The sequence below is a fragment of the Dromiciops gliroides genome, chromosome 3 (genome assembly GCF_019393635.1).
Source record: "Dromiciops gliroides isolate mDroGli1 chromosome 3, mDroGli1.pri, whole genome shotgun sequence".
In the NCBI taxonomy this organism is placed as follows: domain Eukaryota; kingdom Metazoa; phylum Chordata; class Mammalia; order Microbiotheria; family Microbiotheriidae; genus Dromiciops; species Dromiciops gliroides.
In genome coordinates, this window is record NC_057863.1 from 594,997,669 (window position 1) to 595,119,585 (window position 121,917).

General features: G+C 45.5%; 2 protein-coding genes across 3 annotated transcripts; one reads left to right on the forward strand and one right to left on the reverse strand.

Moving 5' to 3' along the window:
• Window positions 1–2,290: 2,290 nt before the first annotated feature.
• SMAP2 (small ArfGAP2) lies at window positions 2,291–62,598 on the forward strand. The gene is made up of 10 exons (XM_043995142.1): window positions 2,291–2,770; window positions 42,101–42,234; window positions 43,630–43,715; window positions 44,840–44,918; window positions 48,579–48,665; window positions 49,408–49,489; window positions 51,017–51,129; window positions 51,689–51,854; window positions 53,886–54,202; window positions 61,406–62,598. Exons 1-10 carry the CDS (start codon window positions 2,668–2,670, stop codon window positions 61,529–61,531), a joined length of 1,293 nt encoding a protein of 430 aa, XP_043851077.1. The 5' UTR covers window positions 2,291–2,667; the 3' UTR covers window positions 61,532–62,598.
• An 8,502-nt stretch (window positions 62,599–71,100) lies between these two features.
• RIMS3 (regulating synaptic membrane exocytosis 3) lies at window positions 71,101–101,443 on the reverse strand. 2 transcript variants are annotated; one of them, XM_043995009.1, is made up of 8 exons: window positions 101,307–101,443; window positions 100,276–100,448; window positions 96,773–97,026; window positions 84,559–84,700; window positions 82,741–82,853; window positions 79,797–79,898; window positions 77,324–77,463; window positions 71,101–73,043 (listed from the first exon to the last, which is right to left on the reverse strand). In XM_043995009.1, exons 3-8 carry the CDS (start codon window positions 96,993–96,995, stop codon window positions 72,831–72,833), a joined length of 933 nt encoding a protein of 310 aa, XP_043850944.1. In that variant the 5' UTR covers window positions 96,996–97,026; window positions 100,276–100,448; window positions 101,307–101,443; the 3' UTR covers window positions 71,101–72,830. The 2 variants fall into 2 exon arrangements, with proteins under 2 accessions (XP_043850944.1, XP_043850943.1); XM_043995008.1 differs by lacking the exon at window positions 101,307–101,443 and adding an exon at window positions 100,765–100,892.
• Between the last annotated feature and the right edge of the window lie 20,474 nt (window positions 101,444–121,917).

Sequence of the window (121,917 nt, forward strand, 5' to 3'; positions counted from 1 at the left end):
GCTAGTTCTTACACAGGCAGATTTACTGGCTGCAGTCTGAGAGTCCAGCTCCATTTCCTAGTTTTGCTCTGCAACCCTTGACCTACACAGCTATTTAGCCCAGAGGAGAGATTACCAAGGAAACATTCTGTCTTTGAATTTCAAAAGAGCTTTGTCTGCATTCATCTTTCCCAAGAATCCTGTGTAGAACTTGCATTGTGTATTGGCTCCAGTGTTATCTCCCTTGGTAGATTGCCTTGAGGGTAAGGATGTGTTTTTGCTTCTCTTTGTATCCCTAGCATTTGGCTCAAATAGTTGGAGCTTAATAAGGGGGAGCTAGGTGGTGTTGTGCATAGACCACTGGCCCTGGAGTCAGGAGGACCCGAGTTCAAATCTAGCCTCACACACCTGATACTAGCTATGTGACCCTGGGCAAGTCACTTAATTCCAATTGCCTTAAACATCCGGGGCCATCTTCAGTCATCCTGATTGTATATCTTGCCACTGGACCCAGATGATTCTGGAGGGGAGAGTGAGGCTGGTGACTTTGCACAGCCCTTCCTTAAATCCAGTTCTGCAAGTCATGACATCATCCTAATGTCCTGGTCCTTTTCAAGAAAGAAAGACAAACAACAAGGAACTTAATAATTATTGATTGGTTGTTCAGAACTTGTTTGTCCTTGTTCTCTAAGAGGACCAGGAGGTGATCAGTGAATTAGTGAATTGCAGTGAGGGAGAGCTGTGAAAGGTCACCAGCCCTCACCCTCTCTTCTGGAGCCATGTGGGTCCAGTGGACTGGAGATGGGCCTGGATGTTTAAGGCAACTGGGGTTAAGTGACTTACTAGTAAGTGTCAAGTATCTGAGGCCAGATTTGAACTCAGGTCCTCCTGAATCCAGGGCTGGTGCTTTATCCACTGCACCACCTAGCTGCCCCCTGAACTAACCTTTTGAAAGGTGAGCTTCTCAACGCCAGAAGTATTACAACAGTGTCATGTTTGTACTTTCAGAGCTGGAAGGACCTTTGGCAGTCATCTGGGACAATCTCCTTATTTTCCAGGTGTGGAAACTGAGGCCAGAAATGTTTCAGTGGCTTGCTGGATGGGGCTCACACAGGTGTGAAGTGGCAGAACTTGAGATTTTAAGGAGATCCCCCGGTTCCAAACCATCCATCTTCTTTGTGGTGCTGTGCTGCCCCACCAGCTTCGTGATCAGCTATCAGGAATGGCACTGGTTTGCTGCCATAGGAGTTTGCATAAGAAGAGGCTTTAGAGAATGTGTGGTCCGTTGGCTCTTGTTTTACAGATGGAGACCCTGAAGCTGCATCTGAGGGGACAAGGCTCCCTCCAGCTCTAAAATGTTGGTCCTACGCTCTCTTTTCCCCTGTTTCCCTGACTTATGTGTCTCCCTCTAAAAAGAGATGTGACAGAAACCTTGCTCTTGAGGTGTTTACAGGCCAGATCATGTTTCCCTCAGACCAGGGCTCTGTGATGATAAGTGTTTATGTCATCTTCCTTTCATCTGGAGTAAACCTGCTTCCATTCAACCTTCAAAGTGAGGGCTTCCTGAAGGGCTGAAGTATGTCTCCTTTTCAGTGAGACAGTAGAGTGCTGTAGAAAGATCAAGAGATTTGAAGTCAGTCAGTCAGCATGCATTTATTAGGCACCTACCAGATACTGTGCTAAGTGCTGGGAATACAAAGAAAGGCAAGAGACAGACCTTACCCTCAAGGAGCTCACAGTCTAAAATGTATAAACAAGATATATACAGGATAAAGTGTAGATAACCAATATCAGGAGGCACTAGCATGGGCCAAAAATCGTGAGTTATTAGCCCAGTCCTGTGAGACCTTGGACAAGTCACTCCCCTGCTTCCCCATTCTCCCGATCCCCTCCTTTTCCCGCCGAGCTCCATTCATTCTTTTCCAAAGATCTCTCGGGTGGGGCGTGGTTTCGGCGTGGTTTTATGAAACCACGCCCCGATCTCACATTTTCCCTCCGGGGATTGGTTCCTGGGAGACCTCTCCACGCCCATCTTGTGTGACGCACAGCGCCGTTCAGCGGTGAGGCCAAGAGTAGGAGGGACTATTCGATCTGTGGGGCGGTGCGGGGGAACTTGGCCAGGAGGCTGGGCGGCAGGCGCGCAGGCGCGATGGGGAGCGGAGGGCGGGGCCCGAGGTGAGGCGAAAGGGAGGGGGTGGGAAGGAAGGAGGGAGGAAGAAGAGCCGGAAGTGGGCGGCGGGGGCTGTAGCTGCCAGGGAAACCGGGGAGTAGAGCGGCGGCGGCGGCGGCGGCTGGGTCGGGCTGGTGGGTGGGCGCTGTGGCGGCCAGGCAGGCAGGGGCGGGAAGCAGCGGGAGCCGGCCCGGGAACTCCAACATTCCCCTCCCCGCCCTCCCAGTCCCCTCAGCCGCCGGGGGCTACCGGCCTAACCGCTCACCGGGCCGTGAGGAGCCGCGCGCGCGGCCTTCCTTGCCGGCGCCGCCAGGGGGCGCCCGCCACAGGGGCTCGGGGGGAACCTTTACCCCCAGCTCTTGGGGGCCGGGGCCGGGGCTGGGCCGGGCTTAGCCCGGCGGGGGCGGTGTCTGGGGCACCTGCGACCCCCCCCCCTTCCCCGGCCTCGGGGCTCGCAGGTGAGCGCGGGGAGCGGGTCTCCTTCCCCCCCCGGGCAGGGGTCGCGGGGGCGCGTGGCCATGACGGGCAAGTCGGTGAGGGACGTGGATCGCTACCAGGCTGTCCTGGCTAGCCTGCTACTGGAGGAGGAGAACAAGTTCTGTGCGGACTGCCAGGCCAAAGGTAACCCCTGAGCAGGACCACCTGTCCCGTGCTCGGCCCCCCCGGGGACCCCTCCGAGGCCCTGGCGAGGGCTGGCCACTAGCCTCGCCGGCCCCTAAGAGAGGGCGAGCTTCCTGAGGGCAGGGACCCCGGCTTAGCCTAACCTCGCCTCTCCTGCCCAGAGGCCGGGATGGGGCTCTGTACACAGTGATCGCTTAATAAATGCTGGTCGAATGAATGAATGAATGAAGCAACCCTCCTGTCTCTTCCGACCTCTCAACAGAAAGAGAGTAGTAAGCAGGCTCTCTCTCTGCAGCCCAGCAGCATTGTACAGATGGATGGAGAGTGTGGGGGAGCTGTGTGCGCGTGTGTTTGTGTTCAAAGATTAGATCATAGGACCATAGATAGAGAGCTGGAAAGGACTCGGAGCAATTATCGTAGTTGCCGAGTAGGATTAAGAATAGTCACGGAGCTGGACCCTGATCGTGGTTACCAAGGGTGGATGACTTTTGGTCCACCCGGTTGCCCTGTGCAGTTGGGTCAATATCTTTATGCAGTGACAAACTGCAGATTTCTTGGTCCTGGTACTTCACCTTCATGTGGGTGGTGGCGGTAACGAACAGGTTCAGGCTGTAGTGCAGGATCCATTTGGCGGATGGAGGGGGGGGAGACAGAAATAACATTGGGTTTGCTTCCTGGTGTTCGCAGGGCCAAGCTCGGTGAAATGGTATGGTTGTCAAACGGGCATCTAGCGTCCATTTGACAACGACCCTCCAAGGCTCAGTTTGAGCAGTTGATTGGATTAGATAAGGGTGTTTGGCCTAAAAAATACGCAGCAACTTGCTTGGCAGTTGACACATTTATGGCCACATGGTCTTGGGGCAGAATAGTTTTCGTTTCCTCTTTTTGCTTGAATACTTGATAAACACAGGAGTTATGGAAATGCCTGGTTGGGGGAAGGGTGGTTCTGCTGTTTTAATACATTTCCCTGATATGGGGCCCCGTGGCCCCATCAGTTTCTCAGGATGTGCTCTGTGTGTGTGTGTGTGTGTGTGTATGTATGTATGTATAGCTGCTCTTTGTCAGTGGATGTAATTGTTGCATAGGCTTATCTTTCAACATGAGGATAAACCAAGGACCTAAATGTATTTGTTCTTTTGACTGGGGGGAGGGACAGGGACAGGGACAGGGACAGGGACTGAAGTAGACCAGTATTTTTTGTTTATCTGTTTGCTTGTTTGTTTTCATGTAAGTGGGGTGGGCAGGGAGATGCTATGTCTTTTTCTTGCCCCTCATATAAAGAGAAAATTAGTATGTCCTGATGAACTCTGTGGCTCAGTGGGAAGGTGGGTAGCAGCCATAAACCAGACTTTATTTGAAAAACTGCTTGGGGTTAATTGGTTAAAGTAGGTTCTTGTTAATGGAGTGTTCTCTCTGTTAGAGTTTCCCTGCAGCTAGGGGGAGGTGCCTTGGCTTTGCTCAGTTCCCCATTCTGAATCATAGCGGGGCCAGCCACAGGAAGGATTGTTGCTGGGATGGAGGAGTCAGGTGCCATTTCCATGATGAGACCCATTTCTCATCATAGGATCATACAGCCAGAGCTGGAAGGGACATGAGAAGCCATGTATATGATCCCTTCATAGCAGAAGGAGGCCAAAGGAGGCCAGAGGAGGAGCCCAAGGTCACACACTAGTAGTCAGCATCAGAGGTGAATTTTGAAACCCAGGTCCCCTGACTCTAAAGCTCTTGTTCTTCCCACTCTACCACACTTTCTCCTGGATTCATATCCTAGCTCTATCAAAGCTAGTGATTACCTTGGGCTCACCATCTGGGTCCGTTCCTCCTCTAAAATGGAGGGGCTGACTAGATGCTCTCTCAGGTTCTAAATCTTTTGATTCTCTCTTTAAGCTGAAGCCTGGTTGTGAAGAGTTTTACCAAGCTTTCCAGTCTGATTACACATTACTTTCCTTAATGAGCTCTGGTTCCAGCCAAACTGTTGTCCCTTGCTATTCCCTGTACAGGCTGGTCCATCTCTTGCTGTCGTACCTACCTTTCTACAGGCTGTTCCCCCTGGTCTGAAATGTCTCCCTCCTTCTTTCTACCTCTTGTAGCCCCTACCTCTCTTTAATGCTTAGCTCTAATGCTGCCTCCTACAAGGGCCTTTTTCTGATTCTCTTGTTAGTGGCCCTATCCCCACCATTGTGCATTTATTTTGCTTACATTCTGTATTTATTTATCTGTGAACATATTATATTCCTCTCCATAGTAATGCAAAGGCTCATTGATGGCAGGAACTGTCTCATTTTTGTATTTGTGTCTCTATTGCCTAACACAGTAATAGGAACATCGTGGTTCATTTAATAATTGTTTTGTTACCTCTAACAAATGGTCATGGCAGCTTGAATAATAATAATAATAATAACAGTATCATTTATCTAGCTCTTACTATGTGTCAGCACTATGCTAAGCCCTTTACAAATAATTTGATCCTCAAAAGACCTGGGAGGTAGGTGCTATTAGGATCATTTTACAGTTGAGAAAACTGAGGCAGAGATTAAGTAACTTGCCCAGGATCACACAGCTAGTAAGTGTCCTGAGGCTGGATTTGATCTCAGGTCTTCCTGACTCCAGGCCCAGTGGCGCTATCAAGCCTTTTCAATGACGGGGGCTCACTGCCTTTACAGACTTTTGGCAGTCCTTTAATTTCTAGGTTGAGCCGTTCTCTACCGCCCCTGTGACCCCTTCCCACGCTCCTGCTGCAGGTGCCTTTGGTAGAGAAGAGAACATAGCTGTCTTCTTCTTCTGGTCAGTTCTTCAAATACCTGGAAAACAGCACTCACCCCCCCACCCTGCGTCTCTTATGGTGCAAGAGCAAGGGCTCTTCAGCTTTTTTGTGCCATGGACCCATTGACAGTTTGAAGCTTAGGCATCACTTTTCAGACGGATGTTTTTAAATAATGGAAGGGAGTGCTAAGTTTCACTTAGAAGTTACGGAAAATGAAGATAAATATTTTTTCCCATTTAAATTAATGGATGTCCTGCTATCTATCTGTGGACCTCAGGTTAAGATTCTTATGCAAAATTTTATTTACTGCTTTTATTCATCACCCCTCCAAAAAAAATACAAACCTCTCTGACAGGCTCTTGTTATAGTATAGCTAAAGATCACTGAAACTTTAGTGACTTAATTCTAAATAAAAACTAGCAACTTTGTGGGCTAAGAAAATTCACTTAGTAATTGTTGTCCTTGTAACCTGTGGTTCCTAGAAAGGGCAGTTTTCATAATTTGGCAGTGCAGGATGCAACTGCTATGTGCTTTTGAGGAGAGGGATTTGCTGTTATAAATTACTGCCCTCTTTGATCAGTTAGTAAGAATTTATCAGGCCCTCCAATTATCTAGCTTGTGCATTATGTATTTAGGCCTCCTCTCCATATTTTCCCCCTTGGCCATTTTTGTGTTTCACTACTACATAATAGAGCAGGGACTTTAGGAAAGGACATCTTTATTAGTTTTAGTTACTTGTTAGTTAGACCTGGTAAAACGTTTAGGAGAAGTGGAGTTTTACTACCCTTGGACTGGAATAAAGGTATTTTAAGCTCATTTCCTTTGTGACCATAGATAATTAAGAATTTCACAGCATCTCACCAAATACCTGGAAATGAGGCAATAGGACTGGAGGAGGAATAAAGTAGCCCAGAAACACAAATGGGCAGGGTTTTTTTGTGTTTCTCTGAAATTTTTCTTTCACACCATAAATATAGGTTCCTCTTTCATGTTTGTACTTTGGTTCTGGGATGTTCTCTCTATTATATGATAAGAAATTTGACTGGAAATACACAAATAACAGAATCATTGGAATGGAATGGACCGATCTGCCCTTCCAGTTAGTTGTTTACTTGGGCTTGGGGTGTTTTACCACAGGATCCGTTAGATTTCCTGTGACTCTAAGCTACTGTAATTATTCTTCGGTGGAAATGGAACTAGTCATTTAAGCCCTCGCTAAGCCCTAGAGATATTTTCCTCTAGATCCCTTAGACCCTTTCCTCTAGGCGCCTCATGGGAGTTTAGTAGAGCAGAGGTCATTAGGGACTGAGGACATATGTCGGTGTGTGATAGTAGTATGACATGGTGGAAAGCATATTGGACTTGAGTCAGAGGACTGGAGTTCTAGCTCTTCTATTTACTACCCATGTGACCTATGGGGCTCCAGCTTCCTAATTTGTAAAAGAGGGGACTGAACTAGATGACCTTTGAGGTCCCTCCCAGCTCTAAATTTATGCTGCTGTTAATCTGAAAGAGATGAAAATTTGGTCCTTGCCATTGCATCTTTCTTTACTCTTTCCTATGCCTCTGATAGTTGATAAAGAACTGGACAGCTGTAATGTCAGAACATGAAAACATGAAAGGAGACAGATTGGTTAGCCAGGTCCTGTTGCTAAGAGAGAAAGAGTGATGCTTTATAGTTAGTTTAGTAACATTGTTTTTCTTAGCATGTACTGGTGAAAACAAAACAAAACAAAACAAAACCCAAAAGAAATACACGTAATGTTGACCAAACCTTGTTACTTGGCTATGGATTGAAACCCCAAGTTGTTTCACTTAGCTAAGTTTTGAAATGCCTTCTCCCTCTCCCCCTTTCAAAATTAAAGTATTGTGTGTGGTTACAGGGAGCCTGGGCTACCATGACTCACCCCATAAATCTTTAGGCTTTGCAGCTAAAACCATTTCCTGTGTATGGTGATTCTAACATTTCTGCAAATGTGCTCAATCTGAGCCCATGTGGCTGGTTTCTGGATGTTTCTCATCCTCCCAAGCTAATTGAAAAATGCTAATGAAACAATATTTTGTCACCTTAATGGTGGATTGCTCTATAGGATTATTGCTCATTCAAACAGAATACTTGAATAAAAAGTGAAATTCCCTTTAAAGATCTGTTTTTAGAGAAAGATCAACTGGTACAAAGTATGTTCAGCCCTGGGTCTATGAAGTTCAGGTTGTAATGGTTGAATCCTCTAGGCCCCAGCAGGTCTCCAATTTTGACCATGTGCAAGATGGCTAGATAAGGATCTAAAAAGTTTGGTGGACTCTGCTCTTAGGATCATGTATTTAGAGTTGAGAAGGAATCCTTGGAGGTCTCTTAGTTCAGCCTCTCATTTTATAGTTGAGAAATTGAGTACCAGAGAAGAAGGACTTATCCAGAGTTTCACAGAACTGGGGTTTGAGCTCAGGTTCCCCCCACCTCCCACATACTCCAAGTCCAACACTATTTCCACTATACTGTGCTGCCTCATTAGGTAGAGAATAGTCATGAATTGTAATTACACTAAACTTACCTCTTAGATACCATACCACTGGACATGTTTTACATTCAACAAAAAATGCTTGTGAAAATAGTAACTATGAAGGGTTCTCTTTGTTATGTGAAACATCATGTAAACTGTTATATTGTTTTTCTGTTAGAGGTCAGCTGATGTCTTCCTGTTATATATTAACTTAAAGCAAGAAGCTTCTACCCACAACTTTGAATATTGTAGCTGCATTTGGAGCTGAAAATAATTCTCTGAATTTAGATACCACAAAGAACTTTACTTCCTTGCTTTCAGCCTGTCAACAGCATTTATTAAACACCTACTATGTGCCAGGGGACTGTGTTCTAGGCAATTTTCATAGTTGCTCAACCTTTTGCTGCTCCTAAAGTAACTTTCTGAGGTTTTGCAACTGATGCTTCTTTACTGTGACAATTGTGGTTGAAGATGACACAGTTTTACTGAAAGTCATTTTTATCAGGATTCCTATTAGATCACTGTCACAGAGCTAAACTTATTCCCTGGGTTCCCTGGGATATAGCCTTACTTTTTTTTCCCCCCTCTGTCCTTTCAAACCTTGTGTGGCAGAGTAGATGATATAAATTGGAAGTGTGACATCTCTTAGAGCCAGAGTTCTTCTCTCCCCCCCCCCCCCCCCCCCCCCCATGGCAATGAGAGTTAAGTGACTTGCCCAGGGTCACACAGCTAGTAAATGTCAAGTGTCTGAGGCCAGATTTGAACTCAGGTCCTCCTGAATCCAGGGCCGGTGCTTTATCCACTCACTGTGCCACCTAGCTGCCCCTTAGAGCAAGAGTTCTTATCCTTTTTTTGTGTGTGTGATGAATCCTTTTGGGTCAGAGAAGCCTATGGACCTCATCTCAGATTAAGTTTTTAAATATATAGAGTAGAATATAGAGGATTGCAAAGAAAATCAGTTTTTTAAAATACAGTTATCAAGTTTTAAAAAAAAGTTAATGGATCCCAGGTCTAAGACCCTTTGTCTCATAGCATATGAATGAAATTCCCAGTGGACAATGACCTGAATTTGTGATATTGAGGTGGTTACTCGTGTGGTCTATTCTTCAGGCTCCTTGCTTATAAGAGAGTATGGCACATTTCAGACATCTGAAACTGGATGTCCCATAAATATTTTAAATGCAAAATATTCAAAACATTATCATTATCTTTCCCCCCCAAACTCTCCCACCTCCTAGCTTCCCTGTTACTGTACAAAGCAACACCATTCTCTCAGTCCCTTACAACCTAGGAGTCATCTGGATTCCTCTCTATCTTTTATCCTACCCCTGTCCTCATACAAACTGTTGCCAAGACCTGTTATTTTTATCTTTGCAACATCTCTGGAATATGCCCCCTTCTCTCTGACACTGCTACCTCTCTAGTGCAGGTCCTCATCACCTCAAGCCTGGATTACAGCAGTAGTCTGCCGATGGGTCTGCCTGCCTCAAGCCTCTCCCCACTCCAGTCCATCCTCCATTCAGCCACCAAAGTGATTTTCCTAAAATGCAGGTCCCCCACACTCCCCACCCCACCCCTACCCCCCACTTAATAAACCCCAGTGGCTCTTATGGTCTTCAGGAGTAAATATAAAATGCTTTGTTTGGCATTCAAAGTCCTTCACGACATAGCCCCCTCCTACCTTTCTAGTGTTCTTACACCTTACTCCCAGATTCATACCCTTTGATCTTTTGGCACTGGCCTCCTGGCTTCTCCACATCTTTCTCTTGGGGCATTCTCTGTGGCTAGAATGCTCTCCAGGCCTAGGATGCTTTTCCTCCTCTACTTCAATTATTGACTGCCCTGGCTTCATTTAATTTCCAACTAAAATCCCATTTTCTACTAGGAAGTCTTCCCCAACCCGTCTTAATTCCAGTCCCTTCCCTCTGTTAATGATATCTATTTATCCTGTATATAGTTCGCTTTGTATATATTTGTTTGCATGCTGTCTCTCTCGTTAGATTGTAAACTCCTTGAGGACAGGGACTGCCTTTGACCTCTTTTTGTGTCCTCTGTACTTGGCACAGTGCCTGGCACATAGTAGGCTCTTAATAAATGTTTATAGATTGATGGACATTGGAGGCTTCCCTGCTTCTCAGTGGGAATTGGGATTAATTGACCCTTATGGTGCTTTGCAAACCTGAACTAGAGCACCAATAAGATTTCCACATAGGTATGAAGGAATAACAATTGTAGATGCATGAAAGACAACTTATTAAGACTTAAATTATTTTTATCATCTTTTTTTATTTTGCGGGGCAATTGGGGTTAACTGACTTGCCCAGAGTCACACAGCTAGTAAGTGTTAAGTGTCTGAGGTCGGATTTGAACTCAGGTATTCCTGAATCCAGGGCCGGTGCTCTATCCACTGCGCCACCTAGCTGCCCCCATCTTTTTTTTTTTTTAAAGCAAAAGACCAACTGTTCACTACTTTGGCTATATGCAGTGTTGGGGTTAAGACTTAGAAAACATATAATGCTCTGTTTGCTAATTCTGGATTGTAATTAATATAAAACTAATCTTTTAGGTACCATAGTAGTTCTCCCAAATTAAAGTTTACTCTCCCAGCCTTGTCAAGAAGAGGGTTAGAGGTGAGTCATTTCTGGCTAGTCTTTCAGCAAGTCTTAATATTCCATGATCATGCAGGTCACGATATCCCTGCATTTCTCAGCTATTGACATTCCAATGTGTAGGTGGCAGCACTCTTGGGCCTGGTTGCCCATGTTTGTTTTGCCACATGAGTCATTATCATCTGTTTCCATTCTTCTACTTGCAGAGTCCAATCTAAAATTAATGGTTTCATATAATTACAGATTATACTACCTTACTAACTGACTTAATGTATTTCACTTTATGTATTCTATTAGATTGTGAGCTCCTTTGGGGCAGAGACTCTGCACAATATGTGGCTCATAGTAGGTGCTTAAATGTTTATTGATTGATAGATTACATTGGTAAGGTGGCATTTTATTGTAACAGAGAAGTAGACAAGGGATATAATGACATGGAATTGAGTCAGACTCCATTCCTTATCATCAGAGCATCTTCTGTAGGACTCTGAAACCAGTGTGTGTGTGTGTGTGTGTGTGTGTGTGTGTGTGTGTGTGAGAGAGAGAGAGAGAGACAGACAGACAGACAGACTTTATACGAAGCACATATAAGCTGATATTCTATGACTTTTCTTCCTCTAAATCTTCTCTCACCTCTTATGGGGAGACAGCTTCTTAGGGTACTTGAACAACCGCTTGGCTTTTAGGAAAGTGAGAAGTTTATACTTAACTAAGTCAATTTCAGAGTAGATTTTAAGGCTTCTCTAAAACTTAAAGAAGTATACTTCATTGTTTTTCTCCCCCCTCCTTTCCTTCTTCTCTGTCTCCCCCTCCCTCCTTCCCCCCTCTTCTCTCTCCCCCTCTCTCCCTCCAATCCCAAGAGTAAAGGGTTGTGTGTTGTTTTTTTTAAGGGTTGTGTTTTTTTGAACAAGAGATAAGCTCTCACAGACTCATCCCAATGGGTACCGCTTTTCATGTTCATAAAAGACCTTATCTATTGCTGAGACAATCATTTGCCCTGGGAAGCATCATAATAGTTGCTCTCTAGCCTGTAGATCATGATGTCTGACCACATAGATCCACATCTGCATCATGTCACAATAACTGGGGGTTATTTCTCAGAATAACTGGGAGCCATTTATCGTATAGTTACTTAGAATGCTAGTCCCTACCCTGTCAATTCTGAGAATCCCATGAATATGACATAAACAGACCCCATCCTACTTAAATCTCCTAGAAGGCATGAAACAGCTACACATTTTGGTCCCCAAGACGAGGACCATCAAGGCAGCTGGAAAAAGCAGTTGAGTGCATGGTATGAGTGGGGGGGGGGTGTCAGAATCTGTTCAGTGAGATCATTGGTGGACACAAATTTATCTTTGTATCTTGACAACGTGGACATGCAGCCTTTTCATTGTCTTTGAATCTTAAAGCTGGAAGGGGCTTTCAGAATCTAGTCCAACCCCTTTATTTTAGAAATGGGCAAGGTGAAGACTAGAGTCATCTGTGCCATGACTTGCTCACAGTCACATGATGAATTATTAGCAGAGCTAGGATTTATACTCAAGTTTTCTGCTTCTCTGTTGGTGCTCTTCCACTTCATCCCACCAACCAATGCAACTCTTGTCATCTCTCCTAGGACTCCAGGTAGATTGATGTAAGAAAATACAGATGAAAGTTGTCTTGTCTAATTAAAAAAACAAAACATGAAACTGCACAGCCACACTAGACCTTTTTTGGCCTCTGATTCTGTGGGGTGGGACTAACACTAGCTTCCAGTCACTTTGTTTCTTCCTTCAGAAAATGATGCTGTGTACATTTAGCACTTAAGTCTACCTCCTTTTCAGTATTTTCTCTGGCATTCGGGTCCTTGCCAATTTTGGTAAATTGGGGGAGCCTGGTCAGCAAGAGTTAAGCAAGTTGCTGGCTCCAGACTGATTCTTCCTTATTAGCCATAAGAAATTGGACCCTTATTTGTCTGAGTAAAGGCACATTCTATGAACATGAGGGAGGATTTTATTTTTAGTAGATCGTTCTCCAAAATCAGCTTTTCCTTGGTAGGTGGTAGTTAGACTTTAGACGCTTCCCGAGAAGTCATTTTGATTTTGTTTTATTTTAGAATGGCAGAGAAATCTTACATCAGAGGTTTTTCCTTATCATACAGCTGGTCGTTAGGTACTCCATTTCTTCTTAACAGAAGAATTCTGCATTTGTAAAGCACGATGTTTTACAGTTGTAATGTACAGCTACCATGTTTGACTCTCTTCCCTTTCCCAAACTTTTTCCCTCCCTCCCCCACTCTTCCGGACCCCGTATTTCCCCACAGGCATTGTGGATGTCCGTCCATTGATAGCTGTACTGCTGATTCCTCCACAGTGGAACACCCAGCGATGAGCCAAGTCCATCCTCGGCTGGGGCCACTCATCAGCGTAAGGTTGTCCTGGTGGTTGTTTCCTTATTGTCCAAACACCCTCTTGTGTTTAGCTGAAACTTGCCCTAAGTTCCTGGTAGATTCCCGGCCCCTTTTGATGTGTTGCTGCTTAGTTATTTTATTGTCTTGCTTTGAAAATGAACTTTTCAGCAATCCTGAGTCAAAGCAAAGCTTTTTGACTAAAGCCATATTTTCTCAACACCTACCAACTTTCCTCCCAGCTTTCCTCCCTTGTGTTCTAGTGTGGTTTTAGTTACACAAGGTGCCAGTGGCTTAGAGATTGCTCAGTTTCCAAGCTCACTTTGAAAGCACTTTTCCATGAATTGCCATTTGTATTTGACATCAAAAGTTTTAAAAGGAAATTTCTTCCTTTCAAAGAAGGTGCTTCCCCAAAAGCCTAGTGTCAGAATAGGGAACAGGTTCTCTCTGGCTTCTCCTTACATCAAGATAACCAAGAAGCCAAATGTGTATTTCTCATCTAATGCTGTATATGTTCAAAGCTCTGGCTTCAGTGCCAAGACAGAATGGAGAGAGCCCTGCCTCATTAGGTTAGAGCAAGGCTTCTTCAACTTTTTCCACTGGCCCCTTTTTGCCCAAGAAATTTTTATGTAACCCTCGGTTTATAGGTCTATAAAATAGGTTATACATAACCATTTACTGTTGCCAAAGTTTTCGTGACCCCTTATGGGGTCATGACCCACAGTTTAAGAAGCTAGAGACTAGACCTCACAATTGTGACCAGCAAGCCCTTCTCAACAAGAAGGCCTGAGAAAATGGAGTGATTCCACCCCCATGGTTGTGTTGGTGTTGGTGGAGAGAATGTGAAGTCCCACGGCCCAAAGCTTGCATCTCCTAGAGAGAGTTTACGTGTTAAAACCCACCACATTCTCCAGCTTTGATGCTTATATGTTTTGACAGCAGCCTCGCTTAACCCAGAACTGAAGTGCAGGGACAGTCATTTTCTTTGCTTGCAATTCTGAGTGTTAAAACTTCTATCTTTTCCTTCCCTCCCCGCCCCCTTCTCCCTTGTGCTGTACTTGGAAACCAAATTCTAGAGAGTCTTTTTTAAAATTGAAAGGCAAAAGGAAATTAACCCAAGGGCAGATGTGTGCATTTATTGCTAATTCTTTAAAAGCACAATTCTAATAAACAAGATGGTGCCATATGTGACATGATTAATCTCATTCTACACTGTGAAGCGTAGGTGATTTCTCCTTGTTCGTACCTTTTACTCTTCCCAAAGCCATCAGAAACCTTCAGAATAAGAGCTGATGGGGTCATGCCTGATTTGAGAAAAAAGCAAGCATTATAAGGTAAAAGACTAAGCAGCCCCTTGATGTTGAAAAGCACCTCTAGGCACCTGTCTGGGGCAATGGCTTAGTTCTCAGAAGATGGGAATAAGACACTAAGAACTCACAGGTGACTGTGTCTGGTGCTTAGGAGAGGTCTGCTGGGAACTGTAAGTGAAAAGGTCAGTCATGGTGTTGGATAAAGACCTCTGGCTCCTAGTAAGGATTCAGTTCAAACTTATATAATGACTCTAGATTCTGGATAGAAGGATACAAAGAGGAAAAATAACCCAGTCCTTGCTTGTTTTCTAATTAGGGAGATAGGGCATGTGCCTGTACAGATGAGTGATGACATAAGGGAGATTATGATAGAGCCAGAGAGATCCAGGCAGATTTCATAAAAATGACTGCCCCTGCACTGTAGTTCTGGGTTAAGTGAGGCTTCTGCCAAAACATAAGCATCACGGGCTGGAGTGATTGCTTTCATGTTGGGGCTGGGGGTGGAAATCAGGGGAAGGCTTCATGGAAAAGTTGACATCTGAGCAGAACCTTGAAGGAAGAGGGTTTCAGCAGGTCAGGTGAAAGAGTGCAGTCCATGCTTGGAGGACTGCTTATGTGAATTCCAAGAGTCTGGAAATAGGGGGAGGAGACTGGCCATAGCTAGCAGAATCAGTTAGTCAGGAATGTAACCTTCGTAAAGAGGAGAAGTCTGGGAAAGTAGGAAAAGATAGGAGGGAGACATTGTGGAGGGGCTTAAATTCTTTTCTGTTGGCAATAGTGAGGCGCAGAAGACTTTTTTGACCATTAATGAGGGGGCAGCTTAGGTGGCACAGTGGAAAGAGCATTGGCCTGGATTCAGGAGGACCTGAGTTCAAATCTGGCCTCAGACACTTAATACTTACTAGCTGTGTGACCCTGGGCAAGTCATTTAACCCCCATTGCCTGCCAAAAAAAAAAGACCATTAATGAGACTATGCATTAAGAAGAGGATTTCAGTAAGTGTATGAAAACCAGACTGGGCTGGGGGAGAGGAAGGGGTCTGGAAGTTTTGTTAGGCTTTGCAATAGTGCAGGTGAGGTCATGAGGGCCTGGAATAGGGATGGAGGAGGGGGGAGTGGAGAGAGAACTAGATGACCTAGAGATGGGGGAGGTGCAGGTTACTTGAGTAGCTGTAGAAACAGGAGGAGCCTGATTAGGTCTCATGTTCAGATTTCTAAAGTAAGCCTCTGAACAGAACAGCAGAACACAAGTGTCTTAAACCAACATAATTAGAATTATAATTTAAACATTTAGTGTACTCGCTGAGGCACCTGAAGAAAAAGTAATAGGTGTCATCATTTACACTGCTCCCAGCTTCCAAGTCAGTTAAATTACCTAAATAACTATAAATGTTGTTACTTTTTAACCTTTTGGTTGTTTCTGTGGTTGCACAGGCCTCATCAAATGTTCAAATCTAGTATCTGATCATGTACTCATTGGAAACATTCTTACCAGATTCAAAGGGGACTTCTCTCCAGGGGACATCAACCCAAAGAGATAGGGGACAACATTAACTTTGCCCAAGCCTTGAGCCTTTGTTACGGTGCTTCTGTATCCATGGTAGGGCATTGCCTTGGGGACAGATTTAACTTCAAACCAATGAAGTTTAACATAACGACAGGAATCTCTTAGTGTGGTGCAGGTCAGGGAGCAGCATTTGACCATAGAGGGTCAAGCAGTGGCAGTAAAGATCAGTCATCTTGATGTTCCTATACTTTTACTTGGTCATAGAATTTAGAATGGAAAGGGCCTTAGAGATCATCCAGGCTAGCCTCATCTAAAAAAAGTTTCCTTTGATTCCTTTTGTTTGTATATGCCATTTCAAAAGGCACCCCTTTCCCACCCCCTTCCCAGTGAACCAAGCAAAACCTAGGGACATGGCCACTGCAACTGACGTCGTGTGCATTGTTCCAAAGCCATGGTCTCCTGCTTGGCAGTAGAAAAGAGGAAGTTGAATTTCCTCTATGCTTTGTTGTTCGAATTGTTCATTTTTGTTTTATTGTTATTTAATTAGCCTTTTTGTTTTCCTGATCCTGCTTACATCGCTCCATTAATAACTGCTAACAACTCCGTTCACGTCTTTTGAGGCTTCTCCAAATTCCTCATTCACCATTTCTTAAGGTGCAATAATATTCCATTATATTCATGTACCATACTTTGTTTAGGCATTCTCCAGTTGAAGGTACTCATTTGTTTCTTGCTATCACAAAAAAAATGTTGCCATGAATATTTTGTATATATGAGACCTTCCTTTTTGTTCTTGACCTTCTTTGGGTACCCTGCTAGCAGTAGAATCTCTGGGTCAAAGCATATTGACATCCTAGTTATTTTAAAAGCATAGCTCTAAATTGTTTTCCAGAATGCTTTGATCATTTATAGCTCCAAAGTAGCATATTAGTGTGCCTGTTTTCCATAGCCTCTCTAACATTGACTATTTCCATCTTTTGTTATTCTGGCCAATTTGTGGGCGTGAAGGCAAAAATCTCAGTTGTTTTGATTTGTTCCCCTCCCGCTCCCCCCCCCATTTGATTTTCCCTTTGTAACGAAAAAACACCCCCCAAACCAAAAAACAACATTTAGGCAACACTAACAAGACAGAGGGCCATCTCTAATAGTATATACCAGCTGTCCCTTCTGTAGTACCTGACCTTTTATAAAGAGGAGAGCAGTATATTTAGTTCACTGGGACTGAAATTTAGCTCCCTCATTTTATAGACAAGGAGATGGAGAAGCAGCCATGGGCAGAGGCCTTGCCCGTGGTCAGATAAGTAGTAAGGAGCAAAAACCAGGGTTCCAACCTATTTTTTTTTAATTCCAAATCCTTTACTCTTTCAATTTAGCTTTTTGTGTCTATGATTAACCAGTAATGTGGTTTTTTTATAGGCCTCCCTCACTTAGACTTCTCTAGGAGTCTATTGGAATAGGTCTCCAATCAACACATTGTTAACAATATCTCCAGCCTTGACCGTTGGTGCCCACTGATAGGTCATTTCATATTTCTTGGTCTATGGTTTTTTTTTAAAGGAGGAGGAAAAATGACTGTACGTGCCTATAAGTAGTGTTCCAGAAAATGTTGAGGAGACACATGTGATACAAATTTCATTCCTGTATAGAAAGAAGTCATCCTCGATGGTGGGTGAGGCCATGAAGTGATTGTTAATGAGTTGTCCCAGTAGTTTAACACCTCTTCAGATGTCATCAGACCTCATAGGATAGGATTTGTCCTATGAGGTAGGATTTTCCCCAAATTCTTCATTTATTTCTTCTGTCTGTGACTCAGGGTATTCCCAGACCATGTACAAGAAGTAGTTATGCACAGAAATGCCAAGAAAAAAAATGTCACTTGACTGATCCATTCTGTAGAGCTATTCTTGGCTTTCCTAACTGTTCTCATGCTTATCTGCACCAAAAAAAGGAATACATACATGATGAAATTTTAGTGTTTTCCAGTGACCAATGAGATTTCCACTGGCTATTGAATCTGAAGCATTCTTTAGTGCTTAAATTGGATGTGTCCTCATTTGGAATTATGCCAAGACCCTTTGACTCAGAAATCCCACTCTACACAGATAATCTAAGGAGTTCAAAGATAGAAAGGTCCCATATTCATCAAAGTATTTATGACATTAATTTTGTAGCAGTAAAAATATAAAAATAAATTTAGGTGCCCACTGATGGGGAATGGCCAAACAGATTGTGGTACATAAATGTAATGGAATATTACCATGGAGTAAGAAGTCATGAATACGAAGATTACAGAGAAACATGAGAAGACATATAAACTGTGCAAAGTGAAGTTAGCAGAACTGGGAAAATAATATATATAATGACTAAAACAATGCCCCCCCCCCAAAAAAAGAACAAGACAAAAACCGAATACTGTAATTACGATGTTCAAAACTTGGCCTGAAAGAAGAGATAATAGATTGTACTGCCCTCTCTCTTTTAGGAGAACTATATAGGTAGGGAGTGCTACATAAATTGTTGTACTTGGTCAGTGTATTATTTAATTTTGCTAAATTGCCTTTTTTTCCTCTTTCTTTTTTCTTAGTTATAAGTGATGGCTGGGGCAGGGGAGGGAAATGGAGGGATTTACTGAGAAATAAAGGTGATATTAAAAAAAAGATAGATTGGGGGGGCAATGAGGGTTAAGTGACTTGCTGTAACGATTGGAATGATGCCACCTGCTAAAGACTTACTGTAGGAAAGCTCCGCCATGAGAAGGCATCTGAGGGCAAGCCATGTGGCTTTTCTTTGGCATCAGGAAGTGACATTTGCTCATGGGTACTGTCTGTCAAAGCTACCAGCCAATCAACTTGAGGAGCTTCCCATTTCTGGGAGGAGGACACGAAATAGGAAGCAGACGCTAGTGGAGGGGTTCTTGCTCTTTGGGTTCCTGACCTCACCATGATGGGTTGGATGATGGGGTCTCTTAGAAATAGTTAGATTTTTATCTTTCTCTCAGATCCTAATGCTCTTTAATAAAGACTTAAACACTTAAATACTCTTGCTAAAGCTTATAATTTATTGGCAACCATTCATTAGATTTTAGATAGTATAGCTAGAATTTTAGCCCCTTACATTGCCCAGGATCACACAGCTAGTAGGTGTCAAATGTCTGAGGCTGGATTTGAACTCGGGTCCTCCTGAATCTAGGGCCAGTGCTTTATCCACTGCACCACCTAGCTGCCCCCCTCCCCAGATGGATTCTTTTGACCTAATGCCCGGTGTGATCTCTTTCAGGGGACTTCTAGCCTTTTCCCTATTCTCCCCTTTCCATCTGGAATTGCCTTCCTTCTATCCTAATACTAACATATCTTTAAGACCCAACTTCAATACTTTGATAAAGCCCACATTTGGCACTCCTACCTCTTAGCTCTTACTTGGGTTAATAATGCACAGTTTAGCCCTTAATTGTTTTCACATTGTTTCTCTGGTGTTAGTTTTCTCAGTTAGATTGTCAGCCTTTGGGACAGGAACCACATGGTATTTTAGTTAGTAAATATTTATTAAGTTCCTATTATGTGCCAGGCACTGTCCTATACACTGGGGATAAAAATATAAAACAGAAAGACAATCTCTGCCCCTAAGCAGCTTACAATCTAATAGAGGAAGACACATTCAAAAGGAAGGTTGGAGGAGGAGAAGGGTTATGGTGAAAGTCAGAGAAGTACCAAAATAGTGCATCCAGGAGAGGAAAAGAGGAAGTTCTCAACTTGAGCTGAGCTCTCTCCTTAAATAGAGGTTCTGGGTACATGGTCCTACCCTCCAATCAGAGAGATAGAGGTAAGTGTTGGGGCAGAGTACCAAAATTAAGGAGATCTTACAGGATGAAGAGGATATTCTAATAATGAGCTTCCTGGGGCCTGGTGGAGAAGACAGAGAAGTCCCCCCAGAATTAGCTTTTATCCTCCACAGCACAGTAAGTAATTGTTGATTGATTGCTAGTCTTCCATTAGCTTACTGGGGGAAAAGCAAATTGAGTTTCTTGTGGTAGCTGGAAGACTGGATGGATGGCTGTGTCAGTCATTTGAGGGCTTTGCTTCCCCTGCAGCCATTTTTATTGTCTCTTCTGGGTTCTCTGGCCCTTTTTGCTTATGCTCTTTAGAGGAGCCACTGCCACCACGTTCAGTGGCATCTCAGACCTTGGACATCTTCACCATTCCCCAGAAGCCTTTGTAGTCTGTTACATGCCTCCATTCCTGTGACCCCCTCCTGAAAGGGGGATTTCCCTTGGAACCTCCATTTTGATGAAATACCCAAGCCAGCTGTACTTACTCCTCTCTCCTCTCCCAACTCTGGTCCTGACTCTGGCCTTCACCATTTTCCCAGCAGACTTCTCACCCTGGAACATGCCTCAGTCCCTCTGGCCTTTTCACCCTAGAAGATACCTCTACCCTTCAGGTCCCTCTTTCAATTGGTGAGTTCCTCTTAGAACTTCCTTTTTTGAGGAGGTGCTTAAGCCATTGATGTTCATTTCTTCTCCAGGCTTTGCCATGCTCTTAAGTGGGCTACTCTTCCCCAGTCCCCAGCCTCTTTTCAGCTCACTTTTATGTTGTCTTCCTGCATCGGAATGTAAGCTCATGAGGACAGACTGTATTTTTGTTAATATTTGTATCCCAGCTATAAGTAAGAGATTACTAGATGCTTGCTTATTTGACTTGATTTTTTCTTGAACCTCCTCTCATCCTTGAAACTGTGAGGGCCAAATTTAATATAGGAAGAGTTAATTGAGTGGCTCACCCTATTATTGGGGTCCCGGAAATAATGAGGAATCTCTAGGTCCAAAGCTCCCTCCCCTCCAAACTGCTTGTTTAGAAATTTCTCCCAGGCCAATAAGAAGGAGCCTAACAGCCTCTTTTCCACAAACGAATCAGGTTTTATTAATGGGAATAAAATAAACAGCAAAGGTGAAATTAATAAAGTCAGAGACAAGGAAATAGGGAAAAGAATATGGATAATCATCCTAACTCTAGCTTAAGTCTATACAATCCCCAAACTCGATTCCAGTTCGGCTAATTCAAAAGAGCAGGGCTCGTATGTTAACTCACCACCTGGGGTCCGTAGTTCAATGGAAAACAGCTTTTCAGCCAGGGCCCGAAGGACTGGTCTGCTCTTGCAGCTTGCACCACGGGGAAAAAAAGTCACTCTGGAAGAGAGTGAGCTCCTCTCAGTAAGCATTTCCTATCCCTCCCCCAAAAGGGGAGGTCCTTCAAAACTGCCTGTGGAGAGTGCTTTCTCCTGCTGATATCAGCAGCACATATCACTCAGGGCAGGCCAGGTGTGGCTCATCCCAATCAGTCCTGCCAAATTCCAATAATCTTACCACAAAACCCTCATTACAGCTAATCATCGATGTAGTGTATGTATTTAGATGTGGGACAGATTGTAGAAATCATTTCATCCAACCACTTTATTTTACTGATGAAGAACAGCTTCCAAGAGGTGAAGTGATTTGCCTAAAGTGACGTGGATCATAAATGACTGAGCTGGAATTCAGATTCAGTTCCTGACATTGTAATAGAGGAAGGCACATAAAAAAGGCGCCAAAGTTGAGCAGAACAGTGCTGAGGCAGGAGAATTAGCCACCCCATGGTGGTAACAGTCAGAGAATGAAGGATGATTCCTCTGGGCCCTTGTCAGGTCCAGGAAGGGCTCAGTGAGGGAGGGAACAAGGCAGCTGAAGCGTGGTAGCAAAGAATGGGGAGTCAAGCTGGGCTTGTCCTTCAAATGAAGGTTCATCACCAGTCATTAGTGCTATGAGCTCTAGGAGAGGAAGCAAGGTGGCTCAGTGGGAAGAGCACCAGGCCTGGGATCAGGGAAGAACAGAGTTCATTCCCATCCAGCCTCAGACAGTGACCGACTGTGTCACTCTGGGCAAGCACATCCCCTTTCTCAGTCTCCATTTCCTTGTTTGTAGGATAGTCATGGCTCACTGCCATTTAGAGAAGTGTGGCAGTCTTGCCCTTCAAGGATCCTGCCCCTCTGATATCTGTCCAGGCCATCTCAGGGTCAGCTAAGCTTCATTTCTCCCCTCCACAAATAAGGCTAATCTCAAAGGTCAAAGGATTTTGGCAAAGTAGATTGAAAATGTTGTTCCTGTTTTTGCCCATTGCCTTTATTCCTGTGCAGTTCTAAGGAAGTTTAAATTACTTTGAATGTCAAAAGACATTATATTCTAATAATGAATAATAGTAATAATGAATAATAGCTAAAATTTATATAGTGCTTACTAGGTGCCAGGGAACTGTGCAAATGCTTTACAATTATGTCATCTAATTCTCACAGCAACCTTGGAGTCCAAGCTTTTATCATCCCCATTTTACAGAGAAGCAAACAGAGGTTAAGTGTCTAGGGTCACATAGCTAGTAAATAGCTAAGGCCAGATTTGAACTCACATCTTCCTGACTCAAGGCCCCTGGCCTGCTGCCTCAGAATAGGGATAATAATAGGATTTACTTCTCAGGGTTGTTGTGAGGATCCAGTGAGATATTATATATATAAAGCACTGTGTAAATACTAGGTATTATCATTAACTCCCTCTTCTTCACTTGCTCTGAAATTTGTCGTCCTTAGAGATTTTCTGGGGCACTCAGAGGTCAAGTGACTTGCCCCAGCCAGTGTATGTCAAGGTGAGACTCCAACCTAGGCTTCTTGCCTTTGAGGCCAGCTCTTTAGTAGCGTGTATACATTTATGTTTACTGAATGGTAGGTGTTTGGATAAGTATTGGTTGAAAGTGACATTTATTTAATTCTTATTCTTTTCTTTCATCAGAGCTGACTATGAGGTCAGGACAGTTTATATTTTAGAATTGACTTTTTTAACCCTAATGGCCTGTAGGGCAAATTAAGATCCTATTAGTTCTGCTTGGTAATATAACAACTCCCAGAATCTGTCTTGGAAGTGGTCCAACTCAGACCTGAATTAGAATCCCCTTCATGTAGGCACTTTTTTGCCTTAGGAATCCAAAACAGTTTTTGAAGGCATTTCAGGGTGTCTGTTTCACTTCCTTGCATCTTATTGTGCCAGTTGTCTGTAAATTCCCTTTTTCCTTGTGTAGAACCATAAAATGTCACAATGCCAGGCAGGGCAGTGAAGGAATTGTTCTCTAGTGGCTGCTGGGGACAGTACCTTTCTCATAGTCTTCGAAATCTGTGCTACTGAACACTATTACCTTGCTGCAGTCACTTATTAACAAACATTGATCTTTGGTACACAGAGAGTTGTACTATGCTTATGAGGCAAGCTGGGAGACTTGATAGACTATCCAATTTTCTCAACTAAAAAATGAGGATCATAATAGCACCTACCTCCAAGGGTTGTTGTGATGATCAAAGGAGATCATAATTGTCAGACGCTTAGCCCAGTGCCTGACACATGGTAGATTACTATAGAAATGCTGGGTATTACTGTTCATCTAGATGGGTGGTAACAGAGGCTTTAGGGCGGTCATCTGAAGCTGGAATGAGTCTCAGAGGCCGTCTAGTTTCCCCTCCTTTGACAGATGAGTATGCTGAAGCCCAGACTTACCCAAGGGCCTTGCTCAAGGTCACACAGGTCAGACTCATCAGAGGTTAGATTTGAAGCTAGCCCGTGCTTTTTCATTGTGCCACATCCCCTGTGCCAGGGTGGGGACACTGTGGTATAAAGGCAATTGATAGAATGCAAAGAGCCCTGGATTTGGAGTTAGAGGACTTGGGTTCAGATTCTTGTTTTGCTACTTATTATCCATCTGATCAGTAGCAAACCACCTTTTCTGAGCTCCAGTTTTGTCACGGCAAAAATAAATAAATAAAAGAATTGCCAGAGTTAGGATGAGGCGGGTGAGTAGTCATGATGTCTGTGAATTAACTTCCAGCCCAAAATTGGGAGGAGAGGAAAAGTGCAATAAACTAGGTCTCCAAAGTTTCCAACATGGGAGACCTGGTAAATGATGCCTCTTACAAGAATCTTGAAGTTAGAAGAAAAAGAAGCAATTATTGGGAGAAGAGAAAAGTTGGCATTTGAAGTGCCCAAGTGCCCATCCAGGTGGCAATGTTTGTGGGCCTTTGGGGCACTAGAGAAATGTTAGGATTAGAGATTCAGGAGTCCCATCTGCATTGAGGAGGTATTAAAAAAGTGGTGAGAGTGAATAAGATCTCCAAGTGGGAGAGGGTAAAGGGGAGAGGACAACTGTGGAAAGAATCTGGGGCAACACCTATTTTATGGAGACAAGGAACTTGCGGAGGAGCCTAAAATGGAGTGATGAGAGAGGCAGGAGAACCAGCCAAGGCATCTGGCTTTGCCGAAGTATTCTCTGCACAGGTTATTCTTGATGACAGGTTTCCTGATGCCAAATCCTGTCTAGGGACAAAATAGCACAGGGTGTGAAGCCATCTGAGGAAACCTGACTTGGGCCATGATTCTTTTCCTGGAGATTTGCAAGGTGGGGTTCCCTGTGCCTTGACTTTCTCCTGGGCATCTGTGTCTCTGATCTTCTCCCTGCCTCCACAACCCAGCCTGCTGCTGCTGGCACCTCAGCACGCCCACTTCTGAACCAGATCTGTCCTGTGCCAGAGTACTGGGCTTTAAATACATACATTAAGGTGGGCGTTTTCCCTCAAAAAGGCACATCTGCACCTTGGGCTTTGCTCTCTTGAGCAGGAGTAAGTGATGACTAAGAGTTGACCCCATTCAGCCTGGTCTCTGGTAAACGATGCTGAATCTTGTTCTAGTGTTCAGGCCTATTGGGCTATATTTGCCTTTAGTCTTGGCTCGGTACCTGTGATACATTTAAACTGCTGTTGATCCTTCATCTGTTTGCTACCATTTGGGGCCATGCCAGATTTATCAGGCAAGATGCTTTATAGCCTCTTTTGTGATGAATTTCAGATTCTGAAGGTTTTGCTGAGGGGCTTGCTCATAGCCCACATTGCCTTGAGATGTTCTCAGGTCAAATCTTGCCAAGATGTGAAAGGGAGGGAGGCATGTGCTTTCCCAGAAACAGAAGAGAAACAAGCTGTTTTTAGCTGGCTACTGGATCTTTAACCCAGTCCTCCTCCTTTGCTCCTTTTCCCCATGGACTTAATCTAGGAGACAGCCTAGGGTGGGAGGCAGCATCTGGGCAGAACATCTTGGGTGTTGGAATTTCCCAAGAGCATCATGTTCAGTAGAAAGAACACTGGACAGGAAATTAAGAGACATGAGTGTGAGTAAGAGAAGGGGCCTTTCACAGATAACTATGGTTAAGTCACTAGCTCCTCTACCTTGGAGTTCAGTTCAGCAGATCTTTATTAAATGCCCCAAGGGGAGACAGATACAAAGGGATTTAAATAAGCCCCAGGTCTGATCCCTGGCCTTCATGTAGTTTACAGACTTGAGAGAGAATAGGGTGAGATAAGACCTGCCCAAATTTGCCTGCATGTTGTTACATCCAAAGCAAGGGAGCAGCCCAGCTTAAATCTCTTCAGTATTTCCTCTGTTAGGAAAGAAAGTAAAACTAGTTCAAGGCGGTTCTATTATAGTCCTTCTTTAATCCCCATTTTTACACTTTTCTCCTTTTTAGTTCACTCTCTTCTCCCCTCCTCCCCACCCCCCCATCAACATTCTTATCAATAAACCTTCATTTCACCTCCTAAATATATGCTCCTGCATGTGAGGGGAAATTTAGATGCATCCAGTCAGGGTTTTTCCCAAGCTCACCTGCCAGACTTTGAAATCATTTTTGTTGCTCCCCTCAGACCACTGGCTCCAAAAAGACTTTCTGTTCTAGTAAGAACAGAGTTACTGACCAACAACTCACGTACTGATGGAGAAGAAAGGAATCAGTGGTAGAGACTGTCTGACAAGCCAGAGGGCCCCATGATATTGCCATCAGTCCACAAGCATTTACGCAGATCTGTTCCATGAATAAGATGCGCCATTTTTCTCTTCCAGACAGCCTCTTCGGCTGTACCCCATGCTTGCAATTATCTTCCTCTTCACTCCTGACCTCTCCCTGGCTTCTCTTAAGTCTCAACCAAACTCCCACCTTCTACTGGAAGCCTTCCCCAACACCTCAACTCTTGTGCCTTCCTTCTATTTATCTATTTATCCAGTATATCATATTGCTTGTTTGCATGTTGTCTCCTCCATTAGAGTGTAAGTTCCTTGAAGGCAGGGACTGGTTTTTGCTTCTTTTTGTATCCCCAGCACTTGGCACAGTGCCTGGCACATAGGCTTAATAAATGTTTATCGATTGATTGATTAAGGACATTGTTTGCCAGGCTTTGCTAAGCTTAGGAATACAAAGAAAAACTAAAGCTCAGTCTGGGCCCTTCAGAAGCTCATCTTGTAAGGGAGGAGGCAGCATGCAGTAGAGTAAATGTTTAGTAGCAGCCTGGTGGGCCTGAGTCCAGTTAGGGATGCTCTGGCCCTGAGGGGGCCCTATGACCATGGAAAAATGCCGTTGATCAGCTCTTTCCCTTGATGACTCTTTCCTTGGAGAAGCCAAGTAGTTGATTAACCAGGTCGTGGTTGGTCAAACATACTAAAACAGCCACCCAGAAAGCTGGGCTCCTTGAATTTACAACGTGAGCTTAGTTGGGAGCCAGTTGTATTTGCCATGTGATTAGGACCAGGTAGTGACAACAATCTCAAGGTAGAAATGTGGAATTTTTGTTATTCATGTGTCCAGATTGCTAACACCGTCGTTTTCAAACTGCTGCCACTTTTCAGTCTTAGGTCTTTCCCCCCACCCCCTTCTCACTTCTATAAAATTGTCATCTCCTTTGTTTAAGGAGTTGAAGTTAGGCTTCTTCTCCCAGCCATGCCTCTGTGTGCCAGATAATAAAACCTTTTACTAAAATTTTGATTGGATTGTGTGGGCAAGTAATTCTTTGAAAGAGGAATGTTTTCAAGAACCCAATCTAATGGTAACAAAATGGAATGCCATCTCAGAGGAAAGGCCCTAACTGGGAGAGGGGAGGGCAGTGGAATAAAAGTCTGTCGTCAAGCACTAAGCACCTTGGGGGTGGCATGCAGGCTGAACTACGGTAGTAGGTGGCAGAGAAAGCTGGTCACAAGACCACTGGTCTGTTTTGCAAGCACACACAGTCAAATCACACATGGAAAAGAACTTCCCCTGGAGGTCAAGGGTTTCATTTCTATGGAGGTAGCTAGGAGGCTGGTCCCGGAGTCAGGAAGACCTGAGCTCTAATTCAGCCTCAGAAATGCACTAGTTGTGTGATCTTGGGCAAATCCCTTAACTTCTGCCTGCCTCAGTTTCCTCAGCTCTAAAATGGGTGTAGTAATAATAGCATCTTCCTCCCAAGGTTGTTGTGAGGATCAAATGAGATAATGTTCGTCAAACACTTAGCATAGAGCCTGGTGTGTGCCAGTAGGTAGTTGCTATATAAATGCAAGCTATTGTTACTATCATTAATTCCAACATACCAGCCTAGCCTCTGTTACCCCCAGTAGGGCATGAGTTGTGGAAAACAGTCTTGTGGAATCTAATTTTAGACTTTGTACAGTTAACTAAAAACATCTTGGAACAGTGTGATAAAGGCACTGGAATTTTGGAGTAAGGACCTGTATTAGAATCATAGCTCTGCCACTTATGGCCACACAACACCCCCCCCTCCCCTTTCCAGGCCTCAGTTTCCTTCTTTGTAATGGATGATCATTAAGGTCTCTTCCGGCTCTAAATCTTAACGATCCTGCCTGCCTGTTAATAGCTTTGGTGTTTGTGATCAGGGCCATGCTCTTCTCCACACTCCTAGAGTCATAGTCCTTGTGGTATCAGGTGCAGGATCGTGGACTGTGGTGTTGGGGGGGGGGTGTGAAATGGGGGTCAGGAGAGACTGTGCTTTGGGAGGAGAAGCTGGCCTGGAGCCTGGCCTCTGTTCCCCATTCCTCCCTAGTAGGGTGCTCTGTGAGGCTGGAGCCTTTCAGACACTTGAGGCAGTGTTAGCACTGATCCCCTTAGTCCTGGCAGGCACATTCACCCTATCCCAGCTGGGCCTTTGCTGGAGTAATTGCCTACAGGGAGCCTTCAAACCCGACAATTGTTTGCAATGAGAGAGCTTCACTATTCAGCCCCTAATGAAATAATCTCCTTCCTGCCCCCATGAAAGCAGCCCTTTTTTGTTTCCTCCCGCCCCTTTTGAGAAAGGCCATGTCCCATCGGCCAATTTTCTGCTTATTCATAAATGCCTTCAGCAGAATCTTTGGAGAGGAAGTTGGCTGGAGCCCAAATACCACAGGCTGACCCAGGGACAAGGAGAGTTAAGGGACATTCCTTCTTCCCCCTTCCATGTGCATGGTATTTAATATGGGAACTCCCAATATATGACTCCCTAGCTGGTAGGTGATACAATCTAAAATCCACAAGGAAAAAACCAACTAAGCTGGCTTTTCGTTTTGTTTAGCAGATGCACAGTGTAGGAGACTTACTATTCAAATTGATTTAACCTTTCAGTGGCTCCCTTTTGCCTCCTGACAAACGGGAACTCCTTAGTCTACCACTACAGTAAGGCCATTGGTCTAGCCTTATTGTATAGCAGGCTTCATTTAGTTTATATTCAAGCCAAACTGGACTCTGAAGCCCTGGTTCTTGTCCTGTCCTTCCTCTCATGCTCATGGACTCTCCTCTACCCTCTTCTACCCATCTCTCTCTCTCTTTCTCTTTTTTTTTTAAGTGAGGCAGTCGGGGTTAAGTGACTTGCCCAGGGTCACACAGCTAGTGAGTGTTAAGTGTCTGAGGCCGGATTTGAACTCAGGTCCTCCTGAATCCAGGGCCGTTGCTCTATCCACTGCGCCATCTAGCTGCCCCTTCTACCCATCTCTTGCTGGTGAAGTCTCTTCCTTCAAGGCCTAACTCCAATTCCACCTCTTCCATCACAGCCTTTCCTAACACTGGTCTTTACACAGATGAAAGTGATCGCTCCCTCTCCGATTTCTCTTGGCACTTTGCAGCCTCTCCTTTGCCCCTATCACATTCTTCCTTATTTCATAACTCTGTATGTGTTCTCCCTTCTATCTCATTCAACTGTAAGTTTCTTGAGGGTAGGGATTATAATTCTTCATCTTTATAATCTCAGTGCCTAGTATAGCACCTTTTGAATAGCAGATGTTTAAAATTCAATTCATAAACAACAACAAACAAACCCTCTGCTAGGCACTGGAAAGAATATAAAGATGAATAAGGAGTTCCCAGTTTAGTAGGAGGGATTGGATGTGTTCACAAATAATTATGATACGAGGGAGAATTTGGTAAGTGCAGTATGATTATATTTGGGTGGAGATAGAAGTCACTTTTGGCTGAGAGGATCCAGGGAAGGCTCCCTGGAAGGGGTGGCATTTGAGATGGACTTTGAAGGATGGATAAGATTTCAATAGACAGCGGTCATAGCTGGCTAGGAGGGGAGTGCATTCCCCGTGGAAGGGAAACATGGAGTATATTTGAGAAATGCAAGTAGTATGATTAAACTGGGATACGTAAAGGAAGGGGCATTAGGTCATGGAGGGTCTTGAATGTGAGACAGAACTTTAATTGGTAGGCATTGAGAGTCATTGAAGGCTTTTTTTTGTTTTTTTGTTTTTGGCAAGGCAATGAGGGGTTAAGTGACTTGCCCAGGGTCACACAGCTAGTATGTCTCAAGTGTCTGAGGCCGGATTTGAACTCAGGTACTCCTGAATTCAGGGCCCATGCTTTATCCACTGCGCCACCGAGCTGCCCCCCATTGAAGGCTTTTGATGAGAGTGACCTGATCCTGCCCTTGGTAGCTTGCATTTAGAGGATGCTGGAAATCCAGATTAAGGATCTGGCTCTGGAAAAATTCAGCCCTGAGCCTAAGGTCTACTGGCCCCATTAGTTCACTGGGGTACTGACTCCTTTTGGAACCAGTCAGAGGACTCCAGGGCTTTCATCTTTCTACACTCTCCCTGTTCACTGAACCCCAGCCTAAGGTGCTAACTTCCCCTGATCTTCAGGATCCCATGAATGAGGTTGGCTTCAGAACTCTACTGCACTCCATTCTAATCACCTGATTTCTTTCCCCACCCCAACCCCCAACCCCCCAGTTTCCTAGTAGGGCAAAGAAAATCATACAGATTCAGAAAAAATACATTATGATATTATCATTAGAAATTTTTTTTCTCAATCTCAGTTTCTCTAACTTAACTGAAGTTGCTGAGGCATATCCTGGCTTACTTGCTAGCCCTCTTATGAAAACAGGTACATTTGAAAGGGAACACTATTGCCTCAAAAAGCTGCCCTGGTCAAACCCAGTCTGGAGTTTTGTATCCAATTCTCTGGGCCACACTTTAGAAACATCATTTGAAAGGTGTCCAGAGGAGGATCATGAGGATGGAGCAGGCCCTGGAGACTGGTGCCAGGTGAGGGCTTCCCTGAAAGACTTGTGATGTTCAAGCATTCCAGAAAGGAGATTTGGGAGGCCACCTCTCAGATATTCAAAGCCAGCTGTAACGTAGAAGAGGGATTCTTAGACTTGTTCTCGTTGGCTTCACAAAGCAGAACTTAGAGCAGTATGTTTTTACATGATACACCTAGATTACTTGGCATGTGCTTGTACATGCACTTATTCTCCCCACTGCTTCCCCTTGAAATGCAAGATTCTTTCCAGTAGTCAATGATGATTTCATTCTTAATGTATTTATCCCTAGTGCCTAGCTTGGTGGCTGGCACATAGTAGGCACTTAATAAATGCTAATTGATTGATTGAATGGAGAGAAATTGCCAGGAAGAGAGATTTCAGCTTGATCAAAGAAAGTCTTTCCAGCTCATTAGAGCTGTCCAGAAGTGGAAGGCACAGGGCCTGACATATAGCAGACACTTATAAAGTGCTAGTGGACTGCAAAGGGCTGCACAGGGCATGGGGTCCCAGTTCTGGAGGTAATCTCACACAGCTGGAGCTGGAAGGGCCAGCTAGGTCATCGTGTCCAGCCCCCTCATTTTACAGATGGGGAGCCCACAGTCCAGCAAAGGGATATAATTTGCTTAAGGGGAAGTGGAAGATTACCTTCTCAGCGATGTTGTCGAGGGCATTCTTGCTTGTATATGGGTTAGACTAGGTAGTCTCCAATGTCCTTTTCCACATTTTAAGAGTGTGTGGTTCTTTATAGATTAGGGAGACTAAGAAGCAAAGTGGTAATCCAGGTTTTGGAGTGTTCATCTTGATTGTGCTAAAATTTTGCTAAGGGACTGTAGGACATGACCTTTTCACTTTCTGGAAGGCTTCTTTTTCCTAAACTGCACCCCTCCCCTCCCAAGACTGCTAAGGAGAGAAACTGAGTAAAATGGTACAAGGCGGATGATAGACACTCAGTAAATACTTATTGGTTGACTTGGTCATAGTACATGTGGCTTTGTTTTCAGAAATGCCACCTAAGGGGATACCAATTAACTTTGTCTTTTGGCAGAGGGGAGGGAGATACCCAAGTTCTACTCTCTCATCTATTAGTAGCTCCCTTTGGACTTGTTATATATAAGGGAAACAACTTTCATATTGAGCTAAGTTTATTGAAAGTAAATTGCCCCTCCCATAACCATTGTAGATTGGCTTAATGAATTTTGTAATTGGGTATTTTTTGTTTCTGTTTCTTAAAAGATAAATTCTAATTAAGTTGGCACTGAGAAGGCAGAAACATGCTGATGACATTAGGCATTTAGATTTGAGTGACTTGGTATCTATTAAATGTTGAGCAGATACACGGGAATCACTGGAAATGAGTTAAGTGTTTGATGGCTCTCAGGAAAGTTACTGTTTCAAGCTGGGGAAGTAGCTATGTACAACTTTCATTTCTACCCCTCTGGCTTTTGATTGCCCTAAGCCTAGATTAGGTTTGTGTCCCTGAGCACATCATGAATATGTATGTCCTGGAACTTTTACTACTTCTTTCCCAGCTTGCCCTCTCTAGAAGTTTTTTTCCAGTCTCCCATTTTTCAATCCTACCTTATTCTTTTTGTTCGTAGTCAATTTTGTTTGCTGGTCCTTACAACTGCTGTGTTTTTGCAGGTGTAGTAAGATTTGAAACTTCTTTATTCTCTCTTCTCTTCATACCTCACACCCTACTTCATTGTACAGCAGGACTTGACTCATACATTTTATTTCTTGAAAAGAATTAAGTGTCACAGCTTCCAAATAAAGTTTCACAGGTACTATGAGAGAAACCTCTCAAAGCTGGGTGCTATCCCAGGATCTCCAAAGTCAAGTGCTGATAAATCAAGAACTGTCTTTTCCTAGAATAGAAAACTGGTGGAAGAATAATGTCTTGCCCATGGCTCTCTATTTCGACCTTATATAATTAATATTTAATATAAGAACTGAAGGAGAATGTTTATTCTCTGAGGGTATTCCCCCAAAGTAGGTCCAGTGGATAGAAGTTATAGGGCAGTGGATTTCAGATCAGCATGAAGAAGCACTTTCTAATAGTTCTGCACAACTGAAATCAGCTGCCTGGTGAGGCAGTCAGTGCAACACTAGTTCAAGAGTTCAAGCAGTTAGAGCAGCTGTAGAGATTACTGTATTCATGGGATTTCACAAGGAATCCGATTAAATCGGCAGAATCTCAGAATTGGAAGGGACTATGGAAGCTGTTTAGTCTAACCCATATCTGAGAAGGAATCCCCACTTGATAAACCAAACCTTCCTGGTCAGCTAGCCTCCATTTGAAGACCTCTGAGACTAAGGAGGTACTTACTCACTGGCTCCCAAGGCAGCCCATTCCCTATTTGGACAGTTCTACTTGTCAGAAAGACAGAAGGAAACGCAGACAAGCAGGACAGCTTTGAAAGTTATCTGTCAAATATATTATATACTTAAGAGGAAAAGCAAGCTGCTTTTAACAGTTTTACAGTTCCTTGTTTTCACATTCCTCTTTTGGTCTGCTTCGTAAATGAAAACACTCATTTTATTTGGTGTTTGTTAAATCCAGAATAAAGAAAGTTCTTCCTTTTATTAGGTTGAAATTTTCTCTTGGCTACTCTTTTCTCCTTCTCCCCAGTTTCTTTTAGGTCTGCCATCTAGGTAGAAGCAGAACAGGTCTTTAAATACTTGAAGACAATTTAGATTCTTTGAGTCTAAACTATATTTGGCACTGAATTAGTTTCCTGTACTTTCCTAAGAATTTTAAAATCTTAGCTGGTGCTTTATTTGACTATTGAACAGATTTGGGTGCAGTCTCATTTTAGTGACAGACGGAAATGAGTCTTGCAAGGTGGACGGAAATGGTTTTCTTACAGAGCTCTCTGTGAGCAGATGGAATATTGAGCAAGCTTGTCTTTTGACCTCATGGTTCCTTAAAATGTTTGCAGAAGTGCAAGGTTCTTGTTTACCATTATTTTGGAATGGGAGAACTGAGTGAACCAGCCTTCCACACACAAGAGAAAATGCCCACAGCCTCACTTACCAGAAGCACACATCTGCCTTTCCCAGAAGGCCATGTTGTAGCTATGCAAGCCAATGCCCCTGGGGATGTTGAAAGATGATGGGGATGAGGATTTTAAAATACACACCATCCATCATGTTCTAGCTGTCCTTCCTTCGGCTTTTATGTTCCACAAAATGGCTAATGTCAGACTGAGCTTAAAATAAAACTGTGAATGTGCTCATGTGTACATGTGTTTGAACTTCTCTTTCCTGCTTTAGGTTCCTGAATGAACTGCTTCCTATAGGGCCAGTCTATTTTCAATCTGATTTCAGTGTTGGTCAGTACATTCCGTCTCAGTATAAATCAATAATTATCCCTTTTCTTCTGTTTGTTGAAGTGTGCATTCCAAATGGTCATCTATCAAATCTACAAAATTGGCTTTCTTTCCCACCATATGCTTCCCCCTCCCCCCCAAAAGTGACAGGGAGGAGAAAAAGGCTGAAGGAAGAATCATTTCAGTTTATCCCAGATTATAGAACATAGGGTCTCAGCATCTGAAGAGCCCTTAGAGATTAGGTACCTTGAGGTTTTCCAACCCAAACTTTGGTCCAGACCAGTAAAAAGGTTCATTTATCTCCTGGAGTCGGGAATAGAAAGCACAAGACTCAGAGGAGAAAGTTAGTTCTTTTTTTTTTTTTTTTTTAGTGAGGCAACTGGGGCCAAGTGACTTGCCTAGGGTCACACAGCTAGTAAGTGTTAAGTGTCTGAGGCCGGATTTGAACTCAGGCCCTCCTGAATCCAGGGCCGGTGCTCTATCTACTGCGCCACCTAGCTGCCCCGAAAGTTAGTTCTTTTAAGTATATGTCTTTTTAACATTTTATTTAGGATTTTATTTTTCCCTAATTGCATGTAAAAACAATTTTTAATGTCCAATTTAAAAAACTTTGTGCTCCAAATTCTTTTCCTCCCTCCCCCCTTAAGAAAGCAAGCTATTCAATATGTTATATGTGTGTAGTCATGCAAAACATTTCCATATGAGTCAGATTGTGAAAGAAAACAGACCAGAAAAACCTCAAGAAAAATACTAAAAAAAAATGATGCTTCAACCTCTATTCAGACACCATCAGTTCTTTCTCTGGAGATGGATTGCATTTTTCATCCTAAGTTCTTCAGAGTTCTTTAAGTCTGTGAGTCCTAAGGAGTGGGATCTAAGTTTGGCCACAAGAGAGAAGAAGGTGCCTCCCCCTTCTTCCTTGAGACTAGATATGGAAGCTGTGCAAAATGTCCGACTTTTTTTGATATGTCAATTTTTCTGAACTGTTTTTTTTTCCACCTCTTTTTTATTCTTTGTTATAAGGGATTAGTTTCTCAGAGGGGAAAGTTGGAAAGATACATTGGAAAATATAGATGATATAAAATCAAAAGGTAGTTAATAAAAATCTATTCAAAAGTGTAAAAAGGATTTAAAAATTTCAAAATATGGGTACTTTTATTATAACAGTATTGTGGACCAGTAAAAATTTGCCACTGATTTATAGCTAAGCAAAACCCTAATCTAGTCCTACCCCTAATTGTGCCCTTGAGGCCCAGAAAGGAGAATGGAACTTGCCTTAGGTCACATGCCCAAGGTCTTCCACTAGGTAGCCAGATGACCTTGAGAAAGTCCCTTTACCCTCTCTGACCCTCAGTTTCCTCATTTGTAAAGTGAGGGAATCAAATATCTCTAAGGCTCCTTCCAGTACTCTTCTGGGATGTCTTAGATTTGCCCATCATAATTCATACCTCATTCAACTGCTCAGAATTTATTAGAATATTTTTCCTTACACTCTGCTTTTAGGAGAAAAGGGCACGTTTAACAAACAAGCAAAGCAGCCTTGATATAAGGGATTAACACTTGGCACAGCACCTGGCACAGAGTGAGTATGCCATATACATGGTGTCAGAAGACTTGGGTTCAAATTCCAGCTCTGCCACTTACTGCCTGTGTGACCAGGGCAAGTTGCCTAACCTCTCTGGGCCTCAGTTTCATCTAGTATAAATTAAGGAGTTGGACTAGATTAAAGCCCTAAGTCTATGATCCTACAATTTTCATTTTAAACCTAATCAAACAACTCCCCTCCTCCCTCCTTCCAGGGCTGTACATTATGCATTTTGCCATGGCATTAACCAAATATACCTGTGACTTTAGGCAGTGAGGGCTAATGAAAACGATTAATGTCATGGACTTAAATCGGGAAAGACTTGGGTGGGGGAGGGGGAGTTCCAAATCTCAGCTTTGCCACTTATTACATGAGTGACATTGGGCAAGTCACTTTCCTTCTCTGCATCTCTGTGTCCTCATCTATAAAATGGGAGAGTGGGACTAAATCCTATGACCCATCAGTCCTGTGATGTTCAAAATGAAGATTCCAGCATCCTGCCAAAACCTTACTCATCAGGAAGGATTTGGTTACCTTTGTTTTATTAAGGCAAGAAACTGGATGAGTATATTTAAGAAAGATTTTCAACAACCTGCGTTGAAACCTAAGGACTTTGGGGCTATTTCTATGTTAACCAAAGCAGCTCCTGAGCATATTAGTTGAGGTTTTACTGTAACATTTTTCTTCCCCAAAACTAACTGTAGTTGATTTCTGTGAATATTTTTCATCTCAACAGTTCTGAGGCAAGTAAGGAGAAATAGAGACTATTGCCAATCACATGCATTGAGGCCCTAATGCCTGTTAATACCTTGGTGGTTTGGAGACTCTTTTCCCATAGAAACAACTTCATAAATGAAGAGTAGGTTCCCAGTCTAGTCCACCAAATAATGGCTCAGATTTATAGAACACTTGTCAGTTTGCAAAGTGTTTTCCTTAGGACAACTTTGGGAGTGTACAAAGTGTGTTTGTAACATTTTTGATCCTCAAAATGAGCATGTAGGGTTGGGAATGTAAATACCCCCATTTTACAGAGGAGGAAACAGAGGCCCCAAAAGAATCAGTTGCCCAGGGTCTCCCGGGTGGTAAATGACAGAGGTCGTTTTCAAACCCAGTTCCTCAGATGCCAAATCCAGTGCTCTTGCCACTCTTGTCACTGCTATAGAGAGTTTCTCTATAGCAAAAATTAGTACTTGATATATCTGTTTCTTTTCTTTTTTCTTTTTTTTTTTGGTGAGGCAGTGAGGGTTAAGTGACTTGCCCAGGGTCACACAGCTAGTAAGTGTTAAGTGTCTGAGGCCAGCTTTGAACTCGGGTCCTTCTGAATCCAGGGCTGGTGCTTTATCCACTGCGCCACCTAGATGCCCTATATATCTGTTTCTTATGCATTTAAGAGAGAGAGAGGTAGGTCTTGGTTATAATGTTTCACCAGGACTTCAAGTAATTTGAATGTTTGTAACATGTTCAATTTGAGAAGCGAAAGGAAAGAATAGATCTGATGTGGAGGAGCTGCAGAAGCATATTTAACTCTATTACCTTTGGAGAGTCCTGCCTGCCCCACTTTGGACCTCAGCATACTAATCCCTAAAAGGAAGAGGTTGCACTCAGTGAGTTTGAAGGTTCCTTTCAAATTCAGACATTCTATGGTTCTGTTTTGCTTTTTGTTTTTTTTTTAGTGGGGCAATGGGGGTTAAGTGACTTGCCCAGGGTCGCACAGCTAGTAAGTGTCAAGTGTCCAAGGCTGGCTTTGAACTCAGGTCCTCCTGAATCTCGGGCTGCCCCCCATTCTGTGGTTCTGTTACCCAGATTGTGACTAAATAATAGTGGCCCCAAGATCCCCTGAACCTCACTGAGACCCCCTTAAATCTGTTTGCCTCCATGGCACCCCTGAGAATGCTAATGGCAGCAGCAAGAGAGGATATTACAGAGGCCCTTTCTGTGGTTTGTTCGGAACTGAGTGTTCAAAAAGAAGTTTTCTGTTCTCTTTTTTGTAAAATGGAGTGACAGAGACACAGGGCCATAAAGTTACTCACGATTTATAGTCAGGCAATGCAAACCCAGGGCCGAATCATAGGGCTCCCTGTTCCCTGACTGGGGCTCTTCCACATAGTCACTCACATTCTTGTGCTAATCCTGCTTAGCCACATTCCTTATTGTATGATGCTGACTGATGTCATCTAATGGGGCATAAGCCCACTCTGTTTCCTGCTGCCATTGTATGAATTTGAAATTCCTGTTGTCTTGTATGAATGGCATTGGGATGGCCCAGTGGTCAGTAGTTAAAGCTGCCTCTGGAGTAAGGAAGACCAGAGTTCACATTCCTCCTCAGACACTTGCTAAGTGTGTGGCCTTGGGCAAGTTGCTTAACTTCTTTCTCAATTGATGCATCTTTAAAATGGGAATAATAAGAGCACCTACCTCCCCAGGTGGTTGTGAGGAGCAAATGAGATAATATTTGTAAAGCACTTAGCACAGTGCCCAGCACATAGCAGGTTCTTAATTCAATGCTTATTTCCCTCCTGTATAATATTTTATATAGCTCATCTCTCCTCTTTTCTTCTGTTGTATAAGCATCCTCTGTTCAGCTCTTCCCACCTCTTCTGGCAGCTGTTTCCTCCTTCGTAGAACTTTATCTCTAGTTGTCAATAGGTTGGGTTCTCCTTCATTGTGTACCTTCCCCTTGTCAGATGCAGCTGCAGAATCCACACACTCTTTCCTCTGGCCTCAGGAAGTCACCTTACAACCTAGACATTCTTGGGTTGTGTAAATGTGGGGGTGTTCAGAGGAGGGAGCTACAGCTGAGTATGTAGTGAGAGACTGTAAAGACTGCTTAACAGAAGAAAGAAAGCTGCTTAAAATCTCATGGTTTTTAGAATAACTTTATTTTTTCCTGTGAACTTTCTAAGGCAAGCTTCCATCCAATGAATGCTTTTCTATTCTTCAGGACCAAGACTAAATCCTTTCTCAAGAAACTCTCTCTCCTACAGTTTTGGACCTCTTTACTTCCATCTCTCGTTGCCTCTTTCCCTTATCTCAGAAAATGGCCATTGCAAGGGAAAGGGGATAGTTTGAGAGCCACCTGTGGCAACAAGCAGGATTTCTGAGGCCAGCTATTAGTTTAGAAAGGAGCTTATAGCAAATGCTCTTTTCTTAAAAAAAAAAAAACAAACTCCTTCATTCTGTTTGAGCTTCTCTAGATAGACTCAGCTGCGAAGCTTAAGGGCAATGCAACCTGCCCACTGACTTAGCTTTACCCAGTCACATCCCACCCCCTCTGCCCACCTATCTCCTTAGGTAAAGAAAGCATAGAATCTTGGAGTCGGAAGTGACATCTGGGGATGTTTAGTCCACACTCATGCCCATTGCACAGATCACCTCAACTGAATCTCTAAGAAATGCTTAGTTATTGAGCCCTTGCTTGAGTGCTTTTAGTCAAGGTGAGCTTACTATCTCCCAAGGCAACTCATTCCATTTTTGGACCATAATACTTTTTGGTAAGTTCAAAATCTAGAGTTCTGTACGAGTATTTCTACTTCCAGATGACACCCCTACAGCTGTTTCAAGAGAGCTATCATATATCTCACCTCAAGTCTTTCCTGCAGTTCTTTCCTTTGTTCCTAATGTGTTTTCAATTCCTCGTTATCTCGAATGAGCATGTTGTAGGGATTTCCCCCATTTTGATGTATTAGGATAAAATACTAGCAGTTGAGTCTCTGGGTTTGCAGCCCCCATTAGCTTTGTGATTCTTAGGCTTGTTGCCATGTTATTCTCCAAGGGTTTTGCATTAATCTGCAGTACCACCAACAATGTATTAGAATAAATTTTCTCACAGTCCTCCAACAACAGTTGGTGCCAGGCCTCAATTTGAAAACCTTTTCTCGTTTTGGTAGGATTCACCAGAGATTGCTTTCTGCTGACAGAGCCTAAGAAGCCAGAGTCACCTCCAAGTCATGACAAAGCACCAGAGGAAGGCTTTCCTGGAAGTCCCTGAACATATTAATGTTTGTTGAATGAACAAGTAGCAAACCTTGTGTGTATGGTACTACCCTAAAGGAAACTGAGTTGCTTGCTATATTCTCTACTGCTCTAAATGGTATAAAGTTGCATGGGTAAACACTAGGTTGGGAGAAGGGTTTTTGTTGGTTTCTCACGGGGTCATTGTTTATTTCTGGGCTGGGGCCTTGTGTTGAGGCCCCTCAGTGCTGTGGCCAGGCCCATTGTGTTCCTTAGAGGGTGCAGAAAGATCATGATTACCCTGGAGTGTCATGTAGAGAACTGCTAAACGTCTAACAGTGGGCTAAATGATGAACAAATAGCCTCCTTGTCAGTGTGGGCTGGGAGCCCTGCAGGGGGCCACTACAGCTGATGTGCAATTCATGTTTTTGCATCTAGTTTTGCTCTTCATGTGGTGGCAGGGATACCTAGCTAGCCATGTCTACTCAGAGTCAGGGTGCTGATTTTCTGTGGGAAATGTGGCCTTTTTTACTGTTCTTGAAACCTAAGTTTTACAGTTTCTAAGTGAGAATAGCAGTGTGAATACAGCACACTCTCTAGGAATCCTCCTTTGCGCAAACCCAGGCGCTGGCTTTTCCGTGACCTGTGTATGCCTGCCGCCCCACACCAACACTTGGCATTTGGAGCATTTGGAGTTCAGAAAGTTGTTATGGACTCACTCCCTAGCAGTTGGGCATTTTGGAAAAGCCACATATATGTGTCCATAGATGAATTGAGTCTGATTGTTATTCGGTGACATGAAGGTATGGGAGGCTTTGCAGTGTAGCAAAGATTGAACTTGGAATGAAATGGGGCTTTGCGTCCCCCTTGTGCCACTTCTTAGTTAGGAGGATCATGGTGGTCATCTGCTCCAACATCCATCTTTAACAGTGAAGCAGACTCCCTGGAGATAAAGGGCCTTATCCAAAGTAACATGTAGGTAAGAAGAAGCTGAGCCTAGATTTGAACTTGCCTCCTGATTTCCCCTCACCTATCTGGGACTCAGTGTCTTAGGGCACAGGACTGTCCAGCATAATCTTTAAATCTCTTTCCAACTCTGACACACTGGTTCAACAGTCTCTTGTGGTTCTGTATTGGGTTGAGACTTCAGATAGAATGAGTCCCATCAGGTGATTGTAAGGAGGACTTGAGGGCTCTGCTTTTTGGGACGGCTGGTTAGATATCAGCCTAGTACCTAAGTACTATTTCTATAAAAGAGGTTCTCATTTATCATCGATTTGAATTTCTGAGATCTAATGCCCACTTTTTCCAGCATTATTTACCTCCTTCAGAATTTCTGTCAAACACTGTTTTTTTAATAATCTAGTATCCAAACCCTGCAAAGTTTCACTACTGTTGTTTTAAGCACGAGACCTACTTTCTTTGGGGAGATAGTGTCAGCCACTGGAAAATAACTCAGCGTCTCTTCTTCCTCTTGCCCAATCCTTCATTCCTCCTCAAAATAACAGCATCATTCTGGTACCTATACTGCATTTGCAGAGTGTGGTGAAGTGGGAAATGAATATGTGCATTTCTTATAGGTTCTGTGACAAATGTCTACAATCTTAAACCACTTCTTTCCCTGTGTGACTTCCAAAGAGGAGATGGCAAGTAATTCAGGGCATTTAAGAGATATCGTTTTAATCCATTGCAGGGGGATGAGGGGAATGACTCTATAACAGGTTTTGGTGTGCAGGACGTGTCTGAGAATCTCATTTCGTTCAAGTAGGATTATGAATTATTTGGCAGCTTCCAATCTAATTTGTTCCTGTGGCTTAGCCAAGCAGGGATACCAACCCAAGCGGAAAGCAGCCTATTAAGTGTAGCACTGTTAGATGTTTTATAGACCTTGTTGGGGGAGGGTGGGAAAGTCTGTAAACAAAAACCTGGGTTTCATCATGGGCTTTGGGCTTCACCTCTACATGTCTCTTGTTGTTCAGTCATTTTAGTTATGTCTGACTCTTTGTGACTCCATTTGGAGTTTTCTTGGCAAAGATAATGGGGTGGGTTTTTGCCATTTCCTTCTCTAGCTCATTTTTTTTTTTCTTTAGTAAGGCAATTGGGGTTAAGTGACTTGCCCAGAGTCACACAGCTAGTAAGTGTCAAGTGTCTGAGGTCAGATCTGAACTCAGGTCCTCCTGACTCCAGGGCTGGTGCTCTATCCACTGTGCTACCCAGCTGCCCCTTTTCTAGCTCATTTTGCAGATGAGGGAACGGAGCCAAATAGGGTTGAGTGACTTGCCCAGGTTCACATAGCCAGTAAGTTTCTGAGGTTGGATTTAAACTCAGAAAGATGAGTCTTGCTGACTCCAGAGGCAGCACTCTATTCACCGTGCCACCTAGCTGCCACAACTTGTCTCTTAGTGGTAGGAAAACTGAGGTCTGGGTCCTTCAGCAATTGTAAAGCCCTTTAATATAGGAGCTTGGTGGGGCAGCTAGGTGGTGCAATGGATAGAGCACTGGCCCTGGAGTCAGGAGTACCTGAGTTCAAATCCAGCCTCAGATACTTAACACTTACTAGCTCTGTGACCCCGGGCAAGTCACTTAACCCCAATTGCCTTACTAAAAAAAAAAAAAAGTATATGTATATGTATATAGGAGCTTGGTAACCAGGTAGCAGCCCCCAGATTCAGAAATATAGAAGGTTAAGTGGAAGGTTACATTGCTTTGCTTTTCCTCCCTTTTGGGCTTTCCCTTCTCATTTAATAAGAGGAATACAATTACCATATAATCTATGGGTTTGGATTCTGATGTTGCCAAATAACAGCAAAAGAAAGCCTCTTATGTTCCCTAATAGTTTGAAGAAACTATTAAAAGGTATACTCCTTTGAGCTTCTCTGGTCTCTATTCTAGTGGGAACATAGAAGTTTTATAATGTTCTTATTTGGAGCCCCCTTCTATGGACGGAGCCTTGCCCAACATAATAAATAACCAGCCCTTTCCCTGACCCTCTTCATAGGACCAAGATGGGCCTCCTGGAACATTGGTGTATTCATCTGTATCCGCTGTGCAGGAATTCACAGGAACCTTGGTGTGCACATTTCCAGGGTGAAGTCAGTCAACCTAGACCAGTGGACACAAGAGCAGATTCAGGTAATGGACACAGCCCAGTTAGTACAGCTGTCACAAACACAAAGGTGGGGTAAGCATTCCTTTCTCTTAAGGGTGTGTCACCAAAGATGTTAGGGGAGTATTCCTTCATTTGAGGACATTCTGTGTTGGAGGTAATACGCAAACTAAATTGTGATTAGTATGTGCTGTCCTCCATAGGATCGTAGATGGTTCTCAGGAATTCCTGTGGCCAAAAAATATGTCGTCTGGTGATGAGACTTTCCAAGCTTAGACAGACTCGTTTTCAGGCAATGGATGTGGTCTCTTGGTGGACCCATCCTTGAAGCCTTTGCAGCTTGGTGGCAGAGCTTGTGCTCTGTCTTCAAGAGCTCAGGGTTTCTTCCGCACCATGATGAGGCATTGAAAAAGACTTTAGTGGAGGAAGTAAAAAAGCTTAGGTATTTTTAAACTGCCTTTAGGTCAAAACAGACTGTATTGTTTTATGAAGGGGTTGTGATCTTGGTCGATGGAGGGAATATTCACATGAATAAAATTACAGATTGTTGATATATTGACACGATGACCATCAAAAGTTGGTTTTCTATCTTCAACAAGCAGCATAACTAAATGGTAGCATGTTGGTTTTGATAAGTAGATTTGGAGTTAGGAGACATAGATCCAGGCTCTCCCACTTGTGATGTTGGGCAGACCTTTCCCCTTTCTGGGTCTCAGTTTTGTCTTCTGTAAAATGAAGAACTTGAACTAGAGTGTCTTTAAGGTCCCTTCTGGCTCTAAAGGCCTTTGATTCCCTCTGAACTGTCTCCCCAGTCTCTGGGATAATTTGAGCAACTGAATCAGTGCCCAAGATAGGGGCTACATACCTTACACTTTGTCTGGCTTGCTCTACAAACATGTGGATAAAGAGTAGTTTTTCTATTACATAGTTATTAAAGATTCATCCATTTACCAAGACCACCGTAGTTATGTATGTGCCTATTTTCCCCCAGCAGACCACCTTCTGAGGCTCCTCTTCCTGGGAAGGGATCCAGAGCCCTAGAGTGACAATATGCCTTGCCTGGGCTCATGCTGCACTCCAGCCCCAGAGCTGGGATTTTAACTACAGACTTCCCTCAAACCCCATATCCCCAGAGGTGTGCTGTTTTCTGTCTCCTTTTGGTCTGACTGAAGTGTCAATACCTTGGCACCAGAGGGATGGTTTTTTCAGGCCAAGTGTTCCTAGAGATTGCTATAGATATAGGCTACCAGGCTCACCTTTTCCTAGGGACACTGAGTAAAGCTATGGAGAGAGCTGCTCTTTTAACCAGCCTCATCAATGAGATAGAAACCCAAAGGGGAGGAGACAAGTCTACAGTGGGACCTATTAAGTATTATCCCTTCTGAGGAACATTAGGTTTCAGTGCTCTCTTTGAATTGCAGTGCATGCAAGAGATGGGGAATGGGAAGGCCAACCGACTGTACGAGGCCTACCTACCTGAAAACTTCCGGCGACCTCAGACAGACCCGTATCCTTTCTGACCTGTGACTCCAGGCACCGTGGAGGCTGGTGATTCAGCAGAGCTGCATAGGACCTGAGAACACATCTTGAGTTTGGGCACCTACAATTGAACTCCCTACAGACCTCCCTCCCTGTCATCAGAAACTTCACACTTTATGTTCCTAAGGGAAGAACCCAGCCCAGAGGTTCACCTCTAAGCCCAATGATTCTAGAGTCAGAATTGTAGGGGGTCCAATAGCATAATCTCTGACCATTGATAAATCTCTGAAACCGTGGAAAGAGAAATTAGTTGGCTGTTTTCTTCTATCCACACAGTCCAAAATACTTTCATATGCAGTCATTTCAACTCATCTCTTCCACCCTATCCGTGAGATAATTAGACTTGTTGACCAGTTTCCTTGTATGAGGGGGGAGGGCAGCGGGGAACACTGAAAATTGTAAAATGGGGCATGTGCTGTGTTTGCCACCTGCTTTTAAAGAATGTTCTTTAGAAGATTGTCGTTTTCTTTGTGTGGAGGAACCCTCTAACAACTCAGATCCTGCCTCTGTTCTGCCTTGGTTTTCTAAGTTGGCTTCACAGAGAAAATGCAGTCCCTGTTGTCCGCCCCTCTGGCCATCGATGGCTCTCTCTGTAGCTGAGGCTACTCTTCAGAATACAAGCCCAGAGTTCATGTGTGACCCTACATGCAAAGCTTTTTTGGTGTGGTTAGGCCCTGCCAGTGGTTATTAACACTCCAGTGGCATTGCCTTCAAGAGGTTTCACATGATGAAGCATCACTAAGACCTTAACAGAGGCAAACTTCAGTGACCAACTATTCACTGTAGCTATTCAAAAGGACCGTGGCAAATGAGATGCCAGTAAATTTGAATGAGCTATAGTTAAAGGAAAGGAGATTTGTTCCTAGAAACTAGGCATGAGATACCACAAGGAAATGGTGGGGAGACCAGGTAGAGGGAAAGTCTCCTTTGGGAATGGGGAGGGAATGAGAACTTGTTGAGAAAAGGAAAAACAAGAAAGTGGCAAGTTGATATCTTTTGTTTTTACATCTCCTACATTTCTCAGATCTAGTAGTCCTTTTTCATTAGTGTTCACCTTCCTTGTTGACTTCATCCTTAATCAGCTGCTTGCAGAGCTGTAGAAGGATTTATCAGAGATAAATATGAGAAGAAGAAGTACATGGACCGAAGCCTGGACATCAATGCATTTAGGGTTAGTTTTATGTCTTTCAGGTTATTTTAATGAGCATATAAATGTGGTTGACCCCCCCCCCCCCAAGAATCTGGAAATCACCTTCAAGTGACTCATAAACCACCAGTAAACAGTCCTTTAAATATGTCAGAAGGAGGAAGGAAGTTAAGTAAAGAAGTGTGGGGCCACTTGGTGATTTGGATGCAAGGAGCATGTTCAAGAACTAGAAAGACACTGAATTCTTTGGCTTGTTTTATACCAAGGGGTTGATAGGGGAATCCCCTATCACTCTCACATTGTCTCCTTGGACCTTGGCAAGTACAAATCAACAAGCACCTACTATGTGCCAAGGAACATGCTAAGTTCTGGGGATTCAAAGAAAGACCAAAAAAAATCTTAATGGGAAAGACAAATGCAAACCATTGTGTACAAACAAGATACATACAGGCTAGTGAAGATAATCAACAGGAGGAAGATAATCAGCATTGAGAGTGATCAGGAAGTTAGGACTTTAGGTGAGATCTGAAGGAATCCAGGAGATAGAGATGTGAAGGGAGAGAGTTCCAGGCATGGAGGACAGCCGGTGAAAATGCCCATTTAGGATAAGAATAACAAGGAGGTTCAAGCAAGTGGATCCTTAGACCAAGTCAGCAAAATAAATCACAAAAGAATTTTGTCCACCTGGTGGTCGTGTGAACCTATTATTAGAAATGGCCATTATGTTATTGGACTGATGAGTACCCAAAATGCCCCCATGGCAGAGGAAGGCTCTAAAGGGGTACCTGGGAACCAGTAGATGATAAGTCTTGTTTCTACATCCAGGAGTCTTGTGAGATCTATAATAAACATTCAGGATCACTGAACACTGAAAGAAAGCCTATTGGTGAGAAGGCAGGTTGGTTTCCTTAAGGGTAAAATCTACCTAAGTAATCACTTAGGGCTTTTTGAGAGGATAAATATGTGCTGCAGGAAAGTACCAGATATCATAAATATTTGAACTTTTCTTTTTTAAGCCTTCAACAAGGTTATATACTTTAAAGACTTTTTTTTTAATTGAGTCCTTGGGGCAGCTAGGTGGCACAGTGGATAAAGCACTGGCCCTGGATTCAGGAGGACCTGAGTTCAAATCCGGCCTTACATACTTGACACTTACTAGCTGTGTGACCATGGGCAAGTCACTTAACCCCCACTGCCCTGCCAAAAAAAAATTGAGTCCTTGTGAACACAGGGTTGCTCTTTACAGAGCAGACTCAGAAACAGGACGCCAGACATAGTGAGAGATGGAAACTTCTGTAGAGAAGTGGAAAGAGTAGGGTTCTTCAGAGATCAAAGCAAGGACCAATCTTGTTTAACAGTTCCATGCAGTTTAACAAACTAAGAACCCACTGTATTCAAGGAATTGTATAAGGTGACAAAGATGAAAAACTATACAGTGCCTGCTCTCAAGGAGCTCACGCTCTAATGGGAGGTATATAACCTACACAGAAATAAGTATAGTACAAAGGAAAATGTGCTAGGAGCAAAAGAGAGCCAGCAAAGGGTTCTGAGAAATCTGAGAAAGGAAAGATTCCTTTCCCTTGAAGGGGAGCAGGGCGGGAATGAATGCTTCACGGAGGAAGTAGCAGCGCATGAGTTTCTTGTTTGAAGAAAAGAACCATAACCAGCTAGAGGGGAAAGGAGGAAGACATGGGACTCCTTAACATTCAGTCCAGTGCAGGTGAAGAAACCAACATGTACAAAGGTGTGGATATAGGAAGGGACAGGACAAGAATGGGGGAAAGGGAAGGGAAAGAGGCCATTTTTCACAAACTCTAAAGCCAAGTCATGAGAGATAGAGGTTCATTGGTTTCATTGGAACCAAATTGGTTTTACAATTGAATACCAAGGTCAGGAATTTCAACTTTTTTGGGGAAAGGAATTGAATCTGATTTCATTGGTCTAGGGAGTTCTTGTATGAGGAAGCCCGATCTGCTGATAAAGATCAACATCTTTGCAACTTGCAGTCTTAGAGAATTGTCTGGGGCATTGCCCTTTATGTTCCTGAGGTGGGCTTTGAACCCAGTTCTTCCTGGCTTCAGGGTCAGCTTTATATCCACTCTGCCATGCTGCTTGTCATAGTAAACTTTCATAGTCTTCCTAAGAGATCTTGAGGAGGGAGTAGACCGTTAATCCAGGTTGTGAATGACAACGATCCCTTTCAGATAGTCAAAAGTTAAGCCAATGGGAATGTGAGATCTTGCTAGCTTAGGTTGAATGGGAAGAATAGTAATAGATGGGTTTCAGTGTAGGTAATGTTTTTGGGAAAAGAACCCGAAGTTTATCCATAAGTTGATGTGTTCAGAGCCATCAGTAATGGCTCTGAGATTGTTCCATGAAGGTATGCACCCATTCTTCATCCATGACAACAAAGCCATCACTAAGAGGGTGTTGGGAGTAAAACAGATAGTTCTACCCATTGTGAATCAAAATGCAATTAGATCAAAAAATAAAAACAAAAACAAAAACAATGCAATTAGATATGAGCTAGATGAACCTGGAAAAGAAGAACATTAAGTAGAACCTTTTAGTTTGCATTTTTACCAAGTCATATGTGTCTATATCTGGAATAATGTCCTTTTTTTCTGGCCACTCTACAACACTTCCATGGAACTAAAATATCACTGGCTTTTGGAATCCAAAAGATCTAGGTTTAAATCCAGGGAGCTCCTTGGCTCACTACCTCTGTGCCCCCGAGCAAGTCATTTCCCTTCTCTGGGGCTCAGTTTCTTCATCTCTAAAATGAAGCTTAGATTAGAACATCTTAAAGGTCACTTCCAGCTCTAAAAATCATATGATCCTAAGTCTTTAAGGGGGGAAAGGGGAGTGTTTTATGAAGATAGGGTAAAAAGCATAACAATCTTGAGTCTGAAAAGATGACATCAGGCTCAGGTGAAACATGGTCACAGGCCATCAGAGTTGAGAGCTCTTAGAGGCTACCTAGTTCAGCTGTAGTTGAGCAAATGTGTAAAATCAGGAATCATCCTTATTCACTTGATCCAGGAGGGTTAGACTGAGGGAAGGGGCACCTTGGAAGAAGTGAATTTAGGACACAGAAGTACTGCTTTAACATACTATGTAGTAACCTTGTTACCCCAAGGGATGGTATCAGTGAGAATAGATTTGGTTTTTAATTCATAGATGAAAGATCCATAATGATGATAACTCACATTTTTGTAACACATTTTGTAGCACATTTTTGAGATTTCCATAACCCTTTCCCTATAATGACTCTCCAAGGTAAGTAGTATAAATCTTTCCATGCCCATTTTACACATGAGGAAAATGATGCTTCTAAGGGCACAAAAGCTGGTTGAATATTGGAGCCAGGATTTTAACTCAAGTCTCTGGACTCCAGGTTGAGCTCTCTTTTGACTACACAATGCCACCTCTCATTTTAGGTTACTAAGGGAAACTCACCTATCTGTGGGTGTGCCTCATTTCTATCATATGAGCTATACGTTGGTGTCTGAGACAAAAATGCATGGCAGGATACACTGCAACTCCGAGCTCCATGTAGAATTGTGCGGCCTCGGAGCAGTTCTCCATTGCTGAGTTTTTAATGCTTGAAATTGTCATCAAATAAAAGGGTTCAAATTACTATGAGTCTTTATGTATTCTTCTGCTTTGTCAAATCCTTCCCAGAAAGAAAAAGATGACAAGTGGAAAAAGAGCAGTGAGCCAGCTCAAGAGAAGAAAGTGGAGCCTGTGATTTTTGAGAAAGTCAAAATGGTGAGTGGGAGTGGGAGAGCTTCCCTTAGGGACCCTCGGCCTCCCTTCTGGGCTCAGTCCTAGGTGACTGCTCTGCACCAGGTCGGAACTGTGACACTCCACTAACAAGAGGTTCATTCCATGCCTGGCCATGTGACTCTGCAGCATAACCTTCAGGCTTTCCAGCCTTCAAGCACTTGGCCAGCCCCTCTTCCCTGCACCCTCCATCAACCTTTTCTGACTTCTTGTTCTCTCATGAACCCAAACTGCCTCTTCCTTTCTTGGCTTTTCTTGGTCATCAGTGTGCCTCCCATGGTACTAGAGAGCCTTTCCACTTTCCTTAGGCGTGGCCAGACCAGCAAAGTTTTGTCACTTTATGTTTACATTTGTGGACACTAGTCTCGTTACTTGCCTTTTTCTGCCTGGCAGTGTTAAATGTTGCTTTCTATCATCTCCTGTCAGTAGCTCTGAATAATAATAGTATCTGTGGTCCAAGATCATTTGTTTTTTTATAAGACATTGAAAAGAATTCTTTGAAAAATCAACTGTTTCATTTCTTTAATAATACTGTGTTTTGGGCAGCTAGGTGGCGCAGTGGATAGAGTACCGGCCCTGGAGTCAGGAGTACCTGAGTTCAAATCCGGCCTCAGACACTTAACACTTACTAGCTGTGTGACCCTGGGCAAGTCACTTAACCCCAATTGCCTCACTAAAAAAAAAAATAATAATAATAATAATAATAATACTGTGTTTTTCAATTTAGCCTCAGAAGAAGGAAGATCTGCAGCTACCTCGAAAAAGCTCCCCCAAAGCAATTGAGCCGGTAATGGACTTGTTGGGCCTTGGTAAGGGTGATTGCCTTCCCTTTCTGTCCTGGTCTAAAAAGGAGTGATTTTGTGGCTTTGGAGAACAGCTGGTTCCTAAATTCTGGGGCTGCTTCTTTCCTGGGGTTGCTGCCATACCTTACCCCTCACCTTGTGCAAATTCAGTGCCTACATGCCCTGTGACGGGGATACAGAACACAGAGTCTTTTCTCAAGAAGCTTACAAAATTAGAGGGAGAATACCATATGCACGAGTATGGTGCCAGGGAAAATGAAAACTGCAGATAAACTTTGGGGAAAGGGCATTTGGGAATATGAAGGGAGAGCTCCCCACTGTTTGTTTAGCTGGGAGAATGCCAGAAGGCTTCGTGGATCATGGAGCTCTTGAAAATGGATGTTATAAATCTTCGAGAAGCTCTGTTCCCCTTCCTCCTTCCCCCTTCCTCCCTCTTACTCCCAGGAGACAGAGTTAGAACTCCTTAATACATACATTGAGGAAATATTCAGGCTTCCCTGTTGGAGAAATATCCATCCGCACATGTCTCTGCCCCATAATTCAGTTCTTTTTTGTTTGTTTGTTTTTGTTTTCCTGATTTTTCTTTAATATACTCTCCATATTACATGACAGACCATCAGGTACTTCTCCTTAGTGGCAGCTACCTACACTTCCATCGCACCAACCAGTATCTTAGGACATTTAATATCATATTCGTGGCATACTGTTAAGTACAGTAGAATAAACTTATAATCATAATTCAGTTCTACCTATAGCCCATCAGGTCTGTAGGCCCTAGGAATGGGCAGGCAAGAGAAAGGTGCAGACATGTGGAGTGGAGACTGGGTTACCAGAGGAGTAGGCAGCAGGAACACCAATTTAGGAAGTTTGAATGTTACCCAGGCCAGTCCCGGTCCCTCCCTAGGATTCAAGACATCACTAACAACAGGTAGTTGTATGACCTGGGCTGTGAATGGCAGGCTTATGCTTCAGCCCCATATCATGTTTCATGGACCAGTATGGTGTTGGCTTTGGGCTTGGTTAGGCTCCTCACAGAATCAGATCATAAGCCTTCTGCCCCTTAGATATCGGTTTCGTGAGTTGTTAGGGGAAAAATTAATCACCTAGTGGCCAACTCTCATGATCCTGTGCACACTTAGTCACTGACCCTCAGGTTACAGATGCACAGCTCTTTGCTGGGCCTTTTCACTTTGGATGATCTGGCAAGAGCTTTTGTTCAACCTCAGAAACCCAGGGTCATCTTCCAACAGTGATAAACCATCACAGGAAGATGTCAGTGGAAGTGCTGCATCAAAAACAAGCGGTTAGAGGGCGGCTAGGTGGTGAAGTGGATAAAGCACTGGCCTTGGATTCTGGAGGACCTGAGTTCAAATCCATCCTCAGATACTTGACACTTACTAGCTGTGTGACCCTGGGCAAGTCACTTAACCCTCATTTCCCCTAAAAACAAAACAAAACAAAACAGAAAAACAAAAAAAGTGGTCAGTGTTAGCATATGCTTATGTTGTTGGGACTTCTGTCCTCTCTTTCTAGATGCTCCTGTGGCCTCCTACAGCATAGCAAATAGCAAGACCAGTAACACCCTAGAAAAGGATCTAGATCTCTTGGCCTCAGTTTCATCATCTTCTCTCTCAGACTCCAGAAAGGTGAGATTTGTACATGTGTTCAGACTTGAGGCAAGTGGGAGGGTGGAGTATTTAAAACTTTAAAACATCAAGTCTTTGGATGAGGTTTGTTGCCTCATTTCTTAATTGACTTCACCTAACCACTTATCTTTTCTGTGCCCATCGTATCTGCCAATGGTTTCTTGGTTTTATTACTTTCTTGCCTGGAAAGGGAGGATCCCCCAAATGGGTTTCTCATTAAGTTTGTGGAAAGCTCTAAAGGCTGACAGGTTTAGCATTCCCTTTACTGTGATTATCTTCTGTGGGGTGGGAGCGGAAAAGAAAAGGCCATTCTGAAGAGCCCATCAAGCAGACAGCTTCAGGTTTATAAATGGTTGTGTGTGTGTGTGTGCGCGCGCGCGTGTGCATGCTCACACATACTTGTGTGCATGCATGCATATGAAATTGAGCTCATCTCAGGAAAGCTAGAAGATGTTATAGCAAGTGTCATTATTGACACCTGGGGTGGGAAGATAGATTTAGTTTGTATTCTTCTACCCCTGTGGCCTCTTCTCACTCTCCCTTCCCCCTTTGCTCCAAGGTTGTAGGATCCATGCCAACTGCAGGGAATGCCAGCTCTGTTCCTGAAAATCTGAACCTGTTTCCTGAACCAGGGAGCAAAGCAGAAGAATCAGGCAAGAAGCAGCTCTCTAAAGACTCCATCCTCTCACTTTACGGATCACAAACTCCTCAGATGCCTGCTCAAGGTAAATTTCATAGGGAAGGGAGTTCATTGGGCATTTGCAATGTTAAAAGATAGATATGTGGGGCTGATAAAGGAATAATTTAGGACTTAGGAGGGTAATTGTAGCTGGTGAAGCCTTAGGTACTTATGAGCATCCTATTTTAAATGTACTTGTTTGACCCTTCCTGAGAAGCCACAAAATGTCAGCAGACAGATGCCAATTTAATAGCCACCATATTTCTAATTCAGTGCAGTAAGAGGTAGGGATTAGTCATGGGCCAGAGCTAGGCAAAGGAGATAGAAGGGGCTGAGGTGCTAGACTTGGCTTAGAAAGGAGGCAGCCATAGAAAGACTTCATTAGTCATAAGCCTAGATGGACTATTTAGAAACAAGAGCCTTTGATTAGAATGTCCCAGTCTTTCATACTGAGTCAGGCTAAGGAATTAGTCTAGTCCACTCAGACCAACCCGGGCATTAAGTATATGTGGGGGCAGCTAGGCAGAGAAGAGAGAGGAAGAGCTTTGCTAATGGGTAGACAGGTGGTAAAAGAATAGAAGGAAGACTTGACTCCAGGTCCTCTGACTGCAATCAGGAAGGAAGAGGGTTCAAGTCCTATCTCTGACACATACTGGGTGTAAGACCTTGGACAAACACAACCTCTCAGGGTCCAGGTGATAAGTTACAGAGAAGTTGCTGACTGACACCGTTGGAGAACATTTCCCTATTGAGAGTTATTCTAGGGGCAGCTAGGTGGCACAGTGGATAAAGCACAGGCCTTGGATTCAGGAGGACCTGAGTTTGAATCTGGCCTCAGACACTTGACACTTACTGTGTGACCCTGGGCAAGTCACTTAACCCTCATTGCCCCACAAAAAAAAAAAAAAAAAAGAAAAAGAAAGAGAGTTATTCTACCCTGATGAAATAAGAGGTCTGGACAGAATAAAAAAGGGCAGAAGTCACTGTGTAAGGTGGATACAGAGATGAAAAATGGCAATATCTGTTCTTAGGGAGCTATGACCCTAAGGGGGAAGGAAAGAGAAGTGCATATGCTCTCTCGGCAGCAATGTTCATGGCTCCAGCTCAGATGGCCTACCCCAGCTTCCCCGGTGTCCCCCCTACTGGTACCATGATGGGGGGTATGATGCCTCCTCCAGTGAGCATGCTGGCCCAACCTACAGCTGCTGGGATGGTGGCCCCCGTGGCCATTCCGCCAGGCTACATAGGCGGTGTGCAGGCTGCGGTGATGGGTGTCCTCTCTGTTTCCTCATCTGTAAAAAGAAAGTATTGGACCAGTTGATCTCTGAGGTCTCTTCCAATTTGGACATTTCCTCGTCCTGACATTTTTAAGAACACCGACCAGAGTGTATAAAAATACCCTTGGAGGGCAGCTCAGGATGTGAGCCCTGCTATAGTGTAGGGGAAGAGCATGTTCCACAAGGATGAGTGGTGTCCTGGTGGAGGTGAGATCTGAGCAGATTTGTGAAGCAGAGAAATCTGAAACAGCAGAGGAAGAGAGGGTCCCAAAGGGAGACAGCCCTGGAGGGCTAAGGAGCAAGCCAGACAGGAGGGGCAGCCAGCAACTTAACTTTTTGAAAACTCTGGCAAAGTCACATCCCCTTCCTAAGCCTCAGTTCATTTACTTGCAAGGTGGGGGTGGTAATTCTTGTATTGCTGATCTCCCAGAGTCACCGTGAGGAAAATATACATTTCAAAGTGCCCTAGAAAGAAGAGCTGCTATTAACTTGCTGTTAACCACCATTTAAAGGAGCTCAAGGTAGGGCAGGAGGAACAGGACTGGCATGGGCATCTGGAAACCTGAGCCTAAGGCTTGGCTCTCTTGTGATCTCATGGGGGCCCAGCTCCTGTCTCAGATCTCACAGGGTTCTTGTGGCTGCAGCAATGGTACAGTAACAGTCATAGAGAAGAAAGGCCATGCCAGGCTGTCTTGAAGATAGTACTGAGAACACTGGAGGGGCTTAGCTGTGAGCCCGGGCATGCTTCTTCTAGGCCCTCCCCCAGCCCCCCAGTAAATGTGCATATGCTCTCTCGGCAGCAATGTTCATGGCTCCAGCTCAGATGGCCTACCCTGCAGCCTACCCCAGCTTCCCCGGTGTCCCCCCTACTGGTACCATGATGGGGGGTATGATGCCTCCACCAGTGGGCATGCTGGCCCAACCTACAGCTGCTGGGATGGTGGCCCCCGTGGCCATTCCGCCAGGCTACGTAGGCGGTGTGCAGGCTGCGGTGATGGGCGTCCCCAATGGCATGATGGCTGCCCAGCAGGCTGGCTACGTTGCAGGCATGGCTGCCGTGCCCCAGACAATGTACAGCATCCCACCAGCACAGCAACTGCAATGGAACTTGGCTCAGGTGAGAGTTAGTCCTTCCATCGCACTCTGATGCCTCCTTCTTTTCCTGTTCTCTTCCCCTGACCAGAGGAATCCTTTATATGGTTTTTTCCTAGAAGGTTTGCAGTATTATAAGGTAAGCTCTCCAGTCCCTTCCTGCTCTAAATCTAGGATCCTGAGGAAGATGACTGGAGGAGGGACAAGATCACTGGGGAAGAGGGACAACACCCGTTCTGTTCAGAGGGCAAAACTAGGACCAGGGAGGGGAGGTTGCAGATGGGCAAATCTCAGCTCATTTTTAAGGAAAGACTTGTGAGAGCTGCTGGGGGCCACTAGGCGGCACAGTGGATAAATCATCGGCCCTGGATTCAGGAGGACCTGAGTTCAAATCCGACCTCAGACACTTGACACTTAATAGCTGTGTGACCCTGGACAAGTCACTTAACCCTTATTGCCCCACAAAAAAACCCCAACAAAAACAAAACAGTGAGAACTGCCTGGGAACCCTTCATTAGTGGAGGCTAAATAACCATTTTTTCAGGGAGGTGTAGACGTAACTACTCTTCAGGTATACATGGGACTAGGTGTCTTTTTTTTTTTTTTTTGCGGGGCACTTGGGGTTAAGTGACTTGCCCAGGGTCACACAACTAGTAAGTGTTAAGTGTCTGAGGTCGGATTTGAACTCAGGTACTCCTGAATCCAGGGCCGGTGCTTTATCCACTGCGCCACCTAGCCGCCCCCGGACTAGGTGTCTTTTGAGCTCAGTTCCTTCTGACTCTTAGAGTTTTTGATCTTAAGAGAACAAAGCCTTCTGGGTATTTAATTTTTTAATAGAAATGTAACAACAGGGGCAGCTAGGTGGCACAGTGGATAAAGCACCAGCCCTGGATTCAGGAGTACCTGAGTTCAAATCCAGCCTCAGATTTCTTGATGTCAAATGTTGTTGAGTATTGAAAAAAATAAATATTGATTTAGTATTTTATATTTGATTCCATTCTGTAATTGATTCTATTCTGGAACTCCCTGAGCTGTTTCTTTGTCTCTGAATTAAGTTCAGAAGTTCATAAGTCCTGAAGTTCAGTTTTCCTCTCTGAGTCAAATTTAAAAGTTGTTTCCCTACAAATCACTTTAAATGAAAGAAAACAATTATCTTTGTGCTACTAGCTGCCCTCGTACAATTAGAAGAAATCTGTTATCCTTGAAGGGTGCAGGTAGATGCCAGGGATTCGCTCTCTTATCACTTATCACAGGCAGACACCCTGAGTGAGCTTGCCCTAGCAACAAGATGGCAGGAGGGATTGTTGCTAGCTCTGCATTCCAGACTTTCATCCAATCATATTGTTTTTCATCATCTCTGACACTTCAGGCTTTGTATCCAGTCATATTGTTTTCCACCTGTGATGCTTCCTGTTCTTTGTTCTGTTGTACTTCCCAAAAATAAATAGTTTAGGTTTGTAACACAGGGTTTAATTTCATACTGTCACAATTGAAATTAAGGTAAACCAAGGCACAAATTTCCAAACATGTTCAATTTATTGGTAAGGCTAGCAATTACCAATAAAATGGGTTGCTCAGCTCGGGGTTTTTTTGGCTTCCTGAGGAGCTGAGCAACCCATTTTATTGGTAATTGCTAGCCTTACCAACCTAAACTATTTATTTTTTTACTAATTATATGATATAAACATGAAACAATTTATTTCATCTGTTCTCCCTTTCAATCACTTCTGTCTCCAGACTTAAAACCAACAAAGATAACAAAACTTTATTTTATATCATTTTATGTGTTTTCTGACTTTGCTGTCCTCACTTTGCATTACTTTATGAGTGGTTTCATATTTTTTGCATTTATCATTTTTTTATAACACATTGATAGTCCATTACATTGTTATATCACAATTTAATCAGCCATTTACCAGACATTGCACATGTAGGTCATTTATAATTTCTTGCTATATAAATACTGCAAAGTATTTTGTACAGATAAGTCTTTTTAATCAGGTCCTTAGGATATGATAATAGAGGCCCCTATCATGCAGCAAGATGCATTAGACTCAGGAAACACTGGTAGGGGGGTGTGTCTTGCTTTTATAATTTCCTGCCAATTTCTGCTGCCAAACACCAATCTTCCTAATTAGTGAAGGGCAAAAATGTTTCTTTTCCACCAAGAATCAGTGCCCTTTCTGCCAGAGGGCTGGGCAGCCAAAGATCTAGTGGAAGGAGCGAGCACAGGACTCAGAATACTTGGATTTTAATTTTAGTCCTGACTCTGCAATTGGCTGGTTTTTTTGACCTTGGACTTTCTCCTCGAAAATTAAGGGTTTGGGCTAGAAGGTTCTATTGTTCATGAGATCCTGTGATTCCATAAACCTTTGTCTAATCACCTGAATTTAGCCTTTTCCTTTAGTCTGACTCTTTGTGTTTTCTTCCTTCATGCTTTCTGTTCCCTGGTGAAAGCCCCTTCAGTCGCCCTTTTTGGACTTTCAAAGCAAGAGTTTCTTTCTTGGGTTCCTCCTCATACCCCCCAAATGGGTCAGATATCAGCTTTCTCACTGTTTTGAGCAGCAGTTCCCCAGCCTGGTCTCCAACATCTCTAGACTCACTCAGAGAACTCTTCTTTCTGTCTTATTGATTTTTTCTTGTATTCGATTTTCTTTTCTTTTCTTTTCTTTTTTTTTGCGGGACAATGAGGGTTGAATGACTTGCCCAGGGTCACACAGCTAATGAGTGTCAAGTTTCTGAGGTCAGGTTTGAACTCAGGTCCTCCTGAATCCAGGGCCGGTGCCTTATCCACTGCACCACTTGTATTCTCTTTTTGGAGGACATTGGGGTCATGCCACACCTCCCCACTTCTTAATCATGGCATCCTCAAGGCTTCCTTTCCCCCTGGTGCTAGTTCCTTGCATGTAGAGACTCCCCTGGAAGACATCTGGCCTGCAGCAGCACAGTTTTGGAAAAGGCAAACTGGACTGGAGATGTTTCTCCTCACAAGGATGTACCTCTTCATTTAAGACCACACTTAGAGACTGGATAAGGGCTTCAGGGAAGGGACTTAGGGAAAGAAGTGCCTTCAGTCACTTACATGCTGATCATAGCCAAGAATCTGATTTCCTGAGCCTCTGGATCTTGGAAGTCAGCTCCCAGAAGAACTTGTCATCTTAGGATGTGATGGGATTAGTGGCTGCCTTATCTGAAAGATACCTAATGCACTGAAGAAAACATGACCCAACTCAGCTCTAGGCTCAAGTGGGGAGATCTGAGCTGTTCCTTTAGCCTTTCTGAGCTGATCTCAGAGGCTGCCAAGTCCAGCCTACAGCAGGACAAGATTCCCCTTTGCAACTTACCTCACAAGTGGTCATCCAGTCTTTGCTTGAAGACCTCCATGAGGAGGGCACCCACCACTTCTTGGGGCAAACTCTTCTGCTGTAGGATACATTGGCCTCTGGAATCTCCACCTTTTGGAATCCTGCAGAACAAAAATGTTCTAGCTTCCACAGGACAGCTCATTAAATACTTGAATATGTCTGTCATGCACTTCTCCCAAATCTTCTTTTCTCCAGGCTGGCATTCCCAGTTTCTTCAGCTACACTTAATGTGGCACAGAAATCTATGTACTTTATTTTCTTGGTTGCCCTCCACCAGATCTTCTCCAGCATGTTACTGTCCTTCCCAAAATGTGCTGGCCAGGGCTGAACACTTGACTCTAGCTATCATCTGACTGGTGCAGAGGACAGTGGGACTGTCACTTTCTTTATCCTAGGTACAGTGCCTCTTTTCAGTGTAGCCTGAGATTGCTTTGTTTTTTGCCTGGCATATCCCATTGTTGACCTGCACTCCACCAAAACCCTCAGATCTTTTTCAGACTTATGCTCAGCCATGTCTCCTCCATCTTGTACTTGGGAAGTTTATTTTTTTCAACCCATGTATAAGATTTGACATTTATTCCTATTAAATTTCTTCTTATTACATCTAGTTCAAAGTCCTAGCCTGTTGAAATATTTTTGCGTCTTGACAGGATGATCTATTAGCTATGTGTCTGATACATAGATAGCTAGATATAATTGGACTGTCTCCTAGCCCACATCTTTCCATCTTTTCCACAAAAGGAACACAAAAGACTTGGTCAAATGCTCTGACAAAACTTAGGTAAACCAAATGTCCGTCATTCCTCTGAAGTGATTAACTGTCACAAAAGGAAATAAAGTTCGATATGACACTTTAAAAAAAAAACCCTTTTACTTTTTAAATTAAAATGCATTCATTTTTTCTTCTCATCTTTTCCCTCATCCCCAACCCGTCCCCCCAAAAGGAAGAAAAGCAAAACCTTGATAACAAATTCTGCCATTGGCCACATCTTATAAATCTTTAGTCTGTCACTTCACTGTCAAGAGGTAGGTAACAACATCATCATAGATGGGTTGCATCATTGGTCTTCCAGAATCATGGTTGGTCCCTGCATTGATGAGAGTTCTTACAGTCTTTCAGAGTTATTTATCTTTACATTGTTGTCCTTGTATAAGTGGTCCTATTGATTTTGCTGACTTCAATTCTGCATCAGTTGTTGAGTTTTCTCAGGTTTCTCTGATCCATTTTTTTGTTTGTTTTTTTGTGAGGCAATTGGGGTTAAGTGACTTGCCTAGGGTCACACAGCTAGTAAGTGTTAAGTATCTGAGGCTGGATTTGAACTTAGGTACTCCTGACTCCAGGGCTGGTGCTTTATCCACTGCGCCACCTAGCTGCCCCTCTCTGATCCATTTTTGCTTTTGTTTTTGTTTTTTTTGTTTTTGCAGGGCAATGGGGATTAAGTGACTTGCCCAGGGTCTCACACCTAGTATGTGTCAAGTGTCTGAGGCCGGATTTGAACTCAGGTCCTTCTGACTCCAGGGCCGGTGCTTTATCCACTGCACCATTTAGCTGCCCCTGTGATCCATTTTTTTTGGTTTTTTGTTTTGTTTTTGTTTTTGTTTTTGTGAGGCAATTGGGGTTAAGTGACTTGCCCAGGGTCACACAGCTATTGAGTGTCAAGTGTCTGAGGTCAGTTTTGAACTCAGGTCCTCCTGACTCCAGGGCCTGTGCTCTATCCACTGCACCATTTAGCTGCCCCTGTGATCCATTTTTGATGAAGCTATGCTGGCTCCTTGTGGTCACTGGTTCCTTTTCTAGATAGATGTTCATTGACCATCATTTTAGTGACATGTTTTAGAATTTTGCCAAGAGTCAAAGCACAGCTTACTGGCCATATAGTTTGCAAGCTTCAGTATGTTTTCCCTCTTTTTGGAAAGTGGGTCATTATTTGCCCTTCTTCAGTCCTTCAGATTGTTCCACATAGCTCAGCAATCACATTACTCCTATACTGTGTAGTTTGTCTGGGTCAAATGTCTAGAACTTATCAAGACCAGCTAGGTGCTTTCTTAATATCTCCTTAACTGTCTTGGATATCAACCCCCTCTTAACCACTTTGAAAACAGAAGCAAATTGAAATTTGCTCTCACAAAATCTAGAATATATTTTAGATTTTTCCTGGATTTCCTCTCTATCACAAGTTCTAAGCTGATTTGTTCATTTCCCAATGTTCCCATCTTTTCCATCCCAGGACCTTGTTGGTGAGAATCAGAGCCAGAATAATAGTTCCCTTTGTTGGTTTCTTAGACCTTTTTGGAGGAGGAAAATATTGAAACAATTCAGGATATTATTATTTACCCTGCTTTTGGAAGAGAAAATTCCAGCAGATGCCCAGATAATTGAAGTCTCCCATCCCTGTTATAATCAAGCCTTTGTGATTGGCTTGTGAGTTTTCCTAAACTCTCCATGAGGTGGCCTCTAGTATAGTCCTATACTGTATTTATAGTTGTATCACTTCTGGGTTTTGCCTGCCTTGATCTCTGATACATTTCCCACCTTTTCTTCCTTGGATTTACTTAATATAGAATGTTCTCCTATTGCCCCCAGTTTTTTGCCTTTCTCATGACTAGGAAGCATGAGCCCAGTGCTAGAGTCAGTGATACCTGTGAAGTCAAATTTGCCTCTGTATTAGGGTCTCTGCTTCTTGTTAGCTTCTATTTTGTAGATTTGTGCATTGAGACTGGAGGCCAAGAGTGTGATTGGTTTCTTTCTTGGATGTTGTTCCTCATTTCTTGGTAGAGGTACAGAGGCAGTTATCTCCATACCTCTTTTTGTTTGTTTGTTTGTTTGTTTGCTTAAAGTCCTTTGTATTGGATTTGCAAGGCTCTAAGCCCTTCGATTTTTAGGGCTCCTTAGGTCCACTCCATTCCTGACTAGGAACCTGTCATTGCCATATTTTAAATCATGGCACAGAAATATGATTCTCCTTTCACATGCTGTTCTTCTTTGCTCTCCAAGACTGTCTTTCTCTTCTGAAGCCCTTGCTTTCAGGCAGATGTAATGAAAACACCATCTGTGCCCCAAAGATCTTTAGTTTCTTGCCAAAGATTTCCTGATCTTTAAGAATGCTTTCTAGGGTCCTTCCAATAGTTTCCTTTGGACATATATAAATCACCAGAAATAGATGTTGTCATTTACTTGTCATCTATAGTACCTCCTATATACCTAATTTAAAGGATTTTTATGAGGAAATCACTCTGTTAACTTCAAAGCAATCTAAAAATAGGAGTTATTAAAATAATATATTTAGTATTCAAGGATCTCCATAATCTCATCTCTGTGGGCACGTACCCACCCAGGTCCCAATTCCTCTCCATATTAATAAGCTGTCTTTGAAGACTGCTGTGACATCAGCACTGCAGCCAAATTAGTGACTTGAGCCTCCTCGTTCAGCTAACCTGGTCTTCAGATGACAGACTTGTCAGTCGTGAATCAGTGCTCACAGCCTTCCCCCTGCCAGAGTGGCTTCTTCATTGGCATAGTCTTTGAGAACTGCCCACTACACTGAGCGTGTGCTCATTGCAGTTTGTCTACTGTGAGGGGGGTAGCCTCTTTTCCCCATTATAGTGATGAGGGACCAGAATCTCAGAGAGGTTAATGGAGTCGTCTTAACCCATGGCCATGCTGCATGTTTCTGGGGGACCCCTCATCCACCAGAGCTTGGGTTGGTCTCCCAGCTTCATGATGTACTCTACACTTTTCCCCTTAGACCCACCCCAAGCAGCAGAGTCCCTTAGCATAAGGCCATGGGTCCCCTCTTTGCATGCATTGACTCATGCTTGGTCCTTGAAAACCAGGGCTTGAAAACATCCTCTCTCCCTTCCAGATGACCCAGCAAATGGCCGGGATGAACTTCTACGGCACCAATGGCGTGATGAGCTATGGACAGTCAATGGGCAGTGGCAATGGCCAGGCAGCCAATCAGACGCTCAGTACCCAGATGTGGAAATAAAAGAGGAGCACCTGCATTGTTACCACTTCTTTTCCCAAAATGTCCCTCCCCTCCCCTCTCCCTGCTTCCCTCTCTACCTCTTCCTGTTTTATTTGGAAACTGCTCTAGGAGACATACAGGGTTTGGCCTCCCATACAGCCTGATCACTTCCCCGTGCCCTGCGCCCCCCCCCCCCATGCACCCTGCCCCCCACCTAAGACCTGCTTTCTGCTGTCCATGTCCCACTTGAGCCTCCGAGCCTTGGTGTTCAGCCCTTCTCAAGGAGGCAGCAGAGCACACTCTAGCACCACTGGATTGCATACACCCAGAGCCCTTTTCCTTACAGGAGAGGAAGTGGCATCTGCTCCCACAGCCTCTGAGAGAGGCACCAAGGGAAGGGCTTAGAGGCCCCTCTGTTACCTATATGTCCTTTGGGTTTTTTTTTTTTTAAGTTGCTTTGGGGGGGAGGGATGAGGAGTGCTGGGTGGAGAAGGGGACTGTAATCAAACTCCAATCATGGGTCTTTATGAAGGGGGGGGTTACCAGGCTCAGGCCAAGCCAGGGAGAGCCAGGGTCATTCTGCTCTGTTCCAAGAAGTCCTCTGTCTGTGGCTTTAGTCCTTGTCATTGGAACCCAAGTCACTGTGAGGCTCTGCTGCCTGGAGATAGGCCTCATGCACACAGACTGGGGTGGTGGTGGTTAAAAAACAAAATAAAAAGTTTTAGATTAACAAACTAACAGAAGAGTTAATTTATCGACAGCTAAGAGCTCTTGCCAGTTTTTTCCTTACAGTTTTAAGGATGTGTTATCTGCCATCCTAATCAATGCCCCCCCCCCTCCTTTCTCTCCCTTTGCAGTCCTGTGTGTTCTGGGGTAACCCTGGCACCTCTGTTTCTTGCATATTTTACACTGTGCATGAGGCAGAGACCCCAGGCAGCTTTCCTGTCAATCACCACTCACCTCACTAGAAAATCAAAACAAAACAAAATTTTTTGCTTAAAAGATTTCATTTGCTTGAACCAAAATTTTCAGTTGACTTTCTCCTGTGTATATGTAAATTCCTTAATAAATATTGCAGTGAGATGCTGTGTGTTTGACCATACGTGTGTATGTGTGAGAGAGAAATAAAGAGAAGATCCTAGGATAGTGGGCACTCTGGATCACCAGAGATCATGGCCTTTGGACATCTGACTTCTATGAGGCAGTGAGCAATTTGGAGGAGAAATCTTGGGGAGATCATGACTGGGGCTAAAGATCCTGGAAATCAATCATAAATCAATAATCACTTTTCTCATATCCAGTGCCTTTAGGTACTTGATATAGCTCAGTTGCCAAGGGCCAGGGCCATAAATAGTGGGTTAGAAAGGCTATCCTGAGATCCAAGGTTTGGGGTAGAAGGAAGATCCCATGGCCTGCAGATTGAAAGTCAAATTCAGACCTTCTCTCTCGACTGGCCACCAGCCTTAGGATGAATTGGAACACAAGCTGGAACTAGGAATCAACTAAGGCCAGAGCCGTTATATGAGGAGCAGAGATCCTGGAGACGCGAACTACGTCTGGGGCGTAGACAGGGCTTTAGCCCATCTACCCCAATACTAAAGTGGCCCTCTCTCCAAGCCAGGCTGCTAGGAGCCGCTGTACCACTAGGGGTCACCGTGGCTTTCCTCAAAGCACCGGGAGGTTGCTTTCAATCCTTACATCAAGGGGTGAGCAGAGCTAAAGGAACTTGTGTCACTCCATCATTGGGGCTTTCTGTGGGCAAGCCTGGGAGTCCAAAAATCGACTGAGCGTTCGTGTGCTTTGGGGCAAAGTGCTGCTGCTCCTCCGAGCCTCAGATAACCCTATAACCTTATGTATGTAAGGTAGGAGGACCACTTGCATGCTAGCTCACAGCAGGGCTTTGTCATTGGCCAACCACTATAGGAAAGGGAGCCACTTGGAGTCTGGTTTTCCTGTGAGAATCTGCCTATGGAAAGCATGAAGGGCCAGCAAGAGAGCCCCAAGGTGGTGACCATGAATCAAGTACCAAAGCGCTGCAATGTGAAGGCTAATGTAGAGACATCTAGGCCTTCAGGAAAGGGTCCTAAAACTAGAAGGGACCTTAGAGGCCACTGAGTCCACTGTCAAGTGACTTGTCCAGGGTCACAAAGATAGCATCAGAGGCAGGTCTTTGACTCCAAGTCCAGGGCTCTGCATCCTGCCTTCATGAGATGAAGCACAGGATAGTGGAAAGAGAACTAGTTTGTGTCACAGGCCCTTGATTTGAATCCCAGCTCTGCTGTTCTGGCTACCTGTGACGTTGGATAAGGTGTCTGGGCATCCATTTTGCTCATCTCTAACGTGAGGGAATTATTGGACTTAGCCTCTAAGGTCCCTTCCAGCTCTCAATCCTAGGTCTTGGATGTCAGAACTGGAAAGGACTTTAACAATTATCTAGTCCAATACATTCTTTCATAGGAGAAACCAGCTCGGAGAAGGTCAGGAACACATGCCCAGTGGACATGACAACCGCCCCCTAGTGCTCTCTCCCCTATACCTTCCTGCCTCTTGGGTGGAGCCTTGGAACTGCTGTCATTCATCCACGGCTGCAGATTGTTTTCCTTCTTTCACAGGACAGAGCATTCAAAGGAGGCATCCCCAAACCAGTTTTCAGACTTGACTTTAATCATACATCCTTGCTGCCCAAATACTGTACATGCAGGGAGAAGCCGTAAAAAGAATATTCTCCTTGGGGAAATTGGCAAGAATATTGTACAAAAGAGCATGCACCCCTTCCCGGCCCTCAGCCTGCTGCACAGAACCACAAAGAGACGTGTGTTCAAAAGGATCCCCCCCCTTCACACACACACACACACACACAGGACACACTACAGACCACAGCTCTAAAATGCCTTTTGCTTTTTATCTTATTAGTACACTTGGTTAGTCCCTATAAGTCCCTCCTCAGCTTTGGGGATTTTTTAAGTTTGACTCCTTCACACTGATTTTCCAGAATTGGTCATTTCAACTCTGCTTTTTGCAAACCAGCAATTAGTTGAATTCCACTCTTTGAGAGCAGTGTTTCTCAATTTTTTTTTCAGCCACAGAATCCATGGGAGCTTGAAATAGAGGGAACCAAGGAGTACTTGTCTGAGCATCTGGAATACCCCTGGACATAAAACCAATTTGGGGAAATTTGTGAGCAAAATAGAGGCGGCTGAGCCAATTCTTGCATCAAAATATTGCCATGTGCAATATAATTTTCCATTATCTCTGGAACTCAGTGTGTCTGTCATCTGAGGACCATCCAAGCTGAAGTCTAGAGAGGTTTGTCACTAGGTTAATGGCAGGTCGTGAGTTTTTCAGCCACAGTCATTGAAAGACTGTCAGTGGAAGGGGGGTGGGACTCATTCCATGAGGAATCCTCAAAGAATGATTATGGGGATTAATGTACTTTTTATTCATAATACAGTTGAGAGGCAGTGTAGCTTAGTGGTCAAAGGACCAGCTGACTTCAGAGCCAGGAAAACCTGAGTTCAAGTCCTCTGACACATAACTAGCTGTGTTAACCTAGGTAAGTCACAACCTCTCAAAGCCCCCCCCCACCCCCCCCCTACAGTGCTCTCAGATTCTAAGTTGCTGAACAGTTACTGCCTTCTCACCAGCTGTCCCCAATGCTGGTGAAATCACAGGTTTGGACATTGTCTAGAGGTTCATCTGAAGACCACAAGGTGATGCTGTAGCCAAAAAAATAAGTACAATTCAACTCCTGAGATCACCTACTGAATCACAGAGGGGCTGCCACAGGCTTCAGTGGAGAGAGATCCCCACTTAAACTCTCTGGTGAAATCATAAATCTTTTAAAGGATATTTTAGAGTGAGAATTCTCACTAGTATGATCATCTCTACGGAACCCCATTTATATCTCATGGAATTCCAGTTATACACAACCTAGTTTGGAAAATGCTAATTTGGTGGGGCTGGGGAAGTGTCTTGGCAGAGGAGAAATGGTTTTAATTTTTTAAAAATTGTTGAGGTGATTGGCAAGGGCGGATCTCTTCTCCCCACCCTGACCCCCTAGGTGTCTGTAATTTTAGCATTTTCATGGAGGGCTCCAGGGAAGCAAGAATCAGGGGAGACCAGCCCCAGCATGGTCACTGAACCCTAGTAGGATTTTTAAATGTGGGAGTTTAAACTGTGGGAGGGGGAAAGATTAGGACTCATTAGCACCTTGATACTTGAGAATTTTCAGCAGGACTGGGATGGTCTTTGAAGATACCCTCTACCTGTTGTCCTGGTGGGAAAAGGGAATCAGATAGTTTCCTCAAAAGAGGGGTATAAAGTTCAGTGAAAAATTTTGGTTTTCTCACCAAAAGCAGCATCTGAGCACTAGCTGATGTCTCTAGGAGATGGTAACCCAGGGTCAGGCCTGTCAGCCCCTAAACCTGGGAGGGGGGACACCATCCTCACACTTCATTTGTGTTCTGATCATAGAGCGGGAAGGGACCCTTAGAGAGCTTCCAGACTTCACTGGATAAGCCCTTTAAAAATCATCTAGTTCAGTACCCCCACTCGTCTGACAAGTAAACTGATGCCTTAGAGAAGAGCACATGCACACAGAGCCAGTTAATGGTAGAACCAAGATTTGAACCTTTGCCTTCTGATGCTCAGTCCGGAGTTAGTACACCCTGATGCCTCTCCTCCAGTCTCCAGCTTGGGACCGGTCGATTCTCAGGATCCCTGTGTGGACAGGCTGCGTTCAGCTCTCCTGAGTCATCAAACCTCTTTAGTGCTGTGCCCTAATCTGCCGTCAGCACCACCTGCTAGCATTTTAAATCCCAACTTAGAAAACTTCCAGATGATGGTATACTTATTTGGGATGGGGGGTGAGGAGTGGGTTAGTCATGCCTCCTGCACCAACTTGGAGGTCTTCTGGGGGTAGTGAGTGGAGCTTAACTCCTGGGTGTCCCTGATGTCTGTGGCAGTGTGAGGGGAGAGAAGCCGGGGAGGGGGGACGTGATGGGTGGGGGGAGACAGGTTTTTCTTTGCTACACAGAAAGATTGAGCCCTTTTAAAGAAAACAAGGCCACCAGCATCAAAAGTGCTCACGTTCGCGAGGCATCGGGCGATTCAACAAGAGCAGCTCTCTCCAAAGGGAGCTGTGGCGCTCTCTTTGGCATCGCAAACATCATTCTGAGACTTTCCGTCTCTCTTTCCCAGCAGGACCTGGGCCTTTTAGTCAGCATCCAGGCCTCAGGAAGAACCCCTGCGGGAACTGGAGGAGTCATTACAGAGCATCACAGACATATTTTCAGATGCAGCGCGTGATTCTTTGCAGAAAAAAATTTTTTTTTTTTTTTTTTGCTTTTTCCATTCTCTGTGAAATGGAAACATACAAGGATGAAGGGGAAGGGATGTTGCAGAGAGCAGCAGAGAGGCCAACACCAGTGGAGGCTTCCATCTTCTTTCAGACCTCATGAGGAACGTTGCTGGGGCACGTAGCAGCATCTCTTTCCGTAGGTGCCAAGGAAGAAGAGAGGAGGCGGAGCAAGAAGAGAGCCAGAGACATTTCTTCCCAGTCCCAGGCCTTAGACAAGACTTCAAAAGGCTCCCACATCCACTTCATCACTTTCTTTAAAAGCCTGAGATGCCTACCCAGCTCTCTGCCCAAAGCTGGCCCATTCGCAGCCACCAGGAATCCACACTCATGTTCAGGCACTGGTGGCCTTTCCCAGGTGTGCCCTCTCTTTCCCTCCCTAGATACTAGACACAGACAGGGTGACAGACACAATGAAACAGCACAGCCTAAGCCATGCCGCCATCTTTGCTTATAAAAATGTGAGGTATCCTGATAGGCAGAGCCTTGGCGGGAGTGGGCCGGTGGGTCCTGCCAATCACTGAAGAGTGAGTGGTGAGGTGGAGAGGACCCCAGCTATATGACGGGGCTCCCAGCATTGCTTCTTGGGTAGGGTTGTGCTACATCTCATTTCCAAAGGAATCTGCTTGGAAGTATGTGGTACCTTCAAAACATTGCACCTCCTTCCTCTGGATAGCAGGCACAAAGATTTGCTTGCTGGAATTTCCCTGGAGCAGCAGTCAGGTTGATCAGCCCAAGTGAGTCCAGGATGAATGAGCCAAGTGGGTTTCCATTCTGTGGAGGACCCAGTTTCCAGGCCTTATTCCTGAGAAATGCCAGCATTTCTCAGCATGTGGGCCAGATGCCGGGAGATTAGTACATGATATTCTCCAAGCTGAAATGGGGGGGGGGGAGGATAAGGGGAAAGGGACTTGGGAATGGTCCCAACCAGAGTTACAAAGGGGGTCTGCCTTCTGGTCCTTTCGAGCTGTGGTTCTTTTGCAGATTTACTCCAGGGGAAGCCTACTTTCCCTCAGAAGGGGGTTTTCTTCTCTTTCCTCCCAGGTCTTCTCTAAGACGCCCATCTGACATTTTTATAGCAACCCCCTCTACCCCAACATATACCCACAGGGAGACTGGAAAATCAGAATGGGGTCTTGGGTTTTATGGGGGGATGATGCCTCAAGAGAGAAGGGAAGGTCAAACTCCTTAGCTAACCAAGCCCTTCTGGCCACCCTCGTAAAAGGCCCGTCCCTTGTCACAGCTACATTGGACCTAACAGCTCTCCAACAGCATCTACTGCCCTGCTGGCTAAAGGGAGCACCCCCCGGCCTCCCAGGTACTTGTTCCTGCCTCTTTACAGTCCTCAACTCTGGCTGAACAAATGAATGGAAGTCTAGACTAAGTCATGCCCATGCATAGATCCTGGCACTAGCTCCCTTCTTTTGCCTCTGATTGGCAGAAGACATTTGGCTGACCAAGAGAAAGGAGCAGAGGCAATAAAGCAATTTTGACTCCTGCCCCTTGCCAAAGGCTACAACTTTCTTAAGACTACAAGGAGAAGACCTTTAGGGCTTCCTCAGGCTGGACCCAAGCAAGCCAGAGTCTGACCCTGAGGCAGTGGACACGAGGTCTGGGGTGTCTCTGTGCCCTTCACAGGTGGGAAGGCTGAGGAGACCTCCCTGATTGGTACTTGCTACAGAGTTTAGACACCCCCCCCCCACACACACACACATCGATGCTACAAATAGCCACAAGCAACAGATACCACATCACACAGGTACACAAAGGTGTTCTCACACACACCTGGGAAAGCAAGTAACACTGTGCAGATGGTTGATATGAATGGGTTTACAAGGAAAAGGGGGTTATTGCCCTTTCCTCAGAGAAGGATGGGTAGGTGGGAAGGTGTAGCCACCTCTCATGGGGTCTTTGATCCAGGTACTAAGACATGGAAAATTGACACAGTCAGGGAAGCCTTCAGGTGTAGGTGGAATAAGGACCTGGCATTCTGGCTGAAGCTTCCTCAATGCCAACCCCCTCTCTGGGGAAAGTGCCACCAGAGTGCCACCCAATGCCAGCCCTTGTGAATAACGGCTCTCAATGTGAACACATTAGGTTTCAAGAGAGCCCTGGCCTGGAACCACACTGTCCTAGAAGTCTCAGCCCTGGGCATGATCACATACTTCCTGTTCACTTCCCCCTTCCTCCCAGCCCCTGCAAAACTGGAGGGGGCCTCAGAAGCTATCTGGCCCAGAGATCTCTAGCATCTCTGACAAGTGACCCAGACTTCATTTTAGAAGCAGATGATCTCTAAGGTCCTTTACAGGTATAGATGACATGACTGATTGCCATTGCCAGGGAAGCCACTAGTTCCCAGGGAAGCCCATTCCAATGTGAAGCCAACTGAGAGGCAGCATGGTGTAGTGACTGGAGGAGCTGACTATAAAGCCAAGAAGACACAGCTACAGTCTCTGTCCCTCTCACATAGAGACCTGTCTCCTGAGAACTTGCTCTCACTGCTTGTAGCTTTGCCCCCTGGGAGCAAGCAGGAGATGGGTCTCATTCATCCTTCCAATGATAACCCACTTCCCCCAAGTCTTCTCCAAACCAAATGACTCTCGTTCCTTCTGTCAGTCCTCTAATGGATATAACTTTGCACCTCCCCTCCATTCTTATCACTCTTCTCATGGGTTAAAGGTGGTCAGCGTTCTTCCTCAGATGTAGGCCTCTCCTCATCCATCCCCAGGCGGACACTAACCCCAGGTAGTGCCTCCCAAGCAGGGACCTCTCTAAGGATGACCGTGCCAGGTGCACCCAAAGACCACCAAGGTCACTAACTGGCATCACCACCTGGTTGGCCCTGAGTGACCACTGGCTGTGGCTGTGCCACCCCAAATGGACCACAGGATCTTGGGAGAACCCAGAAGGGATCATGAGAACTTGGGACAGACTGTGTTTTTGTCTATGAGAAAAAGACATCCATTCATTGCACCATCTATTACTGACCAGATCTGTGATGATAACTAGCTGTGACAAGAGGACCCTCGATCCATCTTTTTTTTTTAAGTGAGGCAATTGGGGTTAAGTGACTTGCCCAGGGTCATACAGCTAGTAAGTGTTAAGTGTCTGAGGCCAGATTTGAACTCGGGTACTCCTGACTCCAGGGCTGGTGCTCTATCCACTGCGCCACCTAACTGCCCCCTATGTTTTTTGGTTTTTTTGATCCATCTTTGACATGGGACAAAAGAGCACCATCCCAGCCCCTTCCCCAGCTCTAGGAACCGCGAGTCTCCCAGTTGAGAGGGGGAGATCCCTCGTCACTCAGCTGGGGAAGAAGACAGGCTATGGAAGGTTTTGTCCTTGTTGGGGGCTCCCATTTTTTAGGCTGGCTGGCAGAGTTCTGGGATTGCCTGGAGCAATCCTTGTTCTCTTGACGCTCATCATCTGCAAGTATATACCAAACACACGTGTGCACACGCACACAGACAAACACACACACACATGCACACAGGCTGTCACAGACATCAATTGTTCCTAGGAATTCTTGGGCCTACCCAGGTTAAGGAAAATGATCCCCTTTGGAGGTTACTGCTGGGGCCTCTGATCTCCCTCCCACCCTGTTTTGGGAAAAGTCTGGCCCAAAGCATACTACCAGAACCCTTCCTCTGGCTGCTCCCCCTTCCTCAGACACTGTCCTCAACTCCATTTGCTTGAGTAACACTTCCCCTTCATCTGCTGATGAAGAAAGACCTGCCTTGTCTTCCTGAGGCATGAAAGGGGGACTCTGGGGAAGAAAGCATCCAAGCTACAGACCAAAAGGAAGATAAGCCACCCCTGCTGCCTGTGGATCTCAGTGTTGATGTTGAGAATACCTCCCGGGGTCTATCAATCGGATACATGCTCAGCCTCCAGCCCAGAGAAAGCCTTGCAAAGACTTTTTGAGAAAATGAGAAGGTCCTGGTTGCCAAAGAGAAACCATTCCCATGACTGGACCCGGGAGGCAGCAGTAATAGCTAGCTCAGGGGAGGGGGCGGCTCCTTTGGCCCAAGCAGGGCTGACAGCGCTTGTTGCAGACCATCTTTCCCAGGGGAGTAAGTGAGCGAGGTGCCTGTGGCTGACTGGCGTCCAAATACTACAAGGCCTTTCCAGGGGTCCCATGATTCAACCACAGCTTTGACCTCAACAGAATTGATCCTTTGCTCAGAGCTAGCCTCGCCTCCCCACCCCCCTCCCCGCTGCTCCCCCGCCCCCACTTCACCAGTCCAGAGGGGACCGAGGGTGTACATCCTCCAGGGCAAGCTCTGGCCAGAATCCATTAGGAAGTGGCAGAAAAGAGGCAAGGACTTGGGGAGCGGCACATATTGCTTGGTAAAGAATTGGTGGGCTTGGTAGTCCCAGGGATCCAGGGTGAGAAGTGAGTTGTTTCACTCTTGGGAGAAGGGCAGAGGACCCCGTTCCCTGAGGAGACCCTCAGAGACAAGAGGTACAAGTGCTGGAGACACTCAGGCACAAAAGTTGAGAGGCTTAGTGCCAGGGAACTGAGTGGGTGGGGGCCCCCCACGGGCTTTGCTCACTCTTTGGTGGAAATAGCTCCAGACCCAGTCTGATGTCAGCAGTGGCCGGATTCACCCACAGAGCCTTGGTGAGGTAAAGGGTTTTCTTCAGGAATTATCCCCCTCCACTACCATGGTGGGGGATGGGGTGGAGAGTGGGGAGTGGCCTTCTCAAGGTTGGCAGCAGGACATCCCTCTTCTGATGGGCTCAAAGCCATTCTTGGCGAAGCTATCCTCTGACCACCGGCCGGGCCCCATGTGGACAGTCTCCTCCTGAGTGAGAGAGGGGAATCAGAGAGCCCAGTGGTGGGTTGATAGCTGTTCTCCTACTCCCAGAAGGACAGAGCTATGAAAGACACTTGGCATCTCCTGGCAGCTACTCGGGAATGAAAGATGTTTCACATGCAATGAGAGCAAATGATGAGTCCAGGACCATCCAGAGAGGCACAAGAGGTCTTAGCTTCCTAAGCACTGCAGGCCCCTTCTTCCCTTGGGAGCCTTGCCCACTGCACGTGCTACATGCTACAAGATCCATTGAATGAGGTGCCAGTGCTGAGGAAGGGTGCCCTCAGTGGGCAGAGGCTCCTGGGTCGGGGAGAACTCCCCCAGCAGGGCTGCAGCAAGGGTGAGGTCTGCCTGCAGCAGGCTACATCAGGCGCTACATTCCCCAAAAGGGAGGGGTGGGCCAACAGTGCTGAAGAGGGTTCGTTTGGTCAGATCCTTTCCTAGAAGGAAAAACGGGTGGGGGGAAACAGCACAGTGGAAGGGAAACTGAGGATGCTCACGTTACAGGCAGCGGAGTCAGGCAGATGGACGGACAGCAGAATGGTCACCCTCCTCAGAGACCCTCAGGAAGGACAACACAAACATGACTCTGGCTCCTCGGCCAAGAGACACGATGACATGGCGGACTGGACCATTGCCTTCCCCGGGACTGTATATGCATGATATGGTCCCGGTTTTCTTTAACTCTGGACATATACATACATACATGTACATGGACTGATACATGTGCATACATATAAATGTAAAAATAGACACACATATACGTATAGGTATACCAAAACGTGTACACATACACATATATATATATATATACATGTACATGGATTGTGTTCACACACATATATACCCAGAAATGCACACACACACACTCACACACACACACGAGTTTTCTCCTATCTGCTGAAATAACCCAGACATCAAAATCTGTAGGCCTACAGCATGAGGAGATTGTTCTAGGAAGAGTTGGCGAGATGCTATATACAGTGAGCCAAGTGGGTTGGGGTGAGGAGACTGACCCACATCCCTCCACATGTGCACGCGTGCGCACATACACACACACACACACACACACATACACATACACACACATATCCCAGCCTGCCATTGCCGACCTCGCCTTCCTGAGGTCCGGGTCCCCATCTTCCTAGGAGCAGGAGGGGCTGGTAGAGCTCTCCAGGGAAGACTGGGAGAGACGCCGGGTGAGGGGCCCCAAGGTGGAGTCAGCCACAGAAGACGTGGGGAAGAGTTTGTACCAACCAGTGACCACATTGCTCAAGTCCAGCTCTTCCAGGACAATCTGGGCCATTCCCATGAAACACTTGTGGTCCATGCGCCCATAGTCTCCCCAGACAATCACCTACAACAAGGGTTGGAGGAAAATTTCATTGGAAATAGTCTGGTTCCTTTTCTGGTGCTTACCAATGCATGCAGGTCTATCCCAATTTTTAAAAGCCTTCACTAGATAGACCCAACCATCCTCTCAATCTGTGGTCCTAACTCCTCCTCAGCCAAACTTTTTTTTTTGGGGGGGGGGGGCGGAGCAATGAGGGTTAAGTGAGTTGCCCAGGGTCACACAGTTAGCAAGTATCAGAGGCCAGATCTGAACTCAGGTCCTCCTGAATCCAGGGCCGGTGCTTTACCCAGTGTACCACCTAGCTGCCCAGCCAAACTCTTTAAAAGGGTCATCTACACTTCCTGCCTACACTTCCTGTTGTCGCACTCACTTCTTAACTCTTCCCCATCTGGCTTCCCAGCCTCAGCATTCCACTAAAACTGCTCTCTCTAAAGTCACCACTGGCCTCCCATTGTCAGAATCTGATGGCTTCTTCTGGGTCCCCATCTTTCTCAACTTCTCTGCAGCAGTGGTGCTGCTGAGCACTTTCCCCTGCTAGATACTCTCCCCCTTCTGAGTTTTTGTGACTTGACGCTCTCCCAGTTTTTTCCTATCCATAGGAATGGCCCCTCTCAGTTTCCTTTGCTGGATCTTCATCTCTCCTTCCCGCTAGGACTCTGTCCCAGTCCTTGTCTTGTTAAATCTCTCTCCCATCTCACTTTCTGCATTCCAGTCATCCTGACTTTTGTCTTGCCACTGGACTTTTTTTTGTCTTGTCTTGTGTTTTGTTTTGTTTTTCGGGGCAATGAGGGTTAAGTGACTTGCCCAGGGTTACACAGATTGCCACTGGACTTTGATGACGACTTTGTGCATCTCCGACTCACTTAAATCCAATGGACTCTCAAGTCAAGACATGACCCTGTGATGTCACTGGTTCTCATGGCGAACAAAAACAAAGGACGAACAACAACTACCTCACTTGGTGATTTCATCAGCTTCCATTAGTTTAACTATCATCTTGATTCTGATGATACCTAGATCTAAATATCTATCCAGACCTCACTTGAGCCATAGCCACTAGTCTAGTTCCAGTTGAGCCAAACACAGTCCTCTGTGACCAGTTGCATGTTGAGCATTTCAGATCAGATGTCCCATAGACATCTCAAACTCAACCTGTCCAGAATGGAAGTTACTCAGCTGCCTCTCAAACCTACGACACTTACAAACTTTCCTATTCCTATTGGGGCACATACTGCCATTCTTTCAGTCCTCCAGATGTACAGTGTCCGGGTCATCCCTAACTCTCCCCTTTCTGGAAACACATACCTAATCTGTTGGCAAATCTAATCCCGTGGGGGCAGCTGGGTGGCTGGAGTCAGGAGGACCTGAGTTCAAATCTGGACACTTGACACTTATTAGTTGTGTGACCTTGGGGCACCAATTGCCACCCAAAACAAGCAAACTAAAATCTTGTCCTTTCTATCTCCTGTCTCTGTGTCTCCATTTTTTCACTGACATGGCCACCATCATTATCTCCTGCCTATGCCTAGACTGTTCAGTGGGTTTTTAATTGTTTCTCTTGCCTCAAGTTTCTCCCCATTCCAATCCATCCTCCACTCGATTGCCAAAGTAGTTGTTCTAAATGTAGATTTTACCAAGTTACTCTGGTGCTCAATAAAATACCATGGCTCCCCATTACTCCCAGGATCTAATCTAAAGTTGCTGGTTTGGCATGGAAAGCTTTTCCTAACCCGGCCTCCTTGTTCTTTGCCCTCATGCCTTTGTCTAGAATGCTCTCCCGCTTTGCCTCCCTCGCCTCTGGACTACCCAGGTTTCTTTCAAGACAGGTCAAGTTTGCCCTTTTGCAGGAGGCCTCGCCCAGTCCCTCTGGCCGCCAGTGCCCAGCCCTCTGGGCTCACCTTCCGCCTGTTCCCTGTGTCTCTCATCTGGACCTCGTTGTTTTCATGTTGTCTCCCTGGCTAAAATGTGAAGTCCTTGAAGGCAGGGACTGTTTTTATGCTTCTTTTTAATCCTCACCCTCTGCACAGTGTCGGGTACATTTGCTTTTCAGTCATTTTTAATCATGTCCAACTCTTTGTGACCCCATTGGGGGTTTTCTTGACAGAGATCCTGAAGTGGTTGGCTGTTTCCTTCTCCTGCTCATTTGACAGATGAGGAAACTGAGGCAAACAGGGTGAAGTGACTTGTCCAGGGTCACACAGCTAGGAAGTGTCTGAGGCTGGATTTGAACTCAAGAAGATGAGTCTTCCTTACTCCAGGCCCAGTGTTCTATCTACTTGCCTGTTGTATAACAAGTGCCTGATAAAGGCTTGTCCACAAACAAATCTCACTGATGCCATCTCTGCAATGTTTCTCAAATCCATCCTTTTTTCCACTTATCTGACCACTGACCTGCCTCAGGCCCTCATTACTTCTCACCTGAATTATTGTATACCCAATACCCAGCACATAGTAGGTATGTATAGATTGGTTAATGGACAGGATTACAGGACTTAGATCTGGGAAGGGTCTGGTTCTTAACTTTGGGGTCTAGGAGCTTGGTTCTAAAATATATTTTGATAACTCTATTTCAATATAATTGGTTACTTTTGTGATCATATGGATTTTATTTTATGTATTTAAAAACTTGGTTCTTTTTTTGTGGGCAGAGCAATGAGGGTTAAGTGACTTGCCCAGGGTCACACAGCTAGTAAGTGCCAAGTGTCTGAAGTCATATTTGAACTCAAGTCCTCCTGAATCCAAGGCCAGTGCTCTTTCCTCTGTGCCACCTAGCTGCCCCTAAAAACATGGTTCTAAGAAGGGGTTCTTAGGCCTCATTGAACTGCCCAAGAGTTCTAATGATATACAAAAAGTTTAAGAACCCCCAACCCTCTCATTTTGCAGCGAGGAAACAGAGGCTGCCCATGAGTTGTAAGTAGAAGACTTGAGGTCATAACTGGTTGGATTTCCACCCCACATGTTTCTGACAGGTCCCATGTATGATGGGGAAACACATAGTAAGTGATACGCCCCATCCTGGGACACATTGTCCTGAACTTATCCCTTTGCCCTGTTCTCTCTTTAGTCTCTCAGCTGGAAGTTGAATTAGGTTCTAACTCCTAAATTTCCCTTGATCTCTAACCTCTAGCTGGAATCAAGCAAACTCTGATTCCCTTGGGAAATCTGCCAATCGAAGTCCTCCATCTCCTCCCCCTCCTCCTCCTCCTCCTTCCCCTCTTCCCTCCTCCTCCTCCTCCTTCTCCTCTTCCTGCTGCTGCCAGTTACTGCAACTGGATACCTGATTTTGGCCTCTGCCACCTCTTTCCATTCTTCCCTCTCCTCTCTTCTCTCCTATCTACCCCCCACCCCAGCTCCTCCCTAGATCATCAAGGTACATGTCTAGGAGTTATATAGAAGGGAAAACAGAATCTGTAGATTGGAAAATAAAACAGACAGCAAGGTAGAGAGAACCCCCCACGCCCCCACCCCATTTTGGAGTTGGAATCCTGATTCTGAGCTCTGAACCTTAGTTTCCTCCTCTGTATAATGGCAACAAGCTACAGACAAGACCTTATTAAGTGCCTACCACAGGCCAGGCTTAGCACTGTACTGAGTAGCTAGGGATACAAAGCCCTGAGGTGCTAACAGTTTTAGTAGGGAAGACAACTGAAAATAATTGCAAGGGAAATGCTGGGAACTCCAAATAAGCACAGGATCAAAATAATTTGACTGCACACACAGGTCCCCCCCGGCCCCCCAGTCCGGGCCAAATGATCCCCTGAGCCCGAAGATCAGGATTCCCAGCCCCTTCCTGAACCTGCCTTAGCTCTTGTCTCTGCCTCTGGGATCCCTGACTGAAAAAAGCACATTTTCCCCCTACCTGGCCCCAGAGGACCCTGCACTTGGCTTCAGGCCCTCTGGGCTGCCCTGCAGCCCCAGGCTCAGGGCAGCCAACCCTCATGCACTGGCCTATTTCTCTCTGTAGAGGCCAATTCTTCTGCCTTCTACAGTTATTAGGCTTATAGCTATAATAACATTTATGTATTTATATGTTGTTTAGTCGTTTTTCAGTTGCATCTGATTCTTCATGACCCTGTTTGGGGTTTTCTTGGAAAAGACACTGGAGTGGTTTGCCATTGCTTTCTCCAACTCATTTCTCAGAGAAGGAAACTGAGATAAACAGGGTGAAGTGACTTTCCCAGCCATCCAGCACCTGTCCAACCCTATCCCCACAGAGGAAAACTTAGGGCCTCCCCACTGAAACCCTGGCTTTACCCAGAACCCTCTGCCCCAAGGAAACTCACCTGCAATACCTTTCCCTGGGGACCCTCATCGAATAGCAAGGCCTGATGATACAGGGGATCACATGTCTTCTTGGCCACTCGAGTCTTCTTCTTGGCCAAGCAGGCCCCATTCTCGAGCAGGTAAACCTTGATGTAAGTGGCTGGAGAAAGGAGAGGGAGGTAGATCAGGTACAGAAGGCATAGTGGAGGACAGCCCAGGATGTCAGAGATTCCCAGGGTCCTAGAGGGTCATTGTCCCAATCATCTTTTGTTTTTGGTTTTTTTTTTTTGGTAGGGCAATGGGGGTTAAGTGACTTGCCCAGGGTCACACAGCTAGTAAGTGTCAAGTGTCTGAGGCCAGATTTGAACTCGGGTACTTCTGAATCCAGGGCCGGTGCTTTATCCACTGCACCATCTAGCTGCCCCCCCAATCATCTTTGAATAAATAGCCCATACCCAACAAGTGGTCATCCAACATGAACTCAACCAGTCACAAGGAACCCTTCCCCAGAGGCAGCCCATTGCACCTCGGAACGACTCTGCCAGGGAGAATTTCCTCCCATCAGTCTGAAATCTGCTGCCGAGAACCTTCCACTCTCTGCCCTCTGGGGCAACGTCTGATCCCTCTTCCACAGAGCCCTCTGAATATTCCAAGTCAGCGGCTATGTTCCCTTCTCTTCCCAAGGCTAAGCACCCCCAGCTCATCCAACCAGTGGCAAAATATCAAGGCCTTGTCATCCAGGTTCCTGACTCTGCACACTCACCATTTTATCAATATCTTAAAATAATGACACCCAGAATTCAGCAGACTACTCTAGATGTGGTCTGACTTCTATCGTGTAGCAGAACTGCCCCTGCTCTGACTCTAGACCTGAGAACTCTGTTAATGCAGCCCAAGATTGCATTTTCACTTTTGGCTGCCAGCCCATACTACTGACTCATAATGAGCTTGCAGTCCACTGAAATCCTCAGATCTTTTTTTCAGGCCAAAAAAAAAAAAAAAAAAGATAGCCGTGTCTAGTCATGTACTTGGAAAGTTAATTGTTTTTATCCCAAGTGTAAGATTTTGCCATGATCCTTAAGTGTTTTTTTTAGACCTTCTAAACATTCAATTATTAATGAGTACTCTTTTATAGTCTAGTCAATCAACTCTTAATCAACTTCCCTGTATGTACCAGAATCTAGCCCCGCCCCAGTCTTGTCCACAATAATAAGTCCAGGTAACTCACACTAACCTGTCACCTATAGGCCTAGTAAAACTGGCAGAAAAGAACAAGAGAAGGCTCAGAACTGACTTCTCCTTGATGGTCTGTTGGCTCTCTGTGACCACTCTAGCCTTTTTTTTTTTTTTTTTTGGCGGGGCAATGTGGGGTAAGTCACTTGCCTGGGCACACAGCTAGTAAGTGTCAAATGTCTGAAGTTGGATTTAAACTCAGGTCCTCCTGAATCCAGGGTTGTTGCATTATCTGCTGCACCACCTATCTACCTCCACTCTATCCTTTTTTTTTTTTTTTTTTAGTGAGGCAATTGGGGTTAAGTGACTTGCCCAGGGTCACACAGCTAGTGTTAAGTGTCTGAGACCGGATTTGAACTCAGGTACTCCTGACTCCAGGGCTGGTGCTTTATCCACCTTGCCACCTAGCCGCCCCCACTCTATCCTTTTTTAATAGTATTTTCCTCCAGTTATATGTAAAGACAATTTCTAGCATTCATTTTTACAAGATTTTGAGTTCCAAATTTTCTCCCTCTTTCCCTCCCCTGCCCTCTTCCTAAAATGGTAAGCTATTTGATATAGGTTATATATGTGCAACCATGTAAAACATTTCCATATTAGTCATGTTGTGAGAGAAGAAATAGACCAAAAAGAAAAAACCACAAAAAAGACAAAGTAAGTGAAAATAGTATGCTCTGCTCTGCATTCAGAGCCCATCCACTCTATCCTTTTCTAGATATTCCTTAGTTCCTTTAACTGACCCTCTATTGCACAACCTCTCAGATGCCCTCCAGCTTACTGGTCTTTCTTAAAATGTAGCCTCCTCAACTAGGCTGTTCCACCCCATCCCTCCCATATGGAGTTGAATGATGAGCATTAGATTTCATGTGAGCAGAAGGCCCACAATTCTTTGGCCTCTTAGAACACCAGTCTCTTTTCTCTTTCAGAATTCCCCACCAACCTCAGGTTGATTAGTAGGGCCTAGAGTCACAAAGTAGCTTCGAGATCTCATGCCTTATCCAACCTCCTCATTATACAGAGAAAGAAACCAAGGGCCTGAGATCACACAGCTGGCAACTTTCAGAACCAGGACTTGGATCCAGGTGTCCTAATTCCAAATCTTCCAAGCTGGGTACGACCCATAACTCATGCCTGGACCATCTCAGTGGTCTGAGAAGTAAGGGTAGAAGTGGAGGAGTTACAGAGACTTGGTGCTGGCCTGTCCGCCATCCACCCCAGCCCCCAGGACTTGAGCCCCACTTTCTCCTAGAGTAACCTTACCTGGGAGGGACTTAGAGCCCAGTTTGGGGGTAAGGCCTCGGGCCTCGATCACTTCCACCTCAAGCTGACCACTCCGGTCCATCATTGCAATATGAACATCCCCTGGGCACCAAGAAAGAGAAAAGTGAGGTACCTTCTGCTGGCCACAGCCATGAAAGAAACTAGGCTGACTAAACTAAAGCTGACTCTTTAGTTTTTATATTAACAGAGGTTGATCCCTACACTCCTCCTTCCAATGACATAGAAATCCACATAACAGAATCCAAGGGCTGGGAAATAATTTTTGAGTTACAATAAATGAAATTATCCAGTTTGTGGGTCATCCATGTGTAACGTGGTCTGGTGAATGCCAAGGCCACTGGAAATGGCGTGACCCACATTGGAGATGCTTAGGAGCTGCTCCCTGGGAGACAGAAGACCCAGCATGCGTGGACAGCATACGTGGGCCTACCGTGTGGGTTGGAAGCAGTTTCTTTCCATTGGCTTCATAGCTGCAACTAGCTAAATCCTTAAAACTATCTGGGAGCAGCTAGGTGGTGCAGTGGATAGAGCACTGGCCCTGGAGTCAGGAGTACCTGAGTTCAAATCTGGCCTCAGACCTTAACACTTACTAGCTGTGTGACCCTGGGCAAGTCACTTAACCCCAATTGCCTCACTAAAACAAAAACAAACTATCTGACTTGGGGAATCTCTTCTTCCCTCAAGTCCAGGGGGGAAGGACTCATTCACTCATATCTTGTGATGCCCCGTATAAAGGAGGCAGAAGGCCCCTGCCTCTTTTTTGTTGTTGTTGTTTGTTTGTTTGTTTGTTTATTTTGGCAGGGCAATGGGGGTTAAGTGACTTGCCTAGGGTCACACAGCTAGTAAGTGTCAAGTGTCTGAGGCCGGATTTGAACTCAGGTACTCCTGAATCCAGGGCCAGCGCTTTAACCACTGCGCCATCTAGCTGCCCCAGGCCCTGCCTCTTAGGCCACATAGCTCCAAGAAATGGGCCTTTGTCTGTTTTCTTTGTCCTTTGAGTTTCTAGGTGCAGGGAGTGAGTCCCCAAACCATCAAAGCATGGTGATACTGGAGCCCAGGATTCCAGGCAGGGTGTTGTAACCAGTCCAGTAGTCAGCCAGTCAACATTTATCAAGTGCCTGCCATTTGCCAGGCCCTGTGCTAAGTGCTTGAAAGTCACGGTCCAAGGATGCTGGAGACTCTTTGAATTTGAATATGGTGGGACTAATGCTATGTGGGAATAAATTAAACTTTGAGCCTAGTCTCCCTCCCTTCCTTGGAGATTGAGGGGACAGAGCGGGGACTTCTGTGCCTGAGGCATTGGGGGAAGGGTCTGTGTGCTTGCTTCTTGCTATGGCTTTGAAGCATTTCTTTGTAAAAGCTGGTCCAACGGGGGTCAGTCTGACTATGGTCAATGTTTACATGGAACTGGAGTGTTGGGACTCCTAAAATTAGGGGAACACAATTCGTGGGGGCTTTACCCATTGGCAGAGAAGAGAGATCCCCTCATTTCCCCATTAAGGATACCAGAGAATCCCAGGTGTGTGTGGGAGAAATGTAATAGACCTGACTCTCAGACACATACTTTGTAGGGAACCTTGGTCTGCTTTTCTCCACCCTGCCATTCCCCTATTACATCAAGACCCCCTTTCCCGCTGCCATCCAACATTCACCAGGGTAACCCAGACTCACAACAGTCCAGGACATATAAAACAAGGAAGTAAGATGTGATCCAGAGAAATTATCTATCCAAACCAAAACAGAGAAGACTCTGGAATCAGCAAATCCAGGTTCAGGCTAAATTTGCCAAGTTGGTGGAGAGAAGGCCTGACTGAGGGGGTCACGTCGGGGAGGGCAGGGAGTTGCTGTGACCTGGAAGGCTAAACCTCTCGTTGGGTTGTCTGATTGCCCACAGCAGCCTCCAGGTCCTCAGGGGGTCAGCCTAAGTCTCCCCTAACCAGGCAGTGGGGCTCAAGGGAAACCAAGCCCAGTCCTGCCCACCTTTGGCCTCCAGAAGGCACTACTCTTAAATGTTCAAGGCCAGCCTAGAATCACATAAGTGATGAGTGACTCTCAATCATGTCCCACTGACACCAGGGAGAAGCCTGACCCTTGGGTATCTGCTGACTTAGTAAGATGAGCCACAGCATCAGGAGGCAGAACCAAGGCTAGACTTTGGGAAGCACTTCCCAGCGATGGCTATACCACACCACCCAAACTGCAGGCATCCCTCTTGTCTCCTGCCCCGTCCACCTCCCATCCCCGAACAACATTGATTGGTGAGCTTGCCAAGAGACAGGCCCGCAGGCCCTCTCCACACCAGGCAGCCTCCCTGTACACCAGCCCTCTGTCCAGCGGTCCTTTACATATTGTCATCCTCTTGGAAGGGAAACTCAGGGTTTCAGGGTAGGCTTGTTTATATTTGTACCCCTAGAGATTAGCACAGAGTCTGGCACAGAGTAGATGTTTACTAATTCTCAGTCTCTGTCTCCCTGTCTCATCTATCTATCTATCTATCTATCTATCTATCTATCTATCTATCTATCTATCTATATCTATCTATATCTATCAATCTATATCTAGCATCTATCTATCCATCCATATCTGCCTATCATCTATCACCTATCTATTTATCTATCAATCATCTATCTATCTATCCATCTATCTATCTGCCCATCTATCTATCTATCTGCCCATCCATCTATTTATTTGCCTGTCTATTTATCTATCTATAGATCTGCCCATCTATCTATCTGCTAATGAGGAAGGGTGCTCAGGGGTAATGGTACATTCCAGATCCTCCCGCACCATCTCATGATGAAATGAGCTCTCTTTGCTGTTCCCAGACAGGGCAGTGGTCCCCCTCATCCCCTCCCCCACCCCCAGAAGAGAACTAAAGAGGGATGTGGTCCTTGCTCCACCCCAGTCACCTTAGGAGACTCACCCATCGGGGGTGTCCCCAGTGTCTGTCTCCCCACAATCTGGGCTGGCCCCAGGCCATCCAGGAAGTCACTGAATTGGCTCTCAGCCCCCAGCCTGGCCGTGGGGAAGATGAACCTGTGGGCAACAAGATAAAAAGGAAGTACCAGGCACAAGGTTAGGATACTTGGGCTTCTACACACACAGGCCCCTGGGGCTGAGGTTCTCCCTCCCAGGGTCTTGGTTTTCCCCTCTGCAGAGTAGGAGGAGAGGTGGAGTGAAAATTTTTTGAGCCACAAGACCTGTGTTCAAATACTGACTCTACCGGTTACTTCCTGTTTGAACCCATCCCGGGTTAGCCCCCTTCTTCTGAGTCTGTTTCCTTCATTATAAAATGGGGATAGGGGGAAGCTAGGTGGCACAGTGGATAAAGCAATGAACCTGGATTAAGGAGGACCTGAGTTCAAATCCAACCTCAGACACTTGACACTTACTAGCTGTGTGACCCTGGGCAGGTCACTTAACCCTCATTGCCCCACCAAAAAAAAATGGGGATAATAATACTATTTGTAATACCTATCCCTCAGGATTGAGGTGAGGAAAGGTGTTGTCAAGGTTAAGGCTCATTGGATGCAGGGGTCCTGTGCCCAGGGCTGAGGGAGAGGCATATTTAGATAAAATAGCCTCTGTTCTTATGGAGTTTGCAGTCTGACAGGGGACTGGGGAGTGGGGTGGGGGATGGACTGGGCCATAGCATTTGGGGGAAACTGTTAGGCCACAGTTTACCAATGGGCCACAGGGAGCACAATGCTTGGAACAAGGTAAAGTGCTATAGAAATATGAAGTGGCAGGAGGGGGAAGAGGAAGTCAACTCACCCTTCCAAGGGACAAAATGAAATCACTTCTGAAAAGTGCTTTGAGATCATTGGAAGAGAGACCCATCCATGATAAGAGAAATGATCATAAAAGTCATATAATGATGGGTAGATAATATTGAGTGGGATCATAGATCTGTAAGGGATCTTAGAGGCCATATAGAACAGCCCTCTTATTTTGCAGATGAGAAAACTGAGGCCAGGGAGCTCCCCCATTAGATTATGAGCTCCTTGAGGGCAAGGACCATCTTTTGCTTCTTTTAGTATCCCCAACATTTAGCACAGTGCCTGGCATATAGTAGGTGCTTCATAAATGTTTAATTGATTGACTGACTAGTGACTTGACCAAGATCAAACAGGGAGTAAACATCAGAGGTAGAGTTGCAGCCCTGGTCCTCCGTTTTTAGGGTCAACGCTTTTTCTATCTACCAAATTGCTGGGAGGGACCTCAAAGATCTTCTCGTCCATTCCCCCCATTTCACAGAAGAGGAAACTGAGGCTCAGAGAGGAGAAGGAGCTTCCCAAAGGCCCCACAGTGAGGTAAGTGTCAAGACTAGAAAACAGGTCTCTTGGCTCCCAGGCAAGGACTTTCTCAGAGCCTTGTCATCCTTAAGTTCAGGCCAAAATCCCAGAGTCTGGGCCTCCAATTGTTGGTTCTCACCACTATTCTGTACTTAGTGCCTCTGGAGGATAGGAGCCTCTTCCCCTCTGGACTGTATGGAGGTCGGGGGAGGGAAGGAAGGAGAATCAGAGAACCATAGAATGCCAGAACTCAGAAAATGTCTAGTAACCTCACCTCCCCACTTTACATATGGAACAACTGAGGCCTGAAGGGAGAAACATCTAATGTCTCTTTGAGCCTGAAAAGCTATGACTTTTGAGGCGATATCTGTGACACTTACAAAGGAGGGGTCCCTGAGCCCACCCCATGCCCAGGTGAAATGGGGGAGCAGGCAGGTAGGACGCACGTGCCATCCGAGCTGTTGCTGTTGGTGCTGCCGTCGGTGGATTCTCTGCTCCCTTGACGAGTGACCCTGCTTCTCATCTCCACAGCAATGCCGGTCTCTGTGCTCCGCCTGATGTTACTCGGTAGTTTCTTAGTTCCACCTTCTAATGCACAAAGAGAGAACCCAGGCATCAGCCACAGAAGAGTGGAGGGAGGGAAGACTGTGGCATGGATTTCCTGGGAGGGAGGAGGGAGCCACAATCACTGGGGGCCCCTCTGTGCTGAGGAGCTTAGGACCCCGGCAGGCTGAGAGGAGGAGGAAGGAAGTCTTTAAGGCCTCCATGGCCCTCCCCTTGATTCCTTCTTGGGAGCAAGGAAGAAGGTTTCCGGGAGAGCGGAGGGCCTCACCCTCATTTGGGAGGAGATGGGGCATAGTCCCCTGTACACACACAGAGAAATACCATATCTGGGACCCCAGTCCCATGGTCCATGGGTTTGAACATCCCTCCCTCAGCAAAGATCAAGGTACTTCAAACACCCCAGAATTGCCAAAACTCATTCCCATCTCCTACTCCCACCCCAGTTTTTGCCCAAAATGACCTAATATGACTTTCTTGAAGTCATGAACTCTCAGGGACAAAAGGGTATGAATAACACCACCTCAGGTCTCCCCACTCTCCACCCAGTACTATTCTTTTGTTTTTATATTTGTTTTGCAGGGCAATGGGGGTTAAGTGACTTGCCCAGGGTCACACAGCTAGTAAGTATGTCAAGTGTCTGAGGATGGATTTGAACTCAGGTCCTCCTGAATCCAGGGCCAGTACTTTATCCAATGCCCCCACCCAGTACTATTCTTGAGCCCATCAGTGCCAGATCGACCCCTCACTGCCATCTGGCCTTATCACAAATCCCAACACCCTATTTGAGTCTGAGGCCACATATAGACTCTTGTACTCCATGATTAGTACCCTACCGTTTGCCTGCTACTTTCACATACCCATCACCTCATACCTATACCTCTCTCTGACACCATCTCAGAGCCCATCACTACTGGACCAACACCCTTCTCCGTGCGTGACAATATCATAAACACCATCATCCTGAGAGCAAGCCTCTTCTGCCTGAGGCTATCCCCCATCTATATGCCCAGATCTAGACCTCCCTCTCAACCTGATACCATCATAAAAACTATTCCCCTCCCCCACCCAATATTCCTTTACCTAACACTATCACAGACTTCAGCTGGGTAGTTTAGGAGCAGGCAGTTCACTTTTCAGGCAGGAGAGTGGTGAGGTGGGTAGAGTACTAGCTATGAAGTCAAGAAGACTCATTTCTGAATTCAAATCTGTCCTCAGACACTTACTAGCTATGTGACCCTGGGCAAGTCATTTAACCCTGTTTGCCTCAGTTTCCTCATCTGTAAAATGGGCTGGAGAAGGAATGGCAAATTACTCCAGTTTCTTTGCCAAGGAAACCTCAAATGAGGTCATGAAGAGTGACTGAAAAATGATTGAATAACAACACTCACTTTTCCGACTTTTGGTTTCCTCATTTGTTAAAACTGCAGAGGGCAAAGAGGAGATTGACTATGTGATCTCCAAGGTCTCTTTCAGTTTTAAAATGCTATGCTATTGGGCAGCTAGGTGGCGCAGTGGATAGATCACTGGCCCTGGAGTCAGGAGGACCTGAGTTCAAATTCTGCCTCAGACCCTTGACACTTACTAGCTGTGTGGCCCTGGGCAAGTCACTTAACCCCAATTGCCTCACCAAAAAAAAAAAAAAAAAAGCTATGATATTTTACCTGATACTATCACAGACCCCAATATCTCCTTGTCCTGACCCAGACTATAGAAACACAGAATCCCAAAGTTGGAACAATAACTGTTATTTATTGAAAAGGTATAAAACTTTCCAAAGTTTGCAAAGCAGCTTATTATTACCCTATCACCCATTTCATACACATAACAACCTGTGAGATAGATATTAACATCTCCTTTTTATAGATGAGGAAACTGAGGCTCAGAAACAGAGAAGTGACTGTCTATGGTCACACAACTATCACAAGTGAGGGGTGTGGTTTAAAACTAGGTCTTCTCAACTCCATGTCCAGCCTGCTATCCACTTGGTCACACTTTAGATCTCTTAAAAAGGACCTCAGGGGGGACAGTTAGGTGGGGCAGTGGATAAAGCACCAGTCCTGGATTCAGGAGGACCTGAGTTCAAATCTGGCCCCAGACACTTGACACTTACTAGCTGTGTGACCCTGGGCAAGTCACTTAACCCTCATTGCCCCCCCCCCAAAAGGATCTCAGAGGCCAATGAATCTATCTTCTACCCTTTACAGGATCCCAGACAAGTGATCATCCAGCATCCATTTGAAGATCTCTAGTGGTGGAGAACTTGCTACTTTTTTTTTTTTTTGGCAGGGCAAATTCAATAATTTGCTGTTCATCAAAACCTTCAGCTCTGTTGTCTATCCAAACCTGCCCTCCATCCTATACTTGTGAAGTTTATTTTTGGTTTTTGTGGGGTTTTTTTGGTGAGGCAGTTGGGGTTAAGTGACTTGCCCAGGGTCACACAGCTAGTAAGTGTCAAATGTCTGAGTTCAGATTTGAACTCAGGTCCTCCTGACCCCAGGGCCTGTGCTCTATCCAATGTACCACCTAGCTGCCCATGAAGTTTATTTTTTAACCAAAGAGTAAGATTTTACATATATTGAATTTAATTTGATTAGATTTGATCCAGTGTTGTAGCCTATCAAGATCTGACTCTTGCTCAATATGGTGTCTATCCTGCCTAGTTTTGTGTCACCTGCAAACTTGATGAACATGTCATTTAAAACCTTCATTCCCATCATTGGCTGATTTCAGATCCCTTGGCCAGTCTCTTGGAAACCCACTTCCTTCTCCAATCCAGACTCCACAGGAGCTGCCAAAATGAGACTCCTAAAGCCTAAGTCTGACTGTGTCACTCCTTTGCTCAAGAAATTCAAGTGACTCCCTACTGCTTCTAAGATAAACATACCTTCTTTTGTTTGGTATGTGGAGACCTTCACAATGGGCTTCCCGTCTACCTTTCCAGGCTTGTTGATCTCTTATTCCCTTTCTCCCATTCTACATTTCCAAATTAAATATGTTCCTCATTTACAGTATTCCATCTCCTTCATGGCTGATCCCCAGTGCCATGAATGTTCTCCCTCCTCACCTCTAATGCCTAAGCTCAGTTCCAGTCACTTCCTACATGACATTTTTCCTGATCTTCCCCCTCCCCGACCCAGAGAGTCTCGAAATTACTTTGTATTTCCTTCTAGGTATATAGTGTTTCCTCCCAGTCAAATGTAAGCACTTTGAAGGTTTGAAATTTTCCCTTTTTTCCATTCCCCCTCCTTCCCTCACTCCCTCCTTTCCTTCCTTCCCTCCCTTCTTCCTTCCTTCCATTTCTTCCTTCTCTACCTCCCTCTCTCCTTCCTTCCTTCCTTCCCTCCCTCCCTCCCTCCCTTCCTTCCATTTTTTCCTTCCCTCCCTTCCTCCCTTCTTCCTTTTTCTTTCTTATCGCCACTGCCTAGCAAAAGTCCAGACACATAACAGGTGCTTAATAAATGCTTGATTTATTAAAGCCGGTTAATGGTTGACACGCCGCCTTCATGGGTCAGACCATTTAAGCCTAGCGTCCAACCCGTATCTTTTCATCGTGTCCTAAAATACAGATAAACTAACTCTTGTAAATCAGCTCTATCGTACAGCCTCGCTCTCGCCTACCCAATGAATAAACTCCGCCACAACCCGCCATCCCCGGACCAATGCGCCTCTCAGCCTGTTACCACCATACAGCCCAGAGAGGTTGTGGGGAAGAGGAGGAACGGAGGAGGAGCGCGGAGTGTTACTCAACTCCCTCCTCTGAGACAAGCAGGACTTGGGGGGAAGGAGGTCTAGGGTGACAGTCTGTGGAGGGGAAACACGGAGGGGGAGGGCAGGTTCCCCTTAAGACAGCAACTCCCTTCCTTCCCCTCCCCTCTCCGCCTCCTTCGGTTGCCATGGTAACCTCCTCCGCAATGCAGAGACGCCCCCGCTCCTCCACAATCCCCCAGGCTGCCGCTTTGGGGGGGGGGAGGGGGATGTTGGGGGAAAGAGAATGGGCTTGGTGGAATCCATTGGCTGTTGCTGGGAGGGGGATGTGGGAATGGAGGAAAATTAACTACATGCCTACCAATCAGGGGAGGGAGGGAGGTGAGGACCCAAAAGGAGGGCGTTTGCCTGGGGGCGTGCCCCACCAGGGGAGGGTTCCAAGTACTGACTAAAACATGGGTGGGGTGTGGAGGGGCTCGGACACTCAGTGTGGTGGGGGTGGCCGCGCAGGACTTGAGGGGTGGGACGCTTCTTCGCTTGAGACGCAAGTGCTGGCTACCATGGTAACACCCTTCCTGGCCAGAGAGCGGTTCCCCCCCTCCTCTTCCCCCTCCCCCAGGAGCCGTTATTGTCCGTTTACCTTCAGGATGGGGAGATGGGGGGATGGGAGAGGAGCGCATCCTCACTGACAGTAACCTGGGTCTGGGCTGTGGAACCCTCTACCCCAACGGCAACACCCAGAGAGTCACAGACGTCCTCCAAAGCCACCCAAGCTTAAAGGAGCTTGCACAACAGCAGCACACAGTTACACAATCACAGCTCATACACCTAGTGTGCTACAGTTGTGAGTGTCCCACAACAGCAGTATAGCAAACACACACACACACACACACACACACACACAGAGGATACCCAATAGCACTTTTTTGTTTTTGTTTTTGGGGGCAATGAGGGTTAAGTGACTTGCCCAAGGTCACACAGCTAGTTAGTGTCAAGTGTCTGAGACTGGATTTGAACTCAGGTCCTCCTGAATCCAGGGCCGGTGCTTTATCCACTGTGCCACCTAGCTGCCCCCGTGTGACTATGTTTTAAAAGTGCTATTGGGAGGGCAGCTAGGTGGCACAGTGGATAAAGCACCGGCCCTGGATTCAGGAGTACCTGAGTTCAAATCCGGCCTCAGACACTTGACACTTACTAGCTGTGTGACCCTGGGCAAGTCACTTAACCCCCATTGCCCCACCAAAAACAAAAACAAAAACAAAAACAAAAACAAAAAAAAACATAGTCACACAACATCAGTATAGCTGCACAGGAGGCAACACAGGATCACACAGGTGGTCTCACAGATATAGTTGCACAACAGCAGTACAGAAATCAAGTCACAAATGGTCACACAAGTTACAATTAAAATAATAAGCCGTAGCTTATGCAGAGTCATTTGTAAATACAGAAGACGTAAATGTCACATAGGATTTAGAGCTGGAAGGACTTTAGACATAATTTAGGCTTATCTTATTTTTACAGATGGGAAAACCAAAAGGAAGTGACTTGCCCAAAGTCATATAGTCGGTAGAGCTAGAATTTGAACCCAGGTCCTCTGACTCCAAATTCAGTCACTTCAAACTGTTACATTCATAGGGTGACACTATCACAAAGTAACACCCACTAATTACTAAGTCCTTCAGGGTTGCACAGTTTCACATGTAAGATTTCCCTCTGCAGAGGTAGTTATCAGGATTGGAGTTAGAAACTAGGAAAAGGACTTTGAGCTAAGAATAAGAGCAGGCCAGGGGACAGCAAACCTGCTGAAAGTTATGGGAATGGAGCCTCAGGGTGGAGGCTGAGTGATTTAGCCATGGGGCAGCTAGGTGGCACAGTGGATAAAGCACTGGCCTTGGATCAGGAGGACCTGAGTTCAATCCAGCCTCAGACACTTGACACTTAACTAGCTGTGTTACCCTGCGCAAGTCACTTAACCCTCATTACCCTGCCAAAAAAAAAAAAGAGTGATGTAGCCAGAACTGCTCAGTTCCAGGCCTCATAGCTCTCTATGTCCAGCTGAGACTGTAAATCTTAGCAGTGCAGAAATGGATGGATGGGGGGAAGAATGTCCCCTTCACACACATATACACAAAAGGGGGTATCCAGAAAGAGTAAAACCCAAAAAAGATTTCAACTTGGGATGTTTTAGGTACCTTTTGGAGGTTCTCTCTTTCCTTTTCTCATCTTCCCATTTTCTTTCTCCCCCTCTTCAAAATATTTCTTTTTTTCTTCTTTTTCTTTTTTGCAGGGCAATGAGGGTTAAGTGACCTGCCCAGGTCACACAGCTAGGTAAGTGTCAAGTGTCTGAGGTCAAATTTGAACTCAGGTCCTCTTGAATCCAGGCTCGATGCTTTATCCACTGCGCAACCTAAGTGCCCCTTTCAAAATTATTTCTAATGGGTCATGGGGGAGGGTTGTTCAGTATTCTCCTTTTCTGAATTTGAGGTGTGTGTGTGTGTATGTGTGTGCACATTTTGGAACCATGGAATGTCAGAGTTGGAAGAGATAATAGAGCCCAACAACCTTATTTTACAGATGAGGAAACTGAGGCTCAGAGAGGGTAAGAACAGTGTTATATAGCACTTTTGTAACACAGGAGTTGAGCTCAGGCCTCCTGGCTGCAAGGACAACACTCCTTTGCATAATGTTACCTCCCATTTTGGAATACATAGTCCCATATATGTCTATCTAAACCTCATTCCCCTGTTCAGGGCAGAAGTGCTTTCTGATCTTAATACATTTTGCTATACATTAAGCCAGAGAACAGTGCCATATGTGCTGGAGAGAATCAGACTGCCTCACCACCCAGTCCCCAACCCTCCTATCAAAATAGGATCAAGGGCAGAGGAAGAGGGGCTGCTGTCCCAGGTGCTGAAGACAGAAACCTCGAACACAACCACAAACAAGTGATCATCCTGCATCTTCATCCAGTGATAGGGAGCTCACTACATTTAAAGCTAATTCACCCCACTTTTGGGGAGCTCTAAATGATAGGAAGGTCCTTCTTTAAATTGGGATGAAATCTCTCCAATTTCCACACGCTGTTGCTAGTCCTGCCTTGTGGAGCCAGGCAGAACAAGTCTAAATCCTTTTACAAAGATGCCCTTCAGATACTTGAAAACTATTGTCACACCCTGCCCCTCCTTTGGATTAAACATCTTCAATTCCTTCAATCTTTGGTGTGGTCACCAGTCCCTTTCCCACCACGGTTCTTCTCTTTGTTCCTCTACATCTTGTCAATATTCAGTTCCTAAAAGGTGTCTCCAGGAATGAGCACAATATTTCAGGTCTGTTCTGACTGAGGGATAGGATAGGACAGCTGGGCCATCCCCTCCATCTCTTTTACTCTATTCTTTCCCAACTATTCAGCCTGACTCCTGGGATTCAAACCCCAACTTCTCGAAAGACTAGAGCCCCAAAGCCCTGAACCCCTAAACTCCTTCTGAAACTGTGATGCCCAGCATTGAACCTCGTACTCCAGAAGAAATGCTCAGACCCAAGAGAGCAGGACTAAACAACTTCCTCTCTAGCCTTCTTGCTGCTTTTCATCCCTGACATTCCATTGCCTGACTGCATCTTTAAACAAACTATCTCCCCTGCCTGCAATGCTTTCTTCCTTCACCTCCACCTCTTTGGGTACCCAACTTCCTGGAAAGCTCAACTCAAGCAACATGTGGGTTTCCTATCTTCCTCCCACTTTGTGGAATTCTCTTATTATTTTGTACATGTGCAAAAGCATTTTCCCTTAGAAGGCAGGTTCCTTGAGGACACGATTGCTTTGTTTTTATCTTGATCTCTGTAGCACTTAGCAGAGTGCTGGCACATGTAGGCACTTAGTAAAGCATTGACTTTACTCCTTAATAAATGTTTGACTGACTGCTGAATCCTACTGTATGGGCCTGGGACTTCTCCCCTGATCCCTTCTCTCCTCCTCATGAACCCCTTCAAACTCCAGTGACATGCAACCTCCATCCCAGCTTCCTCAACATCCAATTTGCAGACTCCTAACCCCTATAAACTCCATTCCTCCCCTCTCTTGACCTAACCCCCAAATACCCCAAACCTCATTTTTTCAACATCTCCTTACACTTCAGCTCCTTGGCTCATAGTCATGTTCCATCATTCCTTGGTCCCCTATCCCCAGACACACACCCTGTGCCCCCAGACAACATTCCCTTGTCTAACCTTAGCCCATCCCCATCATTCCTATGACCACAATATCTCCGAGAAAATATGAAGGGACAAACAAACCTCTCCTAAGAAGCCACCCTAGCCAAGCTCTATAAGTCCCTGCCCCACAGATGGGAAGATGAAATCCTAGTGAAGCCGGCCTCCTCTCCTTCCCTCAAAGGATATATATTTTGGTGGGGGCAATGAGGTTAAGTGATTTGCCCAGAGTACACAGCCTAGTAAGTTTCAATGTCTGAGGCTGATTTGAACTCAGGTACTCCTGAATCCAGGACCAGTGCTTTATCCACTGTGCTGCCTAGCTGCCCCCCCCCCCAAGGATACATTTTAAGAAAGGGTGGAAAGGACTTTTCCAAAAGCCACCTGGAGCTTTGAGGAGCATTTCCTGGGGTCTCTAGAGTTTCCTCTCTCTTATCTTTTCCCTTTCCCCCAGCTTCTGGCAGCCTATTTTGAGGTTGGCTGGGGGGAGTGGTTTGCTGTTCTGAGCAAAAATAAGCAAGAAGAGGTTTTAAAACAAAAACCAGCTGCTGCGTCTGGGGTGTCACAAACCTGCAGCAAACAAGGGGTGGTAGGGATTCTGAGTGTGGTGAGTGTGTGGTATGTGGGTAAGAGAAAGAAAGGAAGGAAGATAGGAATTGTGTGAGAGGGTGTCTGTGATGCGTATGGGCATGTGATCCTGTGTGACTGTGTACATTTATAGCTTTATGTGGCTACATGTGACTTAAGATGTATGTGTTACTGATGTAGGAAATAAGAGCCTCCTGGACATGGAAGTAGGTAAACCTGTGGATTAATCTCAGCTCCCCCACTACCTCACTGACTGTGTAGCCTTGAAGCAGACCCATTCCCCATCTTCGGACCTCAATTTTCCTCCTCTGTCTAGTGAAGGGGTGTCTAATGATTGTGCCGGTTCTAACGATCTAGGACTGTTCTGTCTCTGACCATGTGCATGTTTATGATTGTGCATCTGCCTGAGACAGAGGCAGAGCAAATCTAATCTCTCTTCCATGGCAGCCTCTCGGATACCTGACGACCAGTGACTGCATCCCTTCCTAGGCTTTATCTTCTCCAGCTACAACATGCCTGGTTCTTAAACCTTTTCCCCTATCATCTAGACTCCAGTCCCCTCCCCATCCAGGCTATTTTTTCTTGTATTCTCTCCAGCCTATCAAGTCATCCTTAAATTGGTACCCAGGTCTGAACACAATACTCCAGATGTTGTCTGATCAGACCAGAGGACTGTGGAGTTATCACCCTTCCTTCCTCTGGCCACTGTTTCCCCTTCCATGTAGCCTAAGGTCACATTCATTTCTTTTTTGTTTGTTTTTGTTTTGTTTTGTTTGTTTGTTTGTTGGGGCAATGAGGGTTAAGTGACTTGCCCAAGGTCACACAGCTAGTGTCAAGTGTTTGAGTCTGGATGGTCATGTTCATTTCTTAGGCTGCCATAACTCTTTGTTGACTCTCTCTCTCTCTCTCACACACACACACACACACACACCACACACATAATATTTTTTTTGTTTTGTTTTTTTGCGGGGCAATGAGGGTTAAGTGACTTGCCCAGGGTCACACAGCTAGTAACTGTCAAGTGTCTGAGCTGGATTTGGAACTTTATCTACCTTTATCTAGCTGCCTCCTGTTGACCATATTGAGCTTGAAGTCCATTAAGGCACCTGGACCTTTTTGTATACAAATGGCTGCCTAGCTGATCTTCCCATTCCCACATGTATGTGTGTGTTTCTTTTTATCCAACATGAATGGCTTGGAATTTATCTTTATTAAGATGCATCTTATTAAATATGAACCCATCATTCATACTCTTGAAAAGCATTTGTGATCCTGATTTTGCCAGTGTGTCACCTTCCCTCCAAGCTTCATGTCATCTGCCAATTTGACAAGCATGTCACCTATTTCTTTATCTAAAATAGTGACAAAAATATTGAATTCAATAGAACCAAGAATAGAGCCCTGGGGTATGCTGCTAAGTCTCTAGGATGGCATTTATCCATTTACCACCAAACTCTGGGTTCATTTCCAAATTCTAGCTCTAATAGGTACCCATAAATACATATATCATAAGAAATTTGTCTAGTGGTTTGCTAACAATCCCTCACTCAACCAGAAAGCATTTATTAAGCACCTAATGTGTGTCAGGCATTGTGCTGGGCACATAAGTCAAAGGTTACTAAATTTACATCTTTCCCCTGATCTATCATCTAGCCACCCTGTCAAAATGTGAATGAAACTTACTCTGGTATGATTGTCTGGATGAATTCATGATTGTGGCTTTCCTTTCTAAATGCTCACAAACCATCCCTTTAATAATACAGTCTATTGCTGTTTGAGTACCACCACCACCACCACCACCCACCACTATAATAGCTATCATTTCTATTGCATTTTAAGGTTACAAAGCATTCTACATCTCCTTTGATCTTCACAATGAACCCAATGAGATAGCTAATAAAGGTTTTATTGTCAGGTTCCATCCTCTTTCCTCTTTGAAAGTCAAGACATTTGCATATGTTCATCTAAGAGACACCTCTTCCATCTCCCCAGGGCTCTCCAGAAGACCCCATGGTGGTTCAGCAATCATACCCCACCAATCCTTTCAGCACAGTGAGACACTGGTCTTGTGGGCCTGGAGAACAGCTGGAGTTGTCTGACTCATTGTTCTCTTACCCTGAATTTAACTCTGTTGGGCCCTTTGGCTCAGTATAAAGATAATTTTCTTTGGTAGAAAAAGCCACGTGTGAGTGATTTCAGTTCATTGGTCTCTCCACCTCAAGTCTTACCCATTTCCAGGTCATTCTCCATACAGTTGCCAAGGGATGTCCCTAAAGCCTGCTGCCTGCATCCTCCCTCAATAAATGTTATTGGCCCCCATTACTTCCACGAACAGATACAAATTCTCCTGGTTGATATTTAAAGCCTTCACAAGCTGGCCCCAAACCACCTTTCCAGCCTTGTTTAAACAGCCCTTTCATATACTCCACTGTCTAGTGGAGCTGGACTTCTGGCTGCTCCTCGTACATTGGGCTTCATTTGCCATCTCTGAGTCCTAGATGTCACCAGCCATCCCCCATGCCTGAAATGTGCCATCTCCTCCCCTCTGCTTCTTAGAGTCCCTAATTTCCTTTCAGAATCAGCTCCAGCTCCAGCTCCAGCTCCAGTTCCATTTTCCATGAGACTTTTCCTCTCCTCCAGCTGCTGGTGTCCTCCCTTCCAAAATCTTCTTATAGCTGTATGCAGCTGTGTATAAGATGGATGTATGGACATGCCTGTCTCCCACAGTAGAATATAGCCTGAGTGCAGGGGCTAGTCACTTTTGTCTCGGTGTCCCCAACACTTAGCACAGTGTCTGGCATATAGGAGCATTTATCAAAAGCCTTTTGAGTTTTCGAATTGGTCAATGGATTGAAGACCAAGCCATGAGTCTCTGTATGGACATGGTTGTATATTCTGACTACTGCACCTATATTTTATGGATGACTGCATCTGCCTCTTCTTGGCAACGTCTTAGGCATTGATATTTATGTTTTTGTCCCTGTAAGACTGTATGTTGTGTGACTGAGACTCTATGCCTTTCTGCAGATTGCTGGGTACAGAGTGAGTTTCCCATCAAAAGCTTGTAGGCAGGTCAGAGACGCACACAGATACATATTCTCTCTCTCTCTCCTCTCTCTCTCTCTCTCTCTCTCCTCTCTCTCTCTCTCTCTCTCTCTTCCCTCTCCTCTCCTCTCCTCTCCTCTCTCTCCTCTCCTCTCTGTCTTTCTCTCTGTCTCTCTGTGTCCCCTCTCTCTGTCTCTGTCTCTCTGTATGTCTCTCTCTTTGTCTTTCTCTCTGTCTCTGTCCTCTCTCTGTCTGACTCTGTCTCTCTCTGTGTGTCTGTCCTCCTCTCTGTCTTTGTCCTCTCTCTGTCTCTCTCCTCTTTCTCTTGTCTCTCTCTGTCCTTCTCTCTCTGTGTCTCTCTCCTCTCTCTGTCTGTTTCTCTGTATATCTCTCTCTGTCTTTCTCTCTGTCTCTGTCTTTCTCTGTGTGTGTCTCTGTCTGTCTCTATCTCTGACTTCTAGTTTTGCCTAGGCCACTGTACAGGTACCTGGCCACGACTGACCTTCAGCTACACCAAGGGCCTTGCCCATTGTTCACCCATGCCCTTACCTGGCTGGGGTAGTTGTAGGGAGCTGCGGCTTCTCTGGGTCAAGCCCACAATGGCTGCCATCTTGGCCCCCAGACTGCTGCGGCGCTTCTTGGCAGTGCTGGCCCCGGCTGTGCCCCCGGCCTGCTCCCCGCCGCCACCAAACACCTCACCACTGATGCTGGAACTGCGTACCACATTCCGCGAGGACGCTGCTGGGCCTGTGCCTGGCTCTCCATCAAACATGGTCCTGAAGGTGTCAGGCCCACAGGCAGCACTGGAGACAGGAAGGAGAGGGGTCACTTGTCATCAAAGTCCTGCCACCAGGCCCAGTTCTAGCCTTACCCTGAGCCTTCAGCTGCAGCTGAAGTAGAGGAACTGGACCCAGGGCAGGAGCAATATGTTCTTGCCATCCTGGGGGCTGTCAGTGGCTCCATCTATGCACGAGGATAAAAAGAGCAGGCGATCCAGCTCCTCCTTAGATGGGACACTCCTCTGAGGCAAAACTCTCTCCCTCCCTTAGCTTAGGGCTCCCAGAACACAGGAGCCTGTCTTCCCCTTCAGAACAGGGGCTCTTTTCAGGCAATACTGTGTCTCCTGGCCCTGAGGCCTGAGACAGGAGCCCTAAAGGGAAGGTTGTACATTCCCTAGGCCGCAGGATTAAAAGTTGCCTTTGCAAGCCCCGCTCCCCAATGCTGAAGTCCAGCCAAAGGAAGCAAAAACTAGAGCTAGGCTGGTCAGCGGCTGCCACCTCCAGGAAGTGCCAAGAACAGGTAAGGGGGTGGAATCCCACTCAGCCAGCTCAGTGGCTCATTTTTCTTCCCCCTTGTGAATAATTGACACCCCTCCTCTTCTCATAGGGCAGATCCTCTGACTTCCAGGAAAGGTAAACTGTCAGCTTGGCCCAGCAGGAGCTACCCCATCATCCCTGAATCCTAGGGATCAGACAGCATCAAATTGTGCCTCAGGGACCTGACCGATGGGGGAATTTGTAGGGATGAGGATGGTGGTGACCCAGTGGCCCAAGACCCAGTATATTCAATCCACAGGAGACTCATGGAGGTGAGAACTGGAAGGATACTTAGAGACCCTGGATTTAGAGCTAGAAGGGACCTTAAAGGCTCTCTAGCCAAGCCCACCCTTTTTACAGTTGGGGAAACTGAGGCTCAGAGGAGTTGTTCCTTGCCCAAAGTCACAGGAGTAGTAAGTGGAAGAGGGGGATTTGAATCTAGTTCCTCCATCTCCAACCCTAGTAGTGTTCTTTTCACTATATTATTTCACAGAGGAGGAAACTGGAGTCCAGAAGGGGAGAGGGACTTGATCAAGGTCACAAAGTGAGTCAGGGGGACCAGAATCAGGTCTCCTAATTACAAGACTGGGGTCATTTACACTGTATCAGTGCTTATGACAGTGCCTGGAACATAGCAGGCACTTCCTACATACTTGTTGACTTGATTCCTACAAGACTGCCTTCTTTTCTTCTTTGTTTACTTGGTATTCATGTACAACTCTGGGGACTCGGGTTTCAGGGGCTCAGCTCCCAGGAAAAGAACTCACAAGGCAGCTTCTCTTCCCCAAGGGACACATATCTACCCCCTTAGCACTCTTTCTAGGCCTTCCAGAGCACTGGCTCCTGCCCATGTCCACCCCACGACACTCATTCCCCTGGATGACAGCAGAGGGATGGGCCAGAGGGGTGGAACTGAGGGCAGAGGATAGAACATGACATATCAGAAATACAAGGAATCTTAGATAATAGACTGTCATAGCAGGAGGGAATTCTGCAACTTAGAACATAGAATATTAGGGCTAGAAGGAATCCTTGTGCTTAGAATGTTTAAAAGCAGAAGAAAGACTGTTAAAGCTGGAAGCAATCCTAACACACAGGGCATAGAATGTCCAAATTGGACAGTACATTGGGAACGACACAGACCACACTGCAGAAAGTAATCTGAAGATAGAACACAGAATGTCAGAGGTGGAAGGGACCTTGGAACATGAAACACAGAACATCAAAGCCCGAGTGAATTTTGAACACAGAACACAACATCAGAGCAGGAAAAAGATGTGCACAGGATGATCAAACCGAACATAGAATAGGAGCTAAAAGCAGCCCAAGGATACAGAATATTAGAACATGGATTGTCAGAGCTGGAAGTTACTTTAGACTATCTTGTCTAACTTCCATATTTTATAGAAGAGGAAGTTGAGGTACAGACTGAGATAGAGATTTAGAGGCCAAGAACCCAAACAATTATACTCAGCATATGTCGAGTGGATTTGATGACCTCCTGGTTTGGTTTTTTTTTTTTCATTTTTCTCATCCTTTCTTTCTCAGCCTGATTTTAATCTACCTCTTCCAGGGAAAGAATTTCCCCCTCCATGTTTCCCCTGCCTCCTTTAGGTACCTTATTAAATTAAAGAGCCCCATACTGCAAGTCTTACCTGCTATGGAGACCTTATTTCTGATCTACTTCTACTGCTCCCCCAAAGAAAGCCCTTAGACTCTTAGGGTAGGGAGGACTGACTCCTCATATCCTGTCCTCAAAAGCCATGGATCCTAGGGTCCTTCCCACCTCCTATCTAGTCCCCAGTGTCCCATTGCTAGCTCTGGCTGCTAAACCACTAGTGCCCAAGGACTTAATGCTGAGAGACTTGGATGTGTGTTCAAAGACTTGGCCTGAACCCATCTGCCCTCTGCCTACTCATCCCTCATCAATGCCCAGTAGGACAGCTCCCCTCGGCCTTGGCTCCAGCCCCAGCCCCAGCCAGTGGGGGTGGGGCTCTCAACAAGGCCCGTGCCTGTCAAGTACATCTATATGTCCATCTTGACTGGTCAACTAGCCCTTCCAACAAGCCAGCAGGACAGCCTGTTCCCTGGGGTGAACTCATACTCTTATACAAACCTGAAGGGCCTGGGAACAGAATGTCAGAAGTTGAAGTAGATCTTCCATATCATCAAGGTCCACCCCCACCCCCATCACTGATGAAGAAAACAAGACTCAAGGGACCTGCATGAGGTCACAAGGTGACTTAGTAGCAGCACCCAGACTGAGCCCAGACAACCTGAGGGAGGCTGAGTTTGGATTCTCAGTCCCATTTCACAGATGGATCAACAAGAATTCCAGAGAGGATGAGGGAATTACCCCCAAAACGTATGGCAAGTAAGAGCCATTTCCTTTCATAGCAGTATCTCCTCTTTTGCCATCAGAGGGCCAGGAGCATCAACCTCACAGACATCCCTATCTCCCCCCACACACCCTGAGCTTCTGCCGATTTTATCTTTAAATCCCCAGAGCTGAGAACAAGGACCCTGCATGCAGTAGGTGCATGATAAACGTCTGTTTGTAGTTGATGTGCCCTTTCCCCCCAGTGGTCCAGGGGCTACTGGCTAGGTGTGGGCCTGGTCCCTCTCAGGGGGAGGGGAGATGAGGCAAGGTTCTACTTGGCTTAGAAAGCCTCTTACTCGATTGTAAGAGTGACCCATCCCCTTCCCATAAAAACAAACAAAAAACCTTAAACTCACCAAACGGGAAAATGTGGGTGCAGTTCTTGGCATCCCCAGTGGAATCAGCGTTGCCACCGCTGCTGCCGGGGGGCCCCTCTGAGGAGCTCGTTCTCCTGGACCATTGGAATGGAGCCTTTGATTTACCAGCCAAGTCCACTCACAGTTACCCCAAAGTAATCAGGATGGATTCCCTGAAGGAGATGGCATCAGAGGAAGGGTTAGAATGAGGAGGGGCCCCCAGGGTGGCCTCTTGCCCAGAACCCTGTCCCATCTGTGTCTAATCCAGGGGTCTAGAGGCACCCCCCCCAAACACTGCCTGGTGGAGAGGTATCATCATCCCAGTTGGGGTTTCAAGAGTCAATGGGGAGGAAATCCTCAGTTCCTCTGCTTGTTTTCAGGCCTGACAACTCTGCTAATAGGAACAGACATGAGTCCCAGGCCTGATAGGCTACACCAGTGTACTCCCCCGATGGCCCCAGGTTACCACTAGCACCAACTCCTTCCAACCTGGGTTCCTCCCAAGGAGGGAGGTTAGGGGCTGCTGACGGGGTCACTATGGCCTCCCAGGTATGTCCAGGAAGCAGGCAATTCATCAACAGCCACAAGCACACAGTGACATAGAGGCAAGCACACACAGAGCACAGAATGAAACACACACAGAAAGACAGGTATATACACACACAGAGATACACAACCCAAGCAGATGCACTCTGAGTACACGCCCTAAGAGACCTAGAGATGGCCAAGGAACAGAGCAAGGCACGTGTCTGCCCTGGGTTGTAGGGGATTGTCTCCCCAGAGTCCGGGCCAACAGATCCCCGACCAGAAGTGCACACAGAGGGACTATGATATGCACACTCACACACACAACCACAGAGGGCTGGACCCACAGGGAGATGCTCATGGAGAGGTGGCCATAGAGGCGTGCATGCAAACATACAGGAAGACATACACAGAGACAAGCTAAGAGACCCACAGGCACACAAGCACACACACACACACACACACACACACACACACACACGGCTGCTTGCATTGGGGTGTCTTACCGGCAACTGCAGAGTCTGAGGGTGAGGTTCAGGCAGAGCTCTGAGCCTGTGCGTCCATCCGTCTCTCTCTCTCTCTCTCTCTCTCTCTCTCTCTCTCTCTCTCTCTCTCTCTCTCTCTCTCTCTCTCTCTCCTCCCCCTCCCTCCCTTCTTCCCTCTCTCTCCTCCCCCTCCCTCCCTTCTTCCCTCCCTCTCTCTCTCTCCCCTCCACACACAGACATACACGTACTCTTGCAAGCGCGCACACACACACACACACACACACACACACACACACAGAGCCTAGTCTGGTGGCAGGAGGGGCGACGACAAAGAAGGAGCAAAGAGAAGGTTTCCGGAGGGAGGGGGGCGGGGGAGGGAGCAGATCTCATCTCCATGGCAACCATGCTGACCCAATTCTCCAGCCCAACCTGGGAAGGGGTTGGAGGGGGGGAAAGGGGCGCGGCCCAAGTTGGATTGGGGTTCCTTGAGATCCCAATTTCTCCTCTTTTCTTGGGCCACAGATTAGGACAGAGACTCAAACCCAGATATCTTAAAAGGTCCTCAGAGATCATCTACCACCATATACCCTCCCACCTTTTCACAGAGGAGGAAACTGAGGCCCCAAAGAGGGGTTTGAAGGGCCCTTAGACATTCAACAAACATACATTGAGCACCTACTATGTGCAAGGCACTCTGCTGTGTAAAAATGAAACAAACCCTGCCCAAAAAGGGCTTGTGTTATTGGTCCAGTCCAACTACTTTCCATTTTACAGAAGAGTAAACTGAGGCCCACTGAGATGAAGGAACTCAACCAGAGTCACACAGCCAGGCAAACAGTAACTCAATCAGGTATTTAGTAGAGTTCAGGGATAGAAAGGCAGGACTACAAAGGTCTCTGACAGAGCTGGACAGGCAAGGCGGGGCACAGCATCTAGCTAGTCCAGTATCAGTCTCCTGAACTGGAAATCACAGACCTGGCATCTCCCATCCCCACTCCCAAAAGACTCCTTTTTCCCTCCCCTGTTTCCCTCAGATTTCCAGCCCTCAGGCTCAGCCTCTCCTTTGGGTGTTTCCAGGCTGGTCTGTAGACCAGCTGGATGGAGAGGCTACAGCTAGGCATGTGTCTTCAGTTCAACAAATAAGTGCTTACTATAGGCAGCCCCCTGGACTCACTGCTGGGGAAGAAGCATATTTTAGACAACCCAATCTTTCTCCCTAGCCCTGTGGAGTCCATGAGTCTCACAGAGGGACATCAACAGATAACTATACCACAAATTACGACCTACGAGTATTAGAGTGCTGCAAAATTAAGCAGTACTACATGAGGATGGATGAGGAGGGTGCTCATTACCCAAGTCAGGATGAGGCTTCCTGAAGAAGCGGCATTTGAATTAAGTTTTAAAGAATGAATGAATTTAAGGGAGGGAAGGTAGACATTTCAGGCATAGAGAAAAATGTAGAAGCGAAAACTTGAAAACAGGATGGCATGGGGTTGTGGAAGAACTTGAGTGACAGGGAAAGAGGTTTGAACTTTAATCAACCGATTAAATAGGGCAATTAAATTAAATAGGCAATAGGTAGCCACAGAACATTTTTTTGTGGGGCAATGAGGGTTAAGTGACTTGCCCAAGCTCACACAGCTAGTAAGTGTCAAGTGTCTGAGGCCAGATTTGAACTCAGGTCCTCAGGGCTGGTGCTTTATTCACTGCACCACCTAGCTGCCCCCACAGAACATTTTTGAAAGAAAAAGTGGCATGATGACTCCTTGTATTGTGGAGGGCTTTGTAGGGGAAGCATCATGGCATAGTAGACAGAAGACCGTATTTGGAAATCACAGGGTCTGGATTTGAATTTGGACTCTGAACACTTTTAGCATTTATATAGTGCTTTAAATAGGATCTCCACAACGACCTTGTGAAATAGTTGCTATTATTATCTCCATTTTACAGATTAGGAAACTGAGGCACAGAATGGTTAAGTGAATTATCCAGGGTCACTAGCAACAACATCACTCTATCTCCTGGAGCCTCAACTTTCACATATGTAAAATAAGGGGGTTGGATTTAGATGGTTTCTACCATCTCTTCCTGGTCTAAATATGCACTGTGAATTTTTTTTTATCAAGCTCACGTTGTTCTAGAGGCCCCCTGAACTTCTCTGAAATTCTCCAATTCTAATCATCAGGAAGATAAGGATGTATTAGATAAGGGACAGAAAGGAAATGGTAAAACTTGTTGAGAAATTATTGAATAGTGCAGGTGGGTGCTAATGAGGGATTGAACTCAATTGATGGGTGAGACTCCAGAGGAGCAGACAGCTTAGGGAGTTTACAAACTCTGGTCATTGATTGAACACAAGAGGTGAGAGACAGGAAAGAGTCAAAAATAACCACAAGGTTAGAAACAAGAGAGCCCAGGTAGATGATGGCACCACAGCCAGGAAATAACAATGACAGAAGGACAAGCAGGTTCAGAGGAAAAGAATAAGCTCAGTCTGAACAGGTTGAGATTGAGGTATGGGGCTGGACATTCAGGTGAACATGCCCTGAAAGCAGGTAGAGTTGTGGATCTGAAGCATTCGGAAGAGGCCGGAGCTGAAGATGGAAATCTGATTGCGTAAACGTTCTTTATTTTTATATAATCAAGATTTGGGGGCTTATTTGCATGAAGCCATGGAAGTGAATGAGACTGCCAAGAGAGAGAGTATATATAGAGAGCAAAAAGCCTTGTGGACTACTTGAGTTTAAGGTGTGGGAGTTAAAAGGGGGTTAGCAGAAACAGGGGAAGATTGGTCAGAGATGTAGGAAAAGAGAAGGAAACTTTCCCTCCTCCTTAAGACAAGGGAGAAGACCATGCATTGGGGGCTTTTTATTTGTTTGGTTTTTTGTGGGGCAATGAGGGTTAAGTGACTTGCCCAGGGTCTGAGACCAGATTTGAACTCGGGACCTCCTGAATCCAGGGTCTGTGCTTTATCCACTGAGCTGCCCCCCCCCATTGGGTTTTTTGTCCCATTACAACTGGACCTTGGTTGGAGTCAAAGGAATTGACACTGGGAGTTGAAAACTTCTTGACCAGACTGAGCCCTTTGAGTGTAGCCCTGGGGTGAGGTTGGGGGAGCAGGCCAGGTGATCAGGGGTTTGGGCTAGTGTTGTTTATTGCAATACCACATGACTCAGGGCAGGGGCAGGGGAAGTATAATGTTTTAGAATCCTAAGCTGGGAGCCAGAAGACTTAGGTTCTGGCCCTGGCTCTGCTCACTTGAGATCTGACCTTGGGTAAGCAGATTTTTTTCCCAATGTGTCAGTATCCTCAGCTATAAAGTGGGGGAGGGGTTAGGTTGAATGATCTCTAAGGTTACTCCTAGCTCTGACATTCTACGTTCTGTGTTCTAACAAGCTGTGATTTCTCCCTCTGCTTTAGGGGGACCACTGAAGGTGGGGCTAGAGATCAAGGAGGAGCTGAATATGGGGGAGCCCTCTCCCTTAAGGGACCCATGGGTTGGATGAGGGGAGGGGACAAGAACTGCAGGCTCCAATAGGACTCCAGGAATTTGTTGGGGGAGGGAAAGAGAGGATAGGTCAGTGGCTCTGGGGACCTGGGATCCAGGCAGCACCACGGACAGTGGTCGCCAGGCAGGCTGGCAGGCAGTAGGAAGAGGAGCCGGCAGAGGGTCCCTGGGGCTTCCCAGCAGGCCCCAGGCCCTGCCCCCCTCCCCTTGCCCACAAGGCAAGTGATCAAAGCTTGCAGCCTCATCAATATTTCAAAAAGTAACTTTCTTCAGGGGCAGAGCCTGTTACAACCCTCTCTTCCCCCCTCCCCCACTACCCAGGCAGTCTCTCTGCTGGAAGAAGGGAGAGAAACTCTCCTGCTTCCCAGCCTAGATCCTATGGACAGATAGTCACAGAATGTTGGAGCTGAAAGGGCTCTTAGAGGTTATTTAGTCCAATCTCTTCTCTTTACAGATGGGAAACTGAGGCCCAGGTAGAACTGGTTTGCCTAAAGTCACATGGCTAGCTTTAGACCCCAGTCCCATGGACTCCAAGTCCAGCACTCTTCCCATTAGTCAAGATCCCACTCCCCAGAGACAGCAGTAGTGAATAGTTTGGAGAGTGTGAGTGAGAGAAGGCCCAGATTGGGCTCATTTTGACCCCCAGGGATAACGGGTGGGGAAAGATGCTTTGAAATCCTAGAATTCTAAATCCTCAGAGACTATGCATTATATAAAAGAGGATGCGGAGGCTCTCAGAGATGAAGTTACTTGTCCAAAGTCATACAGTGGGTCTGTAGATAGAAAAGCTTGGACTAGAACCCAACTGTTTGTCAAGGGTTCTGTTCTGTACATGGTACTTCTGCCTACTTCCTTCCAAGGAGCTGGGAGAGGAAACCTGGGGGAGGAGACCAAGAAGGGGGGAAGAGCAGAATTTCTTCTTCTGCAATGTTGTTCTTGCTATTTCTCTGCTTTCCCCTCCTTTCCAAATCTTTTCAAGACCCAACTAGAACTCCACTTCCTCCAGGAAGTCCTCCTCGATTACTACAACAGCTCACAGTGAATTCTCTCTCCATATACCACCCCCATGATAATTACAATAACTTATATTTCTATGAACTCCCACTCATAAATTTCTTCCCCTGCTCCCCAAAGGCAGGTTCTAGGCCTTTTCTATCTTATCCATGGCTCAGGGGAGGCCTCAGTGAAAGGTGGACAAAGAGAAACTAGCCTTGAGCCCAGCCAGAGTAGAGTGACTGAAGCCAAGTGAGTTGAACTAAGTGAGCATCAGCTTGCTTGGTGGCATGGTCGTTTGAGCACTGGGTCTAGAATCAGAAAGAATTGAATACAAATCCAGCCTCAGACACTTACTAGCTGTGTGATCTTGGGCAAGTCATTTGACCTGTTTGCTTCAGTTTTCGTGGCTGTGATGATTATTATTAGGCAAGAAGAGCAATGGGAAAATCTTAAACCCCAGATATTCCTTGAACCATCCCATCTAGTCTTGCAAAGCACTGCACATTTCTTTCTTTGGAGCTGAATTCTATGGGATCCTTTCTGGGCTAGAAGTGGGATAATGTGAGGAGGGGGAACACTGGTGAAGCTGGCTGAAAAATCCCCTTCAGTGTAAACATAAGGGGATAATTTGGCAGAGTCTGTAAGTCTGACAATGGGAAGCTACAGAAAACATCTCTCCAAGCATTCCTGAGCCAGCTTGGAAGGCCATTCCTCCACGGATTCAGGCCAGCCATACCTCTCCAGGGTTAAATTTGCCTCTCTTTACCCAGGACCCCCAGCTTCATCAACAAGGCTATAGCTGAGCTTGCCCTGGGAGAGAAGCTGGAGAGGGAAGGAGGCCTTGGGGAATGGGCCCCCTGTGTGTGGCCCATGTGTAAACAAGGCTGTTCCCCCGAGCTCCGATTGCTGAGTCTTTGTCTTATGAGAGCTGTGGAGGGAGGGGAGATTGGGGAAAGGAGGCTGGGAATACCAAAGGCCACAGGTCCAAAAGGAAGAGCAGAGAACCTGCCTCTGGGCCTTAATTATTGTGCTAAACCCTGGCATGGCTTGGCCGCCTCTTAGAATCACAGTCAGAGCTAGGAAGGGTTTTAGGATCTAATTCCATTTAAGAAACACTTAGCACTTCCTACAGCCTGGTGCTGAATGTTGGGTGCATGGAGGCAAAAATGAAGCCGTAAGGAGCCTACATTCGACTGGAACACAGAACAGAAATGTCAGTGCAGGGAGGACCCATAGAACACCATTAAAGTCAGAAGGGCCTTAGAAATCATTGAGTCCAACCCACTCATTTTACAGATGAGGAAACTGAGGTGCATAGAAGGGGGAAGAGACTAGGTCAAATTCACACAGTCAGTAGCAGAGTAGGGATTCCAACCCAGATCTGATTCTCAGTTCAGGGCTCTGCCACTACTCTGAAAGCTGAATACACTGAAGCCCTTTCTCATTTATCCTTCCATTCCTGTCTCACAATGCCTCAGTGGAGAGGAAGAAAGGGGCAGGGAGAGAGACAGAGACATAGAGAGACAGAGACAGACAGAGAAAGAGACAGAGAGAGACAGAGACACAGGAGAGAGAGAGAAGAGAGAGAGGAGAGGGAGGAGAGAGACAGAGACAGAGGAGAGAGAGACACACAGGAGAGAGGAGAGAGACACAGAGGAGAGAGAGAGAGAGACACACAGAGGGGAGAGAGAGAGAGAGAGAGAGAGAGAGAGAGAGAGAGAGAGAGAGAGAGAGAGAGAGGAGAGAGGAGAGAGACACAGAGGAGAGAGAGAGAGCTTGTTAAGCCCCCTTTGATAGATGGGGAAACTGAGGTCAAAATAGGGAGATGAGAGAACCTACGGTCTTGGGGAAGGGGGAGGCAGAGGATAAGGGAGGGGCAGGAAGGGGACAATCAGGCCAGGCTGAGGTGAGAGCACTCACATGGTGCTAATGAAATAAAACCACCAGTACCACCCCCCCTTCCCTACCCCACCCCTCCCAGGGGACCCTCTTGGCTCCAGCTGATGCAATGCTCAGGCTGGCTAATTGTTTTTGTCTCCCTCCTTAAAGGGCCCACAGCCTTCAACAGTGATATCCCTTTTATTCATCTTCTCCCCACTGTACCACTCCCCATACACTTCTGCCTTTCTAGGCCAGATGGGAGGGGGCTTCCCTTTTACCTCATTCCAAAGGCTGACAGCAAGTGCCTAGGTCTGTGGTCCCTCTCCTAGCTCTGATATCGTGTTCTATGTTCTCCCATAGTCCTTTCAAGCTCTGACCTTTTTTTTTTTTTAAATCCTATATAAATGTAAGCTATTATCATTACTATTATTTTACAAGGGGAGGCCTCTATACCCCCATGACCTCCTTTTCTTTGGCTTTGGTGCTCACAGTGATTGAGGGCAGGACTCAGGTCTGAGTCCTCCCAAGTTGGGGATTCCATCTCTAGCACAGGGGTAGCATTGGGGCAGCTAGGTGGGGCAATGGATACACCACTGACCTTAGAGTCAAAAGGATCTGAGTTCAAATTTCACCTCAGACACTTACTAGCTCTGTGATCCTTGGCAAGTCACAACCCCAATTGCCTTAAAACATTCAGGGCCATCTCCAGTTGTTTTGATCTATATCTTGCCACTGGACTCAGATGGCTCTAGAGGAGAGAGTGAGGTTGGTGACCTTGCACAGACCTCCCTCACTTAAATCCAATTCAGTGCAAGTCATTACATCACCGATACCATGGTTCTCTTCAAGAATGAAGGACAAAAACAACAACAGGGATACATAACTCATAGTCCACTGATAGTTTCAGGGGGTCTGTGAAATTGGGGGGAAATCATCTTTGTTTTTACTATTTAACCTTTTGTTTTCATTAAATTTTGCTAAATGAAATCTAGGATTTCCTTCAATTATTTAAAACTATTATTCTGACAAGAGGGCCATAGTGTTTACCAGATTGCCCAAGGGGATCGGGACACAAAAACATTAAGAACTTCTGCTCTAGCAGGATGCTGCTGGGTCCCAATCTGTCTTTGCTGCTAAATAGAACCTAGATGCCCTCCTGTGGCCAGCCACGCCCAATCTCGGTGGCCTGGGAGCAACCAGCCTGTGGCCCCTACCTGGGTGACCCTTCCTAGGGAATGGGAAGAGCCAGGGTCTGGGTGCCTGAGCTTTCAACACTTTGGTCTGGACAGCAGGGTTCCCGTGGCCAGTCTGGGAAAGGGATTAAACTTGACCCCACCAGAGCAATAGGTAGAAGATGCAAGGAGGAAGATTTTGGCTCATTGTTATGAAAAGCTCCCAATAATCAGAGCTAATGACAGGTGGAATGTGCTGCCAAGGGGGACAGTGAAACACCAGGCCCTGGAAGTCTTTCAAACAGAAGGCTGGGCTGATTCCTCTCTCGGTAGAGCTTTGGATTCTAGGGATTTTGCTGCAATGGCCCCTTGTGGGCAGCCCTGCCCTTTCCCATCTCCCTTCCTGCCCCCTTTTGTGTGTTGGCTTCCTCCTTTATTTATTTATTTATTGGTTTTGGGGTTTTTTTGTGAGGCAATTGGGGTTAAGTGACTTGCCCAGGGTCACACAGCTAGTAAGTGTTAAGTGTCTGAGGCCACACTTGAACTCAGGTCCTCCTGAATCCAGGGCCAGTGCTCTATCCACTGCGCCACCTAGCTGCCCCGCCTTCCTCCTTTAGAATGTAAGCTCTTGGGGGCAGCTAGGTGACTCAGTAGATAACTGGATTCAGGAAGACCTGAGTTCAAATCGGATCTCAGACACTTGACACTTGCTAGATGTGTGACCCTGGGCAAGTCACTTAACCCTCATTGCCCCACGAAAACAATAGCAACAAAAAAGAACCTAAGTTCTTAGAAGGCAGGGACAGTTTTTTCTTTTGGCTCCTGTTTATATCCCCAGAACTTTGCACAATGCCTGGCACATAGCAAGCTCTTAGTCAATGCTTGCTGCCTACCGGTCTAATGACTACTTATCATATTCATCTGTAAGGTTCTGAAGAAAGCACTTTGCAAACCTTAAAGCTCTATATAAATGGGACTTGTTATTATTAGTTGCTACAGAGGAGCTTCTTGTTCAGGTATGAGTTGGACTAGATGCTTTGGGAAGTTCTTCCCAAACCCCACATTCTGTGATGCTAATGAGTGGCTGCCCTTTCCCTCACTAGAGGACACTTGGAGGGTCCAGGGAAGGCTGTCTCCACATGCAGGCCCGCCCCAGAAGTCTTTGGAATGCCTTGATATCCCGATGCTAATCAGAGCCACCTCTATCTTGCCCCCTATGAACCTGCCCCCAGAATCAATAGAAAATATGTCTCATTGGACTGGAAGGTAACATGTGCTGGAGAGTGATGTGCGGTCATTCTGGAGAGATAGGTTGAAGCCAGATTATAAGGGGCTTTAAATACTAAACAGCGGTGTTTGAATTTTATCCCTGTGAAATTCTGAGGGAACCAATGAAGCTTTTGGAGCAGGGGAGTACTGTGGGAAGACTTCCTTCGCCCCAGTTCCCACAGGCCCTTTGGGTAGAGGGTCCTTTCTCCTTCCCATACTTCTTTCTTCCCAAACTTTTTGTTCCTCCCTGCTTCCCAACATCTTTGGTCTAGAGAATTTTCACACTTAAGAAGTTTTCCTACTTTTTCAGCTGGGAAAGACCTTAGAATTCAGCTCATTCAGGATGCTGGATCTGGAAGGGCTCCTAGGTACACAGAATGGAGGAAGGACCAAATCAAAGAATTGTAGATTTGGGAGGAATCTTTGAACAAAGCCTGTTTGAGCTGGAAGAGACCTTAGAACACAGGATGTCAGAGTTGGAAAGATCCTTAAAATATTGAATTTCATCATGGAAGGGGGAAAGGGACCCACATGTACAAAAATATTTATAGCTGCTCTTTACGTGGTAGCAAGGAATTGGAAGTTGAGGGGGTGCCCATCAGTTGGGGAATGGCTGGACAAGTTGTGGTATATGAATACAATGGAATACTATTGTGCTGTAAGAAATGATGAGCAGGAGGAGTTCAGAGAAACCTGGAGGGTCTTACGTGAGCTGATGATGAGTGAGATGAGCAGAACCAGAAGAACATTGTACACAGTATCATCAACATTGAGTGTTGACCTACTGTGATGGACTATATTCTTCTCACCAATGCAATGGTACAGAAGAGTTCCAGGGAACTCATGATAGAAGAGGATCTCCAAATCCAAGAAAAAAAAAAGAAAGAAAGAACTGTGGAGTATAGATGCTGATTGAACCATATTATTTCTTTTGTTTTGGGTGCTGTTGTTTTTTTTTTTCTATTTTGAGGTTTTGCATCACTGCTCTGATTCTCTTGTAACAGGATTAATGCAGAAATAGGATTAATGTTATTATGTGTATATATATGTGTGTGTGTATATATATATATCTGTATGTATATGTATAGAGATATATAGATATAACCTATATCAGATTACCTGCTGTCTAGGGGAGGGGGGAGGGAGGGGAGGGAGGGAGAAAAATCTGAAATTGTAAAGCATGTATAAACAAAAGTTGAGAACTATCTTTACATGTAATGGAAAAAATAAAATACCTCATACATTAAAAAAAATATTGAATTTCAGAGCTGATAGGAGCCTTAGAAATAACTGAATATTCCTCAACTCATATTTCAGATATGGAAATTTTGGGCAAGAGAAGTGACTGGTCCAAGGTCATACAGTGGGCCTCCATCTCACTCCTAACTCTGTTCATATTCCGGCCATAGTCATTCTTCTCCCTCATAGCTAAATGGCAACAGGGCACTGAAGAAGGCATGTTGGCCCCAGACAGAGTCTCCCAGAGGAGGCAGGTACACGTATGTGGGGAATGAGATACATGTGTTTGGGGGAGGGGAAGTAATACATATTTTAGGTGGATGCCCAGCTGGAGATATGAAAGCAGATGGAGGGATGGCCAAGGACAGAAGTACAGACTGGGCTGACTCCTGGAGTTAACCCAAAGGGCCTAGAAATAGGAGAGGGAAAGGTGAGAAAGGGTAGCCTGCAAGGATGGGGCCTGCTCAGAGCCAGGGAAATGCAGCCCCAAATCTTGACCAAGGCCTTTGGACCCAGAGTCCCCAGCCTGGGGATCCTCCTCTCCCACGGGTCTCAACATTTCTCTTCCCTGGAGCCTTCCCTGGCTACACATGTCCATCCCCCCAGGAAGCTCAGGCCTTATTATCACAGCCTAATTGGCTGCTGGCAGAGGTAACAGCAGGGTTGGGAAGGGGAGTTTAACCTGCCTGTGGCTGGGCCCAGGGGAATAGAAGAGGGGCCCTTAGGCTTTAGGGATGGGGAGATGGTGACAGAGACTTTCATCTATGCAAGGGAGAGCCTATGATTCAGGGGAGACTCTCTGATCGGCTTGCTTTCCTGGGAATTATCAATTCCCCCAATAGCTGATGGAGACTCCATCTGCCCTGCATCCTAGAAAGATTTTGGGGGGACTTGAAGATTATAGAGGAAGATCATTTATTATGGAAAGCATCAAGTAGAGAAGGACCAGCCCTGAGAACTGGTATGGGGTCTATTACTAGCCCACAATCTGGGGGGTCAGAGAAGATCTCAATGGCAGCAGTCTCCCCAACCTGTCCTCAAACCAGATGCACTGAGCCTCCAAACACACCCAGCAATTTTCAGAGGAGAAGGTGTTTAAGAAAGCTTTGTCTGAAAGGCAGTGCTATGTGATCCAATAACTAGCTCGTTGATTGTGGGCAAGTCGCTTGTCCATCCTAACCTGTTTCCCCAAGTGCAAATTGGGATTAATGATGCTTATACTGACTACCTCCTGCAGTTGTTAGGAGGGTCAGATGAGTATCTGACACGTGTTCATCCAGTCTCTGCTTGAATACTGCTAGAGATAGGGTGCTCACCATCTGCCAGTGAAGTGCTATTGATAGAAATGGGAGCTCGTGTTAGCAATGGATTGAACTAAAGCTTGACTAGTACAAACTGTTACAAATTTGAGGATCAACAATTCATTTCAGGAATGATTTATCAAGTGTACCCACTTCACACTTGGCCTTATCCTGAGATACAAACTACAAAGAAGACCAGAAGCTTTTCTAAAAATTCTTCTTCCCCATCATCCTAACTTTCTCCCCATTTCCCACTTTTTTCATTTCTTTGTTCCAACCTAAGATATCTCATTTAGTACAAGGTAACAGGTGCCAAGCAGTCTTACCCATTATAATATATATATGTACCAATACATATGTATGTACATCTATACAGACATATGTCTATCATCTATCTGTCCGTCCATCCATCATATCTATCTCTATATCTATCATCCATCCACCATATCTATCTATCATCTATCTTTTTCTGATCCTTTAAAACAGAGAATTAATTAGACCATCTTACCCATCTCTGCCTAGAAGGAAATCTTTATTAAACACACATGGTTGATTCATAAATGCTTTTATAAAAACTGTCTAGAGAAGTACAATCCTCATGAATGGCGGGAGCCTTGCATCATGAATATCTTGTATTTTAAAAAAAGTCAAAGTGGTATAATTTGTTTACACTGAAACTTTCTAAATAAACTCTTTAAAAAAAGAGATACAGGAATCTTGCCCTCAGAGAACTGACAGTCTAGCAGTACCAACAGAGAATTTGTAATTGGAGAAGACCTTAAACATCAATTATTTCCAAACCCACATTTTGCAAATGAGGAAAATGAGGCCCAGAGAGGTTAATTGAATCACCGATGGTCACACAGGAAGTAGTAAGCCCCCTGACTTCAGATCCAGGGCTTTTTTTTTCATTACTATATAATGCCTCTCAAGACCAGACTAATTTGTAACGAGCCTGATGGTGTGGGGGTAACAGGGAAGAAGTTGATTTAATCACTTCTATCCAGTCATGGTGCCATATTCTGCCCTGCCCCCATCGTCCATCGGACTCATTGTAAGGTAGTTCCCTCTGAGTCCCCCATCTCCCTAATATAACCCCAGCCAAATCTTTCCTGCTGGGAACTGGGTTTGGGGAACCTTAAACCCCCTTCCAGATGGCTTTGCTCAAAAGGGATCTCACAAGAAATTTATCCGTTTCCTCCACTTTCCCAATGCCTCAAGAGCCTCCGGGAGCAAGAGGGCCAATAGCCACAGCACCCCCTCCCCTGCCGTCTCTGCGGGGTAAGCCGCCTAAATTAGGGGCTGGGCCACCACCCACCCCGGCGCTCCCATCTCTCAGCTTTGCGCGCAGCTCTCGGAGTCAACGGGGCTCCGCTAGGATCCAGCCCTGAAAACCAGAGGACCCTTAGCTCTGTGTGTAGGTCAACATCTTTCCTTCCTTTCCACTCCCCACATCTTCTCCCTCTGCTTTGGTTGGCCCCTGGTCGGGGGAGAGAAAAGTTGTGAGAAGAGGGAAAGAGGGAGGACCACTCCAGACACAGTTCCCAGCAAGAGATCTTTTACAGGGAAAGTAGCTGGTTTTCTCATTTTCCAGGGAAGGTCTCTAAGAGCTTTATAAACAAGACAGCTGTTGTCAGTGTTCACAAGAGCTCAGGACTCGGCCTCTTGGGAAACTGGGGATGGTGTGAAGGGAGACCCCCCCCCATACCCTAAGGAGGCGCCACGTTCCCCCCACCCTACACTCAATCCCTTTCTCACTCACCAGCGCTAGCGCCGCTTCTAGGACCCACGCCCCCAGCCCCAGCGCCAGCCCCAGCGCCAGCCCCAGCGCCAGCCCCACCTCCAGCCCCACCTGTGGCCCGCCCAGTCGCGGCCACCGCGGCTTCCCAGGCTGGGCGGGGCAAGTCAGAGGCTAGGCTGCCCTCGGGACGCGGGTGGTTGGCTTGGAGAGCGCGAAGGCTCCAGGGGGCTGAAGCCAGAGCCAGACTCCTTCTAGCCCTTGTTTTCTGCCACCCATGCGGGGTTTGGGGAGGAGACTGCAGCGGGTGGGGTGGGACTTGTTCCGGTCATTTACCTCGGAGTGTCCCGAACTAAATAAAGCGGAGACGGGAACAGGAGCAGAATTGGGACCCAAAGAGGACGATCTGAGCATCTCTGGGTAGGAGTCCTAGCAAGCCTGGCCTAGGCCTGGTCCCAGCCACTTGGCTTAGTCTTCTCGACTCCTCCCCTCCCTAAGGAGCTTCCCCACCATGAGCCACCCAGGGTCCTTCCCGGGCCTTCCAACACCCAGGCCAACCGTGGAGACTGCCTCCTATTTCGGATTTCTCTGAAATGTCTCTGTCCCTCCATCCTCCACTCCCCCATCCTCATCCTGGGGCAAAACCTCTGGGAAACGCAGCCAAGGAGAGAGACAAAGATCCTCTGACATTCAGGAATGTACTGCTTCACAATTCCTTCCCTCCGTCCCTAATTTTACCGATATGGAAACTGAGGCACTGGAACCAGACTTGGGTCCAAGCCCAAATTTGCCCCCTGATTGTTGTGGTTGTTTCCCTCCTAGGGCTCTGACCCTCGGAGGATGCTTTAATACTCTCTCTGGCTGGAATTCCCCCAATCTAGGAGCATTAAACAGCTCAACCTTGACATCCCTGATCGCGCTCTCCCCGTGGCCCGGGGCAAGCAAATGCCTGGTGGGAAACATCGTCACCTTCTCTACTTGGCTATTAGCTGGAGATGTCCCCCAGCTGCGCCGGGCCCTCCCTCTTCAGAAGCCCGCCTGGTACAGCGTGGGTAGGGAACTGGCAGGTGTTGTTCTCGCCTTGCCCTCTGCTGCCGCCCCGCGGACGGTACGGGAATTGTAGACCTTGGACCCGGTTAAGGCTCGTTCTCCTTCCATCGATCGCTAGCTCCAACCAAATCTGGGGCTGATCCTGGCCTGGATGTGTACCTCACTTCCCAAGGCTCCCTGAAAGAGCCTACCCCTCGAATTTCCCTTTCATATGATGGCTTCTCAAGGATTATTACCAGTTAAAGGACTTGATAATAATGTTAATAACGCATTAACAAGCATTTATTAAACACCTCCATGTGTCAAATGCTGGAGAAACAAAGAAAGACAAAAACCAATCCCTGTCCTCAATGGGCTTGCATTCTAATGGGGTGACATCATGCCAGCAACTCTGCACAAACAACATATAGACAGGATAAACTGGAGATGATCTCAGAGAAAAGGCACTATCATTATGCACACTGAGAAAGAAAGCCAGGCAGAGAATCAGGTGGGCTTTCTAATCATTAAAGACTTTTCTCATAATAGTGTTTGAATGATTATTTTGATTTTACAGATGAAGAAACTGGACCTCAAGGAAGGCAAGTGGGTTGCCCAGGGTCACAAGCTGATGTGTTGCCGCAGAGATTCTGACTTGCTTCCTTTCTCTTTTCCCTTCCCCCCCAATTCCTTACCAGTTTTGCCTAGATCTTGGGCTCCTGTGCCCCAAAGAACTAACCCAGGAACACATTTTCATACGCAGGAGTCTATGGGTCCAATCCAGTCTGTATAGAGATGTTCCCATATGAATTTTCTTTAAACTGGCCTCTCATCACTACCCTTCAGTAGGTCCCTATTGCTTCCTGAATTAAATCCAAATTCTTTTGTGTAGTATGTATCCACAATCTGGCACTGCCCTTCCTTTCCAGTCTTCCCTTTCACAACATCATGCTTTGAATTCTGGGTTCCAGAACAACTGGCATACTCATCACCCACTGTCCGAGACTCTCCCAAATTCTGGGCCTTCGATCACTTCCTTCCCTCTCCCAGGAATGCCCTCCCCCTATTGCCCTGTTGGATTCCTACACATTCTTAGAAACCCAATTCTTAAATGCCACCTTCTTTGAAAAGAACAACATTGGACAAGCATACTGTAGGACTTTACTTATTAGTTTAAGGAGACTGGGCACAGGGCTTTATTCTTTGTTCCCCAAAATAGTCTTTTTTTTTAATGTATAAGGTATTTTAATGTATAAGGTATTTTATTTTTTCCGTTACATGTAAAGATAGTTCTCAACTTTTGTTTATACAAGCTTTACAATTTCAGATTTTTCTCCCTCCCTCCCCTCCCTCCCCCCCTCCCCTAGACAGCAGGTAATCTGATATAGGTTATGTCCATATATCTCTATACATATACATATAGATATAGATATATACACACACATATATATATACACATAATAACATTAATCCTATTTCTGCATTAATCCTGTTACAAGAGAAAGAATCAGAGCAGTGATGCAAAACCTCAAAATAGAAAAAAAAAACAACAGCACCCAAAACAAAAGAAATAATATGGTTCAATCAGCATCTATACTCCACAGTTCTTTCTTTCTTTTTTTTTTCTTGGATTTGGAGATCCTCTTCTATCATGAGTTCCCTGGAACTCTTCTGTACCATTGCATTGGTGAGAAGAATATAGTCCATCACAGTAGGTCAACACTCAATGTTGATGATACTGTGTACAATGTTCTTCTGGTTCTGCTCATCTCACTCATCATCAGCTCAGGTAAGACCCTCCAGGTTTCTCTGAACTCCTCCTGCTCATCATTTCTTACAGCACAATAGTATTCCATTGTATTCATATACCACAACTTGTCCAGCCATTCCCCAATTGATGGGCACCCCCTCAACTTCCAATTCCTTGCTACCACGTAAAGAGCAGCTATAAATATTTTTGTACATGTGGGTCCCTTTCCCCCTTCCATGATTTCTTTGGGCAAAAGACCTAAAAGTGGAATTGCTGGGTCAAAGGGTATGCACAGCTTTATCGCCCTTTGGGCATAATTCCAAATTGCTCTCCAGAATGGTTGGATCAGCTCACAGCTCCACCAACAATGGATTAGTGTTCCAATTTTTCCACAGCCTCTCCAACATTTATTATCTTCCTTTTTTGTCATTTTAGCCAATCTGATAGGTGTCAGGTGGTACCTCAGAGTTGTTTTAATTTGCATCTCTCTAATCATTAGAGATTTAGAGCACCAAAATAGTCTTTTGAGGTAAGGTAGGTACTATTTTAATGATGGGGAAGCTGAGGACCAGACAAGGGGAGGGATTTATCCAAGGTCACCCAGTGAGTTGGTGGCAGTCAGAATGAAAGCCAAGTCTCTTTCCTGACTTTCAACCCAATTATCTTTATCTTTCCAGTGGCCCCTATTGTTTCTTCATGTCCATATGTGCTAAGCAGTCAGGTGGCTTGGTGGGGGGTGGCCCCTTTAACCTCTAGGGAAGGAGAGAAGGGCAGAGTCCTTCACAAAGATAGCAGAAGCTGCCAGCAGATGATTGAGCTTCCCTGATTCTCTTGTTCCACACGCCAAATTGCTGAGACCTTGGATTTTTGAACTTGAAGCTATTGCTAAGATCTCATCCTGAATCCTCTCTGTTTTACCTCTTATTGAAACTGAGGAAGAGGCAGGGCACCTTGGGACAGAGCTGGTCTCTCTCTTGGTCTGCCTTACTTTTGGCTTTATGCCTGCTGTATTGATTTAAGATTTTCCGGGAGCCTGTCTGAAGACTCAGGTTTCAGGATCTGATCCATCCCACCCTGAGCCGTTTGAACAGAGCCCATTCCCTTCCTAGCTATTAAGACTTCCTGCCTTCCAGCATTCTGAACCCCTGCCAGGATGCTGTTCTCGGCTTCCTCAGGCTAATAAGTACCATCCTGCAACACAAGCCTCATTTTGCACTTTCAAAAGCACTTTCATATTTATTGTCTCATTTGATTTTCATAATGACTCTGGGATGAAGGGAAGGGCAGGGCAAGTGTTGGTCCCCTCCAGTCCTGGCTTTTTTTTCTTTTAGATTTGGAGAAATTGAAGCCAGAAATTGAAGTCCTGGCTTGTCCAAGGTCACACGCTGAACCAGTGGCTAAACAGGGGTCCAGAATCCAAGTCTTCAAGATCATTTATGACACATGGGCTATTTAGCTTGGTGACCCCCTTCTGGGAGATTGATCAAAAGAGCTTTGCAAAAACCACTTAGGTTTGAGACCTCCAGGTTTGTGTCCTGCTGGTTCTGTCATTGACTCACTGGGGGACCTTAGACAAGTCACTTAATTCTCAAGGCTCAGCGTCTATATACATTTTTTTTAGTGAGGCAATTGGGGTTAAGTGACTTGCCCAGGGTCACACAGCTAGTGTTAAGTGTCTGAGGCCAGATTTGAACTCAGGTACTCCTGATTCCAGGGCCAGTGCTCTATCCACTGTGCCACCTAGCTGCCCCGTCTATATACATTTTAAAAAGTGTGTCATATAAGATGTACATATAATATGTGTGATGTATAAATATATTACATATGTAAACATGTGTATATATGTACCTGGTGACTTCACTTCCACACTAATGCAGATCCATAAATCATTTGTAATTTATTATAAGGAGAGTTGCCTAGTTTTTTAGGGAGCTAAATGACTTGCTCTTGGTCACTCAGCTAGTATATGTCAGAAACAGAGCTTGAACCCAGGGCTTCTGGGCTCCATTTACTATGCCATGTTGTCTTTCAGTTATAATGGTAATAACTGATGACATTTATATAGATCTTCAAGGCTTGCAAAGCACTTTATTGTTTTTTTGTTTTTTGGTGAGGCAATTGGGGTTAAGTGACTTGCCTAGGGTCACACAGTCAAGTGTCTGAGGCCAGATTTTAACTCAGGTCCTCCTGAATCCAGAGCCGGTGCTCTATCCACTGTGCTACCTAGCTGCCCCTCAAAGCACTTTACATACACTATCTTGTTGGATTCTCAAAAAAACCCTGGGGGATAGATACTGTTGTAATCTTCATTTTACCGATGAGGGAACTGAGGCACAGAGCATTTAAGTGCCTTGCCTGGGGTTACATATGTAGTTAAGTGTCTGAGGTGGGATTTGAACCAAGGTTTTGTTGATTCCAACTCCAGCCCTCTATCCATTGAACCACCTAGCTGTCTAGCTATCTCATTTGGTCTTCACACATACACACACACACACACACACACACACACACACACACACACCCCGAGAGAGGTGCTATGGATATTATTACCCCTCTTCTATAGATGAGGAAACTGATACCCTGAAAAGTTGTGACTTGTCCATAGATAGTAAGTGTCCTCTGCCCTGGCATTCATCTGGAGTGTTGTGTCCACTTGTGAGTGCCTCATTTTAGGAAGGACATTGATCAGTTGTAAGGCACATCCTTACAGAATCCTTAACAGGATGGACCAGGATGGTCAAAAGTCTGGCGAATGGGATACGTGGATCCTGGAGATGAAAAAATTCCTGAGTGACATGCCAGCTGTATTCAGATACTTGGAGGACAGCATCATGTGAAAAGGGGTTTTGCCTGCTTGGCCCCCCAAGGCAGCCCCAGCAGCAGTGGGTACAAGCTGCAAAAGGGCAGACTTAGGCTTGATGTCAGGAAAAGCTTCAGAACCATTAAAGCTTGTCCCAAAGTACAAGGGTCCATCTGTAGTGGGGGCGGGGTTCCTTGGAGGTCTGCAGCCCAAGGCTGGAGGATCACTTGGCAGCTGATATTGTAGAAGGAATCCTGGCTCAGGTAGGGCTTGGACTAAATGATGCACCTTTGAGGTCCCTTCACATCCTAAGATTCTAGGATTGGGTGAGGGTGATGCCGGCCACTTTGGGCTTCTGAGAGTAGTTAGTATAGCTGGAGTAGCAGCAGCAGCAGTACTGATAATAAATAACAATAGCTCACATTTCCTCCAGAACATCCTTCTCCAGTGCCTCATGGTCGTGTGGATGCTTCCCTGGGCTCTTGAGAACCCTGCTTGTGGAACACAAGCTCTGACAGGTCTTACCAAACTGGAAAGACTTCTAATATGGGCTTGCCCATGGACCCAATAGTTCAGATCCAACCCTTTCAAATGCCACTGATGTAACTAAAAAGTTCTGTAACCAAGGGAAGTCCCAAGAAGTGTATTCTAGGCACTCAATCAGATCTGAGTGGGTGGAGAGTATCAGCTGGCAGAAGCACCTGGGCCAAGGGGAAGACATTCCAGGATCAAAGGCATAGAGATGCTTCCAAGGTGAAGGGCACATTTAGGGAAACCCCATTATTCACTATGGCTGGGGTACAGGATAAAGGGAAGTGAGCAGTGGGACACACAGCTGGAAAGACAGGGTGGCACCAGATTTTTGGAGGTTCTTGAATGCCCCTGTGAGGAGTCTAGCTTTATCTAGTAGTCAACGAGGAGCCACCAAATGAGTTTTTTTTTCATTTAATTTTACATTTCTTCAAACCGTTTTTAAATTTAATTTTTTTTGATAATTTTTGTTTTTATATTACAGACATTTCCCAATGTCGATTTTGAGCAGGGGCATAATATAATCGGAGCTCTGTGTTAGGAAGATGCATCAGGAAGTCTGTGTTGGGTGGATTTTAGGATTTCCCCACCCACCAAATAAAATATACAGAAAGGAATAAAGAAAAAGAGGTCCACAAAACTAACCAACATATCAAAAAGGTTTGATGTTATATTCAGTGTCCCACACCTATAGTCCCCCACTTCCGCAAAAGAACTTGGGGGAGGTGCCTCCTCATATCTCTTATTGGAGACCAAACTTTGTCATTATAATTTCATGGTATTGAGTTTCAATTGTTTAGTTGTTGGGTTTTTTTTCTTTCCATTTACCTTGTTGTAGTCATTGTGTAAAATGTTCCTGCTTCTGTTTACTTCACTTACATCAGTTTATCTAAGTCTTTCACGCTTCTCTTAATTTTTCATTTGTCAGTTCTCAAGAAGTAGTGGTTTTCCACGAAATTCACATACCACAATTCGGTTAGCTATTCCCCAAATTGACAGGCATCAACATTATTTTCAGTTCTTTGCTACCATAAAAAGGGCTACTAGAAATATTTTCATTTTGGGTGCAGCTAGGTGGTGCAGTGGATAGAGCATCAGCCCTGGATTCAGGAAGACCTGAGTTCAAATCTGACCTCAAACACTTGACATTTACTAGCTGTGTGACCCTGGGCAAGTCACTTAACCCTCATTGCCCTGCAAGAACAAACAAACAAACAACAACAACAACAACAAAAAAAAACACTACACAGAAATATTTTGATGTTTATGGATGGGGCCCTTCTTTTTGTCCTTGACTGCCTTGGGTTATTATGCCTAGTGGCAGAATCTGTGGGTCAAAAGGTATGGGCATTTTGGTCACTTTCTTCACATAATTCCAATTAGCTTTACAGAATGTTTATACTGGGGCGGCTAGGTGG

Coding starts and splice junctions, on each gene's coding strand:
- SMAP2 (XM_043995142.1), top strand. CDS start 2,668: ATGACGGGCAAGTCGGTGAGGGACGTGGATCGCTACCAGGCTGTCCTG. Junction 2,771..42,100: donor TGCGGACTGCCAGGCCAAAG/GTAACCCCTGAG, acceptor CCCTCTTCATAG/GACCAAGATGGGCCTCCTGG. Junction 43,716..44,839: donor CGGCGACCTCAGACAGACCC/GTATCCTTTCTG, acceptor AGCTGCTTGCAG/AGCTGTAGAAGGATTTATCA.
- RIMS3 (XM_043995009.1), bottom strand. CDS start 96,995: ATGTTTGATGGAGAGCCAGGCACAGGCCCAGCAGCGTCCTCGCGGAAT. Junction 82,854..84,558: donor AGCAACAGCTCGGATGGCAC/GTGCGTCCTACC, acceptor TGTTGCCCACAG/GTTCATCTTCCCCACGGCCA. Junction 79,899..82,740: donor ACTGGGGACACCCCCGATGG/GTGAGTCTCCTA, acceptor CTTGGTGCCCAG/GGGATGTTCATATTGCAATG.